The sequence below is a fragment of the Petromyzon marinus genome, chromosome 47, assembly GCF_048934315.1.
Source record: "Petromyzon marinus isolate PM22_M1 ecotype Great Lakes invasive population chromosome 47, UKy_Petmar_22M1.pri1.0, whole genome shotgun sequence".
Taxonomy (NCBI): domain Eukaryota; kingdom Metazoa; phylum Chordata; class Hyperoartia; order Petromyzontiformes; family Petromyzontidae; genus Petromyzon; species Petromyzon marinus.
Genome location: NC_133713.1, coordinates 1,045,506 through 1,167,401, shown reverse-complemented (window position 1 = coordinate 1,167,401; position 121,896 = coordinate 1,045,506). Strand labels below are relative to the sequence as shown.

The window sequence follows — 121,896 nt, the reverse complement described above, 5'->3', positions numbered from 1 at the left end:
CTAAACCTGCCTGGGTATTTTATGTCATCAAACACTCCTCGTGAGTGATGAGGCAGTTGAGAGAGTGGAGGAGTTACCATACCTGGACAATGTGCTTATGACCAGCTCCGGTTTGGCAGTGGCGTTCTCTGAATTATTTGAGTACCATTTATCTTTTCTTATGCTGTATTACGCTGTGTGGAAGCTACCTGGCTTGTCGCTCCACATAAAGCTACGTTTATTCTCAGCCACAGTTATGTCCTCCGTTCTCTAGGCTTTTTGAACATGAATCCCTCTGAGTCTAAAGGAACATCTCTGTCAGGTCGAAACATTCAGGTTGACCTGCCTACAATTCATCCTGGGTTTAACCAGGCTGGATTGTGTGATGAGTTCACAGATCCTTGAAAGATCTGGACTAAGTCCGATCAGTGAGCTCCTCCTCTGGCAGGCGAGGCTGCATTGGCTGGGTCATGTAGTCCTATGTTCAGCCATTGCACTCCCAAGCAACTTCTTTTTGGACAGATGGAGAGGGCTTAATTCGTGGTGGCAGGTGCTAGAGAAGAGATCCGGCTGATGTGGTACTTGAGAATGTGGAGCTGAGTGGGCTTGCCGAATAAAGGTACCAGCAGTGTCAAGATCGGCTTCTGTGAAGGAGGCCGATCTTAACACTGAAGGACGCTTACTGGGTAGTTGGAGGTAGTCGCCCTCCAACAACAGCGGAGGGAAGAGGAGCCATGGCTCAGAATGATGAAAAGAGTGCTGGGCAGCTAAAAACAGCAACTTGGCACAGTAGGGTGGACAGTCATCTCAGTCAGTCATGTGACCTGAAAGCGATCTTTCAACACTTTACGTGATCTCAACGTGCACCTAGCCCGGCACAAGCGCTGTGGTGACATTATTTCCACTTATTGGCGAATGGCAGCTGTTGTTGCATCATCACCAGCCATGAGCTGCCGAAAGAAGGCTTTCCAAAAGCTGTCGACATCTCTCGTGGTCTTTGGAAGCAACGATCCATTCAGCTGCTACACACGAGAAGATGTCACGCCTCCATTTCTGTAAGGGAAGTAACTCCGATGGCAAATTCCCTCCTCTGGTTGGGGGAGGAGGGGGGATATTTTCTGGAACTCAGCGCCGGACAGCTCCCTGGATAAGAGCGTGAATATGTTCGCTCGGTCTGCGTTTTCCATCAAGCTGTAACAGGGCAGAGGAGCGAAGCTCATAACGAGCGGAGCGCCGGGCAGTTAAAACAGAGCTATTAGGCACAGTTGAGCATACAGCTAGCTGGTGTACACCTGCCAGTGGTCTCAGTCAATCAACCCATGGCACCACCTGGGTCTGTCCCATGACCTGCCAGCGAGCCTTTGACTCTTCACGTGGCCTCAAAGTGCACCTGGCCTGGCACAGGCGCCGTGGTAACATCATCGTCACTTAGTAGCGGGTGGCGGCTTTTGGTGTTAAAGTGAATTGTTGGGAGCAGGTCATGCAGGGGACAATATAGGCCATGCCCAGGAATATAATTGAAGGCGCCGAAAAGAGAGGCACAGAAAAAGGGGAATAGGGGATTGGGTAAAAAAATAAAAGAGATACATATCAGCGGGAAAGAGAAGGAGAGAGGGTATATGGGACAGCGACTTGAGGGTCCGGGAAGAACGTGCCCAAGTCAACTATAATGCGGTGCCTGCTCTGCCTCTCAAGGGTTCGTGTGGAACCGAAAAACGAAGTTCGCTTGCACAGGACGAATCGCGTGGATTCTCTTTGCGTGGGTAAATACGCACTCGCGTGCAAACACAGGGCACAATGACGTAGGAACTTCGGTCGGGTGCGCACACAATGGCCGCCTCAATAGAGTTATTCGCGCGCAAATCTCCGTGGTACGACGAGCGGACTCACACCACCATGCGCTCTTCCCACACTTGCAGAAACCACACGACAAGGTTATTGATCATGAACAGTTTATTCTCGGCGAGTCCGAGGCTAAACATTACGTAGAATAACTAACCTATTCCTGACGATCTAAGACCCAATCTGTCCCGCCTATTTCGAATTGCTCTCTTTAGGAATTCTCACACTGGTCTCAATATCTCACTCTTGGGGACTCACGGATCGACTCGTACGGAGCTGCTGGGGTGGATCCTCGCTGTACTTCGACTCGTCACACGGACGTTCGAGTGGCTGGGAAGTCGACGGCCCCGATCGCTGGCTTGAGGAGAACACGAACTGACCATCGTGCTTTCCTCTCCCATTATATTCTATCTACATCAAAGGAACCCCCCTCGGCTGATTCGGCGGCCCTCACGGCCAATCGGATTGATGCTCCGCATTGGTGCTCTCAGCACCGTCCACATCCCTCTTTACCAAACAAAGGGGCCGCCGCTGGGCTGTTGTATTGTCCGGGGCGTACGAGCACACTTGCCCTGCCAATCAAACTCTTACCTGGCTGATCTTGCTTCCTAGGTGCCCGCGCCCAGCGTGCGTGGCCCCGTCCCCCCTCTACCTACTGCACTGTGTGTGTCCTAACCGCGGTGGCATAGTAGCCTCGTCGTGACCATGCAATTGCACGTCAATTCACGGTGCCGCAGTGTAATTCAACCTGGGGGAAGTCGGCCAATTCCCTGGCCCCAGGAAACCGTGGAGGATGTTCCCACGAGGAGGGCTCCTGGGTGAAAACCTGGAGGCCAGGTGACGTCCCCACGAAGTCCTACGTCGGTGTGTATGTGTGTGTGTTCTCATGTGGGGGGTGGTGAAGGAGAAGCAGCGTCGTCCAGGCTGCCTTGCTGTGGTGGCATCGCAGGCGCGGCGCCGACAGATCGGCATCGCTGCTGTGGCATCACAGAACCATTGCTCTATGGGAAATCCTAAGTGGTTAGTTCCACAACTGGAGGGAACCCGTACAAGCAAAAACATAAGACACAAACGCATCGACGTATGTACTTATATTTACTGGAACCAAAGACAACACTCTCCAAGCTAATGAAGCACAGTTCATAATTTTGACACACATCGCCTACGCAAAACCGTGTATATAATGTGAATACAGTTGTTAAACACAGGACCAAAACGTCACGTGGCCAGCAACAGCAATATCAACGTAATAAATGATAGTGTGGCACGATTCTTGAATTGAGCAAGGTTAGCTATGAGTGATTATATGAGGCTCGTTATTAGAAAAGTTCGGGAAATATTCCACAGTGGAGCAGTGTGTGGGGAGAAGCAGAATGAGAAGTGAGGTGACCTGCAATTTGATGAGTGGGTGATTAGTTTGGTGATTGCGTGAGTATGTTGCTGTGACCTACGGTGTGGTGAGTGATCGAGTGAGTGAGTGGGTGATTGTGTTGTTGTGACCATCAGTGTGGTGAGTGATTTGGTGAGTGTGTTGTTGTGACCTGCATTGTGGAGAGTGGGTGGATGAGTGTGTTGGTGTGATCTGCAGTGTAGTGAGTGATTGGGTGAGTGTGTTGTTGTGACCTGCAGTGTGATGAGTGTGTTGTTGTGACCCGCAGTGTGGAGGTGGATGAATACAGTGCAGATGAGACGATTAGTCTGGTAGGCCGAGTCCTCAACATGGAGGAGTCAATGAATGACGTTTCCGGAGACGGTAACCACAGTAATAGTGATAGCGGAGGAGGTGATTTACCACCTCTGAGTCAGCGAGTGACTGGAGCGAATCAATAAGTGCTGGGTCATACATAATCCTGACTCCTGCTGTACTCTTTAACTTCTGCCACCTGCAGCGAGGTATACATTCGGTGATAGACCCCCAGATATGACAACGGTAACATGATTCCAACTTCGGCCGAATGTGTGCTGTTTATAGTTCATGGTGAAGGTATTAGATAGCCGCCATGAACTCCCGCATATCTCGGCCAATCAGTTAGAAAGCCAGAAATCCGAGCTCGCAGATTACAGTGGCTACCAATTGATGGTAGCTTGGCAAAATTAGTGCGGATTGGCAGGCACGATCTGTAGGAATGTCGAGTGATAAATGATGATTGTAGACTTCTCCAAACTGTTCAAGACTTGTGCCTCAAAACTCGAGTCACGCACACGTCTATGGATCGCGCCTCAGGGAAACCACGGCACCCATTATCACGAGGACAATAGACTCGAGAGTGATGCAGGAGGGGCAGATTGAAGACGAGATTCCGTCGCGCTTACAAAGTAACACAGCCAAGGGCGATAGGGCTCCTCGATGATTGGTGCTTTTGCACATAGCGGGGTTGTTCAACGAGAACCGATGTAAACCGGCAACCGTTCCCAGTGGGATGTTTGTAATGGATGCACAGAGTGCCTTTAGTTTCTCAGTACAGGCACAGCCTTGCCATTGCTGACGGAAGGGCCTCTACTACGAGCGGGAACTCGACAGTGGTGTTTTGGTCTACTCTTCCATGCTGATCAGCCGTCTTGGAAGAGCAAGGCATGCTCATACTTTACCCCGCCACGCGTGACATAACTCTTTATGCTGTTGATTGCTTCAGCTGCCACGCCTGGATATGGAATCGAACCGGCGAGAATTCAGTTGCAAATCAAGTGTGCTGCCCTAATATTACACCACTGTGGCAGCTGGCTATCCATTCTTCTGTTGTGCTTGGATACGCGTTACACGTGGGTGTGTCAGCCGCCTCAAAGTGCACCGAGCATGCCACAAGCCCCGTGGTGACGTCACCGCCACTTCGTGTGAACGGTGGCTGTTGCTATCAGCAACTGTGGTGACCTCATTGCTGTCGGCAACAACCGTGGTGAAGTCATAGCTGTAAGCAACAACCGTGGTGACGTCATTGTTGCCGGCAACAACCTTGCTAACGTCATTTGCTGTCGGCAACAGCTGTGGCGACGTCACAGCAGGAGGTGTCTGCTTATTTGAGCAATGAAGCCTGTGCTTGTCTCTATTTCTGGCCCTGAGTCAGTGGAGGGTGTCGACGTCATGGCAAGGGGCTCGACTTTGAGCAAGAGGACCGGTATGTTAGTAAGGAGACAGATACCTGTGCATTGAACTCAGCCCATCATAACTCTTTGGGAGTTTATAAATAGGGTACTATATTTCGATTTAAAGCTTTCGTGACTGCAAGGATTTATCTTCTTGGTTCTTTCGGTAAAGTTACGCAGAATGAGAATAAAACAATAAAACAAAATAAGACAATAAAATTCCCACGACGTTTCGGCCACAACACAAGTAGCCTTCTTCAGGTGAAGGAACAGAACTGTCGGGACGACAGCGCTTCAATGAACGCTGCTAAGATTCTCAGAGTCTTTTAAGCTAGGTGGGAGAAGTAAAGCGCCTTGACAAAGGAGTTTACATATCAAACAGGAGAATTTAGCATTGAAATAGCTGTGTTAAAGTGTTGTATCAGCAGGGTGCTAAAGTCAGAAATTAGCATGTAACTGGGAGATTAGCATGCTGTTAATGTGAGGGATTAGCATGTGACTGGTCACGGAAATAGCTATGTTAAAGTAAAAGTTTACACATCAACAGAGGCATTTAGTATATGGACGCTAAAGGACTGCAACTACTCAACTATCATACAATAAACCGATGTGAAAAAACTAAGTATAAACTACATCAATATAATAAATGTACTCTATATTCTTCAATAAGTTCCGTGACCAGTCACATGCTAATCCCTCACATTAACATCATGCTAATCTCCCAGTTACATGCTAATTTCTGACCTTAACACCCTGCTGATCCAACACTTTAACACAGCTATTTCAATGCTAAATTCTCCTGTTTGATATGTAAACTCCTTTGTCAAGGCGCTTTACCTCTCCCACCTAGCCTAAAAGACGCTGCGAATCCTAGCAGCGTTCATTGAAGCACTCAGCTGTTTGGAGAGTATATAGAGTTTACTGATAACATTGATGTAGTTTATATTTTAGTGTTTTATTAGTTTACTATATGGTATTCATTATATAGTATAGTGTATACCCAGTTACTTTATGTTTATAGCTCAACTCATTGAAGAATATATTGAGTACATTTATTATATTGATGTAGTTTATACTTAGTTTTTTCACATCGATTTGTTGTATGATAGTTGGGTGGTTGCAGTATTTTAGCGTCCATATACTAAATGCCTCTGTTGATATGTAAACTTTGACTTTAACATAGCTATTTACGTGACCAGTCACATGCTAATCCCTCACATTAACATCATGCTAATCTCCCAGTTACATGCTAATTTCTGACTTTAGCACCCTGCTGATCCAACACTTTAACACAGCTATTTCAATGCTAAATTCTCCTGTTTGATATGTAAACTCCTTTGTCAAGGCGCTTTACTTCTCCCACCTAGCTTAAAAGACTCTGAGAATCTTAGCAGCGTTCATTGAAGCGCTGTCGTCCCGACAGTTCTGTTCCTTCACCTGAAGAAGGCTACTTGTGTTGTGGCCGAAACGTCGTGAGAATTGTATTGTCTTATTTTGTTTTGTTTTATTCTCATTCTGCGTGACTTTACCGAAAGAACCAAGAAGAGGGTACTATATTGTAAGTCAACACGCTAATGTTGCTTGTTGCATAGGTAGACTGCTCCTGTCATGGGGAATTTTTTTTTTACAATTGTCGATATAGAATTAACAAAAAAATATATATTTGGAAAAATGTACCAAGGTAAGCATCGCGGATTCTAGGGATTCTACTCGATCGGCGTTAAATATTGTTTGAAAGTTATTTTGCATGTTTGAGAATTCTCAAATTTAGAGAACCTACTTTGAGTACTGCCTAGTCATCTGCCATTTTCTGATAATTATCATCATCCCAACCACCACCATCACAATCATTACTATCATCCCCGTTATTGTCACCACGGCCACCATCATAATCACAATCACCATCACGATTACCAGCACAATCATCACTATCGCTATCATCACCATTGTTTACACCACCGTTTTGATGCGAATTTATCACGGCCACCATTTTGATCACCATCTTCATTGTCAATTTCGTCAACACCACGACCACAAATATTTCCACCACCATCAATGCTGTCACCGTTATCACCATCATACCAGCATGATCCACCAACCCCACTGTTTTACGGCCGTTCACAACCACCACCGTTCACCACTCGACGTCATCCCCCGAAAGCGATCTCCCCACGCGAGGCGGCGGCTCAATCAGCGCGTGCCCGGGGGCACTGGGCCCAGGCTGCCACGAGGTGCAGCCGCTCGCAATTAAGAAGCAGTAACTCGAGTGTGACGGCATTCAAACACTCACCCTGCCCCTTCCCATCGCTACTACAGCATGGTCTCATTATTTATTTTGTGGCTTACATTCTCCACAACGACGCTTATTAAAATGTGTTGTGCATTATCGCGTTTTGAACCAGAACAAGGACCCACATCTAACAAAGATGGCCCCCGCCTAGAATAACCTGACAGTTCATCAAGCAGTCCCATCACAGACGGTCACCGCATCGCGCGCTTTCAGATGAGCTTCTGCGGCTGTCTGGGACGCTCTTCCGATATAAGAAGCCACTGTAGCGGTGTACTTTTAAATCAACTAGATTGAAAGCGCATTTCTCTAGAACTGATTTTTGTGTTTAGTTTGTTGTCCTTCCCCGCACCTCCAATTAGCACGGTTGTCTACGTACAGTGCGAAAGCAGTTCACGTACATACATTTGTGCAAGCAATCCTGACCCTGCTGATAAGACACCGAATGTCGTAACCGGTGGAGATTTTGCTTGTGTTGAACCAATGCCTTGAACCATGAAGATTTCATGTTGTAAGACATAACGAAGTGGGCAATGCGCGCCCTCCCCGTGTCTATAATTAACCTGCTGGGGAGCACATCACTTCAGCAGCATCGGCTCAACACAAGCAAACTCGGGACCGGTTTTGACAGTGTTTCATCGGCAATTTTATTTTTTTTCATGTGCAGGGACAGCTTCTCGAAGGAGGTGAATTATTTGCATATGCATTGTGTTACTTTTAATCTCCACAGCGACGCTCATGATTATTTCTAGACACGCTACACTCCCACACCCTCCAAGGTATTTACCCCATCAGCACTAAGGCAGGATAATAGTTTATCCTTGATTTTCTAACGCCCCGGTCCTCGGAGTCCATAAAAATACAGTCACTGTGTAAATAAAATATAAGCGGTCATGATGGAAGCTATGAGACATATAGCACAAAGTCATTAATGTAAGCTGAGGATGTCCAATAATTATTCGCTTAATGAACGTGTAAACCATTTCATAACACGTAGGCTTTCGCTCCCAAAATCCATAGGTGTTTTGGTTATATTGGGTAAATATAAATGTGTCGTTAAACCTCCCACCACTCGACACAACCAATGAATAAGATTTGTCAGGTAAACAAAACATGCTACTTCGTTACTACTGCAGCACACCAGTGTTGGAGAGTAAACCCACAACACTTACAATTACAGTACCAGTCAAGTTTCGTTGGTAGTAACACAACCAATAATAGTAATTCATATTAATACGTTAACCCCCCCCCCCCCCGGTCTTCGCACCTGATTGGATCCAAGTGATGACATCACATTTATCTCACTATTTAAGACCGAAACAGGAGTATTTATCCACAACTGGCTGTCGCCTGATGAGGTTGGTTGTAATTACCGGCGAAATGCTGTACACAAATTGTAAATGTTGTGGGTTTATTCTCCAACACACCGGTGTACTGAACTAGGAACTAATTATCGTATTTTGTTTACGTGATCAACCTTACTAATTGGCTATGTCGGGTGGTGGCGGGTTTAACGACACGTGATCTAATCCAAAAACCTCTATTATGCACTTGAAAACATGAAAACAATTACTTGACAAAATTATGCTTGTATCACCCGGTGGACCTTTGGCTGTCACCTATTCCATCACAGACCATACCTATACATATTCTCTCAGTCAGCACTCGGGCCTTTTCTCAGAACTGTGCAGGTTACTTTTAATAAAGTGCAACACAGCAAAACTTGTACCAGGTCTTCATACAAGTCGGTTCCTGCACGACCCGAATACAAACCCCAATTCCCAGAATGTTCAGGGTGTGTGGGACAACTGGACGGGTGGTATTCCGAGGTGTTCATATTTTTTTGGTGCAAAAGTCCACGTTGCGGTTTTGATAAGACAACACGGATGACGGATCGTTTCCGATGCGATTAATTTCACAGTATAACGACCAACACCAACACACATCACGTAAGTGGCCAGAGCTACGAGACTATAATCTTCCCAAGAGGCATGGGAAGGCGAAGACAAATGTCACTACTTTACACAGAGCTGTGTGTATATATGTACTAGTGCGTAGGTACAGGAAGACAAGACACGAAACACAAAGAGCTCTTGTCTTGTAGATACTGTATATACCTCAACTGGGCGTCCCGCAATTTAAAGTCACGTTCAGGCACAACACCGGCACTCATTGTTTATACTTAAGTGTCACCCATAGAGTTCTATAACGGCAAGCCTGACTGCAATTCGAGATTAAATGTTTATGTTCCATGAAGCTTAATCGGTGAGTGCCACTCTGCTCTGACGCACGGTTCGGAAACTCTGTGGTCAGTCACAAAAAATAAGAAACAAAAATGTTAAAAGTATGCAAAGACGTACAGAGAGTTGCTTGCGAGGAATTGCATTGAGAGACAGCAAGAGGAGCACAAGAACATTAGAACACAGGTTAATGACAACATCTACACCGTGAATAAAAATGAGCGGGCTTGGGCAGGACACGTAACGGTGAACCATTGTCAAGACTAATAATGGAGTGGCAGCCCAGGAATGGCATGAATCTGAGAGCACCACCAAGGAGATGGAGCGATACAAATATTTAATGTGTGGATGCTGATGGCTCGTTGCATCATCACAGGATCGTGAAAGATGCCACCGGCATTGTGAGACCTTCACCCAACTGTGGATTGATCATGGTTGATTCTGATTATGAAGATGCTTTCAACTCAATGCATTGGTTCATCAATTAACATATACTCTAAGGCTTTTGATCGGTGTATCACTTTGTGTAGAGAATAAATTATTTACAAAGTGTATACGTATAACAAGAATGTCTTATTTTTACACAGCGGCACTATTCAGCGCAAATTGCAGGTCATACTCTGCTGTAGATATTGTAACGTGCACAGATTTTTGTTCGCATGTAGGCACAGGGAAAAAAAAACGCGGCCAAGCACTTGGGAAGGATGCCGGAAACGGTGCACATGCAATTGCCCAAGCTTTACCATCCTATATTGGGAAGTTTGGCCAACTTCATTCAATGGGCGTTTATGCACGTGCCAATATTTGGTTCGTGAAACATATTACGTTATTTTAGTAGGTTAAGTAGTACGAAATTTTACCAAAACATTTCGAGAGAAAAAAATACAAATAAGAAGCATTTGAAAAAACTAAATAAAAATTGTAGATTCGTGAATCGGGATGCCAAAGTTTGCCAATTTCATAAACTTGCTGGCGGACGTGAGGGAGGGCAGTTCAGGTGGATCATTACGCACCCATTGCGTTGCTACTCGGCAAGAGCTCTTTATCTTGTTGCGAAGTCCATTAATAGGGGCATTTTTTTTCCGCATACGTTTCTGTGCGTTATGCGATTATCAGATGAACATAAACATGGACTGTACTCAATCGAGATACTTTCCTAGTCGTGTTTTAAGAACAGGTTTTACTTTGAAATATTAAGCATCGTTTACCATTGAGGTGGACAGTTTGCATTAAGCATTTAAAATTTCTAATAATTTACATTTATAAAGCGCTCTTAAAACAATCTTTCTCAGGGCACTATGCATGGAAAGGTGAAAATAGTTAACATCAACCAAAGAAAGAGGAAGTGAGAAAGACGTTTGAAAATAACTACAGCGAGACATTTAAGCAGTTACGTTTTTAGTCGAAATTTGGAGATTTGTAGTCTCTTGGAAGTCCTGACCTGGAAGGGCAAGCAGCAGTGACTGAAGATGGAAGGCTGTCTAGACTGAGTAGGATGTGAAACTAGACGGACCTCGCAGTTAGTAACGAGGGTGCTATGTCTAGAGACGAAAGAGCGTTTATAGAAGCAGCACTTGATGACGTTACTGAGCATTAAACATGTGCAGACCATTCCGAGATGGTATTAAATGCCAGGAAACCTGTTGCCAAATGAAAAATATGTTTTAAATGTGCGGAGACGCACGCTCAACAAGACGGTTACACGCGATTGCTCGAAGGGTGAATGATATATTTGGGTGTTCTCGATTGTTGAAGAAGAGGAGGCTGTGGAGGACCCATTCTGTAAAAGACCAAACATGAAAAAAAATAACAAAACGTGTGGACACCAGGGTCAGGGTTAGGCCTAGGCCAGGTTGGGTTGTTGGTTAGGGCTAGAATGTGGTTGACTATTGTGCTCCACCTTCTACCGGTCTGCTCTGCCCCACCACCGCCATCTCATCACTTTTTCATTCACGTTTGGGCCCTCACGAGACCTCAGCGCGGCACGCCGTGGGAGATCTCCTCAGGAGATGATGCAGAACTCAGCACCCCCCCTCCTCCACTGCTGCCGTCGCTGCTACTGCTGTCATTCGCTGCGGCCTCTGCCGCTGCCACCAGCTCAGGGCCTCGGCGAGACCTCGCAAACCGGGCCCGTCCGCCGCCACTGCCGCTCCCCGCCGCCGCCGACGTCTGCAGCAGCACCGCCCCCCCGACGCTCGCCAGAACAGCCGGCGCTAACTCGGCCATGAGCAAGCCACCGCCACCGCCACCTCCGCCTCCAGCCATCGCAGCCACGGCCGCCGCTGGACCCACGGCCCCATCGCTCAAGTCCATGGGGTAGGCAGAGCCGCCCCGCACCAGCGTGGCCTTCTCCAGCGTCTCGCGGCTGTCCATGGCGACGACGCAATCGAGGAAGTCAAAGCGTGGCGACAAGTGCCCCTTCTCGAACAGGTACTTGGCCAGGTAGGAGACGGCAATGTTCACGTGGAAGGACACAAGCATGGAGAGCGTCTTGAATGGGAATCGCTGCACAGTGACGGGGCCCTGCCCAAAGTCGGTGATATAGCAGCCCGGGTAACATATTAGCGGGTCGAGGTGCAGATAGGGCTCCCCGCCGCTGATGCGGAAGAGCAGGCCCACCACATAGGCTGTGATCGAACCGTACGTGTTGGCGCCCTTGATGAAGAGCACGCAGATTAGTTGCGGAAAGAGGATGACATACACCAGGTCCGAGCTCAGATACCAGAGGCCGTAGACGGATTTGGCGAGCAGGGCCAGGGCTGTGGCCGCGAAACCGAAGATGAAGACGGTGATGCGCATTACCCACACGATCTCCGTGTCAGAGGCCTGTGGAATAAAAGACAGTGGTGATTACAGTTGTGTGCAACTTCAATCCCATGGGTTTCAAACCTTTTTCTGTATATAGTACAAAATCGTGATTTGCGTCAATGTGGAGAATATAAGAAGTAATGTATTTTCAAAAAGCAAACAATACCCATCCCCTCTTTCCCATAGCAGTCCCTCCACAAAATAAAGTTCTACACGTTCTATTGGCTACACAGGTTTCTGGTAATGGGAACTCTGACCCATAATAGAGCGAACAGAAAGGGTCCTTGTCTATAAACATCTAGCAGACAACAGCATTAGTTTAAGTAAACCTGACTGATTATGAGACACCCAATGCCAAACCCGGTCTAGAATTTGATGTTAAGTCTCAAGATTCTTTGTTTGGGTCCTTGTGTGAGTCTGTGAGTGCCTGCGGGTCTTTGTGTGAATCCGGTGTTTCTCTGTGAATCTATGGGTCTCTTTGTAAGTCATTGGTAACCTTACTGTATATTGTCACCTTTGGCAATTCCATTGTTGAATGTCCAGCTCCACGTGGGAGGAGACACCCCACCCCTCCCAACGAGCGGTGAGCACTGGAACCTCCACACCACCGGATTAAAAAGTGGTGGTTACATGGCCCAGAGATAAACATGTGTGCTGTCTGCTTCACAGTGGACGTTAAGGATTCTAAACGAGTGAGGCCATTGTGTGCTGATGTCATGGGCCACATTTGCCCAATTCAAAAACCACGGTTCACCTAATGAGGTCTGTGTTTTCCGGAACACGGGGGTCATGTTTCGGCAACATGTGGTTTTATACCGCTGAGATTCTCATCTCCGCGTTGAAAAGTGGTGCACGATCCACTTGTACTGGCGAGATATTAACCCCCTCGATGCGTGGATTTTTGTCCAGTTCCTCTGGTTTTTCCCTCCACATTTAGAAACATGCGCTTCGAGTATTTGACTCACTATAAATTTCCACATGATAGCCGATTCGTTGAGCTATCAATTGTGGCCAGGCCACTTCTGAAAGAAAGCCATATAGCTCAATAGTTTAATCTTGATTTGAAGCTTTCGTGACTGCAGGAATCCATACTCTTTGGTTCTTTTGGTAAAGTCATGTAGGTAGAAAAAAGAATAGATCACGATGTTTCGATCGCAACACAAGCAACTGTCATCAGGTGTGAAACAAACACAGGAGTCCTGCTGACGTAGCTCCTACGTCAGCACAAACACAGCAGGAGGCCTGCTGACATAGCTCCTGCGTCAGAAGTCCTCCTGCTGTGTTTGTTTCACACCTGATGACGGTTGCTTGTGTTGTGATCGTAACGTCATGATCTATTATTTTTTCGTCAATAGTTTAGTTTAGCTATGCTACAGATTATTATTTTGTCATCATCTTCTCTCCTCAACACTCTCATGCGGTATCACTTTCTATTCATGGCCCCGGAGAGTAAGTTGAGTGGTGGTGGTGATTGTAGCGGTAAAAGCAGAGAAAAGTTATGACTTCAGTGAAAAAAGTGCAGTTAGAGATAAGCTTGCAAGAGGTGAGAGTGTTGCATCCGTTAGAAGGTACAGGCGTGTCTCCCTTGCTGGACTTACTTTCTACGAGAATTCCCTATAACGTGTTTTGACTTTAGACCTGTTTGTCCGCAAAACGAGCAAAATGTTTGCTTATCGATTGGAGGCCGATCGTAGCTCGGCTTCTAACATGGGAGTGAATGGGAAAACGACGATTGTTGAACGAGTTTTCGCTTGCCACAGAACATATCTCCCTAGTTAAGTGAGACACAGCCCGTACTACGGCTTGAATTAATCGACTGTGAGAATGTTTAAGGAATCGGAGGACAAGGGGCAGTGTTTCTGCCAGCACCCCAGCCAGTGCTGTCCTTTGTTGCCAGGTGTGATCCACTGATAGAGACAATGGAAAATGCTCTAGATGTGTAGATTGAGGAGGACCACACACAAAGACAAGTGCCTCTCAGTAGTGCAGTGGTAAGGGAGAAGGCTAGCCACCTTCACGGATATTAAAAATAAAGCAAACGTGAAAGCAGTACCCAGTACTTTGGCACTTTCCTGAATGCTCCCAGAGGGTTTCCAACTGACCATGCAGAGAGCTCCTCAACCCTCTGAGCTCCTTCCAACATCTCCCAACCAACATCATCTTCACCATCATTCATGTGAGTACAAAAATGTAATCAGTTTCACTTATTTTATTTTATGTTCTAATAAAAAAAAAGATATATTTACATGTATCATTTGTCTGTTTTTTTATTTTAATTTGATACCAAGTAGGGGCAACATCATATATAATTAATTAAACAAAGAGGGAGGGTGTGATAATTTATGTACACGTTACAAGACCTATTATTTGTAAAACGCGGTTTTACCCCACACGGCATTTTCCAGGAACGTAAACCTCTGCATTCAGCGAGGTTTTCTGTATTCCATGGGGATTATGCACAGCAAACATCGCCCCCCTACCGCCTAACTAATGCCCGTTCACAGGCCAGGTGCTGGGTTATCTCGCGTCACGTGGTAACAGCTGCCACTGGGGGTGCACTTTCACATGTGCGTTGAGATGGGATTTGGTGTAAGTCGCTTGTCAAGCATAAGAAATGGCCACCGCCATGAAGGAGAGCAGCTCAATCGATCACACGTATGACTATTGTCACTCTTATTATGATCCACCACCACTACTACTACCACCGATGTTGGCACCTGCTGTCGCACGGCCAACTTGTAGATGTTGCGAGCGAACATGGAGGAGGCAGAGAGGATGGAGGAATCGGCGGAGGACATGACGGCTGCCGCCACGGCACCCAGGCCAAAGAAGGAGATGTACTCGGGGCACAGGTGCTGCATCACGATGGGCAGGATCATGTCACTCTCATTGCGAGCCTTGGGGTCAGGCAGGCCGTAGCTCGTCTCGTTCCAGTCTGCAAGGCACACGGTTATCGGTCCAGATCAAGATGACGTTGTGGCCAAAGGCACCGATGCCACAACCATACCTCAATGCCAATGCCTCCTACCCTCCGTTAGATCCCACAGTCGACACGTCACCTCCAACATCTTCCATAATAGTATCCCACCATCTGCTCTTATATAGACTTACATAGTGACCTATATAGAGTATTTACAAAGACCTGACCCATTGATCTGACCTAACAGTATCCCACCATCTGATCCTTTGGTCTTCCTCTTGGTCACTAGATTCTAAGACCCTCATCCATCCTGCACCGTATACAGTCAGGGAAAAAAGTATTTGATCCCCTGCTGATTTTGTACGTTTGCCCACTGACGAAAAAAATATCAGTCTATAATTTTAATGGTAGGTTTATTTGAACAGTGAGAGACAGAATAACAACAACAAAATTCCGAAAAACACATGTCAAAAATGTTATAAATTGATTTGCATTTTAATGAGGGAAATAAGTATTTGACCCCCTCTCAATCAGAAATATTTCTGGCTCCCAGGTGTCTTTTATACAGGTAACGAGCTGAGATTAGGAGCACACTCTTAAAGGGAGTGCTCCTAATCTCAGCTTGTTACCTGTATGAAAGACATCTGTCCACAGAAGCAATCAATCAATCAGATTCCAAACTCTCCACCATGACCAAGACCAAAGAGCTCTCCAAGGATGTCTGGGACAAGATTGTAGACCTACACAAGGCTGGAATGGGCTACACGACTATTTCCAAGCAGCTTGGTGAGAAGGTGACAACAGTTGGTGCGATTATTCGCAAATAGAAGAAACACAAAAGAACTGTCAATCTCCCTAGGCCTGGGGCTCCATGCAAGATCTCACCTCGTGGAGTTGCAATGATCATGAGAACGTTGAGGAATCAGCCCAGAACTACACGGGAGGATCTTGTCAATGATCTCAAGGCAACTGGGACCATAGTCACCAAGAAAACAATTGGTAACATACTACGCCGTGAAGGACTGAAATCCTGCAGCACCCGCAAGGTCCCCCTGCTCAAGAAAGCACATATACATGCCCGTCTGAAGTTTGTTGATTAACATCTGAATGATTCATAGGACAACTGGGTGAAAGTGTTGTGGTCAGATGAGACCAAAATGGAGCTCTTTGGCATCAACTCAACTCGCTGTGTTTGGAGGAGGAGGACGAATGCTGCCTATGACCCCAAGAACACCATCCCCACCGTCAAACATGGAGGTGGAAACATTATGCTTTGGGGGTGTTTTTCTGCTAAGGGGACAGGACAACTTCACCGAATCAAAGGGACGATGGACGGGGCCATGTACCGTCAAATATTGGGTGAGAACCTCCTTCCCTCAGCCAGGGCATTGCAAATGGGTTGTGGATGGGTATTCCAGCATGACAATGACCCAAAACACACGGCCAAGGCAACAAAGGAGTGGCTCAAGAAGAAGCACATTAAGATCCTGGAGTAGCCTTGCCATTCTCCAGACCCTTATCCCATAGAAAATCTGTGGAGGGAGCTGAAGGTTCGAGTTGCCAAACGTCAGCCTCGAAACCTTAATGACTTGGAGAAGATCTGCAAAGAGGAGTGGGACAAAATCCCTCCTGAGATGTGTGCAAACCTGGTGGCCAACTACAAGAAACGTCTCACCTCTGTGATTGCCAACAAGGGTTTTGCCACCAAGTACTAAGTCATGTTTTGCAAGAGGGGTCAAAAATGCAAATCAATTCATAACATTTTTGACATGCGTTTTTCTGGATTTTGTTGTTGTTATTCTGTCTCTCACTGTTCAAATACACCTACCATAAAAATTATAGACTGATAATTTCTTTGTCAGTGGGCAAACGTACAAAATCAGCAGGGGATCAAATACTTTTTTCCCTCACTGTATGTCCCACTTAACATAGCAATATTTGCCCCATAATTCGGTTATCAGACCTGTAGAGTAAATCGCTGTCTATTTGCAACCGCGCTTAGCTTGGAGTTCGCTAAACATCCCAATGTAAGAGCGTAGAGCGTGGGACATTGTTGGCTCCGACTCTGGCTTTCCTTCACTGCCGCTTGCCTGCGGCTTCCCTTGCTGGACAAACCTTTACCGCTTTTTTGATCACTAATTTGCATCAACGACGTTATATTGCATCACAATACCATGACAGATGGCAACGGCTTGGGACAACTTCCATCCAACGGTGGATAGTTTACCAATGATGTCTGATGATAACAATGTTGGGGTTGCCACCTGTCTGGGTTTGACCAGGACAGTTTGGATATCGGTATCCGTTTTTTCAGGCGACAGGAATTTATTTGTAACTATATATGGAAATATTGTGTCGAACGTTATTACGGTAGACTACTGCACGGTGCTGATAGACCTAGGTTGGCTGAGAAATTTGTCAGGGTTTAAAAACTAAACTATTCTTATTTTGCTAGGCAAGGCCCACTGAGCCATGTAGCTCTTTTACAGAAGCAACCAGACCAGAAATGATAGCTTAATAAAGTGGCTTATCAAGTGGAAATGTATAGCAGCCAAATACCCTAAACGCATGTATCTAAATGTGGAGGGGAAAACCAGAGGACCCGGAGATAAATCCACGTGACCACAGGGAGAGAGAACATGCAAACTCCACATATACAGCAGGTGTCGGGATCGAACCCATGTCCTCCTGCATACCAGGCAAGGGAGTTAACATCTCGCCACTGTATCGCCCCTGTGTGTGTGTTTGGTCTCCTATGTGAAAGGTGACAACCCTACATGATAATGATGATGATTAATGAGGCCAGAAGAGACTGAGAGAAACGGTAATCCACGCTTACTCGTCGAGGCCCCCACAGCGCCGATGATGATGCAGGGCACAGCCATCACAAGGCAGCCGAAGGCCGCCAGGTAGGACAGCACCTGTGCGTAGGCAGCTGACGACGCGGACAGAACACGCTGGAAGTAAACCTGCCATGGGATTCCGCCCAGCATCTGCGAAAACGTTTAAAGATTTCAAGTCAAGAAATCAGAACAAAAAAACAAATCAGGGCAGAGAAAACCAAACAGAAATTAGTGCAAAAACAAACAAATTACAGGAGATATCAAAAGCAGTGCAAAAACATACAGTAGATGATGGAAACTGCCACCATGCAAACTTATGAAACAATGTTTTATTTGTATGTTGCATCATTCGTGCAAATTTGCATCTCAAAACGCTGCCGAGTTGGTAACGGGCAAAGTTTTCGTCGGGAGGTCCAGGGATGCTCATGGGTAGGGAGGGAGGTTCGTGAGTGTGTAATCCACCAACCCTCGCTGACCTCCGCAGAGCCAGATGAGAGACCGCGTGCAGCGCAGCTGCCAACGTTGATTCACGCAGCAATTGCTCTACAGGTCAGTGGCTCCATAATCAAATGGGTATTAATTGGCGCTCATTCCTGGCCAAGGCCTCTAACTAGCCATGGAAATTCCACATTACAATGGGTTGTCTCTATTAAAGATCAAAGCAACAATGTCAGATCGCAATGTGACGAAATGTGAGTACATTTTGATGTAAAATGATGAAAGGTAGGCAATCCGCAAGTCCTTTGGAAATGGCCATCATATCCGTCTCTCTGCGCCAGCCAGCCAGTCAGCAAAACGTCTAATCTGTCTCCACCTTTCTCTTGGTACTCTATATCTCAATTAATCTCCATTTCTCACACTGCCTCCGTTTATATGTTTCTATATTGCTATCCCCGTTTATACCTCTGCCTCTCTATTCCTCTCCTCTCTCCATGTTATCTCACCCACCTACCTCCCCACATCTCCGTTTCTCTCGCACACCTTTGCTCTCATTATTGCCAGTTGTAAGATAAGTTAAATCACAAGGGCTGAGTCAATAAGGGGGAAAATGTACCTAAGCCATGCTCAGAGAGGGAGGGGTGAACAGCATTTTCAATGAAATACCAGGAATTAAAAATCAGAGTTCACATTATGCCGGAGGGCTGACGCAGATGCAGCGTTGCAGAGGAACACATTCCTTCGTGGGTGCTTGGTCAAGCAAGGACGCAATAAGCATTAGTTGGACAAAACATTGTCTCATCGCATTACACTGACATCTGAGGTTGCATTAAGTGAATATGAGTATATGTAGTGTAATAAATAATAATATATATTTTCATTTTAGCCTTTCAGGAGTCCGGAGGCAGAACACCAATGAGGGTCCGTGTTGGTTGGACAAGCGGTGAGGTATCAGAACGAGCAAAGTAAGTCTAGGCGATTGAGTCCATCTTTATAATGAGCATGCAAGCCGACACCATGGAGAACAAACCGATGGGAAGACGAGCGACGAGCTCGCGTGAAGAGAGGTCTAATCTGGAATGGGCTGCCAGTGTCTGTTGAACGTGTCACAGTGTAAAACTAATAAGGTGGTGGGTGGCAAGAACAAAATAGACCGTGACTATTAAGGAAAATAACATACTCCTCTGAATGTCCTAATATAAGAAGAAAAAAATACCCTATGTAACAGTGGTGACATTATTTGCTCTCTGATGGTGTGTGATAAAGCGGTTAGCTAAAAACAGAAAAATGATCCACTCTGAACGTACTATTTCTATGGGTTGGATATCTTTCTTGTAAAACCTCTTGTATGAAGAATATTGTTGCGAGAACATTGACGATTGTTATTTCCAAATACATTTCGCATATTGTTCGATTATTTTTGGATCCTCGATATTGTCGGGGGAGTTGGGTGATTAAACCATCTCCATATCTCACAATGCACCCTTTGGTCAGGGTCACTGCGAGGTTGCCCTGGACCCGCCCAGTCACATCATCAACCGAACGCCTCTCGACGATTTGTTGTGGTTGTGACGTGCCAAACGTACGAGCAGGAGGTAGTTGTCCACCCAGATAAAGGCGTCGCGCGGATCCACGCTGCCCAACCAGCCGGGCTGCGTGTCGGACGCGTGAGCCGTTTCTGAGATGCTGCTCACGGCCGGGTTCATCAGGGCAAACGGAACGCTGAGACCCTGCAATGGCAAACACGCACGTCATCATCAGCCATTCTCTATCCACTGCTGAATAAAGACCTTGAGCCATCGCCATCTTAAAATCAGAGTTAATCATGTAATGCACTGCTGGTCAATATTGTAAGTGGAGCAATACAAAGAAACTTTCGTATTTCCTATTTTATGGTCTTGCAATGCAGCAATATTAGTCACCTCTTGCACAGGTGGTGATTTCCGTGCTCCATCTCTGTGGTGGACAATTTACAGTATGTATGGATGTTTAATTTATCTTTCACCGTACGTAGTCAACCGTGCTAATAGGAGGTGCGGGGGAAGGACAACAAACTCAACACAAAAAACTGTTCTAAAGAAAACTGTAAAACAGTTATAAAGGAAAAGCATTTCTCCAGCGTGCTTATTCCCTTAACTGTTTTAAGTCTTTTCTGGCCATGATGTGTCTGCTCCTCTGGAGCTACCCTCGGGAGCATCACTCTGTGGTGTTTTTCACTTTCTTAAAGGAAGATGCAGCTCGAAAAAGACGGCTCATTTGGATGATGTATGTTGGCCGTGGCTTGGGCTGTCTGACACGATTTTCAAGCTTGAATAGTGAGAACAAATGCTTTAAATTGACAGGTGCATCATAAAGGCTCTATAGCGACGCTGTTATATCACTGGGTTGATTATTAGCTGCTCCTCACTCGTCGTGGGTCAGTGATTCTGTGTCAAACAAAATGGCCTGGGCATACAGATGCCAATTCTTCGAATGTACAAGTCAAACCTTAACAGATGGCAACCCTCTTGGCTGTCTGGATGACTGCGTGGGTAAGTGGTAGGGGTTGCCATATTTCTACACAGACCAAACCCTGACATCTATTAGTCAGCCTCGGTCTAACAAAGCTGTGTATATTTGTTTTATTAAGTTAAACAATTAGTGCTGGTTATCAGATATCAGTACAAATCAATCTCTGCTATTTGAACATGTGCCAACTCTTGAACTATTCTGGTCCAACCTGGATCGATAGCAACCCTGGGGGTGGTCGTGGGTGCGTGTGTTAGCGGTGGCGTAGCGGTTAGCGCAGTATGCTATGAACCCAGCGACCCGAGTTCGATTCCTGCTTATGGTCAACACCAGTGTCGATTATCTGAATCGATCCTGGGCCTCCCCTAGGTCGACTCAGCCTCAAATGAGTACCTCGTGCGGTTTATAAACATCGTCACTGGGGAGACAAAGGCAGTCGGGCGTTGTGCTGGCCACCTCGTGTACCGTGACGGCCTTCATAGGCGCTCACGAACAGCACTTGCCCCAACAGTCTGTTAAGGCTATACGAAGGATCTTTATCTTTTTTGTGATGAGACGGGACCCTGACCAGGCCCAGGAAGATGCAGATAAGCTGCACGACGTCCGTGTAGGCCACGGAGTAGAGCCCTCCCACAAGCGTGTAGAGCACCGCAATGCAGGCCGATACCACCACGGCCATGTCGATGTTGATGTCCACGATCACGCTCAGCGTCGCTCCTAAGGGGGACATGCGGGCAAGGGCTGGTTTTATGTTTCATGTTTTATTTTGTTTTGTTTATATTTGTTCATTTTTTATGTTATTTTAAAACAGATGCTCAGCACGGGCCCAAACGCACAAGAAAAAAAAGTCAAGCAGCCAGCAACAAACCATGCAATAACATTTGTAAAAGAGTTTAACACGTTTCCTGATAACGAAAAAATACCTATATATATAAAAGGGGAATTTGTGGATATGTGTGCCTGATCGAAATGTTTAGCATACTTCCCAACATGCTACAAACTTGAAATTTGGCATGTGGATAGCTTCCATACGGTACACAATGTAAAAGTATAAAAATAGACTTTTGTATTGGGGGGGGGGGAATAATGGATATAATATATTGCACGGCAAGTGAGCGGTGACGTCACATCTGTGATGTCACCCGCATGCGGCAGCGTTACGCAGTGTGTCTGCTGACGTCACGCATCCCCCCACCCTCCGCGTAGGCCGTGTATCCCGCACAAATGAGTGAAAAACATCCGATTTAGTTAAATTGATTTGTTTCGGCTTATTCTTTCTTGCAAGCATCAACATTTTTCAGGGTTTTTCAGTGAAATATAAGGGAATATGAAATTAATCCAAGACAAGAATCCAAGTCCCGGGCGAAACCGGGTAGTAAAGCTAGTATATTATAAGATACTTTAGTGAAGAGATGATCGGAAGGAGATGGCAAGTTGAGTCGTGTGAAAGAAGACGCAGAGAGAGAGAAGTGAGATGATCTGCAGTGTGGTGAGTGAGTGTGTTGTTGTGACCTGCAGTGTGGTGAGTGGATGAGTGTGTTGTTGTGGCCTGGATTGTAATTGTGATTGATCACAGTGTGGATGAGATGAAGCCGTGAGTCTGGTAGTCCTTATCCTCAACTTGGATGCAGGAATCAATGAGGGTCATGGGAACAATGATAGTGGTGGTAGTAGTGATAGCGGTGGTGGTAGTGATAGTAGTGATAGTGGTGGTAGTAACATTGGTGGTCGTAATAGTGGTGGTAGTGATAGTGGTTAAATTGGTGGTAGTAGTGATAGTGGTGGTAGTAGTGATAGCGGTGGTAGTAGTGATAGTGGTAGTAGTGATAGTAGTGATAGTGGTGGTAGCGATAGTGGTGGTAGTGATAGCGGTGGTAGTGATAGTGTTAGTAGTGATAGTGGTAAACACACTCTCACACACGTAAACAACAACAACCGACATTCACCACTAAGTAGCGGTGACGTCACCACGATGCTTGTGCCAGGCTATGTGCACGTTGAGGCCACGTGAAGTGTCGAACGCCTGCTGGCAGGTCACGGGGTAGACCCAGATGCCACAGGTCGACTGACTGAGATGACTGGCTGATGCAACACCTGTGCCCCCTACTGTGCCAACTTGCAGAGCTTTAGCCACCCGGCGCTCTGCTCGTTGTTGTGAGCATCGCTCCTCTGCCCTCCGTTGTTGTTGGAGGGCGACTGCCTCCAACTGCCCAATAGCGTCCTTCACGAGCCTCCTCCACAGAGGCCGATTTTGGCACCACTGATACCAGTCATCGGCAAGTCCACTCAGCTCCACATCCTCCTGTACGACATCACTCCATCTCTTCTCTAGCCCGTCCCGCACCCATTTAGCCCCCTCGATCCGGCCGAACAAAAGCTTTTTAGGCATGCGGTAGCTGGGCACGTGGCTACATGACCCAGCCAACACAGCCTTGCCTGCCGGAGGAGCTCACCGATGGGACTTTGACCAGATTTTTCAAGAATTTGTGAGCTCACACAATCCAGCCTGGTTAAACCCAGGATGGATCTAGGCAGGCCTGCCTAAATGTTTCCAACTGGCGAAGATGTTCCATTAGGGGGGTCCACGTTTCGCAAGCACAGAGAAGGGAGGGAATGACTGTGACCGAGAAGACCTGAAGCTTCATGCGGAGTGACAGATTAGGTAGCTTCCACACAGCGTTATGCAACCGATGAAAAGATAATTCCGCTCGACTGATTCGGAGTGAGACCTCTGCTGTTAAACTAGAGCCGGTCATGAGCACACTGCCCAGGTATGGGAAACTCTCCACTCTCTCCACACCTGCCCTATCACCAATTGGGAGTTGTGGAGGTGGAGTGTCCGATGGTACAAAATACCCATGCAGGTGCTTAGTTTTGGTGGGGTTGATGGAAATGCCACACCTCTTAGTGGCAAGCTCCAGGTTCAGCAGCAGCGCCTCCAACTCCTTCTCTGAGTGAGCAGCAATTACCAGATCATGGGCATACATAACATGGTTGAGCAATAGGGAGCCATCCCTTGACCGCACCCGGGCATCGACCAGCCTCCCAATGTCTGTACCAGATGGAAATTCCTCCGGTACAGCTATTGAAGGCTTCATGAACTAGATGTTAAATAATATGGGAGCCATAGGACATCTCTGTAACACCCCAAGGTGTACAGGAAATGGCTCCGACTCCCGGCCACGTAGTTTTACCCGGGCTCGCTCACCATCATGAAGGTCCTTAATGATCGTGAGCAGAGGGTCAGCGACTCCGAAAGGACGAAGAACAACTCAGAGCCCAGGCCTACTGATGGTATCATAGGCCTTGACCAGGTCAATAAAGCAGGGATGTACAGTAGGTCTTGTTGGAATTCCCTACACCTCTGCTGTAGCAGACGGACAGAAAATATGGCATCTGTGCAAGACCGCCCTTTCCTGAAACCGCATTGGAGCTCCGCAAGCCTCTCCTCAGCGTACATAGCAAGGCAATGTTGAATAATCCTTGCCAGGACCTTTCCCGGCACACTGAGGAGTGAGATGCCCCTGTAGTTGTTACAGTCTGTGCGGTCCCCCTTCTTAAAGAGGGGGTCCACTAGGGCATCCTTCCAATCCTGTGGAACCCGTCCAGTGGTCCAGACTGTTATGATGTCATGTAGAGCAGTCTGTGCAGAAACGCCACCCTCAGCATTTCGCTTGGGAGATCATCTCTGCCCGGTGCCTTTCCTGGTCTCAGACTCTGGATCACCTTCAGTACTTCCTCAACAGATGGCACCTTAAGCAGCTACTCACAGGGGGTGACTTATTCGAATATTTGAGGCACGTAAATACACACTCACATAAATACACTCACATTTTATATACACACTGCTGCACGGTAGCGTGGCTGCGAGTGTCACAACAGCAAGTTACTGGTTTGCCACACACACACACAATCTCTATAAATGCACGTAAATGTGTAACCTCATTAACGAAGAAACGGAGGGAGCTGCTATTAATGGTTCGCCACACACTCGACTTACAATTCGGATTATCCAGCGCGGCAGTGAGAATAATTGGGCACGTTTCCTAGTAGCCCAGAAGTAAAAAGTGGGTTAATCCAGAAGTCGCTAGTTCTTTTCCACGTCCCTGTGGGAAGGTTGAAACAATGGGAACGTTTATAGACTACTCTAAAATCTGTCCAACCAGAGACTCAATGGGTACTCCACAGCCTATCAGCAGGTCCGCGTCTGGTTAAATATGGGTACACTCCAGTCACTTGCTCACCAGTGGTCAGTCACCTTTTCACTCTGCTATCGCTACTACAGTGGTTAGCGTTCCCGTTAATTTCACTCGTTGATATCTCCTCCCATGGTGAGCACTCGGTCTAAACCAGACAGTGACTGTTGAATCTCATCCACCCTGCGTTTAACTGCGAACACTGCAGGTCACAGCAACACACCCAACCCACTCGTCGCGCTGCCAGTCACAACAACACACTCACTAACGCACTCACTGACTCGTCCACCCACCCACGAACCACACAGCAGATCACAACGATTATATTTCTGCCCCTTCTTTCACACTGTTCCACAATTGAAATGCCCTCCTGTCATTTATTTACCCAAGCTCTCATAACCTTACTCATTTCAAGGAACGCATTTAACTCTTACCGATAATTATATATACATCAATTACATTTCGTATAATCGATGTATAAGCAATCGGATATATAGGGTGTGCCAGATTTTTAAAAACGCCAGATAATCACTAATCATTATTTAAAATAAGCTATTATTTTTGCACATTCTTGCACAACATGTATTTAGGTGTTGTGTGTATGTGTAGTGACATGGAATGAGTCACTGTGGCGCATAGCGCTGGTTGCTGGCACAGAAGGGGATCAGAGGTGTAGCAGCCCTGTCTGCCAACAGGATGTGATGAGCCAGAGAGAGGGACGTGAGGCAAGGGGGGCAGAGGGAGTACGCATGGTAAAGCCCAGGAACCTTCTGGTGAGTTCTATAAGGGGGCGTGGCCGAATGCGGAGTGAGGCCACGCTGGGTGTATAAAGGAAAGACCCCGAGCAAGGGTTCGAGGCTGTTGTTTGGAGTGGAACCGTCGTGCTGCTGGAGTCCTCGTCACCGTCTTCACCTCGTCGGCGTTGTTGGTCAGGCAGCCTGTTAGCTGTCCTGACCCGACTGTTAGTGTATCCGAGTTATACACTACTTATATATATAAAAATACTATATAAAATTGGTATCTATAAATAAACATACAAATAGACAAAAATAAATATCCTACCGTAAAAAGTTATTCTATTTAATGTACTGTACTTACCACTCCAATCTCGAAGACTCCGCAAGGGGTGATGTTCGCAGTACTACGACACTCTTGTTTCAACAACCATGTGTGTTTAATGATTGCCGGACTCATTACAGCATTTGGAGCGGGTTTGCCGGTTTTGCCGGATCGGCCCGGGACCGCCAGATAATGGTGGAAGCCGGATAACCACTCACCTGATAAATGATGATCAGCTGTATACATATATATTAAATTTGTTTTGAAACTGTGATTAATATATGTGCCAGATGACAAATTCTGTACTGAATTGAGACCAGTGGTACATAGAGACACCACGTCTTAGAAATAATTTGCACGCATTCAGCACCCGGTGTATCATTAAAACTGTACGGTTCCCTCTCAGAATGTGTATCACAATACCAGTAACAGATCTCAATACTAATCAACTCCTGCCACGTACACAGATGCCAGGTCAAACCTGGACAGGTGGCAACCATATCTACCTCTCGGATTCGGCATCAACTAAATGTAGGTTGCGTCCCTCCTTGCACGGTCCCACAAAATCGTGGAGTGAGATGATGGAGTTAGATGATGGAATGAGGTGGTAGAGCTAGATAGTAGAGTGAGTGAGATGATGGCGTGAGCTGGTGTGGAGTGAGATGGCATAGCTAGATGACGGAGTTAGTGAGATGTGAGTCGAACCCAGAGCAGACAGGATGGCGCCCGACCAGAAGATCTCTCCGCAGAGCGCAGGCAGGAAGAGCAGGCCACCCATGCGTTTCCCGTAGAGCAGCTGGAAGGGATCGAGCATCGTCACGTAGCCCCGCGAGCGCATCGGCTTGGCGAAGAAGAGGCCTCCTGGAAGTGAGAGGAGAGAGAAAGCACGCCCCTTGTGGGAAATGTCACAACATGAATAAGCAGACAATTTGCCTCCTTCACACACCTGTCCTTCTACATGAAAAAATAAAGGTTTTTTTTACACATCACAACAGCCACATGGCCTTCTGCGAGTTAATTCTTAAAAAGCATGTGTTTAACACAAGAACACTTGTGGACCCACATCCAATAGATAGGTTCTTAGCCTATAAATATCTGGCAGTTCACCAGCATTGGGTCAAGCAAACATAACTGAATGTCGAAACCGGTCCATAGTTTGCTTGTATGAAATCAATGCTTCTGAATAGAAAATGTATCCCCAGAAGTCCGTGTAGCCGATTGGACATTTTCAGACATGCTTTACGTTGTTATGTGGAAAAAGCAACATGTGAAGGATGCATATACAGTATACAGGTTACCCAAAATGTTGCATTATATCTGTCTGTAAAGTCTGTTATCGAAAAAAGGTGGCCGGTGAAAATAAACTTACGTTCTTTGCGGGACCTTGAATATTGTTTCATATTAAACATTATTTTTATGAATTGTTGTAAATAAAGTGTTCAAAAACGAGAGAGCACAAAGTTGCCACGAGAATGCCGTGCGGTGGACTGACGCACCTATGGTCACCATCTCACTGACTGCTCTGCTCGCGGTGACCTTGCGCTCTCTTGCCAAGTCTGGCATTGTGAGGTTCTTTTTTTACTACCGTGTAGGTCTGTGTTTGAATAACACTAGTCGGTTATTAAGATTGAGAGGGCTAAGCTCTGTTGGCTATCACTACCCACCGCCTATGATTAGCCAGGTCGTGCTGTCGTCTGGATGGTTGGCAGACAAACATCAGCCTTAGAGAAGGTTGCCACCTGTCCAATAGTGATACGAATTGTCCAGGATTTGGCACCTGTGTTCAGGTGACAGGTTTGATTTGTACTGACATCTGGTACTGGTATTATTGTGTTGGATTTCATTACAGGATACTGCGCAGCTTTAATAGACACAGGACGACTAGAAACATATTAAAGCTCGGTCCTGTGGAAAAGGTGGTGACTCTATACCCTTTATAACTGGCGACTCCTACCAAGAACGAGACTCATGGCGTATCCGAAGGGAGCTTGTGCCCACGCGAGCCCAGAGCTGGGCAGGTAGATCGCCTCTGCCGTCCCGTTGATGTATCCACCTCCCACCCACGTCGCTGTGCACACAATGATACAACAATGCTGGCGGTGCTGCTTCACGCAATTTCATGTCAGCTGGTGTTACACCATCACTCGCTCACCGGACGTCCACTTCCTTTATAACTCTTCTACCACCACGATTACCATTGCAGTGAACTTCACTTAGTGATTCCTCCATCCCCGTTGAGGACTCGGTCAACCAGACGCTGTTTCATCTTACCTACGCTGTGTTCAACCACCTCACTGCAGGCCACAACAACACACTCACACACTCACCCACTACCTACACACTCCCACATCCACTCACTCAACCACCATACTCCAGGTCAGAGCAAATGTCTCACCTACTCACTCGCCCAATCACTCCCCTAATCCACTCTCCCACTTACCACATTTCTGATACTTATATTAACGCGATATTACCCCAAAAAACCGATATTGTGTTTAATCTGTGAGTTGGTGACTTGCAGATACACTGCTACCTTCAAATGCATATTTCTGACTGTGCAACGTTTTATAGTCCATGATATATATGTATAATAACAAAAGAAACATGGATTAACGAGGGCATTAGAGATAGGACATCTTATCGACTGTTAAGAAAAAGTAATGTGCTCGGCAGGACATATCACAAGTTGGAATTATGGTCAATGGTCGAGACTATTGATGGAATCGCAGCCAAAGGCGGGAACACAGATGTCCACCAAAGACATGGAATGAAAGGATCAGCTTTGCGTGAAGCAGCGAGATAAATAAATTAATTGTGGGATGATGGTGCGATGGTGACGTTAGCGATTCCTTTATCTAGCAGCAAATAGATCATTGCTCAGAGTGATGATGACTCGTCTTATTCTACTTGCGAAACCTGCGCTCTCATCCGATTAATTATTGTATGGAGGCATTTAAGCTGTAGAGAAAGAGTTAATGGGGGAAGGCGGGATGGGGGGGGACGATTGTTGAATTGGGTTCGCTCGACACGCACCTGTCATCGTGAACACGCCGACGAGCAGGCCGATGTCTCTGCCGCCCACCATGATGGCCTCGCTGCGCTCCATCCCCTCGCCCACGCCGACGTTCTTGGTTCGGCATGCGGCCCAGATCCCCACGGCCAGGATAATGCCATAGAAGAGGATAATGGCTACCAGACCAGCCACGTGAATCGCCATTTTGACAGCTGCAGCCAGAAATGATACCTCTCGCTGTTGCTGCTGCTCAGGTTGTACAGATTTTGAGGGGGGGGGGGGGGTTGGTTGGTCTCTGGTTGTGTAGTCTGGTAATATCGCTCCTTGTAATATGACGAATGATGGGTGGTCTACCGTTAGGCTGGTTTTTTTGTTGGATACTTTTTGGATAGTCGTTAGTGATGGTGGTGGGGATTTAGAAACGCCGTCAGATTGCTCCGTATTGTTTGTACGTGCTAATTGATGTTGTCATCAGATAACCATGCGCTGCGGGTGGTCTGTGAGTTATTTGTAACTCCTGGGCTGTTAATAGTGTCAGTGATGAAAATGTTTGCGTTCTATGATTGTTCAGTGGTTCTTCTGGTCAGAATATTATTGTAGTTGACATTAGACTGTTCCTAGATTGTCATTGATAGATGTGTTTTTGTGTTGATTTTTTAAATCAGAATAAAAGGATCGATTGGTCCTGAGCTATTGCTATTGAATTGATGTTGTGAGGTTGTCAATTTGTGTTCTTTGAGCTCGCGTTGTTCCTGGTTGGCTGTTGCCAGATTCTTTGAGATTCGTTGGTGCTCGTTTAGCTCCTTTCAGGATTGTGGTTGGTTAAATACATTATCAACAACGGGTGATATTTGAGTATCTGGGATTGTTCTTGGGGCTTTCCCCGACTTTGTGAAATTCGTTCTTCGTGTCCTTGTCTGACCGCGTGCCGGATTGCCGTCAATTTCGTTACGATTCTTGGTTGGGGCTGTCATCAGGTTGTCATCGCCAGCTTGATCAATAGCTGTGTTCCAGTCAACGTCCTTGATCGTCAGAACGCTGAGAGTTTATTGCAAGGCTGTATCGCACCCTGCTCTATGAAGGGCGCTGCACACTTATAAGTCTGTCTTTGACGTGCCCCAAGTTTCAGATGTTGCGATGGGTACTTGGCAGGGAGTGGAGTAGGGTACGAATCTTTTGAATCGTAACTCCTGCAGGTCGAATACACACTTTTGTCCACTCTATCTGAAAAATAAAATCCCAAAAATATTAAACAGCATAATTAGCCACAACGGTTGTAGTAATGGTGGTGGTGCGTCACAGTAAAATACAAATACTATCCACAGCCATTCCACTGAAGGCATTCTTCTACTCTTCTATGGCGAGGTGGCACAGCAAAAGCGCAAGCGGCTTGCAAGTGGCTTTCTCGGCATATTCTCATTCCAGGAGTCAATAAATTATTACCACTTAGTGGAGAGTTTAACATGTAAGCTTTCGCGACCAATATTCATAATAAAGATTTTTTTTGTTAGACCACGTTATTTATAAATGTGTCGCAACCCTCCACCACCCGACATGGCCAATCAGTAAAAAATGTGTCACGTTGACAAAAGACAAATAGTTCACTACTTTAGTCCACCGGTGTGTTGAGTGAATCCACAACATTTACAATTTTGAGCACGACGTTTCGCTTGTAATTACATCCAGCATCATCGGGCAAATTGCCAGAATAGTGAAGCCGTCCACCTGCTCCCGGTCTTAAATAGAGCAGCAGGGTGACGTCATCATTTAACCGAATCAGGTGCAGAGATCAGAGGCGGAGAGGGGGGGGGGGGTATTGTAATTATATAGTAGATTAGTAATCAGTTAATTGTTATGATTAGTAATCAGTTGTAGATTAGTAATCAGTCGTAGATTAGTAATTCGTTGTAATGTGTATTATTTAATAACCGAACCCAATCACTATACCAAATCAGGTGCAGAAATCAGAGGAAGCGGAGGGGGGGATTATTGTAATTATATACCTCGTTATTAATCAGTTAATTAGTATGTGTTTCCCCTATAAGGATTTGTAAAATGTATTTTTATTATTTAATAATATGCTTCCAGGCCGCACTAAACTGTAGCTGTCAGAGCGATTAAAGTTATTTGTATTTCTCTTAATTTCAACGGATTCTCGAATTAGTCTTGGCCAGTAATAATTAGTTTAACACAACACTTAAACGTTATCAAAATCAATTGAATGGTCTTGTTGGCAAGCATGTTCTGCCACTGCCGACAGTTGTGTTTGAGATAATTTAATGTGTATTCGGTGTTCTTTTAGTCTTACGCTGATGTTACATCCCGTTTGTCGAATATAGCATCTACCATATATGCAATTAATCCGATATACACCTGTTGATAATTTAGGTAATTCGTCTTTAGTACAAGATATTAGTTTTTGAATTTTGCATACTCCACCAAATCTTACTTTAATGTTTTGCTTTTGCAAAATATTTTGCCATTTAGGCCATGTCCAAGCAAAATATCTAGAAAAGGGAGTGTGTTATTCACCTCTGTTTCCATGGTGAACTGGATGGCCGGGTTTTGTGCATTGAGATTATTTAGAAACGAATTAAGTGTATCTTTACCATTTGGCTAGACAACCAAAGTATCATCAACATATCTAAACCAAAAATATGGTTTTAATGTACTTGAGGCACTGCTTTGTTTAAAAGTTTTTCATGTACAGATTTGCTATAGCAGAAGATAAAGGAGAGCCCATTGCTGCTCCTTCCTTTTGTTTATAGAAATCACCTATCCATAAGAAGTGTTATTTAAACAATGGTCAGCTAATTTTGGAATATCTTTTGGTAAACCTGTATTCTTTACTAGTGTATCAAGTAATTTTAGCGACTCATTAACTGGAACCTTAGTGAATGAAATCACATAAAAACTCACCAGAATATAGTTAGGGTTAAGTTTAATATATTTAATCACATTCACAAGATGTTCTGAATGTATTATGAATGAAGATGTCCTACCGATGTAGGGCTGTATTTGTTTAGAAATATATATTGCTAATTTATATGTAGCAGAGCCAATTGTACTATGGGTCGTAATGGGATGCCGATTTTATGAATCTTTGGTAGCCCATACTGTCTAGGTGGTTTTGAGACCCTTGGTTTAATTTGGTATTGCTCAGTCTTGGGGATTCATGAATTTGCAATGATCGCAGTAGTCTTACGTTCTAAAGTATTTGTTGGATTACTCTTTGGTTCTTTCGGTAAAGTCACGTAGAAAAAAAATAATTGCATACGACGTTTCGATTGCAACACAAGCAATCAGCATCAGGTGCAAATGAAAGAGAAAACAAACCTAGTAAACTTAGAAATATAATACAATACAACACAGAGAGTCGGCTAACATAACAGTCAACACCCTACCTGGTTGATTACGTTCATCCAAAGATTGCTAAATTTGAGAGAGAGACAAAACACAGACACGAAGACACATAGACAGACACATAAGCAGAAAGAGATAACAGAGACACATAGAGAGAGAGAGACACACACATATGCACACAGAGAAACAACGCCTCTGTGTCGAGGCTTTCTCCCTCAAAGTCTATATTCTTGATGCTCATCTTGATAAATTCAAGGAGAACATGGGAGCGTACTCGAGAGAGCAAGGCGAGTTCTTCTACCAGGATATACTGGCCTTTGAACGCCGCTACCAAGGGCAGTATAACAAGAACATGATGGGAGACTACATTTGGGGGCTGATTCATGAAAGTGATTTACAGTATAATCGTAAATCTCGAAAAACTACTCACTACTAAATCTTTTGTCGTCATTTTTTATTACTTTAGTATAAATATATTGTAATTTTGATTCATATGTTGTTTTTTTCTGACTTTGTCAACGAAAAGACACACATTCGCCCGTTTTCTCATTGAAAATAGGTTCATTTCAAAATATCAATGTCCTGGTCAAAAAAGCAAAGTTTGTGGGGAAAGCATAGCCATTTTCCATACTTTTAGGCATAAGCAATTAGGAAACAACACTTACTACCCAGGAACAAATTTTTTGTTACATAGTGTAATTTGCCTGATACTGTGCAGTACAATCATCACCCCCCCTATTGTGTACTCTTGGCAGGCGTGGTATGGTACTCAGGCCTGTGAATGACCCAACGCAGAAGATCCCTTTGTTTGATCTTCCACGAAGCTCATGGTCCACCCTAAACCGCATCCAATGCACACACCTTAGCTGCAGGTGCAGATACCTGATGACGCACAAATTGAAAATGTAAAACTCTCCAGTAGCGTGTGACTGTGGTCATCCAGAACAGACGTATAGCATATAACGACGCAATGCTCCGATCCACAAATACCAAGGATACATCACAGCGACGACGATACACTCCGCTAGCTCCTGACGCCGTTATCTGGCTTGACCATCTGAATATAAAATTGCAGTCGTTGTGCTACATCAACATCAGCAGCCATACGAAAGAAAGAAAAAGACTGTACTTTATTGCCCTTGGGCGTAGGGATACGTCAATTCAGCCATTCACATCATTCGCCTGACACGGTGCAGTACATTACAATCATCGACCCCTAATGAGTACACTTGGCAGGCATGATCCTCAGGCTTTTCTGGTGAACAAGCGTAATGATTATATATGTATTCTTATGCTTAAGACACACATGCATGGAATTATACATGCAAGAATCATGTTTGTTGTCCAATTCGTTTGCGTATTGTTTACGTAACTGGTTCATGCGATTGATGCAGCCACTGAACGTGCTACACTGTATTCAATTTACCACTGCTAACCATTGTGCCACCTCTTCCCATAGAAACTAAACTCTAATTGTAACTTCCAGATAAATATACCGGTATCACGTGTCTTGGCCAATCCGCCAATTCTCTACAACACCGCTTGGCAGTTGTATTTTCCAAATATCCCTGTCTCTTGACATACCAGTGCAATAATCGCCAGATATATGTTGACGTATCTGTAAATTGATTTTACTCTCCATGCAGCCCTCGTTTAGCGCCGCAACCCCGTGGAACGCTGATTCGTCACGGCGTTCTTTGTCCAGGATTAAAAAAAACCTATTGTTACAAATTAAATAAAGAACATTTAAAAATGAATTCCAAAAAGTGCCTACGAGTGGGAACGCGCAGCCAAACCAAAGTCCCCGTGATGCTATTCTCACAATTCGTGAGGAGGGTCTGCGGAAAAATTTAAAACATATATGCGCAGTAGTCCTTCGGTTAACGTTTTAATCCGATCCACGAAAACTACTGTTCACCGAAATAACTTCATCGGAGACAGCGAGAAAGAGCTCTTTCCACAGCCCAAAACATAACGGTATGATGTGTGAACAAAGGCAGTGGAGGACTAAACGGCTCATGAATGGGCGTTGCTGATGGCTGAGGGCGTGGCTCAGTCCACACTTACGAGTGCTGGTATTGGACGAAATTAGCGTCACCACGTGCACAACATGAACACGCTACCGTGACTTAAGCGAAAAAACCAAAGAGTACGCTACCGTGAGTTGACATGCGAACGTTAGTCAACTTGTTAATGTTAGTCGACATGTTAACGTAAAATTTTGATTTAAAGCTTTCGTGACTGCAGTAATTCATATTCTTAGTTTTTTCGGTAAAGTCACGTTGAAGAGAAACAACAAACCAACACACCTGAAGATGACCGTTTGAGTTATGGTCGAAACGTCGTGCGAATTTTTATTGTTTTATATATATTTTATTATTTTGTTGTTTCTCTTCAACGTGACTTTACCGAAAAAACTAAGAATATGTTAACGTTAGTCGACATGTTAACATTAATATGCTAACGTTAGTCAACTTTTTCACGTTAGTCAGACATGTTAACGTTAGTCGACATGTTAACGTGAGTCGACATGTTAACGTGATTCGATTTGCTAGTGTGAGTTGACATGCTGTTAGTCAACTTGTAAACGTTAGTTTGACATATTAACGTTAGTCGACTTGATAAAATTAACGGTATAGTTGAAACTATGGGGTCCTATGGAAGGTGAAACGTTCACCGAAAAACCGTGAACAGATGTCACTGTTAACTGACGGACTACTGTAATAACATCCTCACCAACGAAATTTACAATAAAAAAACATATCGTTTATACAACAAACCTAGTACTAAAATGTATTTACCAAGTATATTTAAATAGTATAAAAAAAATGTTGGTCTGTGGTGCTAGTGTGTGACTTGAGCACGACAACCCAGCATAACTTCAAAGTCAAGCTGCTGATCTTCACACAAAGTTACCCGACTGGTTGCCCTTCACGTTGGATTCTGAGTAGCTAGAACCGTCCGAGACAAGGCAGCGAAGTACCTAATGATGCCTTTAGCCAAATGAAAGTGTCAAACGTAGGCTGGTTGTGGAATCATCTTTAAGACTCAAACCTGGCATCCTGTGTTTGAATTCAGTGAAAGAGCCATCTCGTTAAGCGAGCCACTCAATATAAACACGTTCCTGCACATGTACTGCTTTGCTCCGCAAATTTATTTGTTGAGGTAATGAATACCAATTTCACAATTTAAGGTGTGTACCAGTACAAATTATTACTGAGTGTGCGTATTATTTATTTGTTGTTACGTTATATTTCTATGTAATGTTTAACGGAGTGTTAAAAACAGCGTGTGGTGGTCCGCGAGATGTTTGAAGGCTGAAAATGGGTCTGCACGCTCGAAAAGGTTGGAAACCGCTGCTCTATGCCTCTTCCTCCCTCCTCTATATTCCACCCTCACCTCCCTCCTATATCTAATTCTATCTCGCCAGCGTCCTTGCAGCTACAACTCGACCCCAGGCAGGGACCGTGAGGCACCATGAGTATGTCTGCGAGGTGAGAAGCAGAGTAAGGGTCCACCAAGGGATTGAATAGGAATAGACTAGGCGCTGCTCGCTGAGAAATTTGCTCCGGGCCACGAAGGGTTTTTCTTTAGGCGCGCCATTAATAAACTTTAGCACAGAGCAACGACGCCGCGTGATTTCTGTGTGTGTGGGAGGGTGTCGGCGTGGTGCGTAATTCGAGCGTGTGTGGGATGGCACGCGGGCAGTAATTCATTAACGGCCCCCGCGTCTGTGCCCGCGTGCTTGCGCTCGCGTGCGTGTTTGCACAGCGGATGAAGGCCGAATATTATCATCAATACGATCGTCGTTGTGCCCGCGTGCTTGCGCTCGCGTGCGTGTTTACACAGCGTGCTTTACAAAGTGTGTTCACGTAGCGACGATAGCACCCAACGGTGGAACGCGTGAATATTATCGTCAACCCGGCCATCGTCCTTACCCGCGTGCCTGCACGGGCATGCGCGTGCAAGTAGCCACCTCGGCATTAGTGGTGGTGTTCATACAGCTTTTTTTAGCGCCAGCCGTGGCGAGCAGCGTGCACCTGCACGGGCACGCGCGTGCAAGTAGCCACCTCGGCATGAGTGGTGGTGTACGTGGGGAGTGTGTGGGATAACTCCAGGCGGTGGGGAGCCAGCCACTAGCCATGTCCCACAGAGAGGACGCTGGTGCGGGGAGGCCGATCACCCGATCGGCGGCAGCCCGGCGAGAAGGGGCGGAGGACGGGGGAGAGGAGGGGGGCGTCATCCCCCACAGCTGCAACGACCAATATTATCCATAAGAGGTTTTTTTTGGGTCAAATCACGTAAATATAAAAGTCGTTTAACCCGTCACCACCAATAAGTAAGATTTGTCACGTAAACAAAACATGCCAATTCGTTACTAGTTCAGCACACCGGTGTGTTGGAGAGTAAACGTATAACAATTACAATTCGAATACCGTGACGTTTCGCCGGAAATAAAAATTATCCTTATTAGGCGACAGCCAGAGTTGTGCAGGAATCCTCCTGTTTCGGTCTTAAATTGACGGGGGATAAATGTGATGTCGTCAATTGTGAGCCAATCAGGTGTGAAGACCAGAGGGGGTGGTTAATTTATAAAACTAAACTATTTTTTTATTTACCAGGCAAGGCCCACTGAACTATACAGCTATTTTTCAGAAGTGACCTGGCCACAAATGATAGCTCAATGAAGTGGCTTATCACGTGGACATTTATAGCAGCCAAATACTCTAAATGCATAATGTTGATTCGAAATGTGGAGGGCAAACCCAGAGGATCCGGAGAAAATCCACGCGACCACGGGGAGAGAGAGAGAGACATGCAAACTCCAAATATACATCAGGCGTCAGGGTCGGGATCAAACCTATGACCTCCTGCATACCAAGCGAGGGAGTTAACATCTCGCAACCGTGACGTCAGCACACATGGACCAGGCTCAACGCTGTAGGTTGCGGTTGAGGCCATCAAACACGTGCACGGTGATGTCACCACTGCGCACGTGCACTTCGCCACACGCCAGGCAGAGAGGAATCCAGGCAGGGAGCCAGGCAGAAAACTTTTTGTTAAGATGGTATGATACACATTTATGAATATTTAGTGCAAGTTTCACGCTTGTGTTTCAACTATTCCTTAGGAATTTGCGCTTATCTGCTGCACTATAAACAGTAGCGTGCTGGAATCAAAGTGGGAAAAAACAGAGGTCGTGTGGCTGTCGGGATGTGTAAATCATCATCTTATCTTTTGTGGAGCGAAAGATATGGGATGGAGGTGTATTGGCTAATACACCTCCATGCTGGCTAATACACCTCCATCCTGTAGTGCAGTGGGTTTTGTTTCGCTCTGCATATATTTTGCTGGTTTTGCTGTGACCTCTATTTGCTTCATTGCTGTTATTGTTCTTATGTTCTTTTGTCATGACCAAACTCACTCACTCATGCACGTGCCGACTATCCTGGTCTCTCCAATTCTCAACTCGATAAACGAATAAACTTGAAATACAATATTATACAAAAGCAGGGATATATATTTTTTTTTACCACCCAGCAGTCAAGCAACCTCACAATTGCAACAAACAACTTTGGGGCCGTATTCCTCATCTTGGCTCAGCTCAGGGATTGAACCTCTCAGTTGCTTTCCAAGATGCACGAGGAAGCGAATCGACCCTGGCTTGGGTCAGACTCAGCTTATGGAAATCCTGAGCATGGCTGTGTCCATGCTCAGGATTGTCGCATCAAGTTAATGGTTGTCGCATCAAGCATGGATTTTAAGCTGTGGCTCACCTGAGCCAGGGACAAGCCTGAGCGGGACAGTGACGAGGAATAAGGAGCTAACACAGTGCATCATTGTGCAGGTGTGTGGAGTGAGCAGAACCGTGACGAGGAATATAGAGCTAATAGTGTGTAATTTTACAGGCGTGCGGGGTGAGCGAAAGCGACAGGGTGAGTGACAATTGGTGATGGATCTGTGTTCTAATCTGGCTTGCTCAGTCTCCACGTAGGGATTCATTTTGAGTGGGAGGTTGATGCTTTAATTAAGACTTTCCTCTAGAGGAATAGAGTTATATAGACCATGATTAACGGGAGGCAAACGAGAGTTAAGAGGGTTATGTGTGAGTGTGTGCATGGTTGATTATGTACATATGTGTAGGCAGACACAGGGCTTTGTATCCTGGCTCGCACCCGAAGTAGATTACCGCTCATGGCCAACACCGGTGACGATTATCGGTATCGGTCCTGGGCCTCCCCTAGGTCCACTCAACCTCCTCAAATGAGTACCTGATGCAGTGTGTAAACATCACCACTAGGGACAAAAAGACGGCCGGGCGTGGTGCTGACCATCCACCCTCTCGTGTACTATTCCGGCTTTTATATGTGCTCGCTAACAGCGCTTGCCCCAACAGTCTGTTATGGCTATACGAGGGATCTTTATCTTTATATGTTTTATATATATCGGGAGCGGTAGCGCAGTGGTTAGCTTGCTGAGCTACGAATCTGGCGGCTGGCCATGGTGCTGAACCTCGAATATCTACTGAGAACATGCCTTACCATTAGTCCCACAAAAACAAAGCACCTTTCTGGGTATTTTATGTTAGAAAAATTCTCCTTCCTCTCCACTGATTTTGAGTGACAGTTGTAGAGAGAATGAAGGATTTCCGATACCTGGCAAGTGTGCTAATGACCACCTCAGGTTTGGCAGTGGAGTTCTTCAAATTAGTCAAGTGACATTGTCATTTCATCGGCTGCATAACGCTGCGTGGAAGATACCTGGACTATGGCTCCATACGAAACTTCGGGAATTTTTAGCCATAATTATGCCCTCCCTTCTCTATGCTTGCAAAACATGCGGTCTTTTAAAGGAGCATCAGCACCGGTTTTGAAATATTCAGGCTGGTATGTCTATGATTCATCCTGGGTTTAACCAGACTGGATTGTGAGGATCTAACATATCTTTGAAAGATCTGCACAGAGTCCCATCAATGAGCACCGGCAGGTGAGGCTGTATTCTCTCGGTCAAATAACCTGAATTTCCCAGCCATCACATGCCAAAGCATCTTTTGATTGGTGGCACGGGCTAGAGATGAGATGGAGTGATGTGGTACAGAAGAATATGGAGCTGATTGGACTTTCATATTACTGGTGCCAGCGGTGTCAAAATCGACCTCAGTGGAGGAGGCTTGCAAAGGAAGCTACTGGGTGGTTGGAGGCAGTTGTCCTCCACAACAGTGGAGGGCGGAGGAGCAACGCTCACAACAACGAGAAGTGCACCGGGCGACTAAAACGCAGCAAGTTGGAACAGTGCGAATTACAGGGGGTGTATCAGTCATATTCTTAGCTCTTTCGGTAAAGTCACGTTGAAGGGAAACAATAAAATAATAATATATATTGTTTATATATATTTTATTATTTTATTGTTTCCCTTCAACGTGACTTTATTATTTTATTGTTTCCCTTCAACGTGACTTTACCGAAAGAGCTAAGAATATGATCTACTGCAGTCACGAAAGCTTTAAATCAAAAGTTTATCAGTCAGTCAACCCAGCGAGCCTTCAACACTTCACATGGCCTCAAGGTGCATCTTGCCTGGCACAAGCACCCTGCTAACGTCACTGCCCCTTAGTGGCAGATGGTGGTTGTCACTGAGTGGCGAGCGTGGTTGGTGTACATGTGTGAATCTTTGCACGTGCGTGAATATGTGATCGTGCTTGCGAAACGTGGACCCCCCTAATGAAACATCTTCGCCAATTAGGAACATTTAGGCCGGCCTACCTACAATCCATTCTGGGATTAACCAGGCTGGATTGTGTGAGGAGTTCACAAATTCTTGAAAGGTCTGTACAAAGTCCCATTGGTGAGCTCCTCTGGCAGACAAGACTGTGTTGGCTGGGTATTGTAGCTCACATGCCCAGCCACCACATGCCAAAACACATTTTGTTTGGCTGGATAAAGGGGGATAAATGGTCTAGAGAGAATATGGAGTGATGTGGTACAAGAGGATGTGGAGATCAGTTGACTTGCCGATGACTGGTACCAGCGGTGTGAAGATCGGCCTCTGTGGAGGAGGCTCGTGAAGTCACCCTCCAGGAACAACGGAGGGCAGAGGAGCAACGCTCACAACAACGAGCGGAGCGCCGGGCGACTAAAATTCAGCAAGTTGGGACAGTAGGGGGATAGGTAGTGCATTGGCCAGTCATCTCAGTGAGTCAACCCATGGCACATGCGTCTGTCCCGTGACCTCTTGCCAGCGGGCGTTCGACGCTTCACGGGGCTTTAACGTGCACATATCCTGGCACAAGCGCCGTGGCGACGTCACCGCCACATATTGGTGAATGTCGGTTGTTGTTGTGCTGTTAAACGTTGGTGTAGTGGTTATCGAACTTCTCTATGATACCGACGACCCAAGTTCGATTCCCGTTAACTGCCAACACCAGTGATGATTACCAGAACCGGTCCTGGCCCCACCCTAGGTAAACTCAGCCTCAAATGAGTACCTGGTGCGATGTGTAAACATCGCCACTAGGGAGACAAAGGCGCCCGGGCAATGTATTGGTATCCTACTCCCTCGTGTGCCGTGCCGGCTTTCATAGGTGATCGCTAAGAGCACTTGCCACAAAAGTGTTTTAAGGCTATAGGGGAGATATTTGTATTTGTCTCGTTAAAGATAAATGTGCATGTGTAATGTATAAGCCATGAGGAACGTTATGGGGTAAAACCTCCTCTAGCCGGACTAATACGGGGGTGCATTGGTCTGGCTTCCCTTGGTCCGTATAGCTCAGGGGTCGTCAACCTGTGGCTCTGGAGTCGCATGCAGTGGCTCTTTAAGGAGTGCAGTGCAGCTCTTTGAAATTCGAATAAATGTCTCTTCTTGTTATTTTGGTTGCTGACCCCTAACGTTGGGAGTCCAGTTTACCATGGGAGTCCAGTTTACCATGGAAGTCCAGTTCACCATGGAAGTCCAGTTTACCATGTAGTCCAGTTTACCATGGGCAGGGGTTGGCAATCTGCGGCTCCGGAGTCGCATGCGGCTCATTAAGGACCGCTTCGCGACGTTATATTTTCTTTACCACGTGCATTGCGGCCCTTGAAATACTGAGTTTGTTTTACCGAATTTGAAAAAAAGTCTCTTCTTGTTGGTTTGGTTGCCAACCTCTGGTCTAGCTGCACATATAACGAAAATCAATCGACGGTATATACATGTGATGGGGTTGCTTTGTGTGAGCTGATTTACAAACGTAAAAACCTGAATATCACGCACGGATACATAAGACAAAGCTCCCCTCGTATATCCTTAACAGACTGTTGGGATAAGTGCTGTTGCAAGCACCTACTGATGCCGGCACGGTGCCAGCACCACGCCTGCCCGCCTTTGTCTCCCTAATACCTGATGTTGCACACCGCACCATGTACTCGTTAGAGGCTGAGTCGACCTCGGAGATGCCTTCGGTTATTGGTTGTGAGCCTGAATCAAACGGGGTCATCGGGTTCAGAGTGTAATTTGCGCTAAAACTGTGCCAACACTCTCCATATATGTGTAGTGTCATAGGTCTCTTCTTCTTCTCTCCCTTCTCGAGGTGTGTGTGTGCGGGTGGCGTGCAGCGCACACACTCAGTCGGAGGCGAGGTAGTCGCAGGGGGCACCGTCTTTCTCTATATTAGGTTCACACCACCAACTCAGGCCCCCTCTCTCACGACCACGCTGCCGTAGGTCCCGGCCCAGACACGACCCTGTCTGCGTTGCACCAACGGCATCAATCGAAACTACTGACTAAGACAAATATATCCATATAGCCTGAGCAAACTTTTGTACCAAGTGCTCTTAGCATACAAAAAGACAAAGATCCTAAGTATATCCATAACAGACTGTTGGGGCAAGTGCTATTAGCGAGCACCGATGAAGGCCAGAACGGCACACGAGGGGGTGAGTGTCCAACACCACGCTTGGCCGATTTTGTCTTCTCAGTGGCGAAATGTACACACAGCACCAGGTGCTCATTTGAGGCTGAGTCGATCTAGAGGAGGCCCAGGACCGGTTCAGATGATCCTCACTGATGTTGGTTGTGAGCGGGAATCGAACTCGGGTTACCGAGTTCGTAGTGCAGCGCTGTTAGCATACATACGTAGCGCCATAGATGGAACGGTACCTCGTAACGTCAGGGGAGGGGCTGCAGCGGTAGCCCAAGAGGGGAGGGGGTGCTGGGGGCTCAGGATCCCCAGACAGCTAAGCCCCTTGGCGCCCTCAACGGGGGGGGGGGGAGGGGGCTGCGGGGGTTCTAGGATCCCTCGCAGCCCCACCCCTCAATGGGCAAGGGGCAAAAAAGGGGACCTCCCCAGCCGATCTGGGACCAGTTGAAGGCCGAAGCCGAAGATCAGCTAGATAGGACCCTGGACCCCCTCGACCAGCTGTCCTTGTCAGGACCAGGACGCTGTGCGGGCCAGTGGTGGGACTCTGGACCAGTGGTGGGACTCTGGGACTCCCGGCCCCACGCCCTTTTGAGGGCGAGGTCCGAGGAAGCCAGAGTCTAGAACCGCACCTTGGCTGGGTCGGGTCAGGGTAGCCTCTCCTAGGGTAATTATAGCGGAGGACCCGAGAGCGTTGCCAGTGTCACGGCACGCTAGGAGTAGGCTGTGTCCCTAGGCTGAACCATTGTATAAGGACTGTTGGAGTAAGGTATTGTAATAAAGTTACCTATCCGAAGTGCCTCCGGAACCCACTACACATACATACATACACACATACATATACAGTATACATCATGCCTTCACACACACAGTCCAGTCTCCTCCAATTGCCAGTGCATCTGATTTAAACGAGCCTCCCCCGGTTAAATCGAAAATATATAATTGGGAAGAGAAACTGCCCTGAACGCGTCATCCATTCATTAATCTTCCATTACCAGCCGTGCTTAATGGGCCACCCACTCACTTATACGGGGACATCCCGACAGGTGGCATGGAAATGTTCCCTAGCAGAGAAAACAACCCTTACTAATATCATACTTTACCAGCAAAAATATTTTTCTGGCTTTCTGCCTGGGTTACTGTTTACCTGGCTAGTGCACAGGTTCACATTTGTGTTATTAACGTCACCCCACACACATGCGTGATGACGCTGATGTGACGCCTCCACCCCGGAGGCATAAAATCAGAGATTGAGGAAATAAAGGGAGGTGACGCAAAGAGATTTAGGAGAGAGAGATATGAGGGAGGTAAGGGAGGGAGATGGATAAAGAGACAGAGAGGAGAGGGGTGGGGAGAGAGTGCAGGGCATGAGAGAGAGAGAGAGCAAAACGGAAAGAGTCGAGCGAGGGAGAGAAACATGCAGTGGGATGATTCGAGAGAGACAAGAGGCGGGGAAGAGAGCGCTTTGGATGAGAAGGGCGAGGGTGAGAGGTGTGGGAAACAGTGAGGAACAACTGGGGAGGGAAGTGGGTGAGTGGAGGGAGGGAGGGGAGGAATATACAGTGAGGGAAAAAAGTATTTGATCCCTTGCTTATTTTGTACGTTTGCCCACTGACAAAGAAATGATCAGTCTATAATTTTAATGGTAGGTTTATTTGAACAGTGAGAGACAGAATAACTAGAAAAAAATCCAGAGAAACGCATGTCAAAATTTTTATAAATTGATTTGCATTTTAATGAGGGAAATAAGTATTTGACCCCTCTGCAAAACATGACTTAGTACTTGGTGGCAAAACCCTTGTTGGCAATCACAGAGGTCAGTCGTTTCTTGTAGTTGGCCACCAGGTTTGTACACATCTCAGGAGGGATTTTGTCCTACTCCTCTTTGCAGATCTTCTCCAAGTCATTAAGGTTTCGAGGCTGACGTTTGGCAACTCGAACCTTCAGCTCCCTCCACAGATTTTCTATGGGATTAAGGTCTGGAGACTGGCTAGGCCACTCCAGGACCTTAATGTGCTTCTTCTTGAGCCACTCCTTTGTTGCCTTGGCCGTGTGTTTTGGGTCATTGTCATGCTGAAATACCCATCCACGACCCATTTTCAATGCCCTGGCTGAGGGAAGGAGGTTCTCACCCAAGATTTGACGGTACATGGCCGCGTCCATCGTCCCTTTGATGCGGTGAAGTTGTCCTGTCCCCTTAGCAGAAAAACACCCCCAAAGCATAATGTTTCCACCTCCTTGTTTGACGGTGGGGATGATGTTCTTGGGGTCATAGGCAGCATTCCTGCTCCTCCAAACACGGCGAGTTGAGTTGATGCCAAAGAGCTCGATTTTGGTCTCATCTGACCACAACACTTTCACCCAGTTGTCCTCTGAATCATTCAGATGTTCATTGGCAAACTTCAGACGGGCATGTATATGTGCTTTCTTGAGCAGGGGGACCTCACCGTTCTCATGACCATTGCAACTCTACGAGGTGAGATCTTGCATGGAGCCCCAGGCCAAATGAGATTGACAGTTCTTTTGTGTTTCTTCCATTTGCGAATAATCGCACCAACTGTTGTCACCTTCTCACCAAGCTGCTTGGCAATGGTCTTGTAGCCCATTCCAGCCTTGTGCAGGTCTACAATCTTGTCCCTGATATCCTTGGAGAGCTCTTTGGTCTTGGCCATGGTGGAGAGTTTGGAATCTAATTGATTGATTGCTTCTGTGGAGAGGTGTCTTTGATACAGGTAACAAGCTGAAATTAGGAGCACTCCCTTTAAGAGTGTGCTCCTAATCTCAGCTCGTTACCTGTATAAAAGACACCTGGGAGCCAGAAATCTTTCTGATTGAGAGGGGGTCAAACACTTATTTCCCTCATTAAAATGCAAATCAATATATAACATTTTTGACATGCGTTTTTCTGGATTTCTTGTTGTTATTCTGTCTCTCACTGTTTAAATAAACCTACCATTAAAATTATAGACTGATCATTTCTTTGTCAGTAGAGGCAGAAGTAGACGAAGTTATCCATATAGGGGACTGAGAAACAGAGGCGTAGTGAGAAATCGAGATGAATTGGGATATATAGTATAGAGAAGGCCAGAGAAAGATGGAGTGAGACACGCATCTTTATAAGATTAAACGTTTTGATGGTAGGCTGGGAGGCACGAACAGATGGTCACGTCCCGAGGACGTGCAGGTTGTTCGTGAATATATAAAAACTAGCTTTACTACCCGGCTTCGCCCGGGACTTGGATTCACCACGCCCGGCCGCCTTTGTCCCCCCAGTGGCGATGTTCACACACCGCACCAGTTACTCGTTTGAGGCTGAGTTGACCTAGGGGATGCCCAGGACCGTTTAAAATTATCGTCACCAGTGGTGGCCGTGAGCGGGAATCGAACTCTGGTCGCCGGGTTCGTAGAGGAAGGGTTTTCAGTTCACACTACAGGGACTCATCTACTTGCGAACATTCAACTCACGAACTTTCAGAGATACGAACAAACCTGTCCGTTCGTCCAGTTGCCTGTTTGGACCGAGAGTCGTAAGTTCAACCGCCATGAAATAGATGGCGGTGGTGGCATCTACATCTGAAGCAAATTATACAACTTTTAAAGCCATTGTAGATGTTTGGAATCGGCAGGAGTAAAGTGGGACTTACGAACAAATCGACTTACGAACATACCTCTGGAACCTAGCTCGTTTGTAAGTAGAGGAGTCCCTGTACGGCAGTGGCGTAATGAACTACATTTACCAGCCCAAGGTGCGGCAATCGGTCAGGTGGTACCCCAATATTTGATGTCTCTCACACGGTTGCACCTTAGAGGCTATTATTGTATATCGCGACTCATCTTGCCCTCATCACACCATAGTAACGGTCACGGTCTCGAACATTTAACGCTGTAGGGCGCGCTCCATCTTCACATAAACTCCTTAAAAACGTTTTTTAAAACAACGGCTTTGTTAACAACTTCATTTAACTCACGGTCAATGGTGCCTGAGACACGCGGCGCCTGCTTCTTGGGCGAGGCGATTCCAGAGTTTAGGGACCGCGCCGTTTTTGGCCTACCCAAATAAATATTTAATTAATAATCAGTCCATACAAAACGTTGCTTTAAAAGAGCCAATTAATTGAATAATTGATGCCGATTTTGATACAGGCATGCATTGTCATCAGATCTGAGTACGTGTGCACAATTTGGAATTCATTGGACAACAGGAAGTAGACTAAATTTGTATTACAAGATTTGACAACGACTAACAGGAGTCAAGTTAAGGAACACCGTTGAAAAAACCAAGATAAACGTATTCCGGTTATGCACGCGGAGAGAAAGGTCTTGGGCAGTAAACGTAACAGTTTTACCTTTGTAACCGCAACATGAAGACAGCGGCCAGTGGTGCAATGGTTAGCAACGCTGAACTCACAATCCAGAGATCGCCAGTCCTCTCGGAGCGACTGTTGAGATGGAATCGAACCGTCGTCCTTCGCTGTCCCCTCGGCGTTATTAACGGGGATACCACAGCTGATCGGCCGGGCGCGTCTGGTGGGGTAAAGTGCGGGTAAGCCCAACGCTTGCAATACGTCTGGAACATCGTGGAAGAGTAGAGCAAATACCACTCTAGAGCTCCCTCAAGTGAAGACCCTTCACTTGAGCGAGCAATTGCAGCGCCGCTCCTTTACATTTTAACTGAGAGACGAGGGAAGATGTTGACTCAGCTTGTACGTGAGCGCGCACAAATGAGTGCATTGATCACTCACATGCCAGTCAGTTCACGTGAGTAGCGATCTCGCTATATACGTTTGTAATGTACAACTATTTGGCCTTAACAGGTATTCACTAACAGCACTCGCCGTTACATTGTTTAACGATCTCATTCAGTGAGTCAATAAGACAGCAGTGTTTGTGTGCTGCGTGACTGTGTTTGTGTGGGGGAGCCGTCCTGTAATGGTTAGCGCGCTGCGCCACAAACTCGAGTTCGATTCCAGCTCACGGCCAGCACCAGTGATGATGATCTGAATCGGTCCTGGGCTTCCTATAGGTCGAGCCATCCTCAAATGAGTACTTGGTGCGGTGTGTAAACATCGCCACTACGGAGACAAAGGCGGCCGGGTGTGGTTCTGTCCCCCCACTCCCTCTTGTGCCGTGTCGGCTTTCATAGGTGCTCGCTAACAGCACTTCCCCCAAATGTCTGCCGAGGCTATACGGGGGATTATTGTCTTTGTGTAAGAGTGAATATATGTGAGAGTATGCGGTACAGTATATATGGGTGTACAGTATATACGTGTCTGCGTGCAAGTGTATGTATATGGGTGTGGAGTGGTGGCGCGGTGGATAGCGCATTGGACATCAATCAGCGAGATGACATTTATTTCCGACAATGGCTAACATCAGAGGCTCGTGAAATCTTCACACATCCAGCAACCCACACTAGATAAAACACTCAAGTGACTCAGTGTAAGGGAGACGTTCATCCAGAAGTGGATTGAAAATGGGCTTTAATTCGTATTGTGAATTGAACTGTCACGTATGCGTAATTAAATATACATCTGTGTATGCTCGTGCTTGTTGTGTAACAGTTAATGTGTATCTATGTAAACTTATAAGAATGTGGGGCCCTTTTGTTAACCCACTGCTTGATGTGTAATGTGGTTGTTGAGCAATAACCGGTAACCGTTTGTAGAACCGATTTCGGGTGGAATGTTAGCAGTGAACAGTGATTGGCTCACACGTTCACCACGTCCCTTCTTTTCTCAGTTAAGACACGATAAAGGCGCAGCCCTGCAATTTTTTCGCTCATGCAATACTGCTGGCGGAATAACCTGTACTCGAGGGAGCTCTAGGGGATGTTTGGTCTACTCTTCCACGCTGACCAAATGTGTTGTAAGAGAAGGGCGTATCCACACTTCCACCCACCATATGCGACAGAGGCGGTGGGGATTTAAGAAACCTGCTCCATCGTTTCCACTGCTGCACCGGGAGACGGAGTCGAACCACCGCCCTCTGGATTGCAAGTCCCGTGTGCTGGTAATCATTGCGGCATCTCCCTTCGTTTCTCAGGTTACAAAGGTTACATACGCTATGTTTTTGCACGAGAAGTGTCTATGTGTGCGGCAATCATTCGGATAGTAGTGCAGTAATGCGGATAATCGGCGTGCCACTGAATACTTACATTTCAAAAATGTTACCAGTATCTGGGACAACAGTTATGTGCAACCCAAAAGTCAGGTTTGTTATGTGCAACCAAAAGTCAGGTTTGTTATTTTCAAGTTCACCCCTCCTGGTTTTATTAATTTTCCTGTCTAACGGAAGGGTTTCGAGTTCAAAGACAATCCGTCAATTTGTACTGGATGCTCAATGGAGTTGAGCAATGCATTATGACAGTCAATACACATGGAGTCATCGTAAGGATGTGATCCAAGACAACTACAATTTAACTTAAGCCACATTCACTCTACAGCACTGGGGATAGTTCTTGAAGACAAAGCGAGATCAACGAGATGCAAGGAAGCGGAAAGGAGAGCAGGTTTGAGTGGTTTTGGGAAAGCCGAACTTGACAATGACAAGTCACAGACCAATGTGCCTCACTAATACGGCCACAACACATTCGTCAAATAAGACTTACCTTAACAGGAAATCGTATAAATTAGTCAACGTTTTGGGTAATGGCCCCTCCTTCATAGCACAATGTGCCTCATAACTAAATCGATGCTGTTGCAAATAATTGCTCACAGAACGCCATTTGGGATGTGTATTTTTTTAATGGACAGATAGGTACGCGAAGGAGGTATATTGTGCGCCAATTTATGTTGACCTTAATAGGTACTCGCTAACAGCACGGTGTGTTGAGGCTGCATGGGGGCTACATGTGATGTGTTTTGCTCTCGCCATCAGCTCACAGCGGAACCTTTAAAGTTCCCATGGTAACGAAGACTTCAAAAGGACAGAATGACCGCAACAGCAACATCCGCTATTCGCCACTGAGTGGCAGTGATGTTAATACGGATATTTTTTGTGCCGGGCTAGGTGCACTTTGAGGCCGTCACATGAAGTGTGAAAGGCTCGCTTTGAGGAGGTCACGGGACAAACCCAGGTTTTATGCGTTGACTGACTTGGATGACTGGCAGATGCACCATCTCTGCCAACTTTATAGTTAATCTGAACGTTGCTGCTCTGCCCTCTGTTGTTGTGTCAAGATCGGCCTCCACAGACACTGCTGGTACCAATCATCAGCATGTACGCTCAGCTCAACATCCTCCTGTACTACATCAGCCCATATCTTCTCCTGCCCGTGGCGCGCCCGTTTACCCCCCACTATCCAGCGAAGCAGAAGCTACTTTAACAAGCAGGGACTAGGAAACGCGAGGCTCATGACCCAATCAACGCAGCATTGCTCACTGATGAAACTTTGTCAATATCTTTCGAGGGTCCGAGAGCTCCTCACATAATCCAGTCTGGTTAAACCCAGGATTGACCGGAAGCAAGCCAGCCTGCATTTTTTGGCGCCAGGGCAGATGTTTATTTAAATAAGTCTATGTTTCGCAAGCATAGGAAGAGAGGACATAACTTTGCCCGAGAAGATACGAAGCTTCGTTTAGAGTGACAGGCCAGGTAGCTTCTACACAAGGGTTATGCAGAAAAACACAAGGCAGCTCTATTAATTCGGAGTGCAATCTCTGCTACCACACCGGAGCTGGTCATGAGCACACTGCCCAGGTATAGAACTCCTCCACCCTCTCTACAACTGCCCCCATCATGCTACTCATAGGGAGTTTAGGGCGTGGAGCATTTGATTATAGAAATACACAAGCAGGTGCTTTGTTTTGGTGGGGCTGATGGAAGGCCCCGCCTCTTAGTAGAATGCCCCAGATTCAGCAGGAAAGTATTTAACCCTTCATAGTGAGGAGTAATTATCAGATCATCAGCATACATAACATGACTGACCAGTGGTAAGCCATCCCTTTACCACACCCGGGAATCGATCAGCTTCCCCATGATCTGTACTAGATGGAAATTATTCTGGTCCAACCATGGACAGATTGTCAAACTACATGGTCAAAAGTATGTTGCATATTATAGGGGCCAGAGGACATCCCTTTCGCAGACAATACGAGGACAAAGTTCCCGACCGCCTTTATCTCCCTAGTGGCAATGTTTGAGGCTGAGTCGACCTAGGAGATGCCCAGTACAAATTCAGATGATAGTCACTGGTGTTTGGCCATGAATGGGAATCGAACTCGGGTCGCCGGGTTCGTAGCGCAGCATGCTAACCGCTACGCAGAGTACATATACACGTGTACATGCACACGTAAACACACATCCACATTTACAAAGATAAAGATCCCCCGTATAGCCTGAACGGGCATTTAGAGCAATTACTGTTAGCGGGCACCTGTGAGGGCCGTCACGGCGTACCTATGAGGGGGTGGTGTGGTCAGTAACACACCCGGCCGCCTTTGTCTCCCAATTACCGATATTTTAAACACCACAACATGTATTCAGTTTAGGCTGGGTCGATATGGGAGAGGCCCAGGACCGGTTCAGGTTTTGGATTCGCTCACACATTCGCCAATGACGTTAGCTCTGAATGGAAACTTATTGCGCTCATGTCGCCGACTTGGTGCGCAGTGCACCAATTACTGTACCACCGCTCTTCTATTCACACTTAAACGTTTGTGCGACAGCACTGTGGACACACGAGCTCATGTACGTGGCTCCATATTATATGCAATACAAAAACACATGGAAACTCCTAAATATTCGGACACCCGCACACCCGAAAAGCAAACAGTGCTTATTGTAAATAATATTGGTTCATATGCTGTATTTGCAGTGTTCGGTTTCTTTTGTAAAGCGTTTGCTTTTGTCTGATTTCTATTTCCTTCATTTTTGACTTGTATTTATGTTATTGCATTCGTCATTTGGATGACCCAGATTAGTCTGCGCCAATGAGTCTACGTGACTTCTCACCTGGTATTAACAATTGCTTACCCAGGTAAATGCGCATGCCTGGAATTGGCTGTTCATGGCACCCTTGGCGGAGAGTCATTGATCGACTCCTGCACGCTGGCCAGGCGTTTTGGAAGAGGAGCGAGCACTCAAAACTTTACCCCACCTCCAGCGAACTTCCGAAAAACTGTGGTGCACCCGTCTATAGTGCCAATACATTAATACCCACAGCTCAATTTTCATACACACATACAAACACCCCAAAACACACACACAAAACCCCCCATATAGCTTTTAACATATTGGTGGAACAAGTGCTTTTAGCGAGCACCTATGAAGGTGGGCAGGGCACACGAGAGGTAGCCAGCACCGCGCCTTTGTCTCCTTCATGGTGAAATTTACACATCGCACTGGGTACTCGTTTGAAGCTGAATCAACCCAGGGGAGGTCCCAGATCGGTTCAGATAATCGGTATTGCCCGTGAACAGGAGTTGAACTGAGGTCACCGGGTTTGTAGTGCAGCACGCCAACCGCTACACTACTGCCCCCCCCCCACACACACAACAACAGCTGCTATTCGCTCCTAAAGAGGTGGTGGCGTCTCCACATTTTGCTTGTGCCAGTCTAGGTGCAGATTAAGGCTACGTAAAGTGTCGACGGCTCGCTGACCGGAGGTTGTGAGACAGACCCAGGTGCCATGGGTTGGCTGACTGAGATGACTGGCAGATGCACCAGGTGTGCCCCATTAAGGACAAAGATCCCCCATATAGCCTTGGTGCCATATCATTGCGTTTTAGCCACCTGGCGCTCTGCTCGTTGTTGGAAACGTAACTCCTCCACCCTCCATTGTTGCTTGAGGGTGGCTGCCTTAAACTGCCCAGTAGCGTCCTTCATGAGCCTCCTCCACAGAGGCCGATCTTATCATCACTGGTGCAAGTCATCAGCAAGTCTAATACGCTCGAAATACTTCTGTACCACATTGGTCAATATCTTCTCTATCCCATGTTGTGCCACTTTAATCTACCGTATTTTTCCGCATATAACCCGCGGGGTATACCACTTTTCACAAACAAAACAAGACCCTGCGCGGTATATGGAGGTGCGAGCTATCCCAAAAATATTTTACACGTGTGACATGTTATAACTCGTTACATTTTTTCATGGTAGGACTATCCACTATGCAACACTTACCTTTGACTAAAGTACTGCTGAAAAAAAACACTCACACTAAAATTGCACATGTTATCACGTTTTAAATGAATTGTTTGTACAATTAAACGACAATGTTTGAAGTGCGCGCACTGTTTACGGGCGACGGGAGAGCTGGAAAAGGGAGAGTTGGGGGTGGGGCAGCTGGGGGGAGGGAGAGGTGGGGGGTTGGGGGCGAGGCAACGGCGTTACCGTAGTGCCGCTATTATCTGCGCAGTGCGCAATCTACCAGTGCTAAAACTGTACTTACTTATCTACCAGTTATGTGTTACTTATTTATTGGATATTTACTTTTGTTACTTATTTACTGTTTTAAGTTCACTCGTTTCTGGTTTGTTTGTTTTCTTTGTGCATGTTATGATTTTAATGTTAACAATTGATAGTGGAATGTATTACAAATGTAAACTTCATATTAATATGATGCAATTAAGCTGCGGTAACGACGTTAAATATATGAATGCATGCGGGATATATGGAGGTGCGGGCTATCTGAAATTTGCTTTACACAAAACGCTATTTTTGCGGGGTATATGCGTCTGCGGGTTATACTTTATGCGTATGCGGGCTATATGCAGGAAAATACGGTACCCTTTCTGATAAACAGAAGTTAATCTTGATTTGAAGTTTTCATGACTGCAGGAATCCATACTCTTTGGATATTTCGGTAAAGTCACGTAGGTCGAAAAATAAATAATAAATCACGACGTTTCGATCGCAACACAAGCAATCGTCATCAGGTGGAAAGATACAGCAGTAGAACTGCTGAACAGGAAAGGGCTGCTGCAACAAGAGGTTATATATATATAGGTTTGAGGTGGGTGTCACCCAAGGGTATTTAGGCGGGGTCAGAGATGGAAAGGAGTCCCGTCGCCGTACGCACACACAACAGCTGCGTTGAAGGGAGAGATTGGCATGTTAATGCAAACGAGTATAATGGGAAATGAGCCCCGTCGTCACACACGAGCACCGTCGCCGTATGCACAGCAGCTGTCTAGCTCTGCTTTCATTCACGGGCAAGACCACCTGAGCTGTACTTAACTCAGCTCACTTGGTTGCTCTAATCAAGGACATCTCACTGTCTCCAGATGATTGGCTTGTCAGTTTCGATGTTGTATCTCTGTCCACCAAGGCACCTGTGCCTGCCACCATTGCAATCATTGAAGACTTGGTCCAACAGGGACTGAATCCGGATGTAACAAGTTTGGTAAGGCACTGCCTTACCAATACTTACTTCACCTGGAATGGTACATTCCAAAAACAAAATGAAGGTACCTCTATGGGTTCTCCCTTGTCGCCAGTGGTAGCGAATGTTTTCATGGAGAAATTTGAAACAGATGCCATCCTGACATCCACCCTACATCCTTCCTTGTGGAAAAGATATGTAGATGACACGTTCGTCATCTGGCCACATGGCCAGACAGCACTGGACCAATTTTTCAACCACATCAATTCCATACATCCATCCATCAAATTCACCATGGAAGTAGAAAATTATGGCAAGCTACCGTTCTTGGATGTTTTGATCGAGAATAGACGTATGACTCGTTGGGACATTCTGTCTACAGGGATTCCTATCTAAAGCCTGATTCCCACCACCATCCAGCCCAGAAGAACTCGCTCATCAAAATACTACACCATAGGGCACGTTGCATCTCCGACCAGCAACACCTAGCCAGTGAGCTGGAGCAGGTACACCAAGCACTCAAGATGAATGGATATTAAAACCGCACAATCCGCAAAGCTGAATCCCCAACCATGGGGAGAGAACCATCTGAGGACCCAATCAAAACCATCACCTTGCCATACATAGCAGGTGTTACCAAAATCTTGAACAGAAGATCCAGGTTCGATTCAACACAGTACACAAAATCCATGATATGATCCCATCTGTGAAGGATGTGATTCCTGAAATGCAATACCCTGGTGTCTACAGACTAAGTTGTGTCTGCGGTAGCAGTTACATCGGGGAAACGAAGCGACATGTCTCGGACCGTGTCCGCGAACACAAGCCAGATTTTAAACACGGCAGAACCAATACCTCTGCCGTGGCTAATCACTGTTTTAACGCGGTGGGTTCACACGATATTGTTTTTTCCGAGACCAAGGTACTCTGCAAACCTTCGGGCTACCATCAAAGATTTGTCCATGAAGCCATCCAGATATTTTAACACAAACAATTTCAACCGAGAAGAAGGGCACAAACTAAGCAATCATTGGAAGGATGTTATTAACCAGGTAAAGTCATAACTTGCTGTGATGATTCCATCCTTCATGCTGTTGTTTAGCAGTTATTTTGGACTCTCTGAATTACATCACCTTATATTCTTAGTTTTTTCGGTAAAGTCACGTTGAAGAGAAACAACAAAATAACAAAATATATATAAAACAATAAAAAATTCTCACGACGTTTCGACCATAACTCAAACGGTCATCATCAGGTGTGTCGGTTTGCATAAATTTATTTTGAAAACGGCATATTTATTTATATATATATATAAAAAATAACGTTTGCGTCACGCGCAGCGATTGGCAGTTTGCCCAGGACTAGTCCATCTATTTTTTGAAAAGAGGAGGGGGGAGACGAAATTTGTTTTTATGTATGCTGTCTGAAAGCCACTGTAAGCATGAACAATCAATCAAGAACTGAAATGATTTATCAAATCTTTCCAATGATTGCTAAGATAGAATCCATCTTCTCGGTTGAAATTGTCTCTGTGCTTGTATATGTGGATAGCCTCATGAACGAATCTCTCATGGAAGCCAGATGGCTTACAAAGAACCTCCGTCTTGGAAAAGTCAATGGCATGTGAGCCTACTGAATTAGAACAATGATCTGCTACGGCCGAGGTGTTGGTCCTACCGTGTTTAAGGTCTGCTTTATGTTCACGAATGCGGTCCGAGATATGGCGTTTGGTTTCTCCAATGTAACTACTACCACAGAGGCAACTTAGTTTGTAGACACCAGGGTATTGTATGTCCGGAATCACATCTTTTACAGACGGAACCAGATCACGGATTTTATGTAATGTGTTGAAACGGACCTGGATCTTGTGTTTATTCAAGATTTTGGAGATCTTTTTTGTGATCCCAGCAATGTAGGGTAAAGTGATGGTTTTGAAAGGCTCCTCAAGAGGGTTCTTCTTCATGGTTTGAGTGATAGCTTTGCGGATTGTATAGTCGGAGTAACCATTAGCCCTAAGAGCTTGGTGTACGTGCTTGAGTTCACTGCTTATGTGTTCCTGGTCGGATATGCATTGGGCTCTATGATACAGAGTCTTGATGAGAGAATTCTTCTATGATGGATGGTGGTGGGAATCCGGTTTCAGATAAGCATCCGTATGGGTAGCTTTCCTGTAGACAGAGTGGCTCATTGAACCATCAGGTCTCTTTTTAATTAGGACATCCAAAAAAGGTATCTTACCATCTATTTCGACTTCCATGGTAAATCTGATGGCTGGGTGTATGGAATTGATGTGGTCGAAGAATTGGTCTAGAGCAGGCCGGCCATGTGGCCAGATGACAAAAGTGTCATCCACGTACCTCTTCCATAAGGTTGGGCGCAGAGTGGCAGTCTGGATGGCGTCAGTCTCAAATTTCTCCATGAAAATGTTAGCTATAACTGGAGAAAGGGGGGAGCCCATTGGGGTGCCCTCAGTTTGTTTGTAGAAAGTTCCATTCCAAGTGAAGTATGTATTGGTTAAACAGTGTCTCACCAGGGGGGGTACCTCAGTGTTTAGTCCTTGATGAACCAAGTCTTCAATGATTGCAATGGTGTCAGGTACAGGAACCTTGGTGAATAAGGAAACTACATCAAAACTGACAAGCAGGTCGTCTGGGGATGACACTTTTGTCATCTGGCCACATGGCCGGCCTGCTCTAGACCAATTCTTCGACCACATCAATTCCATACACCCAGCCATCAGATTTACTATGGAAGTCGAAATAGATGGCAAGATACCTTTTTTGGATGTCCTAATTAAAAAGAGACCTGATGGTTCAATGAGCCACTCTGTCTACAGGAAAGCTACCCATACGGATGCTTATCTGAAACCGGATTCCCACCACCATCCATCATAGAAGAATTCTCTCATCAAGACTCTGTATCATAGAGCCCAATGCATATCCGACCAGGAACACATAAGCAGTGAACTCAAGCACGTACACCAAGCTCTTAGGGCTAATGGTTACTCCGACTATACAATCCGCAAAGCTATCACTCAAACCATGAAGAAGAACCCTCTTGAGGAGCCTTTCAAAACCATCACTTTACCCTACATTGCTGGGATCACAAAAAAGATCTCCAAAATCTTGAATAAACACAAGATCCAGGTCCGTTTCAACACATTACATAAAATCCGTGATCTGGTTCCGTCTGTAAAAGATGTGATTCCGGACATACAATACCCTGGTGTCTACAAACTAAGTTGCCTCTGTGGTAGTAGTTACATTGGAGAAACCAAACGCCATATCTCGGACCGCATTCGTGAACATAAAGCAGACCTTAAACACGGTAGGACCAACACCTCGGCCGTAGCAGATCATTGTTCTAATTCAGTAGGCTCACATGCCATTGACTTTTCCAAGACGGAGGTTCTTTGTAAGCCATCTGGCTTCCATGAGAGATTCGTTCATGAGGCTATCCACATATACAAGCACAGAGACAATTTCAACCGAGAAGATGGATTCTATCTTAGCAATCATTGGAAAGATTTGATAAATCATTTCAGTTCTTGATTGATTGTTCACGCTTACAGTGGCTTTCAGACAGCATACATAAAAACAAATTTCGTCTCCCCCCTCCTCTTTTCAAAAAATAGATGGACTAGTCCTGGGCAAACTGCCAATCGCTGCGCGTGACGCAAACGTTATTTTTATATATATAAATAAATATGCCGTTTTCCAAATAAATTTATGCAAACCGACACACCTGATGATGACCGTTTGAGTTATGGTCGAAACGTCGTGAGAATTTTTTATTGTTTTATATATATTTTGTTATTTTGTTGTTTCTCTTCAACGTGACTTTACCGAAAAAACTAAGAATATGAATTACTGCAGTCACGAAAGCTTTAAATCAAAATTTAATCGCCTCTACGGGGAGGGTTTTCACATAACTTTAAGATCCTTCAACAAACTACGGGATAAGAAAGCTCAGCTGATCGAGTCTCTCACCTTCCTGAAGAGATGCCGCGACTCTGGGGTAATACCAATCGCATTTACACTCACCTCTGCTACTGTAACTTCTTCTAATGCGAAACGAATTCTTTTCAAAACTAGCTTAGCTCTTATCTCAGAAAAAATCAGACTTATACGCACAGAACTAGATCAGTTAGACAAGACACTCTACAAATCACACTTATCATTGACGGCAATAATGTCCACATCGGATTGGGAACATGTAGACAATATGACTGCCTCTTCAGCTGCTACTATGTCGACCAAATGTAAGGAAAACCTGATTTCCAAATTTAACCTCCTCTTCAACAAAAGACCGGACCCACACACCAAAAAGTTAGACGTTAATAAAGTCGTAATTAATCGCAGTAACAGTTCTATTTCCGATGGTCTGAAATCCGTTTTAGCTAAAGGTCTAAACTTTGCAGTCACACCTAAACACATACCAGTTAATGATATAATTGCCCAAGTAGACGTTGCTCTCAGGGGCCTGGGTCACATCGCTGCAGACGTAGCAAGATCTGAAATCGCTGCAACCCTCAAAAACGCTAAGATGCCAGCTAGCAACCTCAGCAAAGATGAGCGTTTTGAATTATATAAATTAAAAAAGAGGAATGATATTGTAGTTCTCTCAGCTAACAAAGGCAATGCTACTGTCATCATGGATAAAATAGAATACAACAACAAAATTAAAGAATTACTCGACGATGGTAGTTATACAAAAATAAAAAGAGATCCCACCAACAGCCTCCTCACACAAACCAACAAAATAATTTCTGATTCAACCGCATTAATTGATCAATCTAAACAGTTTTCGTTGAAACCTTCTGCTGCCAGGCCACCAAGATTATACGGCTTACCAAAAATACATAAAGTTGATACACCTCTTCGTCCCATAGTCTCTACTATCAGCTCCCCCACCTACAAACTAGCTCGTTTTTTGTCTGAAATCCTGCGTCCTTTCACTGGAAAGACCACCTCTGCGGTACAAAATTCTACTCACCTGGTATCAACAATCAAGGGTATTTCCCTGTCCCCAGACGACCTGCTTGTCAGTTTTGATGTAGTTTCCTTATTCACCAAGGTTCCTGTACCTGACACCATTGCAATCATTGAAGACTTGGTTCATCAAGGACTAAACACTGAGGTACCCCCCCTGGTGAGACACTGTTTAACCAATACATACTTCACTTGGAATGGAACTTTCTACAAACAAACTGAGGGCACCCCAATGGGCTCCCCCCTTTCTCCAGTTATAGCTAACATTTTCATGGAGAAATTTGAGACTGACGCCATCCAGACTGCCACTCTGCGCCCAACCTTATGGAAGAGGTACGTGGATGACACTTTTGTCATCTGGCCACATGGCCGGCCTGCTCTAGACCAATTCTTCGACCACATCAATTCCATACACCCAGCCATCAGATTTACTATGGAAGTCGAAATAGATGGTAAGATACCTTTTTTGGATGTCCTAATTAAAAAGAGACCTGATGGTTCAATGAGCCACTCTGTCTACAGGAAAGCTACCCATACGGATGCTTATCTGAAACCGGATTCCCACCACCATCCATCATAGAAGAATTCTCTCATCAAGACTCTGTATCATAGAGCCCAATGCATATCCGACCAGGAACACATAAGCAGTGAACTCAAGCACGTACACCAAGCTCTTAGGGCTAATGGTTACTCCGACTATACAATCCGCAAAGCTATCACTCAAACCATGAAGAAGAACCCTCTTGAGGAGCCTTTCAAAACCATCACTTTACCCTACATTGCTGGGATCACAAAAAAGATCTCCAAAATCTTGAATAAACACAAGATCCAGGTCCGTTTCAACACATTACATAAAATCCGTGATCTGGTTCCGTCTGTAAAAGATGTGATTCCGGACATACAATACCCTGGTGTCTACAAACTAAGTTGCCTCTGTGGTAGTAGTTACATTGGAGAAACCAAACGCCATATCTCGGACCGCATTCGTGAACATAAAGCAGACCTTAAACACGGTAGGACCAACACCTCGGCCGTAGCAGATCATTGTTCTAATTCAGTAGGCTCACATGCCATTGACTTTTCCAAGACGGAGGTTCTTTGTAAGCCATCTGGCTTCCATGAGAGATTCGTTCATGAGGCTATCCACATATACAAGCACAGAGACAATTTCAACCGAGAAGATGGATTCTATCTTAGCAATCATTGGAAAGATTTGATAAATCATTTCAGTTCTTGATTGATTGTTCACGCTTACAGTGGCTTTCAGACAGCATACATAAAAACAAATTTCGTCTCCCCCCTCCTCTTTTCAAAAAATAGATGGACTAGTCCTGGGCAAACTGGCAATCGCTGCGCGTGACGCAAACGTTATTTTTTTATATATAAATAAATAAATATGCCGTTTTCAAAATAAATTTATGCAAACCGACACACCTGATGATGACCGTTTGAGTTATGGTCGAAACGTCGTGAGAGTTTTTTATTGTTTTATATATATTTTGTTATTTTGTTGTTTCTCTTCAACGTGACTTTACCGAAAAAACTAAGAATATGAATTACTGCAGTCACGAAAGCTTTAAATCAAAATTTACATCACCTTGTTAAATGTTTTTACATTAACAGACTAAGGTCTCACTAACATAGCCACCGCTGCTCCCTTTTTCCTGGATGTAACGGTAGCTCTCGCTGTTTAATAGGCTGTATGTCTCACTGGCACGGCCGCCGTTACGGTGGTTCTCTTGTGTTGATACGCTGGCCTCTCACTATGCAGCAGCCAACGCCGCAGCTTGTGTTGCCCACGAGGTGGCGCTATGCCCGATCCTCTAACACAGACATGCTAGCTTCCCATTAAACTCGTTTACATTGACATGCCAATCTCTCCCTTTAACGCAGTTGCTGTGCGTGCGTGCGGCGACGTTGCTCGTGTGTGACGACGGGGCTCATTTCCCATTATACTCGTGTAAATTAACATGCCAATCTCTCCCTTTAACGCAGCTGCTATGCGTGCGTACAGCGACAAGACTCATTTCCATATCTGACCCCGCCTACTTACCCTTGGGTGACACCCACCTCAAACCTTTATATAACCTCTTGTTGCAGCAGCCCTTTCCTGTTCAGAAGTTCTACTGCTGTATCTTTCCACCTGATGACGATTGCTTGTGTTGCGATCGAAACGTCGTGATTTATCATTTATTTTTATACCTACGTGACGTTACCGAACGAGCCAAAGAGTATAAACAGAAGCTACTTGTGCATGTGGTGGCTGGACATGCGGGCTACATGACCCAGCCAACGCAGCCTTGCCTGGCGGAGGAGTTTACTGATGTGAAATTGTGACCTCACACAATCCATTCTGGTTAAACGCAGGATGGATCGTAGGCAGGTCAGTCTGAATATTTAGACCTGGCGCAGATGTTCATTTAGAGGGGTTCACGTTTTGCAAAGCATAGAGAAAGGAGGACATGACTGTTGCCGATAAAAATCTAAGCTTCATATGGAGTGACAGGCCAGATAATTATTGGTGTGGCTAATGATAATGCCCCATCTTTTAGTGGCATGCTGCAGGTTCAGCAGCAGACTCCGTAACTCCTAAGAGCGAGCATTAATTACCAGATCATCAGCTTACTTAACATGGTTTACCAATAGGGAGCCATCCCTTGACTGCACATTGGCATCGATCATCCTCTGTACCGGATGGAAATTCCTCTGATATAGGCGTGGAAATATCGAACTACGTGGTAGAAAAATATGTTAAAATTATGTAAGAGCCAGAGGATATCCCTGTTGCACCTCAAGGTGAATCGGGAATGGCTCTGACTTCCAGCCACGCACGTTTACCTGGACCCGCCCACCGTCATGACGGTCCTTAAGGGTTATGAGCAGAGGGTCAGGGACCTCGAAAACACGAAGAATAGTCTAGAGCCCTGGCCTATTGATGATATCATAGACCTTGACCAGGTCAATAATGCAGGAATATTGGTCCTGTTCAAATTCTCTACTCCTCTTCTATAGCAAACGGAAAGACAATAGGTGATCTCCGTGCAGGACTACCCCGACCTGAAACCACATTCAGGCTCCGCAAGCCTCTCCTCAGCGATGAATATTGCTGGGCAGAGACGATCTCCCACATAAAAACCCACTCGCACAAACTCACACGTAGAAACTAACGTTTTGCATTATCGATATAGTATTAGAATAAACCGGTTACCAGTTTTATGTACGTATACAAATGCCTCATAATACACATAAAATATGTGACCTTTCAAACTGACAACCGAAGCAATTTGCGATGGTGTACAATACTGGTTATCAGCAAACAGGATTTACAATCCAGAGGTATCGCAAGTTCGATTCCAACTCCCGGTGCGGCAGTTGAAGAAATGGTCTAGGTTCGTATATGTTTAAATACTCGACGGATACAATGGAATCATAAAATACGCGACGTTTGGGGCATTGGTCCTTCTTTATAGCACATTAACTAATTATGTTCAACATCATATTTTTCTATCTTAAGGCGAGAGTGTTTAATGAATATGTTGAGTTGTTTTATGCGTGCTTATGTACCACTGCCAATGCAGAAGCAGCATCACCCAATAACACGCGTGTTTAATAACACATCACAGACACATAAGGCCACACACGTACATACAAATATACGCAAACGCACAAACCACACATGCACAAATATGATTACATGTTTAATCGCCCTATCTCTGTCCACCCAGCATTATGGGTTGCTTCAATCTCGATTGAAAACTCATTTCGTTAGAACTGCCTTTTTATGGTTAGTTGTCCTTACCTCGCACCTCCGATTAGTACGCACGGTGTGAAAGAAGTTCAACATACATATGTTACACCACATTCAGTCGATCGGCAGGTCGCGCGTCGTTTCGGAAACTACTTCTTCCAAGACGTCTCTTAAGCGTGGAAGAGTAGCCCTATGACCACTCCAGAGCTCCCTCGAGCGGAGGCCCTTCCAATCAGAAGTGGCGTGAGCGAGAAACTGCAGGGTTGCAACTTTATCATTCAACTGAGAAACGTGGGCATATGTATACCATAACACACGATGACTTGCACTGTCGTTCGGTTTGTACACTCGCGTTTGCCGATCAATATATTAACTCCTGACATTCCACTGAGAACGAATGCCGATCCTAACTTATGGAACTGGTAATTTATGAGAAAATGGTTGCCGTTTTGCCGGTTCTCATTGAGCAATCCGAATGTAAACCAGCGTGCACCTACGCACACATACGGCGGCCAAGCATGTGCAACAATACAGACGTAAAGAACGCCCGATCGCCTTTAATCGTTGGAGCAAATGTGTGCCCGAACACTTAATAAATCAGGCACGGCGCACGAGGGAGACCTTTGTCTCCCCAGTACTGATGTTCACTTATTGCAGCAGGTAATCATTTAAGGCTGAGTCGACCTAATTGAGGCTCATAACTGATTCAGATACCACTCACCACTGATGTCAACCGTGGCTGGAAATCCCAAACTGTGCCACCAGCCTCCACATGCAAAGCCCACAAACATGCACATAGATACACACGAACTACACGCATATATATAAACTCATGCACAGAGAAACACAAATACATTAGTTCAAAGACAAAGACCCCTCGTATAGCGTTAACAGACTGTTGGGGCAAGTGCTGTTAGCGAGAACCTATGAAGGCCGGCACGGCACACGAGGGGGTGTGTGGCCAACACCACACCCGGCCGCCTTTGTCTCCTCAGTGGCGATGTTTACACGCCACACCAGGTACTCATTTGAGGCTCAATCGACCTAGGGGAGGCCCATGACTGGTCCAGATAATATAATTGTCACTGGTGTTGGCCATGAGCGGGAATGGAACTCGCGTCGCCGGGTTCGTAGCGCATATATTTATAAACGCATGCACAGAGAAACAGAAATATATGATATCTCACACATATATACATGGACAAAAACAAACAAACACATCTAGAGTACATACACAGACAAAGCAAATAGAAATATAATAATGACGTCTGTGTAGGACCGCCCCGACATTACACCACATTGGGGCTCTGCAAGCCTCTCCACAGCGATCCAGTCTGAGAAGAGGAATAGCGCTGGGCAGACATGATCTCCCACACATACAAACCCATTCACACACGCACACACAAACTCACACATACAAACTAGAGTTGTTATATTTCCGGTTTTGAGATTACCGATAACCGTATTAGAATAAACTGGTTCCGAGTTTTCTGCACGTAAACAAATGCCTGTAACACATGTAAAATGTGTAACTTTTTAAACCAAAAAACGAAGGAATTTGCTGTGGTGTACTGGTTACCAACAAATGGACTTACACACACCATATGTATATAAACCACATTTCCAAAGACGAATATCCCCCGTATATTCATAGCCTTAACAGACTGTTGGGACAAGTGCTGTTCGTGAGCACCTTTGAAGGCCGGTTACGACACACGAGGGGGTGGGTGGCCAGTACCACTCCCGGCCGCCTTTGTCTCCTTAATAGCGATGTTTACACATCGTACCATGCATTCATTTGCGGTTGAGTCGACCTAGGGTATTCCCAGAACCGGTTCAGATAACCGCAGCTGGTGTTAATCATGAGCGGGAATCCAACGCAAATCGGCTGTATCGGAACACAGCGCCCTAACCACTACACAACTAAAAAACAAATACAAAAAATCCCCCATGTAGCCTTAACAGACTGTTAGGGCAAGTGCTGTTAGTGAGCACCGATGAAGGCCGGAACGGCACACGAGGGGGTTGGGTGGAAGAAACTACACATGCAGAAATACCATCCCACACACATACGGACACATACGAATGCATACCACACACATACAATTCCACAAACATAAACCCACACGTAGTCCATGCAGATCCACACAAAACATCACAGGCACATAAGGCCACGCGTACATACAAATATACGCAAACGCAAAAACAACACATGCACAAATATGATTACAAACACATGTAAATATGTAAACACGCACACATGCAAACACACATGTCAACACAAACTCACGTACCACACCACACCCTCACACAAACCAGAACATAAAAGAAAGCTACACGCATATATTCATATAAACCCACACACAAATATAATCTACACAATACGCAGACACATCCCCACACACGAACATATAATGACATATCTCCATGCAATGCACTTACACACATCATCACAACAAATCTGCTTACCTTGCTTACCAACTTTTCAATGTAAGAAAGCATTGGCCAGCAAAACGAGCCAACAGCGTCTCTACAGACTGACTCTTTGCAGCACGAGCCACTGCTATTGCTATATTTCCCCGGTGATACTACGAAGCACTGCACCAGTGAGTGCGCCTAATGACCGTGCCCCGGTGCTCGGCGTGCGCCCACTGCTCCCAAGGAACAATCACGTTGAGCTGTGAGCGCAGACGTGGAGGCGGAGCTACCTCGGGAATGTCTCGCACTCCACAGTGACATAATTATACACGCCAATGACGTCACGTTCAGGGTTTCCACGCATTTACCAATGGTGACGTAATCATTTGGATGGAATTTTCCCAATATCGATGTGTGCATTGCCCGTTGGTTTCACTGCTTGGCTGGCTGTCCTTTAAGCCAGCGGATCAACACTTCACATGTTCACCAATCCTGCCTTCACCAACCCGCAATGACCAGCATGGGGAAATATGGTCTAATAACCACCCACGACCAGCATGGCGTGGAAATGCAGTTATCCAACAGTGGTTTGACGAGATGTCTGCACATATACATGGTGGATTCAATATTACACGGGACAACCAATCATGTGTTTTTATAGCATGTGTTTTGCCAGTAGTTGTCCTATGAAACACCATCCCGTATTTATTTTTGTATTGCTATTTTTCTTGTCACCTGTTATGCACGTTATGTTTGCCAGGGAACCGATGTTTTTGTTGATGAAACCCGATTCAAGAGTTTCTTAGCTCACAGGGCACTTCAAAATAAACTAAAACTGAACTGATTTGGCAGCCATCAATATAGCTCTTAGCTCAGCTAATTTTGTAAATGAGTTTTTTTACATGCCAATTAATAGTGACTGCAGCCATCACATTAATCATAATTCTCCACTCGCAATCATTAGGTTATGAGTTCAGACCCGAATGGAGATTGACTTTTCCCATAATCATCACCGAAATATTATTATGAGAATAAGTTTTCCCCTTTTTTCTGGCAACAAAACAGGTGTTAAGATGTTAAAACACCAAACTGAAACCTTTTACAAGGAATAATGTCTGCATTAACCACAATACTTGTGGTCAGAATGCAAACAAAAACAAACTCTAATAATATATGCATTGTCTTTGAAACTGATTGGTCCACACCAGAGACAGCTTTCTTTGGAGCCTCGTCTCAAAAGGGGAAAACCTATTCTCATATTTTGGTACTGGCAAAGGAGATCCCATGACGAAGTACTATTAGTTTAGTGTTATTTTATTTAGTTTAATCATTTTTAGAACGCAAATGTTAAGGATAAGAAACTGTTGCATTTGTAAGCGTGACCAATACAATAAGATAAAACAAATGCAACAATCAAGCAAATAGCAGTGAGACCAAAATGAAGTAGATTCTGATGATAGAGGTGATGTTTGACAACACTGGCAGCCACGGAAGTGGATTTGAATTAACGACAGTTTGCTGTGGTCGTTGGAGTGAAAAGGGTTTAGAGCAGAGGTCTCAAACTCAATTTACCTGGGGGCCGCTGGAGGTAGAGTCTGGGTGAGGCTGGGCCGCATCAAGTGTTCCAAAAAAAAGTACAACTGATCCAATCTTCTCAATCTTTATTAATAACAGTTCAGAACATGAACGGTTCTTCAGAACATAGGCTTCTCTTACCCACTCCTTGCTGCCAGAGACCTGGCAGCACTTCCTCTTCTTACACAGCTGAGCCACATTTGGCTTTAGGGAGGAAGCAATTGAGACCCTCAGTATGGCTTGAAGATGCTCATCAGTAAGTTTGGACCTGTACTTTGACTTATTAAAGTTCATGGTGCAGAAGAGCTTTTCACACAGATATGTGCTCCCAAAAGGGCACATGGTCCGCTTGAACATCCTGGAAAGCTCAGGGAAGGTGAGGGGCAATTATCTCAAAAAATGTCCACGCTTGTCTGCTTTTGCACTCACCTTCCTGAACTTGGCTTTGAGTTAAGAATTGCACTGCAGATCAATTAGCTCCATTTGAAGCACAAGAGGGGCATCTTGCACATCGAAGGAGAAGGGGTCAGCAAAAATTTGAAAAGTGGCTCTGTGTGTCTTGAAGTCTGCAAACCTTTGATCAAATTCCTCCTGTAGCTTTACAATGGCATCAGCATACTTCTCACCACTGAATGGTGTGCCCGCGTCCATGAGTGCCTTGCATGCTGGGAAATGGCAGAGGTTTGTCTGAGAGAGCTGGGCTTTCTATAACACAAGTTTTGTGGAGAATGCTCTGACTTTGTCATAGGCAGCACTGACAAGCTGCCCCTGGCCTTGTAACTTCTTGTTCAGTACATTCAGCTCCTGTGTGATGTCAACAAGAAAAGCTAAGTCCATGAGCCATTTGGGATCACTTAGCACAGGAACTGCCATCCCATCCTTCTCCATTAAGGCTTTCACTTCTGCTCTCAACTCAAAAAACCTCTTCAAGACGTTTCCCCTGCTGAGCCAACGTACCTCGGTGAAGTAGAGCACATCCTCATATACTGACTCTATTTCCTCTAAAAAGGGGCGGAACTGCCGGTGCTTTAAGCCCCTGGATCTTATATGGTTGATGCATTTCACAACGACAGACATCACATTGTCAAACTCCAGGCATTTGCTGCAAAGGGCCTGCCGATGAATGATGCAGTGCAGAGCAATGGCCTCCTCCACACCCTCCTCTTCCAGTTTTCTTTGAACAAGTGCCACCAGTCCATTTCTCCTCCCTGTCATTGATGGCGCTCCGTCGGTTGTTATTCCAGCAAACCTCTTCCATGGTAAACCGGCATCCACAATGGCATCACACAGCTGGCGGAATATCTCCTGAGCGGTGGTCTGGTCATGCATTGGATTCACTGTGAGCAACTCTTCCGTCACTTCAAAATTGTCGTCAACACCACGGACATGCATTGCGAGCTGCACAGTGTCAGTGATGTCTGTGCTCTCATTAAGATCGACTGAGTATGCACGGAAATGTTTGGCTTTCTCACGCAGTTGATCGTGTATGTTACCCTGACAGGTCAGAAATGCGCTCTGCCACTGTGTTGGCTGATGTTGCTAAACTGACCCTTCTTTTCCGGACAGACTATACTTGCAGCCTGTAACATGCACTTTTTGATAAACTCGCCGTCTTTGAATGGCTTTCCCGCCTTAGCAGTCATCTCACTCATCACGTAGCTAGCTTCGACTGCTGCATCACTCTCTTTGCTTGCTTTCTTGAAAAAAGCTTGTTGCCTCAGTAGACATGTTTTAAGATTGGCGACCCGGTCCTCTCTCTCATCTCCCTGGTATTTTACATACTCCTCAGTATGTCTAGTTAAGTAATGACGTCTGATGTTGTATTCCTTGTGCACCGTCAAGTAGGGGGCCACAAAATATCGTTCCGTGGGCCGCGAGTTTGAGACCCCTGGTTTAGAGGTATGGGGGGAGACCTTGAAAGAGAGGTCCGTGGCACAGGATAATGATGTTGTAATGTATCATTCATATCAGATCAAGTCAAACTTTTCATTTATACTGGAGGAATCTGATGAGCTCTTAAGCTATTTTTCACAGATGTCCAGTAAGGGGCACGGGGTCAGAACGTTACAACAACAAACAATACACAAACACGATATGGGCAGTTGGAGGCAATCGCCCTCCAACACAGCAGAGGGTAGAGGAGCAACCCTCACAACAACTCAGCGAGTTGGGACAGTAGGGAGCACAGAAGGTGCATCTGTCAGTCATCTCAGTCAGTCAGCCCATTAATGGGTAACCAGTGCAAGGTTTTTAGCATAGCTGAGGACGGCGTGCGAAAGGTTGTTTTGGAACTGCTATAGTTTGTTGAGGTGCTTTTCTGATGTCCAAGTAAGGATGGCGTTGCAATAATGAAGGCGAGTGCCAACAATGCAACATGCCAGAGTCGTTAAACGATGGGCGGATTTGTTATAAAGCCTCGAGGTGGTGATTGTATTATTTATTGTGTTCAGCATGTGGTGGTCAAGGTGATGCCAAGAGCATTTAGTAAGCCATTTGTGATGGTTGATGTGGAGAGTCAGCATGATTGGTTTTTTTTTTATCAGGGAAGATGGGATTAAGAAAGGTGGTGGGGGAAACAGTCAGAAGGGTTACGGTCTTCTGCCATGTTTATGGTTCGGCTGAAAGAGGTTAAACCTGATAAGTTTTGTCCTGAGCGGAGCAAGTGATGCTGAGGAAAGACCGCGGTAATCAGAAGCATAAAATCGAGTAGGAATGACCCAGTGATGGGGGGGGGGGGGGGGCACCAGGATGGATGCCAATGCTTTGCAGTGGATGAGTGGGATAGGTGACCTTCAGGTAGGCAGCTCGTCGTAAGGAACTGCCGCAGGATGCGTCCTGCTTGGAGCAGCCATAGCTGGTGGTCGGAGGCGGCCGGCATTGTTGATGGAAAACAGTGTTAGGATGCTTAATGGCAGTCTGCTGCTCGCTAGCTGCAGGAAGTGTAAACCAGTTGTCCGCCAGGGGCAGCCCAAAGTGTCGGTGGCATACCCAGCCAGCTGCGGGGCACAGCCCGCTCCACGCGAAGGTCAATGTAGGTGATGGGGCCTACACTGAACCAGGCATATGTAGCCAGTGTGGGCTTACCTGTTATCAATCACATATATAATTGTGCACTCTGCTAATAGCTACTGGTGCAGCTTATTATTATTATTATTTGAGAGAAGACAATGGTGATCATGGATTGGACCCCGAGCCCACACGTGCACAGTAGAGTTACGAAGCATGCCCCAATGTTGATGTGGGCTGACCCCTTACTGAGGAATTGAGCTGCGGTGTTGTGACGTGGAGGATGTCTCTGATCGCTATTGCAGCAGAGATGCCACTGCCCTTTTGAGGAAAACTTCGAAATAAATTGTTGCCGTTCCACAAACCCCTGGTGTGCTCATCTGTTGTGGAGTATTCAACTTCTCCAGAGGACAGAACACAATGCAGAGTCTCCACTCATCGTCTCGGAACTTTATTATTTTCATTGTCATCTATTTAGCCGACCTGTCCCCCTCGCAAGGATTCAAGATGGGAGGAGAGGGACAGGGCATACCGGCTACACATAGCGACAATGTGGCACCGACTGGCACCAGGGTGAATGTCCAGAGGTCAATGCCGCTGCAAAACGCTGTCAAGCCAAAGGGGCCTGCAGAAAAAGTGGCAGGCACCTGGCAGGGGAGGTCCCAGCGGGATACTTCCAGAGATGCCAGGCGGCTGCTCAGAAACAGCGAGGACAGTGTGGGGCTGGCAGAGGATATAAAAGGCAGCAAAGATGTGGGTGCACGCAGCACGGGGGATGATTAAATCCAAGCCAGAGCGCCACAGGAGGCGCCACTGGATGCAACCACGAACCAGGCAAAGCTCGAGCAAAACTGACACCAGCAGGCGCACACAGCCAGCAGGGACAATACAGATTTCAAGGAGGACGAGAGCTGGTGGCTGGTGGGTAGTGACGAGCTAACAGCCACGGCAGACATCAAACCCCAGAGGGCAGCAAAGAACAAGCAGGGACTCTGGGCAAGGCCCAGCACAATTGGCACACACGCTGGCAATCCGAAGCCACCTGAAGCCCAGATGATGCAGTGCAGGCACCCCCTAGGGGTAAATGCAAGTCCGACCCGAGGCATGGGCGCTGTGGTAACATTAAAAGTGGGCTGCGATGGAATCACCTATGATCTTGCTGATGTTAGCCAATCAAATAAAGGGGGGTGGGTGTCACACGACTACTTGCCTGCCTATTAATCTATTGCCAATTTTTGGTTCGACTGAGCTGAATCGATATAATTAATCTCGATTCATGATCCGCAATGACCATATATGCGCAATGCCACACCTACTTTCTTCCATATGTAGTGACGCCGACACAAGTTGTACTTTACTCATAGTTTTTATTCGGATACAGCGCTATATCTACGCCTGGGCTTCGTTATTGATGCTTTAGCTTCATTGTCTCTCCAACCATCCCCTCCCCTTATATATTTTCCAAGCCCTCTTTCTGGAAGCTTTGCTCACCCCACTCGCTTCAGCCAATCCTTGTCCTCCTCTAACGGTTGTCAACCGTCACCCCTACAGTCAACCTCGTTTCCCGCCTTTTACATTTGAATCTCTCATCCAATCCCTTTCAATCTCATCTCCTGACCAATCGTTTTTGAGGCCTCCCTAACTTCCTTACTGTCCGTTCACCGGTACGCTTGTGTCGGGTAAGTGGTCTGTTGCTTTGGTCATTATATCAACCCCCCCCCCCCCCCTCTTCAATAAAATGAGCCATCCCAGCTATCACCAGGGAGGGAAAATGACCAGGCCAACAGACCACGGGAGCCAAGTAGAACCTACCCACTAGAGCTTGATGACATCATAGCAATGTGCCCTTGTGTCCGAATTGTGGCAGCAAACAGTTGCATGAAAAATAAGAATTGTGTGGTGTGAGTATTTTCGGTGTGCAGATTATGCACCTCCCACAGTTAGCCAACACAACAGCACCAACAACAAGACTGTGGGAACAATGGGGTGCGACCATCGCCTTAACCATCAGCAACAGTCAGTGCAACCAAGCACGTTTTGCACGGGTCCTTGTTGCCGGACTGCAGTATGCTGCGGGGTCGCTATTTGGCTCAGTCCTGTAGGCGGCCCAGGAGCATGCACAGGTGATTTAATTTCTTTGGGCGGCTGCTGTAGCTCATCGGACATCCTAGACCCCGGCGGAACAGGACATGGAGATGAGGTGCTTGTGTGATGATGAAGGTAGGGTTTGAGACGCGTACACATTGCGACTGATTTGCTTCAACGATTTTGACCAGGCCTTCCCATGGTCGGTGCATTTTAGGAGAGGTCCGTAATGGGACCTGCGGGAAATGCAACCACGACTTGTCGCCGACTGCCCAGGGAAGTGTGCGAACCTAACGCCTTGTATTCCGCTCGTTAGCAGCCTGTGCCTTCGCTGTTCTCGACCATTACCGCTCTGCGTGCTTCGAATTGTCGGTCGAGCTTGATCTGCAATGACGCAGGTTGGTCACGCACACCTGTAGGAATTTTAGCCAATTAGGTTTTAATTTGTGAATGATGAATTGTATTTGTTGTTAGCCTTGTAAAAATAAAATAAAAATGTCTTTAACTTTGTTTTCCTTTTGAAAATATTATTGGGGGCCTCACAGTACCTGTAGCCCAGGGGCCTACAAAATCATAATCCTGCCCTGCTCCTGGCCGTACATGAGGGAAAAAGGGCGGAATCCAATAGAGGCATGTATGGCAAGCCTATATGCTGCCAAGACCCCCAGAATATGAAGATCCCAATCGGGTTGTGCTTCGTCTACAGCATGGCAGAGCATGGATGTTATAATTATGATCAGCCGTTCCACCATACCATCTCTCTGATGGTGGTATGGGGAAGTGCGTATATTTTCGTGCTCAGTGTCTCACACACTTCCCGCAGAAGTTTCGATGAAAACTTTCATCCCCGATCAGTGAGAAGCTGTTTTCGTGGGCCCTTGCCCATCATATATCCATGGAGGAACACATCTGCTATAGATGCGGCTGTCTGATCAGGTAGTAGCCATGCATTGGCCATCTCATAAAGGATTCGACTCCCACCAAGATAAATGTTTTTTTTCTTCCCTTTGGTGAGCATGGGAAGGGCCTGACGATATTGAGGGCAACTAGCACATTCACCCTGGAGACTGTGAAGGACTGCAAGGGAGGCTGTGACCTGTGAGCTAGCGGTTCATGACACGCACACTCCGTGCAACCCGCAACCAAATCGTACACATCGGCGGACATACATGGCCAGTAATAGTCTTGTTGTGAGGTTAACAGTGTTTTTCAGGACCCCAGATGTAGTCGTTTATTTGTGTGTACCTCCCGCGTTAGCCTCCCTTGCAAGGATGTAGACACCACCAGACAATGTCGTCGAGCAATCCCATCCCACCACATCAACAATCCCTCTTGTAGCACAAACTGAGACCCTCCTGGGGATGTTGGTGTAAATTAGTCTATTTTTGCCTTCCTTCGCAGGGGCAGCAGGCTGGTATCAACTTAAATTTCGATTTAAAGCTTTCGTGACTGCAATGAATCATCTTCTTTGGTTCTTTCGGTAAAGTCACGTAGAATGAGAATAAAATAATAAATTGATAAAATAAAATAACACAATAATATTCTCACGACGTTTCGGCCACAACACAAGCGGCCTTCATCAGGTGAAGGGGGCGAGACTGTCTGGTAGGACAGCGCTGGAGTGAGAGAGCCACGTTCAGATCACGGCTTTTAAGGTACGGAAATTTGAGGCTTAAAAGCCGTGATCTGAACGTGGCTCTCTCACTCCAGCGCTGTCCTACCAGACAGTCTCGCCCCCTTCACCTGATGAAGGCCGCTTGTGTTGTGGCCGAAACGTCGTGAGAATATTATTGTGTTATTTTATTTTATCAATTTATTATTTTATTCTCATTCTACGTGACTTTACCGAAAGAACCAAAGAAGATGGTATCAACTTGTAGCTACCCCCATTCTATATAGGTGAGACCATATGTATTGTCCTTTTGTGGTTCGTCTGCAGGTGCCTCTGCAGGATGCACTGATGCTATCGTTCCCGGCACTTCCAGAATACTGGGTTTGCATCGGCCGGCACCCAATGCACATGCACACGGTTCCTCGCGAAGTAACCGAGACAACACGGCGGCGTGTGGATGTTTTAAGCCCTTGCAGTGTATAATTTGGTATGAATATTCTGATTGGGTTCAGTGATGACGTCATCCTGCTCTATTTAAGACCGGAAGCAGATGGATGGCTTTACTACTCTGGCAAATCGCCCGATGATGCTCGATGTAAATGCCAGCAAAACGTGGTACTCAGATTGTAAATGTTGTGGATTCACTCTCCAAAACCTCGTTGGGCTGAAGTAGTAATGTGGAGGCTGCTGGCCTCCGGCTCCTCCCTTGGTAGAGGGTTGATTCCGGGGAGCTGCTGCCTCCCGACCCCTCCGTCCCTTGAGAGTCGCTGCTCCCCATCTCCTGGTTCGGGTCAGGGCTACTGCTCCCCGACTCCCCCACTCGTGCCGTGGCTCCTCGAGTCCGTGACCCCACCCCCTCCGTGTCGTCCCTGTGAGGCATAGATCGGGACTGGCGCTCGGCCACCTAGGATTAATTTCCTTGTCTCCCCGCGTTCACTCCTATAAACGTTAGTAGGAGGCTCCTCGCACGAATTCGCGCACACTCACGTACACGCAGCCACCAAAATCCGGCACCGGTACTCTCACCGCGCCATGCACCAATCGTACGCGCAGAACGTGGGGTCAGGGATTAAAGGGCAGTGACGTCACTTGCGCGCAAACACAGGGCACAATGATGCAGGAACTCCCGTCGGATGCATAAACACTGGCCGCGCGCAAATCTCCGTGTTACGACGAGCGGACTCACACCACCATGCGCTCTTCCCACACTCACAGAGACCACACGACAAGGTTATTGACCATTAACAGTTTATTCATGGCGAGTCCGAGGCTAAATATTATGTAGCCCGGAGTCAATATTAGGAGAATAACTAACCTATTCCCGATGGTCTAAGACCCAATCTGTCCCGCCTATTTCGAATTACTTTTTTTAGGAATTCTCACAATGGTCTCAATATCTCACTCTCGGGTACTCACGGTTCGACTCGTATGGAGCTGCTGGGGTGGATCCTCGCTGCACTTCGACTCGTCACACGGACGTTCGAGTGGCTGGGAAGTCGACGGCCCCGATCGCTGGCTTGAGGAAAACACGAACTGACCGTCGCGTTTTCCTCTCCCATTATATCCTCTCTACATCAAAGGAACCCCCTCGGCTGATCCGGCGGCCCTCACGGCCAATTGGATCAATGCCCCGCATTGGTGCTCTCAGCGCCGTCCGCATCCCTCTTTACCCATCAAAGGGGCCGCCACTGGGCTGTTGCATTGGCCGGGGCGTACGAGCACACTTGCCCTGGCAATCAAACGCTTCCTCAGCTGATCCTGCGTCCTGGGTGCCCGCGCCCAGCGACCTGTAACAGGTGGCAGAGTCGCCATCTCCCCCCTCGGCTCCCATCCTTGAGGTCACTGCGGGATCGTCCCGCTGGGTCTCATCCACCCGCGGACCACCGTCCACCACCTCCTTCTGCGGACCTCCACTTCCTTTGGCTGCCGTCGCAATGATCACTCCCCCGCCAACAGTACCCCTTATCCTGCAGCCTGAGCATGAAGCGCAGGCAGCGGTATCTAGAAATCCTTCTAGCCGGGCCACCACCCAGGTCCGTCGATTCATCTCCTCCTGTGCCCACAGACACTAGGCCAGCCACCAGGAGGTCTGTGCTTCCTCCTCCACTATAGGCAGCACCATGGCCATCTCGTGCACCAGGGTTCAGCGCCGCTTCATCCAGCTGACGATAAGCCGCTTGGCCAAGCGCCATCAGCGCACTGCGGTAGGCGAGGGGCGATTCGGTTTCTATGCGCTTGTGCTGCTATAATTTCATTTTTGCATTTGATGGTGGGTCGAAGACCTCCACCATCTTGCAGCATGCTGCTTGCAGCATGGTCCTCTGCTCTGCCGGTATTGCCTTGAAGATGACGAAAGCTTCGTCATATTCAAGGCTGTAGGCAATGCCTTCAGCACTTCAGCTTTTGACAAGTCCAAGGCCTGATATGTGGCCTCGAATCATCAGGTGAAGGTCCCCCAGTCACCACCCACTGTCACAAGTCTAGGAGGTTGGCAGCTACTCTCTCCCTCTCGCCGCTGGGGCTGTCTCCGAAGATGGTGCCCTGGCTGCCGCCACTGCTACGGGCGTCCCTGGCTCCTGGGCCTCCATAGCAATTGGTCAGGCAGCTCCGACTGCCAGTTCTTGCGTTGCCATCTCTGTCACTCCTGGTCTCCTCTCCTCGGCAAGCTGTATAACTAGCTGGGAGACCGCATTAATAAGATGGTCTGTCGATCCTTCTAGCCGCTCCCATTCTTGGGTCGTGAGTGGTGCTCGGTTGAGTAAAAGCTCCGGATGCTGCTGTTGCCCCTGTTATACTTCCACCAGCGTCATCGCAGCCTATCTTCCATCTCCGAGGTTGATTTCTGGGTCCTCCTCACCCGGGACGTTCTAGATTTAAGACCTCCTCACCGTTGGACGTCATCGGTGGGTTCTTTTGTTGGCTTGGGTACAACATTCTTCAGATACTCCACTTTATTGACACCAGTTGTAGTGACGTGGACACATGTTGCACTTTACTCAAAGTCTTTATTTTGACACAGCACTATAGCTATTCCCAGGCTTCGTTCTTGGTGCTTGAACTTCGTCTTCTCTCCAACTGTCCCCTGCCTTTGTGCTATCCCCTTTAACATTTTTCTGAGCCCCCTTTCTGGAAGCTTTGCTTACCCCACTGCCAATCCTTGTCCTTCTTCTCCAACAGTTGTCAACCGATGCCCCTACTGTCAACCTTGTTTCCTACCTGTTACGTTTCAATCTCTCATCCAATCCCTTTCAATCTCATCTCTTGACCAATCGTTTTCGAGGCCTCGCTGTACCAATCAGGGCCCTTGGTTGTTTTCCTGACTCTCCGTTCGCCTGTACGCTTGCGTCGGGTAAATGGTCTGTTACTTCGGTCATTACATATATATGGGGGAGGCAAATTTCTGATCAGTAATTTGTGGGGTGTACGATTGTGTCACTTTAGTGCAGGCCACAGAGCATACCTGTGGGCCCAGCACAGATTACTGAAGGCAACAGAAGCCCCAAGCAGAGTCGGTGGAAGAGTGCAAGCCAGGTGGGAAACGCCAAGCTGCACGAATGCCAAGAGGTCAAGGCCGGATTAAGGCTCTTGTAGGCCCTAGGCACAGGGCTACATTTGGTTATATATATATTATCATACAGATGTAGTGGCATAGAATAGTAGTGTAGTGGCATATGGTAGCAACATAGCGCTGGCTGCTGGCAGGGAAGAGGATCTGCAGTTTATGGCAGCCCTGACATCAGCAGGCCAGGATATACACCAGAGGGCGACCTAAGGGAAAGGCCACAAAAGGGGCACACCAAGAACCCGCAGTAGGTTCTAGAAAGGGGGCGTGGCCGGGGGCAGAGCCAGGCCACACTGGCCGTATAAGAGGGGCCCCTGTAGGGGACCTCGGGGCTGTTGTTGGAGTGGGATCTCCGTCGTGCTGCTGAAGTCTTCGTCACCATTCTTATCATCATATTCACCATCCTTCTTGTCGTCGTCTCCGTCTTTGGCAACTTGAGGCATCACCAGTCAGGCAGCCTACCAACTGTCCTGACTGAGTAGCGTTTCCGACAATAGACGGACTAATTATTAAGAGTGTTAACCCCGATGGTGCTTGTTAATAAAGAAGTGCCTTCAAGACGTATCATCTCTGAGTTAATCACTACACATACAAAGAAAAAAGCATGGTAAAAAAAAATGCTTCATAGGCCCTAGGCACAGTACCTACTGTGGCATATTAGATAATATGGCCCTGCAAGAGGTAGGTGGCCCAAAACCGGCAGGCCTAGGAAGCAGCCGAGCCAGCAATACCTTTCCATGATGTAGGTTGTGAAACCATGCTTAGCATGACCAGGCGATGAAGGTGTAGTAGAGTCGGTGGCCTTGGTTTAGTGGTCTCCTCAGTGTCTGCGTGAGTTTCTTGAGAAACATAAATATGAAGACGACATTCTCTGTTTATTGTTTTGTTACTCATGTAATGACGACTTGACACACTTTTCTTGAGATGGTTTCTTTATTGATGAGACACGTTCACTCAAACAGGTAGAGACCCCACTGCAACAGCCCCCAGTCTCCCGTGCATCTCCCTTATATACGGACTGAGGCCACGCCCCCCTTCCCAAACCTTCTCGCTGGCTCTGAACGCTCGCTCCACCAGCATACTCTACCGTCCTCTTTCGTCACCTGCCAACGCTCCCATTCTCGATCATTCCCGTAGCCACCAGTCCCTTTGTACTGCAAGCTGATACCCTTGTCATTACCTCCCGTGGCCACTAGTCCCTTCACACTGTAGGCTGACTCCCCTGTCATTACCTCCAGTGGCCACTACTCCACTCACACCGCAGGTAGACTCTACTGTGATTATACGATTCGCACATTGTTGTTAGAAGCCGATCGTGATCGTCCACTGAATGGACAGGCAGCTATTGTAATTTAGATTACGAGCTCAGGGTCAACAACAGAGGTCAGTGACGTTAATTTTGTCATTGGAGCAGGGAAACAGTTTGGCGTCATATTTACTTGGGACACATGAAATGATAGCAAAGCACCTTCACGTTAAAATTTGGCAAAGGCATAGAGACCTCATGAGTAGTACAATTGAATGAACAGATATGCACTCGAATTGGAAATCCTCAGCTATGGTTCTGGATTCAAGGATTTAAGTCATGGATCTGGGTGTTACGCTGTATTTTAAGGGGTTCACAATGACCATGTCAGTGATATTTAGCTGATACAGTATTTCTGAGATCCTATGTCTCGGGAATGCATCATGGCCATGTTAGATATATTGAGCCAGCACCGCTGAGATTCTGTCATAAGGTACATGATGACTTCCCGTGACACTCAGCCAGCAATGCTGAGATCATGGGCTCAAGCCCTAGGCCCGTGTGTATTTCTCAATGCCGTAGATATTTCACAATAGATGTCAGGTGCACTATTAGGCATGGAACAATGCTCACAGAGTGGAGGCTTCCATTCGATGGATATGTGGACAAACTGGCCATGCAAGTTGCCAACACTCGTTTAAGCAGGAAGACACGTTTGTTATTTTCCAACGCCTATAATGATGTCTCTTGGAATGGGTGTGATCTCCGAAGCGTGTCTTTTAAAAGCCTGTGCTTGGATGGTAGACCAAAATCTACTCCTGGTTGTTATAGACAGACATGGGTCTGCTACGTTGCTATACTGGACTTCGATGCTCCTACGCTCCCTGCCTTTCCAAAACCCACAATTACTCGCGCATTGAAGTATAGTAAAACCACACCCATGACTGACGCAGCATGGGAAGACCCACATCCGGTAGTGAGTACAAGTTTCACTTGTTATGAGTTAGGGATTAGAGTTATTACTTATTGGATTCAGCTTTTGGGTGTAAGGTTATGGTTGAGGGTTATAATTAAATTCAGGGTTTATTATTATGCTCATATGGTTGGGGGTTTATTTGGGGTTAAGGCTAAGATGTGGATTGGCACTCGGGCTATTATAGAGGCTGTATAGTACACGTTTCCCAAGATTAAATCACCGATCCGTGCTGCTCTCTAGTGGAGGTTGTTAAATCTGCCCTGATATTTAATTGAAAGCTGTACTGTAGTACATTTTCTCATCTTTGGCGGCACTGAGCAATGATTGGAAATTACTAGTTCCCATGATGGACTTCAGTAATATCACCTTTATCTATCCTGGAGCAATCCGGTGAGCTATGGAGCACTTTTTTCACAGATGTCCAGTAGGGGTGGGTCAGCAAGTTACAACAACAAACAATAAAACACACCATAGGAGTGCATGTCACAATAAATACATAAAGTATAAGTACAAACTGCAAACGTACAATAATTTATACAGATTTTTCAACACATTTGCAAGCTTTGGAAAGGAAAGAAAATAACAAAAACAGTCCCAGACCACACCAAGATAACACACAGTCGCTTAATAAAATTGTACATTCAAATTCAACTCTCATTACACGGCTTAGGATCAATGTTCCAAATCACATCGGCAAATGTGGTTGTATCCAGCACTAATCTTCTGCTTCAGTATATATTTTTGAACGGAAATTTACAATGTTAAGGCAGGAAAAAAGGTTGTTCAAAAACGGTGATGCTGCAATGGCAAAGTCTTTGTCACCTACTCCAATTATTGTTCCAAGGATAGTTAAAGGAAATTAGATGGACTTTTTAGGTTTCGTAGCGCAGATCTGCCAATCAGGATTGTATTGATAAAAAGGGGTCAATGTATCTTTCTTCTTGCATAGAGTAAAGCGAGATTGGATTGTTTTTTCCAAAGGTATTTCTTAACCTTTACTGCAGCCTTAACCCATTTGGTTCTCAGAAAGGGCATCTCGCACCCCCACAAGGTGCGTACACCCCAGTTTAACAACCACAGCTCTAGGGAATGGATGAAGGGGAGCTGTGGGGGACCTAAATGCCTGAATGGATGATCTTAAAAATCAATGCCCACTGGAGGAAAAGCCGTGAAGGGGTTCCAAGTTTGGTGGTGATATGCTTCCATCCCTGCCCTTTATATTTGCACTTGGGATATTTTTGAGCGACTATGTTAACAATATATTGACCCATACCTGTTGTGATGGAGGTGGGCGTGCTATGTCCAGTCCGCTAGAATGGTGCGTTGTTCAGTAACATTACATTTTGGTGTAATGTGTTTGCCTCCCTGGATAGGCCTTGCTCAGATTGGATTTTAAGTAGAGGTCACAATGGTGGGTCCTGTATGGTACATTCAGTGCAAATTAAAGATCAAAATGATAAAGGAGGTTTAGTCTGTTTAGTTATTAATTCGTAGTGAATCTGTAAGCAGCATAACAGTAAATTTTGATTTAAAGCATTCGTGACTGCAGTAATTCATATTCTTAGTTTTTTCGGTAAAGTCACGTTGAAGGGAAACAACAAAATAATAAAATATATATAAAACAATATAAAAAATTCTCACGACGTTTCGACCATAACTCAAACGGTCGTCTTCAGGTGTGTTGGTTTGCATAAATTTATTTTTAAACGGCGCATTTATTTATTTATAAAAAACGTTAGCGCCACGCGCAACGATTTGGCAGTTTATTTAGGACTAGTCCATCTATATTCTGAAAAGAGGAGGGGGGAGACGAAATTTTTTATAATGTATGCTGTCTGAAAGCCACTGTAAGCGTGAACAATCAATTAAGACCTGAAATGGTTTATCAAATCTTTCCAATGATTGCTAAGATAGAATCCATCTTCTCGGTTGAAATTGTCTCTGTGCTTGTATATGTGGATAGCCTCATGAACGAATCTCTCATGGAAGCCAGATGGCTTACAAAGAACCTCTGTCTTGGAAAAGTCAATGGCATGTGAGCCTACTGAATTAGAACAATGATCTGCTACGGCCGAGGTGTTGGTCCTACCGTGTTTAAGGTCTGCTTTGTGTTCACGAATGCGGTCCGAGACATGGCGTTTGGTTTCTCCAATGTAACTACTACCACAGAGGCAACTTAGTTTGTAGACACCAGGGTATTGTATGTCCGGAATCACATCTTTTACAGACGGAACCAGATCACGGATTTTATGTAATGTGTTGAAACGGACCTGGATCTTGTGTTTATTCAAGAATTTGGAGATCTTTTTTGTGATCCCCGCAATGTAGGGTAAAGTGATGGTTTTGAAAGGCTCCTCAAGAGAGTTCTTCTTCATGGTTTGAGTGGTAGCTTTGCGGATTGTATAGTCGGAGTAACCATTAGCTCTAAGAGCTTGGTGTACGTGTTTGAGTTCACTGCTTATGTGTTCCTGGTCGGATATGCATTGGGCTCTATGATACAGAGTCTTGATGAGATAATTCTTCTGTGATGGATGGTGGTGGGAATCCGGTTTCAGATAAGCATCCGTATGGGTAGCTTTCCTGTAGACAGAGTGGCTCATTGAACCATCAGGTCTCTTTTTAATTAGGACATTCAAAAAAGGTATCTTGCCATCTATTTCGACTTCCATGGTAAATCTGATGGCTGGGTGTATGGAATTGATGTGGTCGAAGAATTGGTCTAGAGCAGGCCGGCCATGTGGCTAGATGACAAAAGTGTCATCCACGTACCTCTTCCATAAGGTTGGGCGCAGAGTGGCAGTCTGGATGGCGTCAGTCTCAAATTTCTCCATGAAAATGTTAGCTATAACTGGAGAAAGGGGGGAGCCGATTGGGGTGCCCTCAGTTTGTTTGTAGAAAGTTCCATTCCAAGTGAAGTATGTAATGGTTAAACAGTGTCTCACCAGGGGAGGTACCTCAGTGTTTAGTCCTTGATGAACCAAGTCTTCAATGATTGCAATGGTGTCAGGTACAGGAACCTTGGTGAATAAGGAAACTACATCAAAACTGACAAGCAGGTCGTCTTGGGACAGGGAAATACCCTTGATTGTCGATACCAGGTGAGTATAATTTTGTACCGCAGAGGTGGTCTTTCCAGTGAAAGGACGCAGGATTTCAGACAAAAAACGAGCTAGTTTGTAGGTGGGGGAGCCGATAGTAGAGACTATGGGACGAAGGGGTGTATCTACTTTATGTATTTTTGGTAAGCCGTATAATCTTGGTGGCCTGGCAGCAGAAGGTTTCAACGAAAACTGTTTAGATTGATCAATTAATGCGGTTGAATCAGAAATTATTTTGTTGGTTTGTGTGACGAGGCTATTGGTGGGATCTCTTTCTATTTTTGTATAACTACCATCGTCGAGTAATTCTTTAATTTTGTTGTTGTATTCTATTTTATCCATGATGACAGTAGCATTGCCTTTGGGGTAATACCAATCGCATTTACACTGACCTCTGCTGCTGTAACTTCTTCTAATGCGAAACGAATTCTTTTCAAAACTAGCTTAGCTCTTATCTCAGAAAAAATCAGACTTATACGCACCGAACTAGATCAGTTAGACAAGACACTCTACAAATCACACTTATCATTGACGGCAACAATGTCCACATCGGATTGGGAACATGTAGACAATATGACTGCCTCTTCAGCTGCTACTATGTCGACCAAATGTAAGGAAAACCTGATTTCCAAATTTAACCTCCTCTTCAACAAAAGACCGGACCCACACACCAAAAAGTTAGACGTTAATAAAGTCGTAATTAATCGCAGTAACAGTTCTATTTCCGATGGTCTGAAATTCGTTTTAGCTAAAGGTCTAAACTTTGCAGTCACACCTAAACACATACCAGTTAATGATATAATTGCCCAAGTAGACGTTGCTCTCAGGGGCCTGGGTCACATCGCTGCAGACGTAGCAAGATCTGAAATCGCTGCAACCCTCAAAAACGCTAAGATGCCAGCTAGCAACCTCAGCAAAGATGAGCGTTTTGAATTATATAAATTAAAAAAGAGGAATGATATTGTAGTCCTCTCAGCTGACAAAGGTAATGCTACTGTCATCATGGATAAAATGGAATACAACAACAAAATTAAAGAATTACTCGACGATGGTAGTTATACAAAAATAAAAAGAGATCCCACCAACAGCCTCGTCACACAAACCAACAAAATAATTTCTGATTCAACCGCATTAATTGATCAATCTAAACAGTTTTCGTTGAAACTTTCTGCTGCCAGGCCACCAAGATTATACGGCTTACCAAAAATACATAAAGTAGATACACCCCTTCGTCCCATAGTCTCTACTATCGGCTCCCCAACCTACAAACTAGCTCGTTTTTTGTCTGAAATCCTGCGTCCTTTCACTGGAAAGACCACCTCTGCGGTACAAAATTCTACTCACCTGGTATCGACAATCAAGGGTATTTCCCTGTCCCCAGACGACCTGCTTGTCAGTTTTGATGTAGTTTCCTTATTCACCAAGGTTCCTGTACCTGACACCATTGCAATCATTGAAGACTTGGTTCATCAAGGACTAAACACTGAGGTACCTCCCCTGGTGAGACACTGTTTAACCAATACATACTTCACTTGGAATGGAACTTTCTACAAACAAACTGAGGGCACCCCAATGGGCTCCCCCCTTTCTCCAGTTATAGCTAACATTTTCATGGAGAAATTTGAGACTGACGCCATCCAGACTGCCACTCTGCGCCCAACCTTATGGAAGAGGTACGTGGATGACACTTTTGTCATCTGGCCACATGGCCGGCCTGCTCTAGACCAATTCTTCGACCACATCAATTCCATACACCCAGCCATCAGATTTACCATGGAAGTCGAAATAGATGGCAAGATACCATTTTTGGATGTCCTAATTAAAAGAGACCTGATGGTTCAATGAGCCACTCTGTCTACAGGAAAGCTACCCATACGGATGCTTATCTGAAACCGGATTCCCACCACCATCCATCACAGAAGAATTATCTCATCAAGACTCTGTATCATAGAGCCCAATGCATATCCGACCAGGAACACATAAGCAGTGAACTCAAACACGTACACCAAGCTCTTAGGGCTAATGGTTACTCCGACTATACAATCCGCAAAGCTACCACTCAAACCATGAAGAAGAACCCTCTTGAGGAGCCTTTCAAAACCATCACTTTACCCTACATTGCGGGGATCACAAAAAAGATCTCCAAATTCTTGAATAAACACTAGATCCAGGTCCGTTTCAACACATTACATAAAATCCGTGATCTGGTTCCGTCTGTAAAAGATGTGATTCCGGACATACAATACCCTGGTGTCTACAAACTAAGTTGCCTCTGTGGTAGTAGTTACATTGGAGAAACCAAATGCCATGTCTCGGACCGCATTCGTGAACATAAAGCAGACCTTAAACACGGTAGTACCAACACCTCGGCCGTGGCAGATCATTGTTCTAATTCAGTAGGCTCACATGCCATTGACTTTTCCAAGACAGAGGTTCTTTGTAAGCCATCTGGCTTCCATGAGAGATTCGTTCATGAGGCTATCCAAATATACAAGCACAGAGACAATTTCAACCGAGAAGATGGATTCTATCTTAGCAATCATTGGAAAGATTTGATAAACCATTTCAGGTCTTAATTGATTGTTCACGCTTACAGTGGCTTTCAGACAGCATACATTATAAAAAATTTCGTCTCCCCCCTCCTCTTTTCAGAATATAGATGGACTAGTCCTAAATAAACTGCTAAATCGTTGCGCGTGGCGCTAACGTGTTTTATAAATAAATAAATGCGCCGTTTAAAAATAAATTTATGCAAACCAACACACCTGAAGACGACCGTTTGAGTTATGGTCGAAACGTCGTGAGCATTTTTTTATTGTTTTATATATATTTTATTATTTTGTTGTTTCCCTTCAACGTGACTTTACCGAAAAAACTAAGAGCATAACAGTAGTTAAAAAGTGGTAGAATGGTAGCTTCAACAATTTGCAGGTGCGGTCAAATGGGACAGCAATGTTTGTTTCTGTAAAAAAAACACTATCTTTTATTTGATTTACCTTGAGATGTGATCAATACGGGGTTGGGATGTTTGTTTTAAATGCAATCGTAAGCCCAAGTATGTTAAGCACTGCGTTTGTTAAATTATGTTGTTTCTGATAACTATAATAGGTGCAGGGAATGAAACTGTATTTTTGTTTCAAGAAAAGAGCGTGATCTTTTTCGGGATTTAGGAGCAAGTTTAGTGATGACAAATTGATACTGAATTAAGTCGAAATAATTTTGGAAATTCTGTTTGATTCGTATGGAGTTTTACCAGATGCTAGCAACACAGTGTTATCAGCAAAGATGTTTAATTCCGAGTGATTTAAGTTTAGGCCACGTTAACTATAAAGAGAATAGAATTGGACCCAACACAAAACCATGTGGAACACCCTTTGTTGTTTTAATATTTGTGGACGAGATGTTATCACTAGACACCTTGTGAGAAGAGTCTGAGAGGTAACTCTTAAACCATGTTATTGCAGTCTGAAACTTTTAATTGACCAAATATTGTGAGTCGAATATCCTCAGACGCAAGCACGTCAGTTGCGTTAATGGGGGAGATTAGGGAGAGAGATTAGGGAGAGAGATTAGCATGAAATTAGCTTCCGTCGCCGCAGAAGAGCACCGTCCCCGCATATGCGCACCACAGCAGTGTTCATGGGAGATGAGCACTTTGTTGATGGGAGAGATTAGGCAGAGAGATCAGGTGGATTAGCAAATTAACGTCACGTCTATGTTTAACACACGCTGTGGCGCTGACAACTGCGCTGTGAGAGGCAAACGCGATTTACCACAAGCAAGAGTAAAGCATATTCTTATTTTCATCACCTTGCTACTGGCAAAAAGATCCCATAGATATGGGGTAGGTCGCAATACCAATAGCATATACAGTGAGGGAAAAAAGTATTTGATCCCCTGCTGATTTTGTACGTTTGCCCACTGACAAAGAAATGATCAGTCTATAATTTTAATGCTAGGTTTATTTGACCAGTGAGAGACAGAATAACAACAACAACAAATCCAGAAAAACGCTTGTCAAAAATGTTATAAATTGATTTGCATTTTAATGAGGGAAATAAGTATTTGACCCCTCTGCAAAACATGACTTAGTACTTGGTGGCAAAACCCTTGTTGGCAATCACAGAGGTCAGACGTTTCTTGTAGTTGGCCACCAGGTTTGCACACATCTCAGGAGGGATTTTCTCCCACTCCTCTTTGCAGATCTTCTCCAAGTCATTAAGGTTTCGAGGCTGACGTTTGGCAACTCGAACCTTCAGCTCCCTCCACAGATTTTCTATGGGATTAAGGTCTGGAGACTGGCTAGGCCACTCCAGGACCTTAATGTGCTTCTTCTTGAGCCACTCCTTTGTTGCCTTGGCCGTGTGTTTTGGGTCATTGTCATGCTGGAATACCCATCCACGACCCATTTTCAATGCCCTGGCTGAGGGAAGGAGGTTCTCACCCAAGATTTGACGGTACATGGCCCCGTCCATCGTCCCTTTGATGCGGTGAAGTTGTCCTGTCCCCTTAGCAGAAAAACACCCCCAAAGCATAATGTTTCCACCTCCATGTATGACGGTGGGGATGGTGTTCTTGGGGTCATAGGCAGCATTCCTCCTCCCCCAATCACGGCAAGTTGAGTTGATGCCAAAGAGCTCCATTTTGGTCTCATCTGACCACAACACTTTCACCCAGTTGTCCTCTGAATCATTCAGATGGTCATTGGCAAACTTCAGACGTGCATGTATATGTGCTTTCTTGAGCAGGGGGACCTTGCGGGCGCTGCAGGATTTCAGTCCTTCACGGTGTAGTGCGTTTCCAATTGTTTTCTTGGTGACTATGGTCCCAGCTGCCTTGAGATCATTGACAAGATCCTCTCGTTTAGTTCTGGGCTGATTCATCACCTTTCTCATGATCATTGCAACTCCATGAGGTGAGATCTTGCATGGAGCCCCAGGCCGAGGGAGATTGACAGTTCTTTTGTGTTTCTTCCATTTGCGAATAATCGCACCAACTGTTGTCACCTCATCACCAAGCTGCTTAGCAATGGTCTTGTAGCCCATTCCAGCCTTGTGTAGGTCTACAATCTTGTCCCTGACATCCTTGGAGAGCTCTTTGGTCTTGGCCATGGTGGAGAGTTTGGAATATGATTGATTGCTTCTGTGGACAGGTGTCTTTTATACAGTTAACAAGCTGAGATTAGGAGCACTCCCTTTAAGAGTGTGCTCCTAATCTCAGCTCGCTACCTATATAAAGACACCTGGGAGCCAGAAATCTTTCTGATTGAGAGGGGGTCAAATACTTATTTCCCTAATTAAAATGCAAATCAATTTATAACATTTTTTACATGCGTTTTTCTGGATTTTGTTGTTGTTATTCTGTCTCTCACTGTTCAAATAAACCTAACATTAAAATTATAGACTGATCATTTCTTTGTCAGTGGGCAAACGTACAAAATCAGCAGGGGATTAAATACTTTTTTCCCTCACTGTACGTTATTTTTACACGGAATAAGGATTAGGTAGAAAACGTACCAAAAAAAACACGACCACGTTATTTATATGGAAGTGTAGTATGTCAACGAGGCACAGACAGGAATCGGGAGGCTCCACACTTTATTATAACGTCTAGCCTAGGGATAACACAACATTAACACAACACTAGAACTCAACACTGGGAAGGGGGAACTACTCTCTACCCCTTAAGGGGGTATCCTATCCCTCAGCCCTTCTAGCTGATCTCCGGGCTCCCCACCGCGCCGCTGCCCCGATCGCTTTCCACGCCGGACTGTGCCCTCTGCTCTCCCCCGTTCCTCTTCCATCCCCCGAGCCTCGCTCCCGGGATGCCCCGGCCACGCCTCCTGCTCGGTCTCTTGAGAGGAACAGTGGCCAGCGTCACATGTCCCCGGGCCCTCACATCCGGGTAGCCTTAACTACCCTGAGCCGGCACATCTAGGCAGGGCCCGCTTACCGCGACGTCTCCGTAAACTCCGTGCAGAGGTACGTGCCCTCTCTCATATAAATCGTGGGTGCTTCCCACGTACACCCCGTAGGGATGCTACTCACGTCCCTACAGAAGGAAAAAAAGATAATTTAACAAAGTAAACACAATCAGAAACCCGGTACTTTAAGGACGATCCAACTAAACTTTGGCTGACGCTTCACTGCTGATGATTTATTACAGCTACATCTATGAAGGATCTTGAGGTATAGAGAGTGAATGGGGGTTTCTCATGGTCGATCGCGTCGGAGCAGCCACAGAAAAGGCCCTTTTTTACCAAAGACCGAATTATCCCTGGGGATTTTGATGATGTAAATAATCACGGAGGTTGGAAATATGTACTCTATCTATCCACATGATGGCTACTTCTTCATCACTTTGGACATCACACGCATGTTCAACCTTTCACTTGCCGAAGGTTCACTTCCACTAGAGTGGAAATATGCTCTTATTCGTCAAGTATATAAAAATGGCTCCAAAGAGGGGATTGCCTGGCGCATCGGGTTTTAATCCGAAAGTGCCAGGAGATTGGCCAACCCTCGCAGGGCAGGTTACATTGTGATGCCCCTAAAATTGGTTTAAAATTGTATGGGCGCAGAAAGAAAAGGTTCCCTCGGCCAACCGCAATGAGGTACAACTCTGGGGGGAGAACGGAGTACGGAACCCTGAGCAAGACGGGCACAGGACAAAGGGACAATGGGTGGCCGCCACTGCCCACTGGTCACAGGGAAAGGGACGGTGGTGCGAGTGCATGATTGGCCGCGTGGTACAATGCCACCCTCGGCCTTTGAAGTGAGGGGATTAGGCCACGGTAGAGATGGTGGAAAGGGATGGCTATGCGGATTGGCCACACGATACAATGCCACCCTGGGCCACTGAAGTGAGGGGATTAGGCCACGCTAGAGATGGTGGAAAGGGACAGCGGCGTGGGTAAGCGCATGATTGGCTGCGTGGCACAATGGCACCCCGGGCCTTTGAAGTTAAGGATGAAAAAATAGTAGCCCGGGACGATTATGGGCAGTTGCCTTCAACCTCCAGGCCATCAAGATCCACTCCCTGCCATCCTGCCTCTATTAGCCACTCTCAGCATCCGTGTGATGCCAGCGAGTGCTGCTGTGAGACAGTGATAGGTCAAGTCTTCTCTCATCCTTCTCCCTCTGACTCTCCCAGCGTTCGTGGGACACTGTCAGTCCAGCTTCGAGGTACGTGGTAGGACGTTTGAGTAACTGGGTTCGTAGGCAGAGTTAGGCTAAGCTCTTCTCACGAAATATCCCCCCCCCCCCCAGGTAGCGTGTATTTTCGCCGGTAATAAACTTTACCACAGAGTATCGGCGTAGTGTGATTTGTGTGGTTGGGTAGAACCTCGGTGCGGGGTTGGTAATTTGAGCGTGTCAGTGAGGCGCGCGTGTATTAAAATGTACATGGCCGATGACGCTCGCGCATGTTTACGCGTACGTGTGTGAAAAACGAGCGCCTGTAGTGTGCCGCGTGAGTAATTAAGGTGGGGGCGGGGTGTGATAAATCTGCTCCCCGGCTCTCGCGCGTGTTTAACGGCGAGGCGTGCGTGCAAATTCGCGCAGCCTTTTAACGCTACCCTTGAAGTGCACCGGATAAGGGCTTAACAACCCGGGGGTACGCGCCTTTGTGTAAAGCAAGCACCTGCAGGGGTGCACACGGGGGAGGGGTAAAATTAAAACCGCTGGCCGACGCTCGCGCGTAAGATGTTTACGCGCGTGTGTGCGAAATAAGCGCCTGTAGCGGAGGGCGTGGTTACGAGAGCGTGTTGGAAATACGCGCACGTGCACGCCTCTGTGTTCACTTTTGTGGTGGTTTACATGGGCGTGTGCAGGATAACCCTGGGCGGTGGTGAGCCAGCCAATTAGCCATGTCCCTCAGAGAGGGCGCTGGCAAGGGGGAGGGGGGCGGTCACCCGATCAGCGGGGGCCAAGCGAGGGGCTGCCGATGAGGAGGCGGTATGAGTGGAGGTGTGGACGTCGCGCCCCACCCACTCACAGGGAGTGGGGAGGCGGGCGTCAGCCCCCACATGACCACCTCCAAGCCCCCACCTATAGCCCTTGTGTAGCTCTTACTGGTCACGTGCCTTCCAGGGTCAACCAGATTGCCATGGCTCAGAGTAACCTCATCCCATGGCTGACACTCTCACACTCCCTCCTGTAGGAGTCAGCACTGCATGCCATGTGTGGTGCCACTGCGCTATCCCAGCGCTCACTGAGCCCCCTCTAGGGCTGGTACTACACCCACCTACGGGGTGTCCGCTCGAGCCGGATTTACACAGTGACATACATGATGTCGCTACATACGTGATGTCCGCAATGTGAATACATTCCACGCCATGCCCCTCTAGGGCCGGTACCATACAGCGACATCCGCGATGTCACTACATATGTAACTAGCCTTTTGGATGGGTGTATTTAAGTAAATCTGAAACTTTCAAGCAAAAAACAGACCGCGACGTGATATTCATTGCATCAATTTGTGTGCAATTTGTAAGGCCGCGGTGACACAGACTTATTTCATTTAAAGGTTACAGTCCCTTCTTCATCATGACGTCCTTTTAAAATCTTGACTTAAAGCTTTCATGACTGCAGGAATTCATATTATTTGGGTCTTTCGGTAAAGCCGAATAATTTAAATAATAACAATATTACAACGTTTCCTGCCCCAGCAGTTCTCCCGCTATATTCTTCACCTGATGACGATTGCTTGTGTCACGATCAAAACGTCGTGATATTGTTATTTTTTTATTTTTATTATTTGTTCTATCTACGTGGCTTTACCGAAGGACCCAAAGAATATGATGCCCTTTTTACTTCTATGTCTCAATAGCGTTACGGAGATCACGTGACGTGAGGGTTCTGCCTTGGTAGTGAGGGTTGTAAGTTGGCGCTGAGGAGGGGGGAGGAGGCGCCTCGCCCCTCCATGTAGAGTAACATCAACCGCTAATTAATATTAATGACGGGGGTGTCCATTTGTGAAGATGTCACCTCTTCATGATTATTAATGTGGGGGGCTGTTCGATGTGGAGTGATGTCACCTGCTCATGATTATTAATGAGGGGGTGTGCTACATGTGGAGTGACGTCACCCACTCATAATTATTAATGAGGGGGGGTCCATGTGGAGGACGTCACCTGTTCATGATTATTAATGAGGGGGCTGGCTGACGTGAAGTGACGTCACGCGTAGGACACAGACATGCTTGACTCATTATAGTAGTAAACGTAGAACGAGCAATTTCATAGATAATGAGAGTATGTATATATCACACGAAACTACAGCTTCATGATAATATTTTAGATTATTATTATAAGACCTCGGTCTTGAAAACAATCCCTTTTAAGTGACCACCTTTTGCACGTATGCATTGATACATCACTTTCCTTGAGATTCCAAGTGGAATACGGGGTATTTCCTGTTCAATTTGCCTACGCAAGCCTTGAATGTCCCTTGGTTAGAAAGACAATTCATTTACGGTACCCCCAATCATCATTTCCTAATGGCAGAACAATGTCAGATTGTATATGGCACGTTCTGTGTCACCCACCGTGTGCCATGCAGGGACAGCTACCACTGGGGTTCCCCTAGTAGCAGATGCATCCATTGAAGATCCACTCAATGGCTTCCTGAGATGCGAAGTAGAGAAATGAATTGCCTCTCACAACAGATCGAAGTGGGCAGGTTGATGTGATGTGTTCTATGGTCTTGGACTCACGACCACAGTCACACGCGTCTTCTACTTGTCAAGCAGGTGGTCGCAGTGTGCCCATCCGGTGCACATTTGGTGGAGAGCTGTCCACTGTCTTGAAGCCAGAGATCTCTGTTGTTGGGTCAGTGATGAGGTGTTGTTGTTTTTTTATGTTGCATACGTCTCAGAATGAGAGGCGATGTCAGGTTTTTGGTGCGTAAAACGATCTGAGAAGCACTATATAAAAACAAATACAAATAATTATATGTCTACATTTTTTAAAATGTCGTCTGCTTCATAGATTAAATGTGCTGCTAATTATGGATTTTGATGTGCTGAATTCAAATATGACAATTAAACAACTGATTGGCTAATGTTTCCAAGATATTTAAGTTTTTGCATTTTACGTCTATGTATATTGTGTAGGTAGTAGAGTTTTACTCATAAATTGTAAACCTAGGTCTTTCCATGTGTTTATGGTTGCTTTACATGATAACATGTCACCTGTTCATGTAATACTTAAAAAATCAGCAAAAGGGTTATATAAATAAAATGTATTGTGAAAGAAAAGGCAAAAAACTATTATATATAAGTACGTAGTTTCGTCCTTATTCAGTGTCTACTCGGCGCTTCTTGGCTTATTTCTTGTATTGATTAAATGGAGCATCTCTTGTCACTTTCCAGCAATAGTCAGCAAGCATTGATGTATCTTTCGTGACATGTTACAACCAAAGCTATTGTATGCCTTGAGGAGGTTTTCCACCGACTCCTTGTAGTTGTTTGCCTTGTTGTTTCTGAGAATCTTTATAAACAGCCTGCCTCAGCAGATTTTCCTCTTTTTCACCTGAAGACGATTGCTTGTGTTGCGATCGAAACGTCGTGATTTAGATTTTTTTATTTTTTCTATCTACGTGGCTTTACCGGAAGACCCAAAGAATACTTGAAAGCTGCTTGTGTTTTGTCCATGGCTTTGACAAAGTTCTTCATCAGACCCAGCTTGATGTGTAAGGGTGGTAACAAAATCTTCCTTGATTCAACAAGTGGTGGATGCTGAACACTTTTCCTCCCAGGCTCCATTGTTTGTCGGAGTGGCCAATCTATATTTGTGTAGTGGGAATCCCTCGCACGACTATCTCATTCGCAGAGAAGACAGCAGTACTTTGTGTATCCAGTCTGCAGACCAAGCAAGAGAGAAACAACCTTCAAATCACCACAAAGCTGCCACTGATGTTGGTCATAGTTTATGCACCTCAAAAGTTTATTCATGTTGTCATAAGTTTCTTTCATATGGACTGCATGACCAACTGGAATTGATGGCAAAACATTTCCATTATGCAGCAAAACAGCTTTAAGACTCATCTTCGATATAATCAATTAAGAGTCTCCACTCATCTGGATCATGAACGATGTTGAGGGTTGCCATCACACCATCGATGTTGCTGCAGGCTACAAGATCACCTTCCATCAAGAAGAATGGGACCGTCAAAAAATTATTTTGACGGTCATGTAACATGGCAACCCTAACATCACCTGCCAGAAGATTCCACTGCTGCAGTCTGGAGCACAACAGCTCTGCCTTATTTTTGGGTAGTTCCAAATCCCTGACAAGGTCTTTCAGTTCACCTTGTGTTATGAGGTGTGGTTCAGAGGAGGAGAATGGGAGAAAATCTGGGTTCAGGACCAGAAGTTTTATCCTCTTCCTCGTCTGACTCAAGTGAAAATGATTCTGGTGCATTAAAAACTGGCAGTCTTTCTCCGTGGGGTACCAGGCGTATAGCTGATGGAATGTTTGTGTAATGACATCGCGGATGACACTGTGTTGCCAGCCTGAAAGGGGCACAGCGTGCGATGTACTCACATCGCGGACATCACGTGTGTAGCAACATCGTGTATGTCACTGTGTAGTGCTGGCTCAAGCGAGGCACAGCGTGCGATGCATTGTCATCGCGGATACCCCATAGGTGTACCAGCCATGGGGGGGGGGGGGGGGGGCTCGGTGAGCGCTGGGATAGCGCAGTGGTATCACGAGCGGTGTGTAGAGCTGTCTCCTACAGGAGGGAGTGTGGGAGTGTCAGTCATTGGATAAGGTTACCCTAGACCATGGCGCTCTGGTTGACCCTGGAAGGCACGTGACAAGTAAGATCTACACTAGGGCCTCAGGTGGGGGGCTTGGGAGTGGTCACGTGTCAGGGTAAATCCTACTGGAAGGGTCAAGAAGCAGCAAGAGGTTTCTCGACAGTGGTCGTGGCCAAGGGCGGGGCCAGCCACGACCCAGCAGCATATAAACCGAGTCCGCACAGGGACCAGGGCTCAGCGTTGCTGCCGTCATCTGAAGATCTACGATCTACATCCTACGTCCAAGAAGAAGTCACCAACACGTGGACGAGGACTCCAGCTAGGGTCCTGTCCGTTGTAGCTACTCCCTGTAACTAGCGTAGTTAGCCTGGTGGTCCACCACCATAGGTTATCTGGTAAAGGGGCAGTAACCCTTTGTGTTATGTGTTGGTTTTAAGAAATGTGTTGCCTCCAAGTAGTATGTCTGCGACTCAATTGAATCCACTACATTTGGATAATGCACAGTCCACTTTTGCTTCTTTGACACACCTTTTCCCAATTGGAGGCGCCATGCAGAAGTAACCATTGCTGATATGATCTGATTGCTCTCTCCAAATCATTGGCACTGTAAAAGGCATATATTTTATTTTCTTTTTCAACCACTGGCGGCGATTTATTGCACAAGTATATCCAGTCAAAGATGTATTTTAGTCATTTCTGGTTTAAATTGAGATTCCTTCCCTTTATAACTCAGTTATCCTCCGCCATTCCCAAGTCAATGGTCGTATATACTGACCCAGTAGTATATCTTGAAAACAATTTTAAGCATCATTTTCATTCTCAGTGACCCAGAATTAGTAAAGTTGGACTACATTTATTTCGGAAGCATTTTGGCTGTAGACCACGTGGTATGAGTCTGGAGTACTGATTGGTATTCTTTATATCCTGTTATAATACAATATTTAGATTTAAACATTGTCTGGTTGCCGCAGAATTGTGTTAGTGTCTATGTATTGTGCTGCTCAATTGCGAGTCTCATTCCTGATGGCATATATGAATTCGAAAAGTAGGTCTTTCATAAATCCCCAGAGAAAAATATACCAGACCTACCTACATTACAATGCACATTTGTTTTAAGACGTCAGTGTGGACGAATAGGCCAACTGCCCTTGAGCGGGACTTTCTAAAGTTCCTCCTGGTTGAGACCATTCTACTAGCAGTGGTGTGAGTAAGACATTGCCATTTAATTGCAGGAATGCATTATGACATTTTACCTTTACTAATTGACGTTCTGAGTGGCAGTGCTACTCGCGTATCGCCATGTGTATCTGTCATCCTATGGGGAGGACGGGGTTCTATACGCAGATACTGTGATTACATTGTTTTCCTTGTACCCGAGTAGCACAGAGCAGACAAACATGGGTAACAAGATGCATGTGCTGTCACTTAAAAGGTGTACAAGAGGCTAAGATAACAGAATAATCACAGCATGTGGACGGTTATGTAAGCTAAACGCTTCTGGTGTGCAAATTAGGGATGTATACGGATACAAAGACATCGATTAAGAGTAAGCTTACGGTGACTCTTGAACCCAGGACCTCAGTGATGATGGATGTTTATTGTGACACAGCCATTATGTATCCTACGGGAGAAAACCCAGGCTCAGGGTTTTAACTTTGAACCCAGAATTTCAGTGGTACTAGCTTGGTACTTCTGATCCAGCCATTATAACCGCCCAGCCTTATCGTGAAAACACATCATTTCCATAGCAATGCGTTATTCATGAAGTCTATTAAAACTGAATAAATCACACTGTCATTCCTGTCAACCGGAAATCAATTGATGAACGGCCTTTCCATGTCAGCTTAAATACCTCCTATTATTTTAGTAATTACGGGAAAATATCAATTGTAATTTTCATTATTCAGTTAAATTAACAAATCGAATGATAAATGAGCTTTGATCATTTGTAAAGTTTTCAATAACACGTCCGGATGTTACGATATTGGTTTAAAATGCAAAAGGTCGCACAATGTACAGTATATGGATAATTCGAAATATATCGACGCCAAGTCTTTACTTTGCTAAACTACCCCAACGTCTCTTTTCAACGATAACAACATTTTCAAATTAGATTTAATAGGATTTCGCAAAGAAGCACTTCAATAATGATTGGACAACGTTTTATTCTGGAATTCAAAAGAGTTACTTGACCAACATTATTATGGTGCTTGCCAATTGATGTCACAGTCTCTGATTCACCTGCCAATGTCACACGACTGGAGGGCACGTCTGGCCCACAATACCTCTCACTCCCTCTAATTGGCTACTAATCCCAGGAAAATGGGATAAAAACCTAACGCAATGGAGACTCTGCACTGCCAAACCTTGTGGTAGCACTGCTGGAACGGCACCCAAAACCTTTTCCTTCCGATTCTTCTCCCGGCCTATCTCCTCCCATGCGCCTGCGAGACCTCCTGCTTTTATTCATCTGGGCCACTGAAAGAGGCCTCGGATCACCATCTAACCTAAAGCGACCGCTACTGAGGAGGATTCTGGTCGATCTGAATCACATCTCACTTCTCACCCTATACTTGGTTATCCATTGACAACCGAGTACAGGATGATTTGCCTGAAACGTCGTTTCATGCGCTACGAAGAAGGGTCATTCCCCGAAACGTCGTGGTCTAATGTGGTATGAAGACTGTCTATTGCCTGAAACGTCACCTATTACGTGATACTGTATTTGTCTTGTTTCATTCGGTCACGCGGTATCATTTGAGCCGCTACGCGGCGTGTATGGAACGAGGTGGAGTCGACAGATAACTGCGTGCGGGCGTCGCCCCCTGGCGGCCAGAGCGACATTTAACAAGTGGGAGACGGCGGGGCAGACCACGCGGTACCTCCAGATGCAAGAGGGCACAGCCATGCTGTCACCTTAATGACTGAGAGAATGGTCCATGCTTTTGTGTTCGCCCAACATGATAATTGCAATGCATTTCTGATCATGATTCAAGCAAGGTGCTGGCTAGACTCTAGCTCGTTCAGAATGCAGCTGCTAGAGTTTTGTATGCGCACATCGTTTCGCAAACACATCACACATCTGCTCTCTTGTCTTTTAATCAGCTACTGGTCAAGTATCGAGTGTATTATAAGATCCTGCCGCTGATATGCAAGGTGCTCACTGGGATAGCCCCACAACAGATCTCTGGGATATTCTGATCGCCTTCTTCTAAGGACTCCGAGGTCAAGGTGATCATAGTTTGCTAGTGCAGCTCCCAGACAATGGAACGCTTTGCCTTTGGTAAGTATGTGTTTAACTTATTTTGCACTCTACATAACCAACCATTCTAATTGGAGGTGCCGTGTAAGGACAACAAATTCAAGACAAAATGCAGTTCTGAAGAAATGAGTTTTTAACCTACATTATTTTCAAGTTTCAAGTTTTCAAGTTTCATTTATTAGGTATAGTCCTGTGAGCCATGCGGCTCTTAAGTCGGGTGCAACCGCAACAAACAAAATTTGAACACAGAACATCTTAAAGCGACAACGCGTAACAGAAACATTCTGGAATAAACCAGCAAATATTCCACGCAAAAAAACGTATTAAAACGCTGTGTGCAAAAATCAATGTGGTGCAAGCCAACAACAACAACCATAAGACAATTTGGATTAACCATATGTTTTCGAATCACCAAAATAAAGCTAAGAAAACAATGTAACAACAGTAATCATAGGAACTGTGATTTTAAATTTAACAATAAACGACATATATAACATGGACGACAAAAAAACTGCAGCCATAGCTGGCAGCACGACACTCCCAGTGTATGATGTGTGAGTGAGTCAGCAGCAGCGTTAGTGAGTGTATGATGTGCGAGTCAGTGTATGATGTGCGAGTCGGTGTATAATGTGTGAGCGAGTCAGCGGCAGTGTGAGTGTATGATGTGTGAGTGAGCCAGCACACGATGAGTGAACCTGTGTATGATGAGTGAATGGGTCAGTAGTTGTGCGAGTGTATGATGTGTGAGTAAGTAAGCGCATGATGAGTGAGTCAGTGTATGATGTGTGAGTGAGTCAGTGTATAATGTGTGAGTGAGTCAGTGTATGATGTGTGAGTGAGTCAGTAAATGATGTGCGAGTGAGTCAGTGCATGATGTGTGAGTGAGTCGGTGCATGATGTGTGAGTGAGTCAGTGCATGATGTGTGAGTGAGTCAGTGTATGATGTGTGAGTGAGTCAGTGCATGGTGTGAGTGAGTCAGTGTATGATGTGTGAGTGAGTCAGTGTATGATGTGTGAGTGAGTCGGTGTATGATGTGTGAGTGAGCCAGTGTATGATGTGTGAGTGAGCCAGTGTATGATGTGTGAGTGAGTCAGTGTATGATGTGTGAGTGAGTCAGTGTATGATGTGTGAGTGAGTCAGTGTATGATGTGTGAGTGAGTCAGTGCATGGTGTGAGTGAGTCAGTGTATCATGTGTGAGTGAGTCAGTGTATGATGTGTGAGTGAGTCAGTGTATGATGTGTGAGTGAGTCAGTGTATGATGTGTGAGTGAGTCAGTGTATGATGTGTGAGTGAGTCAGTGCATGGTGTGAGTGAGTCAGTGTATGATGTGTGAGTGAGTCAGTGTATGATGTGTGAGTGAGTCAGTGCATGATGTGTGAGTGAGTCAGTGTATGATGTGTGAGTGAGTCAGTTAGTGTATGATGTGTGAGTGAGTCAGTGCATGGTGTGAGTGAGTCAGTGTATGACGTGTGAGTGAGTCAGTGTGTGATGTGTAAAGTATATAGCTCTAGTGCTTTCCTAATATCGGAAGGAAAAGCGTTCCAAATAACTGCAGAAGCGCACCTGAAAGCACGTGATCTAGTGACCATCTTTGTTCAATGGCACTTTTTATGTCAGCAACCGGAATCCAATGCAGCTCGGCGAGCACTGGACAGACACGGCCGGATCTTGCAGTATCTGTCACAACACGTGCAAAATAATGTTGTACACGCTGCAACTTGGTAATGTTTTAGCCAGACGTCTCATAGAGGAGTGAGTTGTAACAATCAAGTCTTCTCGCTACAAAACTGCCTTTTGGCCATGTTATGACTCAAAAGTGGTTTAATGTGTAATCGAGCCCTGATATGAAATTGGCAGAATCTGACTAGATTTCGCACGTGGTGATCAAATGGCGTAGGAGATATTTTTTTGTTATGTTTTATCGCGACAAAACGCGAGCCCGGGGCACTATGCTGATCACCTTTGGTGGGGGAACAGAATCTCCGCTACCAGCAACTCGAGTTCGGCTCGGTACGTAGGGACGGGGGGAGGTGAGCTGGCCTCCCTGCCCCAGCCAAGTGGGGATCACGTGTAAGGGCAAGACGATTTATATAGAGAGGGAATTGGGGGGAGGGGAAAATGTAACTATGTGCCTAACCTTTCACCACTCATAGATCCACTTCCACTCATTTACAATTGAGGGACACTGGCGCTTTCCACCCGTTCTCATCTCCCGACCTCTTCGCCCGTTCCCCTCATTTTAGACTTTGTAGGAAGGGGGTCCACCTCGTCACGATCTCCCATTCCCTCCCCTTAAGGTTCTGGCTTAAGTGGCTCAATGCCCGCTTGGGTGAGAAGGGTGTTGCTCCACTGTTTCCACGAGGGCAGTTCATGATCTTTCCAGTTTGCTCTACTTCAAACCTGTAATATTACAATCAGGAAGACCATATCGGCATAGTGGTGTTGCGGCAAAGCGTCCGGTTGCAGGCCCCAAAAATTCGTTTCAATTGAAGGGGTGAAATTGATACCACAGATGCTGTAAAAAGAGTCTGATGTCCTGCATATAGCTTTGCAAAGTCTGGGCATAGCAGCCAAAGGCCATAGAGGTAAGATAACATTTTACCCGGAGAACATCTAGGACAGCGATCTTAGGCCATATTGAGGGGCTCGCCAAATTTGTGTGCACTTATGTAAGGAGACCTTATAGGACAGTCACCTGCACCAGAGATTCCTAGTAACCAGTCAGGTGCTGTTTCCTTCACCACCTAACAGGCGGTAGGCCTCTTACAGTCTCTATTTGGCCTTGGGTACTTCTAGCCAGTTTATGATTGCGTGAAGTAATTCGCTTACGTTTCTACCAGGGGATTTCATAATGGCATCTCTGATTTGCAGGTTTTTCACAAATGAGGGTGGGGGATATTATACTTAGCCTGCACCTGATTAAGAGACAGCACCCCACGATCCTCAGACAAAAGATCCCCAACTATTTCCAGGCCAGACTCCTTCCAGCTGAGCCACAAAATGTATTTCTCCCCACCCCCACTTTTAAAATCGGGTTACCACATGGCCCCGCAGTGGCGAGATGTTAGTTATGTTGTATACGGGCCCGTTTTTCCATCTTTAATATTAATAATAATATTTGCCGATATATATTTTTTAACCGAAACAATGAATGAAAAACACAAACCCAGTCCCACAGCAAACAGCATATGGAGGTCATGGAAAGGCTATTGAATAAACAATAAATAAATAAATAACTCCCGGGGCGCAGGAAAGGTTAACGACTGTCTACAGAATCTCCAGATGGCCACGGTAGGACAGTGACAAAGTATATTTTCTCTCTCTCAGGAGTCAACCAGAGAGAAAGAGAGACCCCGGCCGCCTTTGTCTTCCCGCAGCACGAGAAAGGAATTTGACCCCTAGCGAGGAATTGCTTGTTGTTGCAGGGAGGGGGACATCTGTGACCCACGGGTGAAGGGATGCCTTGGGGAGGGTATGGTGGAATGGGGGGACACAGGATGGCTTAATGGAATGACACACACACGAACGCACACACACACACACCGGCCACGCCCTCCACTGCACAGAGCGGAGATGTTTTTTTGAATATAACGGCTCAACCATCATTTAAAAAAATCAGTTCAACAAGGCACAGCGATTCATATTCTTAGTTTTTTCGGTAAAGTCACGTTGAAGAGAACGTGACTTTACCGAAAAAACTAAGAATATAAGGCACAGCGAGTTCAACAGGTCGTCAGCTCAGGAGCTGCAGAGCAGGGGGCGGCGAGCGGAGGCTCAACAGGGGCCCCGCGACCAACTGACGATGGCGAGACTCGCAGGGTAGCGAAGTGCCACCGAGCGTGAGTTCAGAGCGGAAAGTCGAAGTATCGCTCAAAGAATTATTTCTACATCGAGTGCCGGCTCCCAGTGCAGCGCGTCCCGCGCCACCAGACAAAAGAGTCAACGAACCAGTGGCCAAGCGTTGTGTCGACTCGGCTCATCCAGCAGTGGAGAAAACCTGCTGTCAGAGAACCAGCGAATAGCACGTTCGAGCGTCTCCACAGAGAGAGCGAGGCACAGCTACTACAGCAGTGGAGAGAACCTGGTTTCAGCTGCCAGCGAGAATGCATGTGACTTAGTCATCCAGCAGCGGAAAGAGCCTGTATCTGCCAGCACGAACAGCCAAGCCGACGCCTCGAATGAGAACAAAGCCCAGTGGAAAGAGCTTGCTGCTGCTAGCAAACCAGAGGCCAAGCGTGTGCCGACTTGGCCATCCAGCAGTGGAGAGAACCTGCTGTCAGCGAAACAGAGAGAGCACGTTTGGACATCTCAACAGAGAGAGAGAGCGGCGCAGCTACTACAGCAGTGGAGAGAGACTGCTGTATGTGGGCCAGCACTGAGCGCGTTCGAGCAGCACCAGGAGAGGGCCATGCCGGCGAGCTCATCCCCCAGCGGCGTGAGACACGCCGAGCGAGAGGGAACCTGCCATCGGTCGTATACCCCCCCACCACACGACAAACCTGGCGTCTGCTTGACGCAAATAATTAATTGTCAAAGAAGACACACAACACGCATATCGGGATAAATAAGGTTTTGATTTAAAGCTTTCGTGACTGCAGTAATTCATATTCTTAGTTTTTTCGGTAAAGTCACGTTGAAGAGAAACAACAAAATAACAAAATATATATAAAACAATAAAAAAAATTCTCACGACGTTTCGACCATAACTCAAACGGTCATCATCAGGTGTGTTGGTTTGCATAATTGATCAATCTAAACAGTTTTTTGATCAATCTAAACAGTTTTCGTTGAAACCTTCTGCTGCCAGGCCACCAAGATTATACGGCTTACCAAAAATACATAAAGTTGATACACCTCTTCGTCCTATAGTCTCTACTATCAGCTCCCCCACCTACAAACTAGCTCGTTTTTTGTCTGAAATCCTGCGTCCTTTCACTGGAAAGACCACCTCTGCGGTACAAAATTCTACTCACCTGGTATCAACAATCAAGGGTATTTCCCTGTCCCCAGACGACCTGCTTGTCAGTTTTGATGTAGTTTCCTTATTCACCAAGGTTCCTGTACCTGACACCATTGCAATCATTGAAGACTTGGTTCATCAAGGACTAAACACTGAGGTACCCCCCCTGGTGAGACACTGTTTAACCAATACATACTTCACTTGGAATGGAACTTTCTCCAAACAAACTGAGGGCACCTCAATGGGCTCCCCCCTTTCTCCAGTTATAGCTAACATTTTCATGGAGAAATTTGAGACTGACGCCATCCAGACTGCCACTCTGCGCCCAACCTTATGGAAGAGGTTCGTGGATGACACTTTTGTCATATGGCCACATGGCCGGCCTGCTCTAGACCAATTCTTCGACCACATCAATTCCATACACCCAGCCATCAGATTTACCATGGAAGTCGAAATAGATGTGTTGTATATATAGGTGTTATGAAAATTGATGAAAAGAATGAAAATTAAATGAAATTTGAGATTTGCATAATTTATCCGAAATTATGTTAATTAGTGTAATTATGCGCATAAATTATGCTGATTCGAGAGGTAATCGTATTAATTTATGCGAGTGGGCGTGGTTATGATAATACAGGTCGTTATGGATTATCAGGTCGAGCCTCGGTGACGAGGATTGTGTTATGAATTGGAATGATGCAATTAATCGTATGCAGTGACGCAGGCGTTGTGAGCGTGAATGAGAGAGAGTCGATTCGACTCTGCTCTTTAATTCCGTATTATCGATAAGGATACGATTACTCTCGATTGAACATTACGAATTATGTGTGTTATGGATTATGTGTGGTGATAGTGTGCTTATGATAGGTCCCCAGGATTCAGATCTCATACGCAGAACAATATTATGCAGAATTTCAGGAAGAATCACACACAAACCTTCTGCTTTAATCAATTTTATTTCTAGCTAACTTTAATTTTTGGATAATATAAAAACTCAATCTCTGGATTTTGGAATTTCAACACAGCGTTAACATGATACCATCACGATTGCGTTGTTTCACCTCGATAGCGGCACCTGTGGTTAATTCCCGACGCGTAACGCAATCGATCGGTTGTTGAGAGAGAGATTAAAAACATGCGAACTATTCTATCAAACCTTAACTTTATAATATGCAAACTCGTATGCTTGAATTGTTACACAACACGGCACTTGGTCTTTGATTCGCATCCAATCCTTAATACATTCTGATATGCGAAGTTATTATGCTTGAAATCGTCAGCACAGGACCACGTTGATGTTCGTTCATTGATTCATAACGATTATGAATTTAAAGCGTTCGACTGAAACACTTCTAATTGCCTTATCAACACCACTCGATGGCCGCAATGCTTCGTTACTTGAATTGTCACACAACACAGCATTCGGTCATTGATCATGCGCGGCCCTTAATGCAATTATTGTCACGTTGTTAACAATAGGATGACTGATTATTATGCAACGCTACTCGTTGACAGGGCACTCCAACCCGTATTATTCTTGGAGGCACAAATATGCGTTTCAATTCGTTATTTCATTCGTGGATACCAGCAAGATTATGCAGAAAGACAAATATTAACGAACGACTCAAGTATTTCTAATCAACTTCTCAACGCGACTCAATGGGTGGCGATGTTTCCTTTTGAGATCCTTATCTCGGGCCAATCTTTAATTAATTGTGGCCAGACCCCTGACAGGGAACCGGTTGAACACGCTCTCTATCCCCGCGAGCGGCGCTCCGTGGTGAGGAGTCAAGAATTAATCCTTGTTAATGGGTCAGTTGGTAATTTATGCGGTTAGAAGTACAGCCCCAGCACAATATTACAGAGAAAAATTATGAACACTCTTAAAAACGATGGATTATTCACTCGGTCGTTGCGATGTTTCCACAATGACGGATGGTTCAATGGCTTGAGGTTTTTAGGCTTTGTTAATGACCCGTGTGTGTGTGTTGAATGGTATGAGTGGTGAAAGAGTAGGCCAATGTTCGGAATCGATTCTTTGCGTCAAGCAGACGTCTGGTTTGTCGTGTATTGGGGGGCAGTGTATCATACGTATCAGTTGATTCTTCTTTCAGTAGTTGGTTCGGACTCGACGGACGTTGGTGAACGAGTAGATGCGTTGTTGTAGCTGAGATGACCGTCTGGTAGACGGCGTTAGAAGCACGCCCGCAGCGGCGCGCTGGTGCTCCGTCGTCGGCGGTTGTAGATTGCAGGCTCACGATTCGCTCGTGGTGGTGCTGGCCGCTAACAGCGGCAGCGGGTCGCCAATCGGCGACACTCGCCAATTCGGCGAGTTGTAGAGACGTCTCCGGCGTCGGTGATGGCTGTTCTTCTGCTGAGATGAGTTGAGCGGGTCTTCTGCTGAGATGAGTAGAGATGAGTCTTCTTCTGTTGAGCTGAGTTGAGATGAGTCTTCTTCTGTTGAGCGGCCCCCGAGGGCTGATGAGTTGGCCCCGAGGGCTGATGAGCTGAGTTGGTGCTGAAACGGCTCCTTTTTATGCCAAAAATCTCTCTCCTGCTCGGCTCCCCCTCACGAGGTGGAGCTATCTTTGATCTGATCGTATGTCGGTGGGGGGGTTCGTGTGTCGGTGGTGGGGGGGGGGTTCGTGTGTCGGTGGTGGGGGGGGGTTCGTGTGTCAGTGTGTATGTTTGTGTGTGTGTCATTTATGACATGGTCCTGTTCGGGTCTTTCCTCAAGCCATAAACATCAAGACAACAGACACCTCGATTCATCTTGGTGGCGTCTGGTTGTCTAATCCCTCCACCCAGAGAGAGGGGCGGGTTCCCCCCCCCTTTTCCGTACGCGTTCCGACGCACAAAGAAATGGTTAAGATTTTTTTTAAGTTTAACATTTCACATCACAGTTGGTATCTTATCATACACAGTTATGATCCTGCTTGTGATTCATAGTATTTGATTTATTTCCAAGTGAAGATGCTCTTCCGAGCGTATGCATTTTATCACGTGCTGCAGGGAAAGACAAAGGTGGCCGGGATCTTCCCATCTCTCTATACTTTGCAAATATCATTTCGACTCCACATTCTACCAGCCTAATCCACCCCGTTACCTTGGCTCTTACTTAGTTTATTAATTTTCGTCACTTTGTGCGTTTATAAATGTGTGACAGTTTAACTTAAAGCTCGCTCGCTCTTTTGCTGCCCGTGTGCAGGGTGGGGTGGGGCTGCTACTAAGTTCCGTGTGTGGCAGATGGTCCCCGCGATAACGATCTGGTTGCCCTGGCGTGAAATTCCTCTCTCGCGCTCTTCGGGAGAGACAAAGGTGGTCGGGAGAGACAAAGGTGGTCGGGAGCACCTCTTTATACTTTCGACTTATATTTCTCAAATACCATTTGGTCCCATGTTCGCCAAGACTCGTGTTTGTAACTACGTCCTCCCGACACCTCTCGGTTTTACCGAGGTTCGAATTGTTATGATGGAATTATTAAAAAGAAAAATAATTATCATCCTGAGTTTAAGGGGTCCATTTCTTGATTGTTGGAATCCATATCCCTTGGTTCTGTAAGGTTCTATAATGGAATGTCGTGTAAGGTTAACACGTTGTTATTATTAATATTATTTTGCAATTTTCTTTAAAACTTTCTTTGCCTGGTTGCCGTGTGTGGGATGGGTGTGTCTCCTCATCAAACCCGGCTGGCTTTTCCAGATGGCCCCTTGTGATAAGGTGTAATTCCTGCTTCTCCGCGCTGTGAGAGAGACAAAGGTGGTCGGGGTTGCTTGGAATATTGTTTAAACTCTTTCGCAAGTTTGCTCGTTGTCTCATTCCTTCTCGATAACCTTTGATGTGACTCGGTATTCTTGCTCCAAGCTTTGTTTTAACAGTAAGAGTATTAAAGGTGAAAATCATTTGATAGCGAATTAATCATTGGATAATAATTCACTGATGTGTCTGGTGGCCTGTTCTTAATTGGAGTGAGCGTTAGGCTCGCTACTTTTATCTTATTCTTGTTGTTGCCTTTTAATTTTTTTGTTGTTTTACTGGATAATAAGGAAAAGAATATGTATACGATTTACCCTGTTGGCGTCTGGTGTCTGCTCTCTTGGTGTTCTGACCTCGGAGGGACCTTTCCTAAGGGGCCCATCAAACTCTTGTTCATCTGGAGATTTTCGCCGATAGCTGTTACATCCTCGCCTTGAGAGTTTTATTATTTCTTTATTTCTCTATATGGCCTGTTTATGACCGACATCTGGTTTTTCGTGTTTCTGGCTTACTGGTTTGATTCACTAAAAAAAAATATATATATATATTGTTTGTCACGAAAGAAAGGAAAAAGAAATCTAGGTGTATGCATCGGTAAATATTCTTATGGATATTAATTGTGGAAAAAGGGCCGTATACAACATTCCGCCCTTTTAAAAATGATCGGTGGTCTGCCACCGGTTATTTTTAATATTAAAGAAAAATGCCTTTTTCCACCATGAATCATCAAGTTTGTTATTTTTCCTTACAACGCGCGCGTACGTGTCACAACTTAGCATGATTATATTTGAATTAATAAGGGATTTTTTTTTTGTAATAAGATAAGGAAGTATTCTACTGACTACATGTTATAGGGGAAGTTGTTGATTGAGTTTTTTTTTTGGGGGGGGGGGTTGTCAGGCCTTGACTCTACCTTTGTTCCTGGGCTCGAATGGTATGTGGCTTGTACCCGCGATTAGTCTCTTAAGTTCGGCATTCATTTTGGCCATATGGTATGCTAGGGTTAGGATAGCCATGGTTAATACGATCATTCCTGTTGCCCCTGTGATTCCCAGTCCCATCTGTTGATTCCTCTGATATCCGGCTTCTTCGGTTGCCCAAGTTAGGTCTGTTACGTTGATCTCTGACTCGCTGATGGCTAATTTCACTGTATGAAATTCCTTGCTGTTCAACAGGTTAGACAGAGTGCTGCTTATTTCAAACTTGTGGCTTCGGAGTGTGTTTACTACTTCTACTTCTGCTTGATGTAGGCTTTTGTCTAAATTATATAATACCTTGTCCCCTATGTGTACGAATGTTCCTCTTGGTACTGTGACCAGTGCGACGTGGCTTGGAATCGGCACTTTCATGGTTACGGAGTGTTGGTCCGTGGAAACGGTTGCCGTATCTAGAGGGGTGCTTACTAACCACTGAGCATCGGCTATCATGGCTACTGTTTCGGTTCTTTCTTTGGGTTTACTTAACTTGAACTTGCACGTTTCCCTAGAGCTTAGGTTTGACAGACCGCACATTATTTCTGCTGTATTGATTAGGAATGGCTCCCCTGGGCAGAGCCAGTGAACTTCTTTCATTATTTGGCACATGTTTAGGTCAGGCACTAGGTACTTAAGAGGACCCTCTTCCTGGTAGGCCACCACTAAGGGGGTTTCCATCTTGGAGTAAATGTCATTATTCCATGTACCCACGTTCAATACTGTCCGCAATCGAAATACATTTCCGGGTTTAACCAGTGGTAAATTTAACAGGAATGCCAGCTGTCTGGTTTGGGGGTCTACATGTATGGGTGTGGCTGTACCCATGTTAAAGGCAATTTGTACTTGTGTTGGACTGATCGTTTCTGGGGATGCTGCTTGCAGCACATTCTTTATCAGTGTTGGAGTTACCAGATATGAAGGGATTTGTCCTTGGATAAGATCACTGATGCTGCCGCTGGTGCTACGCAACCAGTCTTGGATCAACCATTGAATTGGCTGTCGAGTACTCTCTTCTTCGTATAGGTCTTGGATTGCGAAACCCAATTCTTGAATTGTTAAGTTAATCATGGCGGAATGCAGGTTAACAAGAACTACGGTGTCTCTGAGGGTAGATCCCATTTCGATCAGATTATTTTGTTGGTGTTGGATTTGCCGACGGATTTGACGCATATCGAGCTGTAAATTCTCGACGCCTTGTGTGAGGTGTCCAATCTTCACGGCGTTGGATATGGATACTCCTAGTGTGATTAAGGAGCTAAGGCCGGAGAGTATTCCGAAGGCCCCTCCCATGCCGATCGATCTCTTGGGGCGTGTGGTGTTGGGAGTGGTGGGGGGAAGTATCATGGTTCTTTGTAATTGCTTCAGGATCGTTCCGATATTCAGTTCACTGTATCTTAGGAAGTCGTGGTACCAGATTAGGGTTGCTCTGGTAGCTGAGGGTGGTATCTTCCCGAAGTGTTTCTCTATTACTACGGCAGGTTCCAAGGAAACATAGACTTGTTGGGTTATTATTTTCGTTTCGGTCACTAGGAAGCCGGAAGAGTCTCTCAGCATCACCCCGGATTCTGGTCCTGGCTTGAGTAGATCTTGGCTGCCCTCTAGCTTGGCAAAGCAAGTCAGCAGGAGCGCGAGCAGGAGGGCTGCCATTCCCTGGAAAACATTTATACATTATCTTAGTGTCACATGCCCAATTTAGTTTAGCCCCCCCCCTTTTTGTCTCTTTATTCTTCCTCTTGTTCTCCCAGCACAGGGTACGGTTTGATTTGATTGATGTGTACCCACTTGTACTGCTGCTCTCTTCCTGTCTTTGTGATTTTTAGCTGATATACAACTGGGGACATTTTGTCCACAATCTCGTGTGGTCCTGTCCAGGAAGGGAGGAATTTCCTGCACTTCTGCTTTCTTTTTTCGTAATTGAGGTACAACACCTGGTCTCCGAGCTGGTATTCTGCGTGGCTGGCTTTTTGGTCATAGTATGCTTTGCTCCCCTGAGCCTCTGCTTGCAACTGGTCTCTGACCATAGCGAATGTGCTCTGTAGGTGACTGTTCAGTCCCGCTAGGTATTCAGTGGGCGTCATTGCCGTTGGGGTCTCGTCCTCCAGTGGGACATACAGCAGGTGCACTGGGAGGATCATTAGTCTCCCTGTCATGATCTCGAATGGTGTCCTGCCTGTAGCTCGGTTGGGTGTGGCTCGCATGGCCATCAATACTAGGGGTAGTTTCGTATCCCAGTCGCGTCCCGTGGTGGACACATATTTCTTTAGAAGGCTCACGATGGTCCTGTTGGCTCTTTCCACCTGTCCTGAGGATTGTGGATGGTAGGCGATGTGTAGTTGTCTTCTTACTCCCAACATCTTCCACACTTCTTTGATGACTTCGGCTGTGAAGTGGCTTCCTTTGTCTGAATCGATTGTTGACGGTAGGCCCCACCTACTGAATATTTGGTTGATCAGTAGGATAGCTGTCGTTTCCGCGGTGTTGTTGGGTGCTGGTAAACACTCTATCCATTTGGAGAATGCACAGGTCACAGTCAGCATGTATTTATTTCCTTTGGTTGATCGGTTGACAGGTCCTATCCAGTCGATTTGTAGGTTGGACCATGGATAGTCTGTTCCCCTCTTCTGTAGGGGTGCCCTATGCTGTGAGGTCGTTGGCTGGTACTTGCAACACACGAGGCAGTTGGACACATGTTCGTGTATGTCTTGACTCATTTTAGGCCAGTAGGCCACCTGCCGCAGCATCTGTCCTGTGTTCATCTCGCATCGGTGGCCGCTGCATGGTTCGTCGTGGGCATGTTGTAACATTATCTCTCGATATTGTGAGGGGACTACCCATCTAGTTTTACCGTCTTTTTCGTTCGTATATACCAGTAGCCCTTTTCGTATTGAGAACCTTTTGATTTGGTTATGCATGATCTCGAGCTCTTTGTTGTCGTTCAGGTTGTCGGTAGTGATTGGTTTTCCTGTTGGATCCTGGATATGATCAGCCAGTGTTTTTAGTGTTTCGTCCTCTTGTTGCATTCTGACTAGATCTTCGGAAGGCTGTGCACTGTTCAATTGGGCTCTGACTCCAGCTTCTGCAGGGTTCTTCCCACTCCTGGTGATCAGTCTTATTACGGCAGGGTCTTGGTTCGTCGACTCTTGTTGTCTGTCTCTTTCGGTTTGGCTTTCTAGCTTCCACGGTGTGCCTTCCAGGCTTCCCGCTTTTGCGAGGGCGTCTGCCTGGTCATTTCCAGTTTTCTCTTGGCCAGGTATCTTGGAGTGCCCTTTGACCTTCTTCCAAAATATCTTCATATCTTTGTTCTGAACCATCGTATCTATGGCCTCGAACAGTTCTTGATGGTGAATTGGTTTATTTCTATGGTTCTTCATACCGTTCTTTTTCCATATGGGCAAGTGGTGTAGGAAGCTGTGCTGTACGTAGTTGGAATCAGTACACACCACCATGGTCTGTATTTGGTTATTGGATGCCATTTGGACGGCGATGTGTACCCCGGCCAATTCTGCATACTGGTTGGACTTTGGTCCCAGTTGAAATCCCGCTTGAATCCCTGTGAGTGGGCCAGTTTTCCAAACGATTCCTGATCCGGCGTGGAGTTTGTTTTCCTTCATTTTGGAGCATCCATCGATGTACACCATTGGTAGGTCGGCGCATGTTTCCTTTTTGAAGGGCAGGTGCCTGTTGTCCTCCGGAGGTACCTTTGCGGCACATGCTTCTATGCTGTCTAGCGTGCAATCATGTAAGTCAGCCAGACCTTTGGCCATTGGACTTTTCTTGTTTTTTGCGTATTTTACTGTGATTGGTAGGCCTTGGAGTGTCAGTGCCCAATTGGCTATCCGGCTGCTGGTTACGCGGCCCTCTCGAATCTTCTTACTGTTGAGGTACGCCAAGGATTCATGATTCGTTTCTAGGATGATTTTCTCTCCGTTCAACAAGTTCCGAAAATGTTGTATAGCCCAGATGTTTCCGAATATTGCCTTCTCGCACTCAGAGAACTTTGTCTCTACCCCACGGAGGGCCTTGCTGGCATAGGCAATAATTCGTTTCCCTGCTTCCTGTATCTGGTATAGTACCGAGCTGATACTATGATCTGAGTATGCGGTCTCTAGGTAGTATTCTTTTCCTTTCTCTGGGTATGCCAGGCAGGATGCCCCTGTGATCTGTCGTTTTAATTCCTCCACTGCAGATTCCTGTTCTTGTCCCCATTCAAGGACTAAACACTGAGGTACCCCCCCTGGTGAGACACTGTTTAACCAATACATACTTCACTTGGAATGGAACTTTCTCCAAACAAACTGAGGGCACCTCAATGGGCTCCCCCCTTTCTCCAGTTATAGCTAACATTTTCATGGAGAAATTTGAGACTGACGCCATCCAGACTGCCACTCTGCGCCCAACCTTATGGAAGAGGTTCGTGGATGACACTTTTGTCATATGGCCACATGGCCGGCCTGCTCTAGACCAATTCTTCGACCACATCAATTCCATACACCCAGCCATCAGATTTACCATGGAAGTCGAAATAGATGTGTTGTATATATAGGTGTTATGAAAATTGATGAAAAGAATGAAAATTAAATGAAATTTGAGATTTGCATAATTTATCCGAAATTATGTTAATTAGTGTAATTATGCGCATAAATTATGCTGATTCGAGAGGTAATCGTATTAATTTATGCGAGTGGGCGTGGTTATGATAATACAGGTCGTTATGGATTATCAGGTCGAGCCTCGGTGACGAGGATTGTGTTATGAATTGGAATGACGCAATTAATCGTATGCAGTGACGCAGGCGTTGTGAGCGTGAATGAGAGAGAGTCGATTCGACTCTGCTCTTTAATTCCGTATTATCGATAAGGATACGATTACTCTCGATTGAACATTACGAATTATGTGTGTTATGGATTATGTGTGGTGATAGTGTGCTTATGATAGGTCCCCAGGATTCAGATCTCATACGCAGAACAATATTATGCAGAATTTCAGGAAGAATCACACACAAACCTTCTGCTTTAATCAATTTTATTTCTAGCTAACTTTAATTTTTGGATAATATAAAAACTCAATCTCTGGATTTTGGAATTTCAACACAGCGTTAACATGATACCATCACGATTGCGTTGTTTCACCTCGATAGCGGCACCTGTGGTTAATTCCCGACGTGTAACGCAATCGATCGGTTGTTGAGAGAGAGATTAAAAACATGCGAACTATTCTATCAAACCTTAACTTTATAATATGCAAACTCGTATGCTTGAATTGTTACACAACACGGCACTTGGTCTTTGATTCGCATCCAATCCTTAATACATTCTGATATGCGAAGTTATTATGCTTGAAATCGTCAGCACAGGACCACGTTGATGTTCGTTCATTGATTCATAACGATTATGAATTTAAAGCGTTCGACTGAAACACTTCTAATTGCCTTATCAACACCACTCGATGGCCGCAATGCTTCGTTACTTGAATTGTCACACAACACAGCATTCGGTCATTGATCATGCGCGGCCCTTAATGCAATTATTGTCACGTTGTTAACAATAGGATGACTGATTATTATGCAACGCTACTCGTTGACAGGGCACTCCAACCCGTATTATTCTTGGAGGCACAAATATGCGTTTCAATTCGTTATTTCATTCGTGGATACCAGCAAGATTATGCAGAAAGACAAATATTAACGAACGACTCAAGTATTTCTAATCAACTTCTCAACGCGACTCAATGGGTGGCGATGTTTCCTTTTGAGATCCTTATCTCGGGCCAATCTTTAATTAATTGTGGCCAGACCCCTGACAGGGAACCGGTTGAACACGCTCTCTATCCCCGCGAGCGGCGCTCCGTGGTGAGGAGTCAAGAATTAATCCTTGTTAATGGGTCAGTTGGTAATTTATGCAGTTAGAAGTACAGCCCCAGCACAATATTACAGAGAAAAATTATGAACACTCTTAAAAACGATGGATTATTCACTCGGTCGTTGCGATGTTTCCACAATGACGGATGGTTCAATGGCTTGAGGTTTTTAGGCTTTGTTAATGACCCGTGTGTGTGTGTTGAATGGTATGAGTGGTGAAAGAGTAGGCCAATGTTCGGAATCGATTCTTTGCGTCAAGCAGACGTCTGGTTTGTCGTGTAGTGGGGGGCAGTGTATCATACGTATCAGTTGATTCTTCTTTCAGTAGTTGGTTCGGACTCGACGGACGTTGGTGAACGAGTAGATGCGTTGTTGTAGCTGAGATGACCGTCTGGTAGACGGCGTTAGAAGCACGCCCGCAGCGGCGCGCTGGTGCTCCGTCGTCGGCGGTTGTAGATTGCAGGCTCACGATTCGCTCGTGGTGGTGCTGGCCGCTAACAGCGGCAGCGGGTCGCCAATCGGCGACACTCGCCAATTCGGCGAGTTGTAGAGACGTCTCCGGCGTCAGTGATGGCTGTTCTTTTGCTGAGATGAGTTGAGCGGGTCTTCTGCTGAGATGAGTAGAGATGAGTCTTCTTCTGTTGAGCTGAGTTGAGATGAGTCTTCTTCTGTTGAGCGGCCCCCGAGGGCTGATGAGTTGGCCCCGAGGGCTGATGAGCTGAGTTGGTGCTGAAACGGCTCCTTTTTATGCCAAAAATCTCTCTCCTTCTCGGCTCCCCCTCACGAGGTGGAGCTATCTTTGATCTGATCGTATGTCGGTGGGGGGGTTCGTGTGTCGGTGGTGGGGGGGGGGGTTCGTGTGTCGGTGGTGGGGGGGGGGGTTCGTGTGTCAGTGTGTATGTTTGTGTGTGTGTCATTTATGACATGGTCCTGTTCGGGTCTTTCCTCAAGCCATAAACATCAAGACAACAGACACCTCGATTCATCTTGGTGGCGTCTGGTTGTCTAATCCCTCCACCCAGAGAGAGGGGCGGGTTCCCCCCCCCCTTTTCCGTACGCGTTCCGACGCACAAAGAAATGGTTAAGATTTTTTTTAAGTTTAACATTTCACATCACAGTTGGTATCTTATCATACACAGTTATGATCCTGCTTGTGATTCATAGTATTTGATTTATTTCCAAGTGAAGATGCTCTTCCGAGCGTATGCATTTTATCACGTGCTGCAGGGAAAGACAAAGGTGGCCGGGATCTTCCCATCTCTCTATACTTTGCAAATATCATTTCGACTCCACATTCTACCAGCCTAATCCACCCCGTTACCTTGGCTCTTACTTAGTTTATTAATTTTCGTCACTTTGTGCGTTTATAAATGTGTGACAGTTTAACTTAAAGCTCGCTCGCTCTTTTGCTGCCCGTGTGCAGGGTGGGGTGGGGCTGCTACTAAGTTCCGTGTGTGGCAGATGGTCCCCGCGATAACGATCTGGTTGCCCTGGCGTGAAATTCCTCTCTCGCGCTCTTCGGGAGAGACAAAGGTGGTCGGGAGAGACAAAGGTGGTCGGGAGCACCTCTTTATACTTTCGACTTATATTTCTCAAATACCATTTGGTCCCATGTTCGCCAAGACTCGTGTTTGTAACTACGTCCTCCCGACACCTCTCGGTTTTACCGAGGTTCGAATTGTTATGATGGAATTATTAAAAAGAAAAATAATTATCATCCTGAGTTTAAGGGGTCCATTTCTTGATTGTTGGAATCCATATCCCTTGGTTCTGTAAGGTTCTATAATGGAATGTCGTGTAAGGTTAACACGTTGTTATTATTAATATTATTTTGCAATTTTCTTTAAAACTTTCTTTGCCTGGTTGCCGTGTGTGGGATGGGTGTGTCTCCTCATCAAACCCGGCTGGCTTTTCCAGATGGCCCCTTGTGATAAGGTGTAATTCCTGCTTCTCCGCGCTGTGAGAGAGACAAAGGTGGTCGGGGTTGCTTGGAATATTGTTTAAACTCTTTCGCAAGTTTGCTCGTTGTCTCATTCCTTCTCGATAACCTTTGATGTGACTCGGTATTCTTGCTCCAAGCTTTGTTTTAACAGTAAGAGTATTAAAGGTGAAAATCATTTGATAGCGAATTAATCATTGGATAATAATTCACTGATGTGTCTGGTGGCCTGTTCTTAATTGGAGTGAGCGTTAGGCTCGCTACTTTTATCTTATTCTTGTTGTTGCCTTTTAATTTTTTTGTTGTTTTACTGGAAAATAAGGAAAAGAATATGTATACGATTTACCCTGTTGGCGTCTGGTGTCTGCTCTCTTGGTGTTCTGACCTCGGAGGGACCTTTCCTAAGGGGCCCATCAAACTCTTGTTCATCTGGAGATTTTCGCCGATAGCTGTTACATCCTTGCCTTGAGAGTTTTATTATTTCTTTATTTCTCTATATGGCCTGTTTATGACCGACATCTGGTTTTTCGTGTTTCTGGCTTACTGGTTTGATTCACTAAAAAAAAAATATATATATTGTTTGTCACGAAAGAAAGGAAAAAGAAATCTAGGTGTATGCATCGGTAAATATTCTTATGGATATTAATTGTGGAAAAAGGGCCGTATACAACATTCCGCCCTTTTAAAAATGATCGGTGGTCTGCCACCGGTTATTTTTAATATTAAAGAAAAATGCCTTTTTCCACCATGAACCATCAAGTTTGTTATTTTTCCTTACAACGCGCGCGTACGTGTCACAACTTAGCATGATTATATTTGAATTAATAAGGGATTTTTTTTTGTAATAAGATAAGGAAGTATTCTACTGACTACATGTTATAGGGGAAGTTGTTGATTGAATTTTTTTTTTGGGGGGGGGGGTTGTCAGGCCTTGACTCTACCTTTGTTCCTGGGCTCGAATGGTATGTGGCTTGTACCCGCGATTAGTCTCTTAAGTTCGGCATTCATTTTGGCCATATGGTATGCTAGGGTTAGGATAGCCATGGTTAATACGATCATTCCTGTTGCCCCTGTGATTCCCAGTCCCATCTGTTGATTCCTCTGATATCCGGCTTCTTCGGTTGCCCAAGTTAGGTCTGTTACGTTGATCTCTGACTCGCTGATGGCTAATTTCACTGTATGAAATTCCTTGCTGTTCAACAGGTTAGACAGAGTGCTGCTTATTTCAAACTTGTGGCTTCGGAGTGTGTTTACTACTTCTACTTCTGCTTGATGTAGGCTTTTGTCTAAATTATATAATACCTTGTCCCCTATGTGTACGAATGTTCCTCTTGGTACTGTGACCAGTGCGACGTGGCTTGGAATCGGCACTTTCATGGTTACGGAGTGTTGGTCCGTGGAAACGGTTGCCGTATCTAGAGGGGTGCTTACTAACCACTGAGCATCGGCTATCATGGCTACTGTTTCGGTTCTTTCTTTGGGTTTACTTAACTTGAACTTGCACGTTTCCCTAGAGCTTAGGTTTGACAGACCGCACATTATTTCTGCTGTATTGATTAGGAATGGCTCCCCTGGGCAGAGCCAGTGAACTTCTTTCATTATTTGGCACATGTTTAGGTCAGGCACTAGGTACTTAAGAGGACCCTCTTCCTGGTAGGCCACCACTAAGGGGGTTTCCATCTTGGAGTAAATGTCATTATTCCATGTACCCACGTTCAATACTGTCCGCAATCGAAATACATTTCCGGGTTTAACCAGTGGTAAATTTAACAGGAATGCCAGCTGTCTGGTTTGGGGGTCTACATGTATGGGTGTGGCTGTACCCATGTTAAAGGCAATTTGTACTTGTGTTGGACTGATCGTTTCTGGGGATGCTGCTTGCAGCACATTCTTTATCAGTGTTGGAGTTACCAGATATGAAGGGATTTGTCCTTGGATAAGATCACTGATGCTGCCGCTGGTGCTACGCAACCAGTCTTGGATCAACCATTGAATTGGCTGTCGAGTACTCTCTTCTTCGTATAGGTCTTGGATTGCGAAACCCAATTCTTGAATTGTTAAGTTAATCATGGCGGAATGCAGGTTAACAAGAACTACGGTGTCTCTGAGGGTAGATCCCATTTCGATCAGATTATTTTGTTGGTGTTGGATTTGCCGACGGATTTGACGCATATCGAGCTGTAAATTCTCGACGCCTTGTGTGAGGTGTCCAATCTTCACGGCGTTGGATATGGATACTCATAGTGTGATTAAGGAGCTAAGGCCGGAGAGTATTCCGAAGGCCCCTCCCATGCCGATCGATCTCTTGGGGCGTGTGGTGTTGGGAGTGGTGGGGGGAAGTATCATGGTTCTTTGTAATTGCTTCAGGATCGTTCCGATATTCAGTTCACTGTATCTTAGGAAGTCGTGGTACCAGATTAGGGTTGCTCTGGTAGCTGAGGGTGGTATCTTCCCGAAGTGTTTCTCTATTACTACGGCAGGTTCCAAGGAAACATAGACTTGTTGGGTTATTATTTTCGTTTCGGTCACTAGGAAGCCGGAAGAGTCTCTCAGCATCACCCCGGATTCTGGTCCTGGCTTGAGTAGATCTTGGCTGCCCTCTAGCTTGGCAAAGCAAGTCAGCAGGAGCGCGAGCAGGAGGGCTGCCATTCCCTGGAAAACATTTATACATTATCTTAGTGTCACATGCCCAATTTAGTTTAGCCCCCCCCCTTTTTGTCTCTTTATTCTTCCTCTTGTTCTCCCAGCACAGGGTACGGTTTGATTTGATTGATGTGTACCCACTTGTACTGCTGCTCTCTTCCTGTCTTTGTGATTTTTAGCTGATATACAACTGGGGACATTTTGTCCACAATCTCGTGTGGTCCTGTCCAGGAAGGGAGGAATTTCCTGCACTTCTGCTTTCTTTTTTCGTAATTGAGGTACAACACCTGGTCTCCGAGCTGGTATTCTGCGTGGCTGGCTTTTTGGTCATAGTATGCTTTGCTCCCCTGAGCCTCTGCTTGCAACTGGTCTCTGACCATAGCGAATGTGCTCTGTAGGTGACTGTTCAGTCCCGCTAGGTATTCAGTGGGCGTCATTGCCGTTGGGGTCTCGTCCTCCAGTGGGACATACAGCAGGTGCACTGGGAGGATCATTAGTCTCCCTGTCATGATCTCGAATGGTGTCCTGCCTGTAGCTCGGTTGGGTGTGGCTCGCATGGCCATCAATACTAGGGGTAGTTTCGTATCCCAGTCGCGTCCCGTGGTGGACACATATTTCTTTAGAAGGCTCACGATGGTCCTGTTGGCTCTTTCCACCTGTCCTGAGGATTGTGGATGGTAGGCGATGTGTAGTTGTCTTCTTACTCCCAACATCTTCCACACTTCTTTGATGACTTCGGCTGTGAAGTGGCTTCCTTTGTCTGAATCGATTGTTGACGGTAGGCCCCACCTACTGAATATTTGGTTGATCAGTAGGATAGCTGTCGTTTCCGCGGTGTTGTTGGGTGCTGGTAAACACTCTATCCATTTGGAGAATGCACAGGTCACAGTCAGCATGTATTTATTTCCTTTGGTTGATCGGTTGACAGGTCCTATCCAGTCGATTTGTAGGTTGGACCATGGATAGTCTGTTCCCCTCTTCTGTAGGGGTGCCCTATGCTGTGAGGTCGTTGGCTGGTACTTGCAACACACGAGGCAGTTGGACACATGTTCGTGTATGTCTTGACTCATTTTAGGCCAGTAGGCCACCTGCCGCAGCATCTGTCCTGTGTTCATCTCGCATCGGTGGCCGCTGCATGGTTCGTCGTGGGCATGTTGTAACATTATCTCTCGATATTGTGAGGGGACTACCCATCTAGTTTTACCGTCTTTTTCGTTCGTATATACCAGTAGCCCTTTTCGTATTGAGAACCTTTTGATTTGGTTATGCATGATCTCGAGCTCTTTGTTGTCGTTCAGGTTGTCGGTAGTGATTGGTTTTCCTGTTGGATCCTGGATATGATCAGCCAGTGTTTTTAGTGTTTCGTCCTCTTGTTGCATTCTGACTAGATCTTCGGAAGGCTGTGCACTGTTCAATTGGGCTCTGACTCCAGCTTCTGCAGGGTTCTTCCCACTCCTGGTGATCAGTCTTATTACGGCAGGGTCTTGGTTCGTCGACTCTTGTTGTCTGTCTCTTTCGGTTTGGCTTTCTAGCTTCCACGGTGTGCCTTCCAGGCTTCCCGCTTTTGCGAGGGCGTCTGCCTGGTCATTTCCAGTTTTCTCTTGGCCAGGTATCTTGGAGTGCCCTTTGACCTTCTTCCAAAATATCTTCATATCTTTGTTCTGAACCATCGTATCTATGGCCTCGAACAGTTCTTGATGGTGAATTGGTTTATTTCTATGGTTCTTCATACCGTTCTTTTTCCATATGGGCAAGTGGTGTAGGAAGCTGTGCTGTACGTAGTTGGAATCAGTACACACCACCATGGTCTGTATTTGGTTATTGGATGCCATTTGGACGGCGATGTGTACCCCGGCCAATTCTGCATACTGGTTGGACTTTGGTCCCAGTTGAAATCCCGCTTGAATCCCTGTGAGTGGGCCAGTTTTCCAAACGATTCCTGATCCGGCGTGGAGTTTGTTTTCCTTCATTTTGGAGCATCCATCGATGTACACCATTGGTAGGTCGGCGCATGTTTCCTTTTTGAAGGGCAGGTGCCTGTTGTCCTCTGGAGGTACCTTTGCGGCACATGCTTCTATGCTGTCTAGCGTGCAATCATGTAAGTCAGCCAGACCTTTGGCCATTGGACTTTTCTTGTTTTTTGCGTATTTTACTGTGATTGGTAGGCCTTGGAGTGTCAGTGCCCAATTGGCTATCCGGCTGCTGGTTACGCGGCCCTCTCGAATCTTCTTACTGTTGAGGTACGCCAAGGATTCATGATTCGTTTCTAGGATGATTTTCTCTCCATTCAACAAGTTCCGAAAATGTTGTATAGCCCAGATGTTTCCGAATATTGCCTTCTCGCACTCAGAGAACTTTGTCTCTACCCCACGGAGGGCCTTGCTGGCATAGGCAATAATTCGTTTCCCTGCTTCCTGTATCTGGTATAGTACCGAGCTGATACTATGATCTGAGTATGCGGTCTCTAGGTAGTATTCTTTTCCTTTCTCTGGGTATGCCAGGCAGGATGCCCCTGTGATCTGTCGTTTTAATTCCTCCACTGCAGATTCCTGTTCTTGTCCCCATTCCCATGGTTCGTCTTTTTGAAGTAGTTTGACTAGGGGTCGAGCGATCCCTGCGTAGTCGTCCACGAACTGTCGAAGGTAGTTGCAGATCCCTAAGAAGCTCCGAAGGGTCGTGACTGTGGTGGGCGGTTTGAGCGCGTGGAGGGCTTCAAGTCTTTTCGTTTGGGGTAACATTCCTTCAGTGCTGATCTGGAACCCGAGGTAGTCCACCCTTTTACGTGCCCACTGTCCCTTTTGTATTGATTTCTTTGCACCTGCTTCTTTTAACTGCTCGAGGGTATGCTGGAGGTTCTCGAGGTGTTCTTCCCATGAGGAGTCCTTGACCAGAATGTCGTCGACATAGACGATGGTGCCTCGCTCTTTTGCGTCACCCATTGCCTTGTGTAGGAATATGTTGAAGTCTGCAGGTGAATTTGAGTATCCAAATGGGCATCGGTTCCAAGTATACTGTATCCCGTCGAATGTGAAGGCCAACTTGTATTGATCTGCTTCTTTCACGGGCATGGTCCAGAAACCATTTGATAGGTCCATTGTGGTGAGTATTTTTGCGCCTTTTATTTGGTTGAGACTTTGGTCGATTTCCGCCATGGGCCATCGAGATAGGGGAACCGTTTTGTTGAGTTGCCTATAGTCGATGGTGAGTCGCCACTTGGCAGTGGGTTTTAGCACAGGCCAAATTGGTGAGTTGTAGGTTGAATTGCATTCCCGAATTATATTCTTCTTGAGTAGGTTTCCCAAGGTTTCTTGGATTGATTCGTAGGCGGCCAGTGGAATCTTGTATTGTTTCACGTATACCGCTGGTGCTCCCTCCAGTGTGGGAATAGATACCACATGTAGGTCGGTTTTGCCGCAGTCATAGGAGTCTTCTGAGAACAAGAAGTGGTATTTCTGGAGCAGTTGTCGGAGCTCGTTTCGTTGAGTGTCATTCTCAAGGGCGTCTGCCGCTTCAATTTGTTGTTCAATTTGTTCTTCTATTGTAGGGACTCTTTTTCCTTGGTCTGGGTCTAAGGCTTCTGTGATTCCTGGTAGCTCAGTGGGTTGTTTCCCTTGCGTTATTATCGGTTGAATTGCCTTTGCTTCACTGGAGTGGAATATGCTCTTGATCTTGTGTTGTCCTTCAAAAGTCCCCTGTTCACCTGTTTGACCACTAGTGGGCGGTATATACCCCACGAGGGGACAGTCCTTGGGAACTGCTGGTAGTAGGTCTGCTTCCTCAAGGTCCTTTCCCGGTTTATTTGTCAGCAGTTGAGTGGTTCGTATTCCTGCTGGACGCTTGGTTCTGTTCTTGGTTGTCTGTGATAGGTCGTTGAGTTCTGGTGTGGTTACTTGAATTCCCATAGAGTCTTCTGCGACTTCTTCCTCTTCTGGATCCCTATACTGCTCCGGCATTGACTGTGCCCATATTTGTCGGGATTCAAGGTTCATAATGGGTTTAAGGCGATTCAGTAGTTCGATCCCAATGATCAGCTCTTTTCCTGGGTTCTGTACGACATATAATGGATGGCTCACTTCGTTGAACTTGAGCTTCATCGTGACCTTGCCCAATGGTCGCATGTGGGTCCCTTCGCATCTAGAGTAGGTAAGCTTGCTTGGCATCATCTGCAGTGCTTCATTCTTCCTCTGGAGGGCAGTCTGGAGTTCGTCAAATAGGTCCCTGGATATCATTGATATTTCTGCTCCAGTATCACAAAGGCCCTGGCTGGTCAGTGTGTCTTGCAGTGTTACTTCCATGTGGACTCGCCCGACCGGTCCTGCGGGAATTAATTCTCCCAGATGGTACCCTTTGCCCTCTGGTATCACCTCGGCGACTGCTTTGGTGTTTCTTGAGTTTCCTATGTTTACTTGGTCTACTCTGGCGTTGGGTGTGCCCTCTTCCTGTGTGTGTTCTGTTGGTCTTCTTGTCTTTGGTGTTGGTATCGGAGTCTTCATACTCTCTTGGTGTCCTCTTTCCATCCGAATGTGGTGGGCGTATCGACTCCTGTTGGCTGACTGTGGTCTATGCTCGATTGCTAGTGGAGGCGGCAGTGGAAGACGATATGGTGTTTGATTCGGTGGGCGTCGGCCCCC

The 121,896-nt window shown here is 45.9% G+C and overlaps 1 protein-coding gene across 5 annotated transcripts; it reads right to left on the bottom strand.

The window, feature by feature from the left end:
• Positions 1-2,899: 2,899 nt before the first annotated feature.
• On the bottom strand, positions 2,900-65,260 carry SLC5A7 (solute carrier family 5 member 7). 5 transcript variants are annotated; one of them, XM_032972141.2, is made up of 10 exons: positions 65,001-65,260; positions 46,816-46,993; positions 29,235-30,438; positions 28,156-28,269; positions 26,907-27,062; positions 21,515-21,663; positions 20,025-20,168; positions 17,997-18,150; positions 14,955-15,172; positions 2,900-12,255 (listed from the first exon to the last, which is right to left on the bottom strand). In XM_032972141.2, exons 3-10 carry the CDS (start codon positions 29,416-29,418, stop codon positions 11,404-11,406), a joined length of 1,971 nt encoding a protein of 656 aa, XP_032828032.1. In that variant the 5' UTR covers positions 29,419-30,438; positions 46,816-46,993; positions 65,001-65,260; the 3' UTR covers positions 2,900-11,403. The 5 variants fall into 5 exon arrangements, with proteins under 5 accessions (XP_032828032.1, XP_032828034.1, XP_032828035.1 ...); XM_032972143.2 differs by having other exon boundaries at positions 29,235-30,434; XM_032972144.2 differs by having other exon boundaries at positions 46,878-46,993.
• Between the last annotated feature and the right edge of the window lie 56,636 nt (positions 65,261-121,896).

Coding starts and splice junctions, on each gene's coding strand:
- SLC5A7 (XM_032972141.2), bottom strand. CDS start 29,418: ATGGCGATTCACGTGGCTGGTCTGGTAGCCATTATCCTCTTCTATGGC. Junction 20,169..21,514: donor TCTGCATCTTCCTGGGCCTG/GTCAGGGTCCCG, acceptor TTGCCATTGCAG/GGTCTCAGCGTTCCGTTTGC. Junction 18,151..20,024: donor TGGACAACTACCTCCTGCTC/GTACGTTTGGCA, acceptor ACGTTTTCGCAG/ATGCTGGGCGGAATCCCATG.